The sequence below is a fragment of the Neodiprion fabricii genome, chromosome 3 (genome assembly GCF_021155785.1).
Source record: "Neodiprion fabricii isolate iyNeoFabr1 chromosome 3, iyNeoFabr1.1, whole genome shotgun sequence".
Taxonomy (NCBI): domain Eukaryota; kingdom Metazoa; phylum Arthropoda; class Insecta; order Hymenoptera; family Diprionidae; genus Neodiprion; species Neodiprion fabricii.
The window spans coordinates 31,812,875-31,951,881 of NC_060241.1; the positions used below are offsets into that span (position 1 = coordinate 31,812,875).

General features: G+C 38.0%; 17 protein-coding genes and 1 long non-coding RNA gene across 30 annotated transcripts; 9 read left to right on the forward strand and 9 right to left on the reverse strand.

Moving 5' to 3' along the window:
- Positions 1-4,433: 4,433 nt before the first annotated feature.
- LOC124177898 lies at positions 4,434-12,264 on the reverse strand. Of its 2 annotated transcripts, XM_046560824.1 has the most exons (4): positions 11,839-12,264; positions 11,563-11,726; positions 9,128-9,219; positions 4,434-8,708 (listed from the first exon to the last, which is right to left on the reverse strand). In XM_046560824.1, the coding sequence occupies exons 3-4, from the start codon at positions 9,206-9,208 to the stop codon at positions 5,004-5,006; spliced, it is 3,786 nt and encodes a 1,261-aa protein (XP_046416780.1). In that variant the 5' UTR covers positions 9,209-9,219; positions 11,563-11,726; positions 11,839-12,264; the 3' UTR covers positions 4,434-5,003. The 2 variants fall into 2 exon arrangements, with proteins under 2 accessions (XP_046416780.1, XP_046416779.1); XM_046560823.1 differs by having other exon boundaries at positions 11,563-12,264.
- Positions 12,265-14,264: 2,000 nt separating this feature from the next.
- On the forward strand, positions 14,265-18,170 carry LOC124178029. The gene is made up of 4 exons (XM_046561102.1): positions 14,265-14,307; positions 14,454-14,613; positions 15,116-15,217; positions 16,306-18,170. The coding sequence occupies exons 1-4, from the start codon at positions 14,279-14,281 to the stop codon at positions 16,621-16,623; spliced, it is 609 nt and encodes a 202-aa protein (XP_046417058.1). The 5' UTR covers positions 14,265-14,278; the 3' UTR covers positions 16,624-18,170.
- A 1,973-nt stretch (positions 18,171-20,143) lies between these two features.
- Positions 20,144-25,552, forward strand: LOC124178453 (integrator complex subunit 2). Of its 3 annotated transcripts, none has more exons than XR_006869807.1 (5): positions 20,144-20,524; positions 20,997-23,089; positions 23,186-23,390; positions 23,507-23,710; positions 23,795-23,920. XR_006869807.1 is itself a non-coding variant. In XM_046561801.1 (5 exons), the coding sequence occupies exons 1-5, from the start codon at positions 20,241-20,243 to the stop codon at positions 24,865-24,867; spliced, it is 3,342 nt and encodes a 1,113-aa protein (XP_046417757.1). In that variant the 5' UTR covers positions 20,144-20,240; the 3' UTR covers positions 24,868-25,552. The 3 variants fall into 3 exon arrangements, 2 of the variants coding, with proteins under 2 accessions (XP_046417757.1, XP_046417758.1); XM_046561801.1 differs by lacking the exon at positions 23,507-23,710 and adding an exon at positions 24,415-25,552 and having other exon boundaries at positions 23,795-24,101; XM_046561802.1 differs by lacking the exons at positions 23,507-23,710; positions 23,795-23,920 and adding exons at positions 23,929-24,101; positions 24,415-24,552.
- On the reverse strand, positions 25,283-34,366 carry LOC124178454 (dual specificity mitogen-activated protein kinase kinase 7-like). 2 transcript variants are annotated; one of them, XM_046561804.1, is made up of 8 exons: positions 34,006-34,366; positions 33,091-33,581; positions 31,512-31,691; positions 31,261-31,395; positions 30,935-31,182; positions 27,598-28,290; positions 27,122-27,409; positions 25,283-26,911 (listed from the first exon to the last, which is right to left on the reverse strand). In XM_046561804.1, exons 1-8 carry the CDS (start codon positions 34,175-34,177, stop codon positions 26,776-26,778), a joined length of 2,343 nt encoding a protein of 780 aa, XP_046417760.1. In that variant the 5' UTR covers positions 34,178-34,366; the 3' UTR covers positions 25,283-26,775. The 2 variants fall into 2 exon arrangements, with proteins under 2 accessions (XP_046417760.1, XP_046417759.1); XM_046561803.1 differs by having other exon boundaries at positions 27,598-28,296.
- Positions 34,367-34,702: 336 nt separating this feature from the next.
- LOC124178451 (DNA replication ATP-dependent helicase/nuclease DNA2) lies at positions 34,703-41,984 on the forward strand. Of its 2 annotated transcripts, XM_046561800.1 has the most exons (15): positions 34,703-34,944; positions 35,054-35,576; positions 35,718-36,291; positions 36,542-36,806; positions 37,123-37,300; positions 37,435-37,711; positions 37,880-38,296; positions 38,379-38,621; positions 38,702-38,848; positions 38,964-39,360; positions 39,647-39,840; positions 39,970-40,156; positions 40,397-40,597; positions 40,767-40,952; positions 41,031-41,984. In XM_046561800.1, exons 1-15 carry the CDS (start codon positions 34,912-34,914, stop codon positions 41,241-41,243), a joined length of 4,035 nt encoding a protein of 1,344 aa, XP_046417756.1. In that variant the 5' UTR covers positions 34,703-34,911; the 3' UTR covers positions 41,244-41,984. The 2 variants fall into 2 exon arrangements, with proteins under 2 accessions (XP_046417756.1, XP_046417755.1); XM_046561799.1 differs by having other exon boundaries at positions 35,054-36,291.
- A 1,666-nt stretch (positions 41,985-43,650) lies between these two features.
- Positions 43,651-46,294, reverse strand: LOC124178459 (ubiquitin-conjugating enzyme E2 L3). Its single transcript, XM_046561811.1, has 4 exons — positions 46,137-46,294; positions 45,675-45,770; positions 44,431-44,617; positions 43,651-44,135 (listed from the first exon to the last, which is right to left on the reverse strand). Exons 1-4 carry the CDS (start codon positions 46,161-46,163, stop codon positions 43,969-43,971), a joined length of 477 nt encoding a protein of 158 aa, XP_046417767.1. The 5' UTR covers positions 46,164-46,294; the 3' UTR covers positions 43,651-43,968.
- A 2,916-nt stretch (positions 46,295-49,210) lies between these two features.
- On the reverse strand, positions 49,211-56,049 carry LOC124178456 (merlin). 2 transcript variants are annotated; one of them, XM_046561808.1, is made up of 9 exons: positions 55,790-56,049; positions 55,535-55,664; positions 54,564-54,769; positions 54,092-54,319; positions 53,604-53,813; positions 53,395-53,501; positions 52,629-52,758; positions 52,187-52,522; positions 49,211-52,016 (listed from the first exon to the last, which is right to left on the reverse strand). In XM_046561808.1, the coding sequence occupies exons 1-9, from the start codon at positions 55,886-55,888 to the stop codon at positions 51,639-51,641; spliced, it is 1,824 nt and encodes a 607-aa protein (XP_046417764.1). In that variant the 5' UTR covers positions 55,889-56,049; the 3' UTR covers positions 49,211-51,638. The 2 variants fall into 2 exon arrangements, with proteins under 2 accessions (XP_046417764.1, XP_046417763.1); XM_046561807.1 differs by having other exon boundaries at positions 53,395-53,813.
- Positions 56,050-56,646: 597 nt separating this feature from the next.
- LOC124178457 (peroxisome assembly protein 12) lies at positions 56,647-59,214 on the forward strand. Of its 3 annotated transcripts, XR_006869808.1 has the most exons (7): positions 56,653-56,955; positions 57,034-57,142; positions 57,228-57,421; positions 57,542-57,910; positions 58,083-58,168; positions 58,299-58,504; positions 59,140-59,214. XR_006869808.1 is itself a non-coding variant. In XM_046561809.1 (6 exons), exons 1-6 carry the CDS (start codon positions 56,836-56,838, stop codon positions 58,408-58,410), a joined length of 990 nt encoding a protein of 329 aa, XP_046417765.1. In that variant the 5' UTR covers positions 56,653-56,835; the 3' UTR covers positions 58,411-58,988. The 3 variants fall into 3 exon arrangements, 1 of the variants encoding a protein (XP_046417765.1); XR_006869809.1 differs by lacking the exon at positions 59,140-59,214 and having other exon boundaries at positions 56,647-56,955; positions 57,542-57,921; positions 58,299-58,988; XM_046561809.1 differs by lacking the exon at positions 59,140-59,214 and having other exon boundaries at positions 58,299-58,988.
- LOC124178455 (phenoloxidase 1-like) lies at positions 58,677-62,902 on the reverse strand. The gene is made up of 7 exons (XM_046561806.1): positions 62,269-62,902; positions 61,550-61,960; positions 60,905-61,360; positions 60,444-60,765; positions 60,019-60,318; positions 59,694-59,926; positions 58,677-59,368 (listed from the first exon to the last, which is right to left on the reverse strand). Exons 1-7 carry the CDS (start codon positions 62,377-62,379, stop codon positions 59,123-59,125), a joined length of 2,079 nt encoding a protein of 692 aa, XP_046417762.1. The 5' UTR covers positions 62,380-62,902; the 3' UTR covers positions 58,677-59,122.
- A 3,029-nt stretch (positions 62,903-65,931) lies between these two features.
- LOC124178458 (serine/arginine-rich splicing factor 1A) lies at positions 65,932-70,801 on the reverse strand. The gene is made up of 4 exons (XM_046561810.1): positions 70,516-70,801; positions 68,507-68,900; positions 67,910-68,104; positions 65,932-66,912 (listed from the first exon to the last, which is right to left on the reverse strand). Exons 1-3 carry the CDS (start codon positions 70,683-70,685, stop codon positions 67,913-67,915), a joined length of 756 nt encoding a protein of 251 aa, XP_046417766.1. The 5' UTR covers positions 70,686-70,801; the 3' UTR covers positions 65,932-66,912; positions 67,910-67,912.
- An 876-nt stretch (positions 70,802-71,677) lies between these two features.
- Positions 71,678-76,193, forward strand: LOC124177217 (dynein light chain 2, cytoplasmic). Of its 3 annotated transcripts, none has more exons than XM_046559360.1 (3): positions 71,678-71,857; positions 73,639-73,756; positions 74,460-76,193. In XM_046559360.1, the coding sequence occupies exons 2-3, from the start codon at positions 73,649-73,651 to the stop codon at positions 74,619-74,621; spliced, it is 270 nt and encodes an 89-aa protein (XP_046415316.1). In that variant the 5' UTR covers positions 71,678-71,857; positions 73,639-73,648; the 3' UTR covers positions 74,622-76,193. The 3 variants fall into 3 exon arrangements, with proteins under 3 accessions (XP_046415316.1, XP_046415318.1, XP_046415315.1); XM_046559362.1 differs by lacking the exon at positions 71,678-71,857 and adding an exon at positions 72,154-72,259; XM_046559359.1 differs by lacking the exon at positions 71,678-71,857 and adding an exon at positions 72,209-72,231.
- Positions 76,194-78,288: 2,095 nt separating this feature from the next.
- LOC124177214 (2-methoxy-6-polyprenyl-1,4-benzoquinol methylase, mitochondrial) lies at positions 78,289-82,630 on the reverse strand. Its single transcript, XM_046559356.1, has 5 exons — positions 82,407-82,630; positions 81,722-82,134; positions 81,035-81,123; positions 78,733-78,856; positions 78,289-78,515 (listed from the first exon to the last, which is right to left on the reverse strand). Exons 1-5 carry the CDS (start codon positions 82,591-82,593, stop codon positions 78,426-78,428), a joined length of 903 nt encoding a protein of 300 aa, XP_046415312.1. The 5' UTR covers positions 82,594-82,630; the 3' UTR covers positions 78,289-78,425.
- A 13-nt stretch (positions 82,631-82,643) lies between these two features.
- On the forward strand, positions 82,644-87,032 carry LOC124177216 (protein GUCD1). 2 transcript variants are annotated; one of them, XM_046559358.1, is made up of 5 exons: positions 82,644-82,820; positions 83,088-83,247; positions 83,343-83,469; positions 83,842-84,136; positions 84,288-87,032. In XM_046559358.1, exons 1-5 carry the CDS (start codon positions 82,799-82,801, stop codon positions 84,299-84,301), a joined length of 618 nt encoding a protein of 205 aa, XP_046415314.1. In that variant the 5' UTR covers positions 82,644-82,798; the 3' UTR covers positions 84,302-87,032. The 2 variants fall into 2 exon arrangements, with proteins under 2 accessions (XP_046415314.1, XP_046415313.1); XM_046559357.1 differs by having other exon boundaries at positions 82,648-82,820; positions 84,302-87,031.
- Positions 87,033-89,847: 2,815 nt separating this feature from the next.
- LOC124177982 (farnesol dehydrogenase-like) lies at positions 89,848-91,163 on the reverse strand. The gene is made up of 3 exons (XM_046560998.1): positions 90,960-91,163; positions 90,280-90,720; positions 89,848-90,165 (listed from the first exon to the last, which is right to left on the reverse strand). The coding sequence occupies exons 1-3, from the start codon at positions 91,089-91,091 to the stop codon at positions 89,992-89,994; spliced, it is 747 nt and encodes a 248-aa protein (XP_046416954.1). The 5' UTR covers positions 91,092-91,163; the 3' UTR covers positions 89,848-89,991.
- A 4,702-nt stretch (positions 91,164-95,865) lies between these two features.
- Positions 95,866-102,208, forward strand: LOC124178312 (uncharacterized short-chain type dehydrogenase/reductase y4vI-like). Its single transcript, XM_046561549.1, has 10 exons — positions 95,866-96,843; positions 97,009-97,221; positions 97,311-97,561; positions 97,720-97,866; positions 98,237-98,258; positions 99,336-99,665; positions 99,979-100,105; positions 100,184-100,310; positions 100,430-100,582; positions 101,940-102,208. The coding sequence occupies exons 1-10, from the start codon at positions 96,756-96,758 to the stop codon at positions 101,979-101,981; spliced, it is 1,500 nt and encodes a 499-aa protein (XP_046417505.1). The 5' UTR covers positions 95,866-96,755; the 3' UTR covers positions 101,982-102,208.
- A 1,888-nt stretch (positions 102,209-104,096) lies between these two features.
- On the forward strand, positions 104,097-107,334 carry LOC124179253 (farnesol dehydrogenase-like). Its single transcript, XM_046563480.1, has 6 exons — positions 104,097-104,235; positions 104,761-105,063; positions 105,638-105,764; positions 105,884-106,016; positions 106,132-106,281; positions 106,670-107,334. Exons 2-6 carry the CDS (start codon positions 104,763-104,765, stop codon positions 106,709-106,711), a joined length of 753 nt encoding a protein of 250 aa, XP_046419436.1. The 5' UTR covers positions 104,097-104,235; positions 104,761-104,762; the 3' UTR covers positions 106,712-107,334.
- LOC124179255 lies at positions 105,525-108,862 on the reverse strand. The gene is made up of 3 exons (XR_006869997.1): positions 108,396-108,862; positions 107,788-108,319; positions 105,525-106,313 (listed from the first exon to the last, which is right to left on the reverse strand). It is a non-coding gene; the product is annotated as an uncharacterized LOC124179255 (long non-coding RNA).
- LOC124179252 (farnesol dehydrogenase-like) lies at positions 108,222-112,587 on the forward strand. Of its 2 annotated transcripts, none has more exons than XM_046563479.1 (5): positions 108,222-108,352; positions 109,632-109,911; positions 110,003-110,126; positions 110,261-110,396; positions 110,608-112,587. In XM_046563479.1, the coding sequence occupies exons 1-5, from the start codon at positions 108,332-108,334 to the stop codon at positions 110,818-110,820; spliced, it is 774 nt and encodes a 257-aa protein (XP_046419435.1). In that variant the 5' UTR covers positions 108,222-108,331; the 3' UTR covers positions 110,821-112,587. The 2 variants fall into 2 exon arrangements, with proteins under 2 accessions (XP_046419435.1, XP_046419434.1); XM_046563478.1 differs by lacking the exon at positions 108,222-108,352 and adding an exon at positions 109,070-109,442.
- Positions 112,588-139,007: the final 26,420 nt, after the last annotated feature.

The following is a 139,007-nucleotide window of genomic DNA, read 5'->3' on the forward strand; positions in this document are numbered from 1 at the left end:
TCTCTCGCAATTATAGTTACGGTGGAACATAAAAAAAAACACGCGGGGAAAAACCATTCCCAAGAACGGATCGCGAAACTATTACCATGCGGTATATCCTCCTAATATCATGCGTCGACAAAAAGTTGTTTGACATGCAGATTCGAATTAATTGTCATGCTTATTATATAGAATAGTCTTTTCGGCAAGTCATCCAGTTCCTTCAGGCTCGAATATGAAATACGATATATATTTACCGTGTGCCTCTTTTTTTTCTAAACTGCTTCGTCATCGCGTTTCGTGCGTTGCAAGATCCCAGTAACTCGAGTTCGTACGTGGCGTGGAGTAATGTGTACATACTTGTAAACTGGGAGATAAATATGCGTTCCGATAACCCGTTTCTTACATAAATTTCCCGGTCTATTGAAAGTATATCAATTATATGTATTTGAATTCCTAGCGCGTGAATATCGGAAATACCTGCGCGGACATTCTAATTCGTATAATCGATCGATTCTTGCAAATTTTAGATCCGTGCAAAGGCAAAATCCTAGCAATAAAACGATTTCTCTGAATCTAGTGCAGTTCTAGCCTACCGGTAAGAGATAATGAATTACTCGACCATTAACGACCATGAAAATATTAACGATGCTGGCTGCCATTTTGACACAAAATTGCATCCACGACGCTCCGCAATAATTTCGGTAGTGCCCCATTAGATCTTGTATAAAAATGCACGTTACGTAACTTGCAACTTGATTCTGTGGTGGAAGAGTAATCCTATCGTAGTAAGAATTTGGATACTCCACGGCCTTGTTCTGCTTCGTGTATAGTAATTTCGCTGTAACAATAACTGGATATCGTTACAATTGAAATTATTTGTAAACACCGCGTTCGTAAAAACGAAAGCAACGCGTACACTAACGGAGGGTACGTACGCACGTAGCTTACTTCAGCACTTACATACCTCATAAAATCCTACTCAGGGACTGTTGCAAATTACTATTAAATCCGGCGGTGGACTCCACTTCGAGTTGCTTGTTCGTTCAAGGTGATTAGTTACATATCACGAAATCCTAGACTCCTACGCTTCGACTCCCCGCACCATGTGCGACATTGCGAAACATATTGGCAAAAGTTCACGAAAGTCAACTGTTGTAAATCGGCTCGGAGACTGGAGGAGATTCGACAAGAATCTATCACATATTTTGAACATGACCTTTATCAGCTTCTACGTCGACGATGTGTACAATGATTCTTCCTACAGCACAGTTTGAAAAAAACGTCAGGTCCAAAGGAACTTTGATACCTGTACGGGCTATTCGACCCGATCACAGAGACTCGCGTATTTAATTAATAATTGACTTATAATCATGAGTTTTAAGACATCGATAGTATCGTGGCTGGCACAAACGACCACACTGACTAAACGAGTCATATCGCGTGTTAATTATTGCTTTATGTTCGGAAACGTACCTAAGTTAGCTAAAAAATTGCAGATTGGACTTAGCACTTAGGATTGTGATGTGCGTGTCTAAGACTGATTGTCGTACAGATTGCGGCCTTTTTGTCAAAGACGTACGAGGAGACGAGGAAAAGCTTCGTCGTTCGTTTCGCATCGAACCTGCTAATTTCGATGCTTCCGTCAACAATTGAACGTTTTTTCGACCTATAAGCTTCGCGCGAAACGTCGAATGACGTCAATCGGCTTTCCGTTTGGCGCCAACAAAGTCTTGCAATACCCTGCAACGTACATAAATTCAGCAGTAATGGTCGAGTGATTGTTTTCGAACAAACATACGGCATGTTATTGTTTGCCTGGAATGATTAAAGTTCAAACTCTCCGGATCGATTGGCTTCATCCCCAATATCTGCGGGGGGCGTGGCTGATTCACGATCCAGTGACCCCTTCGAGTAAATTTCTTCTACGCAGGTACTTCGTTATTTTAACGCGAAGCGCAGTCCAACCGCTGAGGCGATCGTTTAATGGGCGAAACTTAAGCATTAATCGCCGTAAAGCACGAGTTCTTATGGCGATTCATTATCGTCGGCACGCGTGTGTGTTGTGTCACGTGTCTCCGACGACTAATTCAAAGAAATGATTATAACTGCTCGTGTGCTGATAGTTAGTATTCTCAATACCACGAAAACATTCTAGGAAAGCCTAAGTAGGCGGAGGTATTTCGGTATCATTACGTACCGTGGGTGGGATACAAAAATGCGAAAGATAAAAAATTCGACGGGACGAGATCTGGAAAGTCAAATTACCGACAGTTAAAGACGTAGAAAGACCATGAAGAAGAAAATTTGTCTTGTATAGAAAAATAAAAATTGAGAACGCAAAAATGTATTAATAAATTTATACCGAACTTGTTCTTTGTTTTTTTGACATTGGACACGAGGCCGCTTACATGAATGCAGAATACGATTTAATGTAATAATGTTTAATGTTATTAAAAATATGCTGCTTATTCCTTTGCGTTCTTTTTTCTTTCGTGACACGAACGATTTTCTGATACAACGAGAGGATCTTGATAAAACTAGCATCGAGTTGAATTTTACAAATTCCAAACTCTCAAGAGATTCGATAAGAATCAAAATGCTGCCTGTTTCGAATCCGAGCTGCGTTTCCGTTGGGCAATAATTATGCTCAAAGTGACCTGTGACTTAAGAGTTTTGCCGACGGAACTGGAACATTTAACCACGTAGTATATTTGAAAATTGACAAAAGTTGAACGCAAAAAACATGCATAATAATATCGAAAAATACACAAGTTAAAAAAATCGCCTGCCGAATTACTCAACATAAATGCTTTCATCAGATGAGCGGAACACTTGTTGCACACATTACGGTAATACCTGCAAAATATCTCCAAGAAACCAAGCTGCACAATGATTTTTTTTTCCTTTTTCTGTCGCGGTGATGAAATGTGAAAAACCGTGTTTTGAGGTTGCCGGTTTGAGGGGGTTGCTAGGTTCCTTTGGATCGGTATTAATATTCTTCAAGAAGATTAGCTCGTCAGCTGGTTCCCTGAAGATATAAAGTGGCGATGCGAAAGAAAGTCGAAATTACCTATTTTTCCAAGCTAAGCCGCCAGCCAAGAGGGTTACGGCGTTTTCATCTTCTCATCGAGCTAAGGAACACAATGGACTCGATAATACCTCGGCTACCAAGACTTCATAGAATGAAGGACAATACGAATGTCCGAAGAGCCAATACCTCGAAGTGCGTCGCATAAAAAGAGTGCCACGGAGTGACAAGAGACACGTGACAAGGGAATCAAGATTTCTCCCAGCCCGACACTTTTCCGTCGATCAGATTTCTCGATACAAATCACTTGCAAACAAAGTTCACCCGTGACTCAACTCAACACGTGTGCAGTAGAGATCAGTGATTTAACGCTAAAAATATGATGTCATGTGTTTTTCCATGGACCTCTGCCACCCACGAACCTACAGCTTTCTTAGATGTGGGCAAACACATGTATTATGTTTGTTGTTATTTAGCAACGTTACTTCGTGCATACCTTTACCTCCGCCGCAAGCTATAATACACAGTTGCCTTGCCATTGCGATAGTAGAAAATTGTGATGAAACAGCTTGTTCAAATTTTGATAGATTGATCACTAGGTAGGGTATCGAATCTGCCGTTTGAAGCTGGATGGTCGAGAAATATTTGCTGTTCATTACCCGTGCGAAATGACTCCAAACAATGTTTCACGGTCCACGTGGTTTAATTCGAAACTTGAAATCAGCTGATTGGTTCTGATCATAAATCGGGTCCTGATCACGGAATTTTTAGTATCTACTGGTCAACACGGATTTTCCCGTTGTTTGAATTACACATTTCTTATATCTTACATGCATAAGTATAAAAAGAAAAGTATTGAAAATATTTCATTGCACAAAATGTGTATATGTAAATAGGAATCAAGGAAATGCATCTTTAAAACATGTTGCATTCCAAGCCTTCATAGTTCTTTCATATTTCAACTAAGTAATCTCATGCCAAGGTGTGGAAAAAAATAATTGCGAAGCACGGCAAAAAATAGTTAGTTTTTGTTGGCCATTGTCATTACTCTTGCTTGATCTTCTATTAGTCACACGCTTGATCTTTTATTTCGATACAAAACAATAATTCTGCATAAAAAATTCTTTTTTCCTAATAATTTTATCGTTCAAAAAAAATCCTAAGTAAGCAACTTAAATTCATAAAAGTTACGAGCCAGATGTACTGTCCGGCAAGTATAATTAGCTGTGCTAGAGTTTCAGATTCCACTTTACTTTCAAAGTCCATTGCCATAATTATTATATATTGATCACGATCGTAATTCCCAATCAGTATTATTTCTACTGCGTACGGAAGGCAAATCAGTGAACAATATGAACATGAAAAAAAAAAAAATTATTCAGCTAGTGAATAATGGGGATAGAAGAAAAAGGGAGAGGGGAACCGTATTCGGAGTTTTTAATCTCATCTCAACGCGGCTCTTATCTTACATTTATAGAACCTTGTTCTTCAACGGCGACGCTACACGCGCTATTACGACTTTCACAACTATCTCGAACTAATTGAATTTCGTCGGACCGATAAAGGACAGATACATCATCGCAGTTAACGATGGCAATTAACCTCTGAGCTTCCGCTCCCGTTCCGGAAGCTATTACAAATTCAGTTCAAGTTGAGTAATCATCTCAAATACTGATTATAAATAATATCAGTGAAACATATAGCCAGGTCACTTGTCTGAAGATTTGTTTCCTTTTTTTTTCTTTTTTATGGTTTCCTTTCCTTGTTTTAGTTTCAATTTTTATACTTGAATAGAACGAATGTAATTAGGCAAGGTTTTTCTAAATTTCCATTCTGCGTGTACAATATCGGCAAGCTTGTGAACTAGTTATACTGCTATAATAGGCTGCCAACTGTTGTCATCGTACGATTCTTCTTCTCAGATTGAAACTCGTCCATCCTGGTTTCCATGATTCATCCGGTGTTCAATGTTGGACGTGACATGATCATATGATCAAAGACTTCCAGAGCGATGGTTCGTTCTCCGTGGTGCCGTAATGATGGATCTACGTTTCCTGACGACATCGATCTTGCCATCGGACCGGGTCTGATGAGGAACATGGTTCGTTCTCATCTGGTTATTCGCTTGCTTCTTCTTAATATCCGAATACATCGTCGAAGGATTCGACAGACCTGAATGCTCCCCAACTCGAACATCGACTGCTGAACTCCGATAATCCGCGTTCCTCAGTGGTTTCACCTCCGAACCAAGCGTTTGACTCGTAACAACACCTCTGGAACCACTTATAAAGTGCCGCCGCAATCTCTTCTGTCGATTTTTGCTATCGCGGTTTACATTCACATTCACATTCACATTCATTTTTCTGCGCTTATTTGTGTGATTCTTTATTGCACTGATGCCGGACTTAATTCCCGATCCCATATTAGAGTCAGTGTATGAATCGTTGAATGTAACGGGTTTTTTGATTTTCAGTACCTGACCAGAGTGCGAAGCGAATGGATAGAACGTAAAAGGCCATGGACGTTTATGGTGCGTCAAAAGTTCATTTTGTGGGGGTTTTCGCTGAGTTGAGCGAACCAGATACGATGATTGCCAATGTTTTGTCGGTGGTGCGGATTGGCCATGCGACTCGTCCGAATAATTTTCGTAAAAACTGGCAGCGGCGTCGGTAGGAACCGATTCCGTTGCATAAAAGGAATCTAAGATACGAATCTTTTTCAGTCGGTCAAGCCTTCTCTGGTATTGGGGATCTCTGAACTTGCACTGATTGTAGGGTAGAACTGTCATGGTAAGTTTACTTTCATCTAGTGTCCAAGGGTTGACCTCACCACTGGGCTTACATTTATTCCCACTGCAAACTAAATTGTTGCTCAGAGGAGGCTTATTACAATTGGGAAATATACATTCGGAAGGACTGGGACCTGTAGGAGGAAAGTAATTGCAGTCAGAACCGATGCATTCGATCGGATGCTCAGGTACGGATGGTATTCCACAATTGCCGTTTGCACAATGTTGCGGTTTATTGGGCATCCAAGATGGCGGGCAATTTTTCCCAATGCACTCCTGTTTATCATCACAACGATTGCCAATACATTCGGGATAACTGACACTGGGAGGAATAAAGTCATTGCAGTCAGAACCGATGCATTCGATCGAATGCTCAGGTACGGATGGTATTCCACAATTGCCGTTTGCACAATGTTGCGGTTTATTGGGCATCCAAGATGGCGGGCAATTTTTCCCAATGCACTCCTGTTTATCATCACAACGATTGCCAATACATTCGGGATAACTGACACTGGGAGGAATAAGGTCATTGCAGTCAGAACCGATGCATTCGATCGGATGCTCAGGTACGGATGGTATTCCACAATTGCCGTTTGCACAATGTTGCGGTTTATTGGGCATCCAAGATGGTGGGCAATTTTTCCCAATGCACTCCTGTTTATTATCACAACGATTGCCAATACATTCGGGATAACTGACACTGGGAGGAATAAGGTCATTGCAGTCAGAACCGATGCATTCGATCGGATGCTCAGGTACGGATGGTATTCCACAATTGCCGTTTGCACAATGTTGCGGTTTATTGGGCATCCAAGATGGTGGGCAATTTTTCCCAATGCACTCCTGTTTATTATCACAACGATTGCCAATACATTCGGGATAACTGACACTGGGAGGAATAAGGTCATTGCAGTCAGAACCGATGCATTCGATCGGATGCTCAGGTACGGATGGTATTCCACAATTGCCGTTTGCACAATGTTGCGGTTTATTGGGCATCCACGATGGCGGGCAGTTTTTTCCAATACACTTGTGCTCGTGGTGGTGCTGCTCCTCTTCGGAACTCGAGCTTTCAAGCCAATCACCACTAAAATAATCGAGGTAGCTTGAATCAAAACTGAAGTAGTCAGAGCATTCCATGCCTAAACAGTGGCCAAAAAATCTATTATAGGCTTTATCGGAATCGTCTTCTTCCAAGGAATTTGTGTTGGTTGTCGTTATTGTTGTTGGTTCCTCACTTGCCCGCAGCTTGACCTCTAGCTGCTTTTCCACAAAATTTTCTACGGTGATCATTTCAGTTGCCGTTTCATGGTCTGCGGTATTTTTATTTTTTGCACCAGACAACTCCATATTATTGGAATCATTCTGAATTGTCAGCTCGCTTGTAACTTCACCAGTCTTTTCCGATCTTGCCTGTAACGAAGGCTTCAACACTTCCGTAATTAGCTGATTCGTCGATCGCTTACACTTGTCAATATCAATTGACCCATCCTGATTCAAATTATGGAACAATCTAACAAGGAGAGATTTGGTCTTTGAATTCACTAGCGTGCACTGTGCGATAATCTTCAAGCCGCGCTGCAAACACGATCTAGGGTTACTGCACAACAGTTCTATCGCCACGACCTTCGAATTTATCAAACTTCCCCGAATATCATCCATCAACGAGACTAGGTTTGAGAAATTTGGAACGTTGCGAAGGTTCTCGTAGGCATCGAAAAGATCGAGCAAGTCGTTCAGGTTGTTTATCATACGACTCTGGTGCCAGAAGCGAGCGTGAGTGTGAAGAGCCGTCACTATATCAGGGGCAAAGTTGATGTCTCTCATCTGCCTCAGTATTTCCATTAACAACTGATCAGGGCCACTCTGCTGATATTTTTCAACCTTCAAATATTTTCGCACCACGTCAAAATCCTGCATCTTGTTCAAAAGGTAATTTTTCGCGTCACTGATATCCCTGTCAACAACATCTGGCGGTAGAACCAAATCGAAAAGATACTTCATCTGGATTGTGTTATTAACGTAAACCGCACCAAGAATTTCAATGTTAGGACTGATGGCCTCGACCTCGCTGATGACGTGCTGCGACAGTACGTCAAAGTTCTTGTTCTCATTTCTATCGTACATGGATTTCCGACCTTCAAAAATATTCTTAAGCAGTTCGTTCACTGTCAAAACCTGTCGCAGCTGATCTCTCGGCATAAGACTTTGCTTACGACCACTGTCCAATTTTTCGGACATCAGTAGCTGCATGACATTTTTTTCCGCCGCACGAACTTCATCGTTGAAACTATCGTACTGAACGCTCTGCAGGAGCCCAGACACCATTCCAGCCGTCAATGAGAGATGCCCCGATTTTAGGCGTTCCAAAATAGCTGGCAGGGAAAATCCTTCTGGAAACTGTTGCTTCAACCCAGCAGTTTTGAACATGTATCGCGTTATGTTGAAAACTCGGGTCAAGATCGTGTGCGGATGTGACTTGTCGTGCTGTTTCATCGTTGCACACCGCAGTGAGCTTTCCCTCAAGCATGTGCGAACGTTCTTGTTGATGTGCCGACATATGCTTGACGGCCGAATGTCCGACTGCGCAAGAACGCTCGGTACTATGTCAAAAATATTGTACTTCCTCTTGAGCGTGTCCCGGTAAACTCTGTAAAGAGCTTCGAGTTGACTCGTGCTAAAATCGTCGTAATGGTCGTAGACGAGTGCCCCGAAGGTATCGAGGATCTGGTTACGTAGGAAGGCTCCGTAGTGGAGAAAGTGTTCTGTTGCCTGTTGCAGTGTGTACGATGTCCTATAAACCGCCCAGCTATCGTACTTTTCCAACAATTGACGAGTTGTCCTTGCCAGGTGTGGGTCCAATACGATCGGATGTTCATTGCGCCGTATTTCACTGTAATCGATGAAACCCTGTAACAACAATTAACCACAGTCCTCGAATAACATCACCATGGATTTTATTCTCTTAAAAAAATACCTACGTAGTCTATCACTTTCGACAAGTACTTTTACACACTTTACAAAATACATGTTTCCGTGTTACGACCCTCAACTGGTAATTCCTTTTTTGAACTGAACTGAAATGTTCTCAATAAGAACAAAATCATCCCACAAAGTAATGCATGTTATATATTCAAGTCATAAAATATGGTACACGATACCATAACGATGTAGTGCATTTCAATAGCAATAAATATGTATTTGCATCGAATTTTAATAACCGAGTTCATGAGTATCTAATAATCGTTTCAAATGCAGTATTATTAGAGTAATATATCTTGATGAACAATAAAACGTCACGGCTTACTCTACGCTGCACTGATACTTACTGTGACAATTTCTGTCCGCATAACCAAAGCAACGGTAAACACGTTGAATACATTGAGATTTTCTTTCCACCGGAGCAACATTGCCAAAGATGCTGCAGACGGAACAATGGCTCGGTTATATACTCCTGGACAACAACCTGTCTGCTGTTTATTTCGCGTACTCTAGTCACGCTGTATTCGCGTGTAAACGACCTACGCAACCTGAAACTTATGCACTGTGTACAGATGTGACATGTGTGTATGCGAAATTTGTAAATGTCACTTTAGTCACACTTGCATCCCCTGCACACCCGCAAAGCTGTAAAGTCGCTGATCGCAGCGTGGGTGGGAATGAGAAACCACGAAGTTTGAGAATAAATTTCAGCTTTGTGTGTATTCGACGCACGAAGAAGACGTCGTGATCAGTGACAGACTCTTGCCACTGAGCACAGAGTATTCGAAGATTGTAACCCGCCTGTGATACGTTTGGAACAACCGCTCTATCAGCACGCGAATTATAATTCAATTTCAAACAATTGCCGATTAAATTTTCCCCGATCGATTGCCTGCTTGCCAAATGTTAAATAAGTGTAAATAGAAAAATCAGCACGATTGAAAACAGGTTGACGATAAATTTAAATTAACAATTGGCGTACGCGCAGTTCTCTGTGTTATTATATAGCATTTATGCGGTCATTTTCAGGCCGGATCTGTACTAGGTAGTCCTTGTTTGAGATTCAATTTTCTCGTTTTTATCCTGATTGCACAAATTTTTTTCGTAAAATTCATCTTCACCCGATTATTTTGCAACTGAAATTTGTTCCCCGTGTCACTCGATCCCATAATGGAATGTTAATTGCAGTAATGGACGTAGTAACAATCGACGTTCAAATAACATGAGAATTATTTTACCACTACTTCTTGAATATATGTACTACAAACCGAATTTTACTCTACAAAAATGAAATTGGTTTCGTTTGCGGCCTAGAGGGAGTTCAATTCTACGGGATCAACGACGAGATTAAAATATCAATTCTCGCAGAGTAAATTGTCCCCCTCAACAGTTCTATAAAATGTTGAACGAACTGCAGCCACTTGTAAGCAGTTCATTAGAAACGGCTTCCAGTCGGAATTTGATTGATATTTCCATTTAGTGTTGATATAATTAGCAGTAAATCGCGTAACTGTTCAACGACGGGGTACATAATTGTTCGATTAAAACGAACGAGGATATTAGAAGCACAATTAAAAGCAATGGCAATCGGTAACTCGGAATCATTCACTCCGGGATCCTTCGACCAAAGGAACAAGGAGGAGGTAGAATTACCACCTAGATTCACCATCATCGACGAATGAAGACGTTAGATTCACGGATTCAACGTATACCTAAGTACCATGTCCTACCCAGAAAATCCTACACTTATTACAGATTACGTACAGGGCCGAGAAACCCTTTCCCTTTCCCTTTCCAACCCCTTCGGGACCCGTTGAACTCTGTCTGAGAGTGTCGTTGAACCGTGTAATTAAGGAATTAATCTCCCCTCGACGCCTATCAAACCGGCGAACGTCGCAAGGCAGCGTCAATCAAGCTCTGGGCATAAATTAATCAACTCTGGCAAAGTGAATGATAAAGCGAACATTTTACGAGTGATTTGGCGATGGTAAATGGACAGTCACGATCGACGGCGTGAAAAAATTCATCAAAACGTAGTAAATAAAACTTGCACTGTATACGGTTATGCAAACACTCGTCTTCGATCTAAGGCCGTTTTTCGTAACGCTGTATCCACCTCCACTCCGATAGTAGATCTGAAATTATTTTTTTATACCGCGACGAATCGTGCCAAAGGATCGAATTCGATGCGCGTTGATGCTCGTGAAAATGCAATTTAGTCTGATTACAACTGCAGCGATGGCGGAACAAAATCTGGTCTTATTATTTTCCATCACCGTCCGTTTAATTCCATCTTCCTTTGAAGAGGAAACGTTTACTAATTTTTTTCTACAGATTAGTTAATACTAGCTTTAAAACCCTCGCTCGCTAAAGCTCCCTCGGGGTCGCATGCCTAGTGTAATTGGTTTTTGTGCTCGTGCGCTCGCTTACTAGTTATCAGTGTTTCACCAGATAACGTAGTTGTAGGGGAGACTGGGGCACGATGACTCCCCAAAAAATTCTGGTATTTGCTTCACGGTATACAGAATAAACACTGTCTTTGTGCATGTGACGCAAATCGAATCTGCCCGTAAGATTTTGCCTATATAATGTTATAAATTACGTTTACACATGCATGTAAGTATAACGTATTGTGATTTTATGGCAAAAAATTTCGTCAAAAAATACCACAAAACAATCAGCTAAGTGCTAACAGATTTGAAACACGACGCACAGCAATTTTAGCTCTGATTGAACGACGTTATTGTCATGAATTCCTATGTATACTATGCCAACTACTCACCGATTGTAATTTGTTGATCTTGGTCGTTCGGTTTTTTTTTCGGATTCAAAATGTTATCTGAAGCATGAATATTGGTTTGATGGTACAAGACATGACGTTTTCAATAATCAAACTTGTACACTTGAAAATTTGTCCTGAAAGTCAAAAGTCACCAGGTGAAGGACCTGGACAGCCAGAACTACGGAGCGCTTGTTCTGGAAGTCAAGTTTCACCAAGAAGTGGACCTGGAGCTCAGAAACTACGCAGCGCTTGGTCAAAAGTCACCAGGTCAAGAACCTGGACAGCCAGAACTGCGGAGCGCTTTTCCTGGATGTCAAGATCCACCGGGTGGAGGACCTGGACAGCCAGAATTACGAAAAATTAGTCCTGAATGTCAAAAGTCACCAGGTCAACCAGAACTACGGAGCGCTTGTCCTTGAAGTCGAGTTTTACCAGGTAGCGGACCCGGAGCATAGAAACTACGGAGCCCTTGTCCTGGAACTTGAGTTGCACCAGGTAGCGTACTTGCTCCGCAGGAACCACGAAGCGCTTGTCCTGGAAGTTAAATTTCACCAGGTAGTGGTCCTTGAGCGCAGAAACTACGGAGCGCTTGTCCTGGAGGTCGAGATCCACCAGGTGGGGGCTCTAGAGCGCAGGATCCAGAAAGTAGAGAACCCGGTACTCGAAATCTGCGGAGCGCGATTCTCATACGTCCGCTCTACTGCGCGGTTGTTTCCAGACTGAGGAACTCGGCTGATTTTCGTCGTCAACGATTACAATAGATCGATGACGTCAAAAGGAAAAAAAATTTGGGTGTCGTCACTTTCTGAACATACGAACATCCAAACTTTGGTTTCGGACTTCAATGCTATGTATGATATGATGTATGATGATTGTTATCGTTAGATGAACACTGTCAACATGTACCGTGACTTTTGCCTGCAGGTCAATTATTTCAAGCTATTCCACTAATTTCCTCTTCCAACAGTGATGTAACATTGACGTAATTGCCATTACGGAGCATTTACAATTATAAGTCGTGATTTCCCGAAGTACTTGTTTGAAATAACATATTAACGCTTGATGAGTTTCTCTTTCTGAGAGAGGGAAACCCAACGTATTTCTAGCAGCTTGCTGACATTTCGACCGCATTCAATTTTTTACTGCTTCTAATGAAAAATTTATTAGAAAAGATTAAAAACGTCGTTGCTTCAATATACGGAAAGAAATGAAGCACCTCTCGGCGAATTATTGGGAATCGGTTCGGAGGTTTTATTGAATTAAATTAAATGAAAATCGGCTTGTCAGAGTAAATATTTTGCTGTCAACTGTACGCAGTTTCAATTAAACATTTACTATCGCGATATTTCTTTTCTCCGTTCGTAATTGTAGGTTCTGAATACTTATTAGGCTCATAAGTACTAAATTATTTACAAATTCCACAATCGGCAATAAGTACTTTGTTTTATACAAATTGATAAATATTTGATATTACGTACCCAATTATTCTTTTCCAATTATAAACTGTCAAAATTAATAAGAGAATAAAAATTTACCAATAAACACTGCGCGATTAATCAAACGTTCTCATCTGTCACCTTGTGGACATATCTAACGATTAAATGACGCGGTACAAAATTTTTCCAATCTTTCCGAAATTCGTTTGCTTATTGTTAGTTAGGGACTGAGATTTTCATTCGTACATTTATTGTGCCTATATCCACACCTGCACGAAGTTCACAATCGATGCTGCTTCGTATATCTTTCCAAGCGTTATAATCATCCATACGGTTGACGCAAGAAGTTATTCTGTAACTCCTGATCGGTCGTAACCAGTCTATTGGATTTATACAGCACACTGATTAATTGATCGATTGCCTCACTCATTCTCTACAAGTATATGAATTATCTTGAAACATTTATCGATCATTCGGTAGGATACGGTGTAACAATTTTCTGAAGTACAGAGTCGAAGTTATACATTTAGTGTCATTAAAATGAAATCGAAGCTAGTTAAATTACAGGTAGTCGAAAAATTAACGACAGAGTAAAATTGAAGACCGATTTTAACAAAACGAGAATACCTTGTACACTGTTTTCATCTCGTAAGGTCGTCAAAAACTATCAGCCTATTCTACTCTCCGAGGTTTTCTTAGCAATCTATTTTTGGTTGTGGAACCAATGCAGTATCCACAACCTTGGACGTTAATAAAATAGACCCTAACCCCTAGCATTAAAAGAGTTTGCTGTTAATTCCGCAAATCTCGACAGGCTCTTGGTCTACGATTCAATTGTAATTGATAAGAATTGATGACCCGTATGTGGAAAAAATTCACCCGATTGAGGTTGAAAACCATGTCATTATCATTTAGTATCCTACAGTAACACTCATCTAGTTACTCACAGTGATTAGAAAATCTTACTATATATTTTCATGACAATTGAATTGAAAAAATAGGACATTTTATGCGATAATTCCTAAGTACTCGCGGGATTAATTCGGTTTTGACGATCGTCAAAGTCTTCCATTGATCAACCGAGCAACTCGATTACTTGACCCGAAGATCACAGAAAAGAATAACAATCCCGAGCCCGATTCCAAGGGTCGGCGATCAGGCAAGGAATGTCCCCATTACGAACAATTCAATCTACCGTTTGATTTTCCACCCGTTCCGAATTTCCTATCCTGACCGCGCAACCGTGACCGTCGACGAGTCGGCGCAATCCGTACACCAATATGGATTCCTCGCCCTCGATAGGCGGCAGGTAACGTACTAAGCGTGTACCTTTTCGGTGACTAAAGAAACAGTGTCGTTGCCGCGTATCTCGTAACATTTCGAGTACCCGGCGGGCTTGGACTTTGGTGGCGTTTTGACGGTGTCTCAACTAGTATTTTTTTCGATCTGGTTCAGTCCCTCGGGACCCGGGGATCTAGAGATGGCCGAGGACTACGCCTACGCGTGTCAAAGAGCCGAGCTCCTCGGGCTGCCACTACCTAGTCAGGAGGAATGGACCAAGTCAAGGCAAGCCACTGAACCCACCAAAGAAGAGATCGAGGACTCGATAGTCGAGGTACGTGTTAAGACTGAGCGTTGTGATGACCTGAATTCGGGGCTTCCAATACCCTTCGATTTATTATGAGAAAAAAATTTCTGATGTAATCGTGTGAGATGGAGAAACAAAATAAATATCGAGGAGGTAAACTGAATTAAACCATGCCTCGGATTGTTGTGTCTGGATTCTCCTCGTTGTTTATTTATTTATATTTGTTCATTTGATATCGATGAGTTGAGTGGCATCTCTTTCATTGCAATCGTTAACCGAATATGCATGCTACATTCTCAACGCATATATATTCTTGGAGCAATTTTTTTTATTTCAAATAGTGTACCAAAAGTTAATCTGATGGCCAAATCGAGTTTACAAGCTCTAGGTGATTATCGCGACATTATAAATTGATTATCGATAAAACCTTATATTATAGTCATCATCTTTATTATGATCGAGAAGTAATCGCGAAACCCTGATTATTTTAAAGACTCGTAAAATAATAAGCGAATCTTCTAATTTATAGGATGCCACTATGAAAGATGAAAGCTTGCAACGCGTCGGGGGCGGTCTGGATGAACTCAACAGCATCCTAAGCGCAACTCAAAAGAAGCTGAACAGGTTTAAAGTAAGATAAAGCAGAAGAGAGTGTATTTTTTTAGGTAGTACACAGCACAGCCTGCTGCGCGTTTTATCGACTTTTACCACGGTTGTTGTTTTCATAAAAAATTTCAACAAAGTTCAAGACATCATCTGTTCCGGATATTTTCAAGACGATCGAACAGTGGACCGATAAAAAAGTTAATCGCATGGCTTTGAAGTCGCAATTCTTTCTTACCATGGTAGACGCTTCATAAATATTCAGATGCAGTATGAAAAAAAAAACATCGCACGGCATTTTCGCATTGAATCGCGATTAATTCGATTCGAATAAACTAACTGGCGTTTCGTCTGTGTATTACATGGTTCCGGTTATCCGGAAATTATTTCACTCATCGCCAGCCTCTCATCGTGTTCATTAACTCGTCCAACTACTTTCGTCTGTGTTTCTCAGCAGTATAAGTGACGCTAAACGTCGATTATTGGGCTTCCATACCTACTATTCGATTGAAGATGATGTATACTTTTTGCTTCTCGATTATACTCGATATCATCCTGAAATTTCAATCGTACTCCGATTCGGTCGCACAATCAAGTTTATCTTGCGACTGCAATTTTATATTCACGAATTCTGTTCAAGAATTATGGGCACGCTGATTGGAAACCGTTTCATTCAAGCGATAAAGGCTTTTTTAATGTATTCAGATTTATACTACTTTAACGTACAGACGTTGAGTAATAAAATATATTACGACCGTCCGTCAGTTCGCCGACAGTGATTCTGAATAGATTCAGTTCGCAGCATTCACATAAGTAGTAATTCCTGATAACCCGAACGCTGGGTACACAATGCATAATTTATGGCCGTCGCTATTTTACCATTCAAATTTGTATTCACGGCAGTTTTTAAAGTCGATGAGTACTGAATGAATACAGCGGATGTTTACACTCTACACGGTCCCGTTCGCTAACACTTAACCGTCAGCTCTTTCCATCGATCACGAAAACCATTCAACATAATGGTCCGGCGCGTCTTTTCCTCCGGGGCTCTTGATGGCCAGCGATGAATGAAATTCCTCATGCTTACCGAGTTTAGAGCGTAAGCTTCGATTCCAGACCGTCTGCGGTAGCTTGGGGGCCATGTTGAAGGTACGAGTGGGCTCCAGGTCAAGCACTCCAGACCATGCACCTCTCCAGCCAAACCCGGACAGCTCGAAAGGCTTGAGTGACACCCTGACGGCCGATGAGACTATATCTGTGGAGTGTACGGTGGATGAAACGGTTGAAAAGATCGAGGCTGGTGCTCGGAGGCACGATATCAATGATAAGATCGAGTCACACGTTGACAAGTTGGACCTGTTGATATCGAAGGCGGAAAACGCACAGTACAGTATGCAGCATCAAACGAAGCAAATGAAGAAGTTTTTGAAATAGTCGACGCGCTTACTACTAGAAAAATCAAACTACGCGATGTAGGAAATGCGCTAAAAGCCGGAATTCGAATAAATTTTCGTACATACTCGTACAAGGCGTATTCTTACTTTTGGTAAACTAGACGTTGACCTTCTGCAGGCATTAGTTGAATTAAACTAGTCGTTGCGTTCAGCCCATTTTCTACGTCACGGCCTCGAGCATAAAACTCAAATTATTAATGATGTTTTTCTCTTTTTGACAAAACTATACATAGCACAGGATAAAGATTTTGCAAATTTCTCTGTACGATTTAAAAAAATTATTCGTAAGTGGCTGTTCTGCAGAGTGATCATTCTTTGTTGATAATATTATTATCGTTACGAAGAAAAAAAAAAGAAAAACTTATTTATAAGCAAAATTCGAATTCATATCTCTATACCTCAACAACGATTAATCAATTCTCTCAATCTTATGGTATTGCTAATCGGTCGTTGGTGCTTCGAATGTAATCGCAGTAATCGTTGTATCAAGCTGTGTATATACCCTACGAATAATGTTCGCTTCCGAATGCACTTTATAGCAACTTTGGAGTACAGTTTTTGCTTATAATATTATAGCATGACAGTAAGCTCTAATGCCTGAATTTACCACGAAACATACTAGCTCGATTAAGCTTTCCTACTCTGCTTGGAGAAATCAAGGATTGTACGCTGTTCCACGGAAAAATGTAACTCTTTTTTCTATCGATTATCAGCCATACTTAATTCATGATGAGTACCCGTTAAACGGCAAATGAATACTTTTTCATAAAAATTTTCACTAACTCTTAGCAAGTTAATTTCGTCTGAATTCATTGAGCGTCTAAGCTAACATCTCTTCAAACTTACCATAAATCAACAATTCATTACAAATTTGAAGGTTGAGAGCTTCCAGTCATTACGAAGTCGACGAAATATTCTTTATCTTAAAATAACTTTTATACTTTACAATGCATAATTAATATCTAATTATAAGCCGCAGATGCCGCATCCTCATTCGGATTTAAAAACCGGTAATACATACATTTGAGGTGATTTACGTCTATAATAGATTTGACATAAAAAATGTTGATAAGTCTTTTCCATGCATTGGAAGTAAAAAGCTATTTACTGAAAAAACCAAATTTACCAAATTTTTTAAGGCGATACAATTACATAGACTGACTTTAAGCCACTTGTGTTGGGATTCAAGATCAAAATCTTCGTTCCCTGGTGTAATTTTATCAACATACCTGAATTGTACATACTTTTTATACATGTATGTATACATTTGTTAATTATGAATTATACAAATATTTGAGAGATTTACGATGTATTACATTATATACAATGTTATATCATAAATAACGTTTCTTAAGTTTAAATCAATTTTAGAGTTATTGTACTTGCATTATAATATTGTTGCTATTGTTGTTATGTAATATACCACAACCGCTTGTTGATTCTCACGAATAAATTATATGTTACAATTACGATTAACCATGTATAAATGAAATTACCATTATATGTTGATGCTTGTAACCAAACTCGTTCTCAGCCTATTTCAATATGATCCTGAATGGCAATTTTTTTTTATGCAATACAAAAGTATGGCAGGAATTGGCGCGTATTAAAATTACGACCGTTTTGAAGTTTCGATTCGACGTGTCAGAAGAACCGGCAGTGTATTGAATTGTGGCTAATCAAACAAATACGAGTCAAGTTGTGCCACCTGGATTCGGTTTGACCTGCCGCGTAAACGTGACCGTCGGTAAAAAGCATAGTAAAAAGCGCTAGACGAGACGCGCTGTTTAGTTTTCAAACTGACACTTTTGCCAGAGTTCCATAATGATTTATCCCTATTAATTCATTGATCCTGTTTAGGAAGAGAGAAACTTAGTGCCCTTGAGTAACTCTGGTTCACTTTATGAATATCAATTACAAACTGACGTAAATGAAATCTCGTGTTCGTTTGTTTTCGCCTAAATGTTGAACTAAACTTCTCATCCACCTTAAAGGGATGAGAGTATAATTAATAACATAATAGTATACATAACTGATAAATAAAATATCGAAGCCCCCATAAAATCATTGTTTTTATAGTTTCGGGTATGTTGAATACTACAGAAGATATATGTCAATACTTTTGTATCATTTGCAAAATGTTATTAGATTGAACATTTATTGGATTTGTGGTCAAATCTCAACCTCAATAAAGATATGTTGATTTTTCAGTGGAGTCAATGAAACTCAGTGACCTGAAACGAATTAGAATATAATTCGTAATATGTTAAAATAGAAAAATCAGTTAGAAGCTTAAGGGGGAATTAATCTACCTTAGGAGGCCGAAAAGTAAGTGGTTTTCGGAAATGTTTTCGGGAGGGAGGAATTGACTGGATATTTTCTTAACTCTGGGGGTCTTTTATTACTAGTTTGAACTACATCTGGTAATTTTTTCGAGTCATTTGAACCACAATTGATTAAGCGAGTCTTCATTCGCGTTGGCAATTTGGCTACAACCTACCTATCGTTGAGGTGATTTCATTATCTAAAGTACCCTTTGTTGATTGTAAAATAACTGTGAAAGAACGGTAAAAAATCGCACCTCCTTTTTAGAACACGCGTAAAACATTAAATTTATAACTCTAATGGATGGATTTAAGTTCATATTTTTAAAAATAATCTGAAAATTAAAACTTTCTGTTCAGTTAGTTTCAGATCAAAATTACAATCTTCGCAGTTATGGTTCAAATGACTTGTAAGAATTACCAGATATAGTGCAACCTAGTAATAAAAGATCATCAGAGTATAGAAAATATTCATTCAATTCTTCCACGTCGAAAAGACTCCCAAAAACCATTTACTTTTTGGCCGCCTGAGGTAAGTTCCCTCCACGCATCGCGTAAATTTTTCTTTGGGCCACAATCTATCATTCGCAGATTATACACCGATCAGTTTGGTACGAGTACTGCACTGTTCAAATAACGTAACAGAGCCTGAATAACGCGATCTGAACTCTGGCCTAAATCGCCACGTAATTTCGCTTCGGCTGCTCGGAAGCGACTGATGCTGCGAGGCGCTCATAAACAATTGTTTCGACCAGTCAGCAGCGCTAAGAGCTGCGCGCAATGCGATCGGATGTTTACTGAATTTCCGTAACACATCGTTGTTGTCTTTGGCCAACGACACGGCTCGGCGTAAATGCCGTTGCAAATTTCAATGAATTTTTAATGTTTGTGAATTACTCTGTTTCGACCACTGCGGTGGCACTTTGCTATGGAAAATATGCACTGCACAATACACTGTCTTCGTGATGCTAAATACGGCAAAGTATTAGTCAGCTATGGACATACGTATTTACCGTCCCCGTAGCTCGAAAATTAGTTTAAAAAACCTATTCGTCGTCAGAGCTTGGCCTCTCTCCTCATGCAGGCTTCTCTGGAGGATAGCGTTAACCTTTGCTTACCGAATTGCCGTCGTCCACGGCGTCAGGCTTACTACTTCCTTAAAGCGACATAGCTGAATTGAAACTTGAAACGAGGTTGACGTTGCGTCTGCTCGTACGCGAATGTGGTGATATTTAATTTAATTCTAATAACGTTATTAAATAGTTGTTTAAAAATGCCAACCAACACTGCAGTGTCGCCCCGAGTTTTTACTGCGATACAAAATGTACATATCAAAGAACTATCGACGTGCTCTCAGAAAGAAATACGACCAATTCTACCCTGTTTGGTTAGGATGAGCTTGATCTCACCCTTGGACATCACAAAAGAATGCGCAGAAGGGAGAAAAGAAATATTAACGATATTATCCGGGATAGAATTAGTTAATTCCATCGTAGCTCTTCTATCAATAGACTTTCACGCGTTAGAAACTGACGTTCGTAAGGAACAACAATTGAGGTTAGTTTTTGTTAAGTTAGGTTATCCCAAACATCTGTCATAGATTTTTGGCACGCAAACAACAGTTTGTCAACAATGAAATCAAAAAACCTACTTACTGAAACTCTGTCTTATCTCTAGTTTTTGAAAGATTTACGGTAACCTGAGAATGGTCTTAATAGCACGTTCAAATTTTGAAAACAATTCTCTTATCATTCTTCTATTTGTGCTATCACCTCATTCCATTTCTTATCCATATTCTGGCAGCAATCTCTAGCTAAATGTTGTAATGTGCATTAAGATTTTACTGTGAAAATACACCAGAAATAAAAAATGTTTGGATTAAAGACACATTACCGATGTGTATATGGAATATCATAAATGTATTTCACTTAGGTGAAAGGCTTTGCTAGACTCTATTTCTAGCAAAGTGAAAGAAATAATTCAAAGTCATCTTATAGGAATTTGATTGATTCAATTTTATTTGTTTCAGACAAAAACTTGGAAGTGTTCAAAGCGACAGCATTCTTGCTCAGTCATTACAGAGCGGATTAGCTTTGGAATTCGAACGTAGTGACTCTACTCGACGATTACGCTTAGTACTCAGTGAGATCCTTTTTATAGCCTCTCAGATACAAGAGCTCCAGAGAAATCAAGAGTTTCAGATCAAGCAATCAGATTTATTTGATAATGCGGTTTACATGGAAGAAATAAGCGATGTTATTTGCATAGCCCTGGCAGAACTCCCTGCTCTATTGTCGATTCTAGACATAGCGGAAACTTTGTTACATGTTAAACATGGTCCAGAGATAATATGCTGGATCGTAGCCAACAGTCCAGATAGTTTTGCAGAGGTTTGTGCTCATCTGATCGCAAATGGAGAGAGACAAGAAGAATCTGCCTTAGGTCGAATTCGTACCCAAGCTTTGACCATGCTGTGCCAAATGAATCCCAGTCAGGCTTTAGCTGTTAGAGCAAAATGTGTTGAACTATGCCGCATGCCTGCACTTGCCATAACTCTGAGTCTTGAACATGAGAATATCGATAACTTACAACCAGAAAGCGACATGGTTGCTTTTGTGTCTGGATTGTTGCTTGGAAATGATCAGCAAGTAAGAACTTGGATCGCGATGTTTGTTAGGAATGGTCAGAAACGAAAATGGGAGTCCCATACAGCTCTGCAATCTCTTAGAGAAGAACTGCTTAGAAGACTAAAGGCAATTACTTCCCACAGCTCAGACAGTCAGTTGGCAGAGTCTTATGTTGTTCAAGCCAGTGCCTTGCTCAGACTTTATTGCGCGCTCAGAGGAATCGGCGGGATAAAATTTCAGGACGACGAAGTTGTCATGATAGTGCAATTATTGACTTCTCATCCCCCACCATCTCCAGCTGGAGTCAGATTCGTGTCTTTGGGATTGTGCATGCTAATTGCTTGCCCGTCGCTGATAGGACACAGTAATCTTGAAAAACGTAGCATAGAATGGGTACAGTGGCTTGTCAGAGAAGAAGTTTACTTCGAAAGTACAAGTGGCGTGTCTGCCAGCTTTGGTGAAATGTTACTTCTCATGGCTATTCATTTCCACAGCAATCAGCTATCCGCTATTTGTGAGCTGGTCTGCGCTACTCTAGGAATGAAAATACCCATCAGGCCAAATAATCTCACTAGAATGAAGCAGATATTCACACAAGAAATATTCACTGAACAGGTTGTCACATCTCATGCAGTGAAGGTCCCTGTTACAGCAAATCTCAGCGCAAACATCCCTGGGTTTTTGCCTGTGCACTGCATACATCAGTTGCTAAAATCAAGAGCTTTTGCCAAACACAAAGTACCAATTAAAAATTGGATTTATCGTCAAATATGCGACAGTGTACCTCCCCTACATCCTGTACTACCAGCTCTGGTGGAGGTATACGTCAATTCAATTTTAGTTACAACTAACAAAACCTCCGAACATACCAATAAACCAATCACAGAGGATGAAATCAGAAGAGTATTCCAGAATAGTGTTTTTGGAGCAAATTTCGATCCAAAAAAGTCTGTTCTAAATATTGCTGATATGGAAAATGATTACATGGATGTCGACACTTCAAAACCATCCCTAACATCACAACTGTTGCTATTGTATTACTTATTATTGTACGAGGATGTGAGATTATCAAATATGCATAATTTCATATCACAGGGTAAAAAAGTGAAGTCGTATTCAACGGAATTCTTATCTGAGTTGCCAATAAAATATCTCTTACAACAAGTTCAAAGGGATCAAATGAGTTATGCAGGATTGTTTTCTCCTCTCTTGCGGCTCTTAGCTACACATTTTCCACATCTGTCGTTGGTGGATGACTGGTTGGATGAAGAGATGATAAATATAGACTCAATGACAGCTAATTACGACAATGTTGTAATTAATGATGTAGCAATTATAGAGGCATTTGGACATATCGAAACTTGCCCATCCCGAACAGGAAGATTACTACGTCAGCTTATAGACATGAAGCCTACAGATATTTGGCCACATGCGGAAACCATTATACATTTCTTCAAAGCAATATTGGACAATAAAGTACCAAGATACATTCAAGGTATAAATAGTACTTCACAATGATTCCTAAGTAAATCTTACCGCAAAATAATATACATGTAATGTTGAAAATTCTAATACCAATTTAATTTTTCAGAACTGTATAAACAAGTCTGGTTAAGATTAAACACTGTATTACCAAGATGCCTTTGGGTACTATCAATCAATGCATTAATCATTGAAAATACAATGGTCAGGAATGTATTTCTTACTCAAGAAAACATTGTCCTTGACCCACTGCAAGTTTTGCGATGCCACACAAGAGTTTTTAGATGTGCGCCCGTCTTGTCAGTTATTCTACGGTAAGAAATATGAACTTTTTCATTTCAGCCTACTGCAGCCCACTGTAATCAGTTTTCAATGCCTGCTTCTTTGGTGTTCTACAGAAATATTGTAAAATATCACTTCTGTTCAACAGACGTTTCTACGAATTGTTTTTCATACTTTCAACATTTGACATGACATTATTTCTTAAAATTTGGATTTTATTGCATTGGAAAATTTTCACCTATTTGTAAGTCATGGATACGAATTCTTGACGTACACAACTTCCTTTAACAAAACAGTATGCCGTTATAAGTCTGTGTGGCATAAGTTTGAGAGATCAAAGAAAGAAGCGTCGGTAAAAGGCTGAGTTGAATACAAGTCCAGTATATCATTCTTGACGAATTAGAAACTGACTCGATTTATTTGTCCACTCCAACAGTATTTTGCAAGCAACATTAGCTGCATCTCGATCTCAGTTATCTAGGCATATGCAGGACAGACCCTTAACAGAAAAAATTGGTCAACTAACCAGCGAAGCTGAAAGAGAGGATCTACGAACTGCTCTGGTTGCAGGGCAAGAGAGTGCAGCAGTACAAATTCTCTTAGAAGCCTGCTTAGAAACAGAAGAAGATCGTCAAGTGCCTGGTCAAATGTGGTCCCTAAGGGAAATACGAAGTGTCGTTTGTTCATACCTTCATCAAGTTTTTATTGCTGATCCTTCACTAGCAAAATTAGTGCATTTTCAAGTGAGTATACTTATGTTTTAAACCCTGGGTTAATCTATCAACTTTATTGAATGATTATGGCTATAACACAAGAAATTACCATTCAGTAATCGAGTAAGAAAATTAAACAGAACTGGAAATACTAGCACAAATTTCGGTTTGCTTTCTGTAACTGAATAAGCTCCAAATATCTACTTGGCTGATTAAATTTTGCCACTAACTTCATGATGCATCCTGTTACATTCCCTAAACACTGATTGAAGTATTCCTTTGCAGGTTTCCAGCCTTTGTAAATGAAACAAAATATTTGAAGCATCCTTATTTATGATTTCAGGGATATCCAAGAGAGCTATTACCAATTACTGTTTCTGGTATTCCCTCTATGCACATTTGTCTCGATTGGATACCAGAGTTGTTGTCGCAGCCTGAACCAGAGAAGCAAGTATTTGCTGTTGATCTAGCATCTCATTTGGCAGTTCAGTATGCCCTACCAAAAGCTCTGAGTGTATCACGGCTAGCTATTAATACACTGGCAACTTTATTAGGAGTTTTGCCAGCTAAAGGTAGAGTGTTGTTATTCATGCCTGTTTTACCAGCTCTTACAAGGATCTGTTTGGCATTTCCACCTTTGGCTGAAGATACAACTGCTTTATTGCTACAACTTGGACGAGTTAGTGTGGCCCAAGCAGCCCTGGGAGATAAATCCGCAGAAATATTATGTCGCGAGGTCAACAAAACGTTCGCTGCTTTGCTGCAAAAAGCAATTCTCCAGTCAAGAGTATTCTAAATTGTACCATACACATGAAATGACTTGTACATACATTTTGTATACACATTATCATTAAAAATATAAAAATATAAATTAATATTGAACGAAAGTACCTTTTGTATTTATAAAGACAAATTCATTTTTATATTTTATATATATATACTGAAGTTGTTTGTGTATATATATATATGTGTGTGTATAGGTATGTACAGTTTAAGCGGTGAAACTTTATTATAAAATTTGGATTGTATTCAAATTACCTTTCCACAGATAATAAATCATCTACTGAGTTATATAGTCTATTTCCTTGGATTTTTAAACTTAAGTCACCCAGGAGAAGACTCCTAATTTTTTGTATTCTTTTTTACAACAAACTAATAAAAATGGAACATGTCAATTAGTACGATAGGCACATTTCATATAAAACAGAGTGTCGTATAAATATAAGTTTATTTACATTGCAAAAAATCCTCTTGCCGAATAAGCGACAAAAGTGATTACGAGCATAGACTTCATCGTAGTTAATGTTAATAATATTATTTAAAAATAATAATTACATCCTGCTAGCTGCCACGCCCTTCCTTTAAGTAATATACAATGAAATTTATAGCGTTGAAGAGACGTGGAGCTTATGCTTACTTACAGGAGCCAGTCGATGGTCCTTGTCATTTGGTTTGCGTTCGATTGCTCAAAAATAGATTTACAATTGGAAATAAAAATTTATTAGCTGTTATTCAATCAGAACACTATCACCATGTGCTAAAACTGGCAAAGGATTTCATCAGGTTCTTTTCTATATTTCGAAATTGTAGTAATAACAAAATGTATAGTCAAGCGTGAAACAATGTTCTGTTAAAAGATGCTGAAAACCAGTACACGTAGTTTGAAAAAATAAACGTAAATTGAACTTTGTATACACCATTTTCTGTATCTGAGATTTATAAAATAAATAAAAGGTATACGTTCAGGCTAAATTTCACTCTCCAGGACTGACTTAGATTTTCGTAGCACAATGACTCGAGGTTAAAAATAACTAGCGTGTGTCGGCCTACGGGAACTCGATAGTGATTCGCTGCCATGAATCTTGATAGAGAATTTGATTTTACTAGAATTCGAATTTTTAACGTTGTCAATTATTGAAAGCAGTTTTTTCTTGTACCAGGCCTGGTAATAACCAAGCCAACTGAAACTGAACTGAACGTGAGTTTCATAGCTGTGCCCTGTGATCTCGCTTTGCACTATGAAAATATTTTCAAATAGCGATGCATGCACAGTAAGAATGTTAACCACCCCGAGCTGCAGCGCAGAATTATAGAATCTTTCAGAAATAACTATTAGACTATTAGTAATGAATTTGTGAAAACCGTTACATACATCCAAAAGTTTTTTGGAAGAAAATATTGTCCAAACTGACAGGAAGTAATATTTGATAGAATTTTTTAATTTATATTATATCACTGAAAATCATAAAGTAGTATTGCACTAAAAAAGTAACAGAGGTTTTGTAGAATAACGAAAGTTACTACAAATCACTTCCTACCAGCCCTGCACTTACACACTGTAATAAAAATGAAAATAAATAAAATTACAAAAATTCATTATACCGCTTCATTACGAGAATTGCTGCGCAATGGAAAATTTATGTTTTACAATTTTCAGTGACTGTGCAAGTACGAAAATTCACCAATTGTCACCGTGATTTTAAGCGCTGTAATAAACTGTAAGTATAAAAGTTTGATTTTTAGTGCGCGATAGCCAAACGACTCATCTGATTCCACTATGGTTCCACCACTTTGTACATAGACTGCCCAGCAGACAGTTGAGTGTAATATTGAGTGTAATATCGGTCCAGGCCGTGCGTCAAATTGGCAGAGCAAAAAAGTGTATGGCACTGATAAGAGACCAAGTCTTTATAGATGTATTGGGTTATGTGGGTGGAGGCCTTCTTTGGGGTTCAGGAGTATAATGTAAACGGGTGCGCATGTGCTGCGGACTTCCAGGGACCGAATTGCTTTCAGAAAGTCTTCTAGGTGGTGGCTGTGGGGGTGATGGCGACACATACCTGAATTATAAAAATTACAATAGTGCTGATTTCTTGCAGTTGCGATTTGCTTAGCTTCAATAAACTTTATCAATTGACACTTGTCAACCATTTCTTAATACCATTTGCCGGCTAGGATTAGTAGATCTGAACAGTTTCACATAATCTTTGGAGTATTAAAAGATATCAACTTTCCTGATTAATTATAACAGAAATATTTCATAACATTACCTTCTGGAAAATGAAGGTGACGCTGGATCCGTAATATTCCTTCTTAGTGCAAGCGGAGATTCTCCGCGATTAAATCTTGGAGGAGGTTCTGGCGAAGGGGCACGATCGCTCCCAAGTCTAAGCCTAACGTAGGAAGCGAATCGTTTTTTCGCTGATTCTTTGCAAACTCCCTGACCCTGTGTAAGAGGTGGAGACGTTTCTTGCTTGCGCTGATGGTGCTGATGAGCATAGCGTGATATCAATAATTGTGGACTAGTAGAACCCTGGGCTGGTGGCTCTGATGGAAATCTAGGAATCCAAATACCATTAACTTAGATCAGAAGACTTGGTTATTTTTCCTGTATCACAATGAAGGTATTGAAATTTGGAGACGTTGTGAATGAGCAAATTTCATACAAAGTATGGTATCAAGCATATTCAATTTATAAAACATAATAAAAAATTTGTTAATGATGTGTAAGGTTGGTGAAACTTGCCTTTTGCGACTAACCAAAGGACTTCCATATATATCCTGAATTGGTGGGTGAGTTTGAGGCGACTGATGTCTAACTCGTTGCATGAACGGTGAATATTTTCCCCCCTCATTAGTAGGTTGAACAACTCCTGGAGGGTCAACATTTTCTCGTCTCCATGGTGAATAATCGCGAGCAAAAGGACTCAAAGATCTCGAAATACCTTGCCAACGATCCCTACTTCCATCTCGTTCTTCTAATCTTGAAGAAAACGGTGAGTAAGGTCTGTTTCTGGTTTCTGCAAAATTGGCATCCTGCCTGAATGGAGAAAATGGTCCGCCTTGACCATTTGTTGGATTGATCTCTGGGACAGGTTTACTGAATGGATCACAATTATGATCAGTGCCTTTGGATTGTCGTCGAAAAGGTGAAAATTGCCTGTTTACATTTGAATCCAAGCTTTCTCCTGATTCTTTGGTAGTTGGTGCTGAGAATGGACTAGCAATTTCCTTTCTTCTTAACGCATATGGACTATACGGGACGTAACTCGAACCATTTTCACTACTTTGGCGTTGGTGAAAGGGTACGAAACTGGAATTTTGTAGATCTTTGGTGATACCACTTCGTAGGAACGCTGGAACTTCAGAGTGTGTTCTAAGATGAGCTGTTTGTTTCAATGATACGTGTCCGGAAACCCGTGGCTGCCCTCCCGCTGGCCTGCAACTAAATTACATTATACTAAAAAATCTGAGCATCCCATTTATTCTACATTGCGCACAGACCATTCAGCGACAGAGCCACTATGCCCAAATTGGGAATCTTTGAAGATTCAATGTTTATCATATGATTCTTACTGTGGCATTTATCAAATGTTTCCAAATATTTCAGAAATCAATGAAGGTGAATAGTGAAGAACTCAATTACCATTTTATACTCAAACCATGTCCCCGGGGGGTTAATGGTTGGAATAAAAATATCATATACTTAATTTGACAATGTTGTACAATTTTGTTAGTCTTAAATTACAATTAAATTTATGATCACTTCTGTCAGTGTTTACTAAGGTAATGAAATAACTATTCTCATTTTTTCGCTTAACTCGCGCTCATCAATCCTTTTACTTGTACTTTAAGATGTAATATCCTTACATAAGGTTTCATCCTAGGTATTAAGGAATAGAATCGGAAGCTAAAATCCATAAATTTAAAACCTAAAAGAACGACATAAAGGCATACAAATTCTTTGAAACATCATAATATTTATCTTTTGAAACAGATATAATAAATTAATATTTTTATTGCCCATAAAGTATTATTGATGTTACAAAGCAGAAGTGATTATGATTGTTATCGATTCTTTTAATGCTTTCATTAAGTGAGATTGTGATACCATTAATTGCGGTGACGAAGTCTGACTCAGAACTTAATTAATTCATCATCAATGCATCATAACACTACATCGTAAGTAATGTTCGGTTGAACGTTTATACACAATTATACCGAAAAAAATTGAAAACCATTTTCTACTGTGCAGATAAAATAAAATAACGCTTTGTCAGACCAAAAATACACTAATGCAGTCTGTGACATTACCTTTGCACTCAATGTTATATAATCTGTTCACTGACTTCGTAACATTTACATAACATACATATTTTTTTAAATATGAAGGACATAAAATTGGTAAGTAAAAGTTAGAAGGTTGTTAAAAATTGAGAAAAAACCATGCAACACAGATAAGGGTGAAAGGATTATCTACAAGTGTCAACGAATTAAGGAGCAAACAAGTTTTGCATTTAAAGTTAAAAGTGAAATAGTTACATTCCAAAATGGTGTGCTTGTTCTTTGAAACATTACAGTCTTCCTTGCATATCAGTATCAGCCAAACAAAATGAAATACTAAAGGATTTTACGAAAAAATGTCCATGTGTACTTGAGAGAATGCATAACGATTTTAATCATCACCTATTATAGTGTCGTGAAATGAAGCAAACACCATGGAATTTTTATATACATTAAAATAATTGATAATTTTTTTAAAGACTATCGAAGTAAAAAAAATGTATAAATGCTGTATGTTGATTTATGTAGGGAGTTCAGAGACGTCTTCTCGCTCTACAACCATATATAACGAAATAAACAGATAAATAAAGACAAATGCTTACCATAAATGGGGGTTGAAGGGTGGGGTGTGTAACAGGCGCGTGCACAAACCAAACAACTGGGAGGCGAATCGAAACGAAAATCGGGCAGATTTTTTGGCGTTTTTGAGGTATTTTTTTTATACTTTTGGGGAATTTTAGGGTACTTTATTGAAAGGGATGGAAATAAGGGTAGGGGTGAGAGAGGGGGGATGCTACGCTGCGCTGCCTCCCCCAAGCTCAACGCTGTAACACAATTCAACACGCACGCAAACGTTTAAGTGACTGGTTCAAATTAAATCGGGATATTATTCGTAGTTTCATTATATGAAAGTAATTATCAATAAGAAGGTAGCAATGGGATGAAAAAAATAATTAAAAAAACCTTGGAGCGACCAATATCAAATATATAACATATCAGTAGACTAACATTTAACACACTTTTAACTAAACTCTAAGTTAACGTTGTATCCCTACGACAACTCAGTACTTGAACGGATTACTGGTTATTTTCAAACCAAACCAAACATTACTATATTAGTTGGGAAAACTCATGCCATGTTTAAAACTCAAACTAATCTTCATACAGGATGTCACATTTTTTTTATTTTTTATCTGTATGATTCATGAAACTTTCTGTAATATTCAATTTCACATATTTATTGAGATTTTAATACCATATGTGAAAAAAGTTTAATGACGTCATTTTAGGCAAATATTGATCCGTCGAAATTTAGTATAAGAGAAAAGAATTGCAAAAAGTAGCAGTATTTTCAAAACGGCAGAAAATCTATTTGCTGCTGGCACTGCCATATCAGAAGTTTTCGGTGAAGAGTCTCGACGCACATAGGCAACCGAAAACACATCTTACATGCTGTAAGTATAGCTGATGAAACTTCAGTTGCCTATCTGCCGTTGAGATATTGTTTGCTTCGAGGCCCTACACCTAAAGCTTTTAGTATGCAAATTTTGATAATATAAACATGTTAGAAACTTTTTTTTCATCGCATTATACGATATCTTGTTTCTGATGAAATGTAACTATGCTAAACTCGATTTCTGAACCACATAGATTTCTTCTAAGCAGCATTGAATTTTGATATTTCATTGAAACGATTTTGCAAGTTCCACATAAATTCAAAAACGTCCTGTACAGTGCTGGTAAATAAAGATATTTTATGCAAAAAAAAGTGGGAAATCTTGTTAAGTTTTATTGCTGACCTTGGTTCCAACTGACGCATAACTGTCGCAAACCACTCAGAACAAGAATTAGGTGATGAAGAGCCTTCAGCCTCGCCTTGTTCGCAGTCGTGCTTTTTATAAAAAGCTTGTTCCATGAGCTTATGATATTTGGGCCGATGTTTATAGTTTTTTGTGAGGCAACAGCAAACAAAATGGCGAAACTCTTTGGAAAAAGACGAGTCCAAAGGGAGAGAGGGAGGTTCGTCCTGTACCACCCTACTTAGAACCTAGTGATTATAGATTATTACTTGCACAATCGCTGGCGTGGGTATTTTCAGATATAGGTAATCTCATCGATATCCCACCTCAAAATCGGTTTTACAATCTCGATATGGAAACACTCCAGTAGCCAATTCTACCAAAGTAATTCCCAGACTCCAGACATCGGCTCTTATGTCATAATCAGGTTTCGTTGGGTCAGGCGGATCTATTCTTTCGGGCTGTAGGACAAAAAGGATTCTGAGTTTTGTTTTCGTTTCCAGGTTTCATGGCCACCCTGAATTTACAGAAAATTAGAAACTTTACTGAATCAAAGGCATAAAAAAAAACAACTTACCGCCATATAAGCTGCGCATCCTGCGCTCCTGGTTTTGGCTTTACTATCAACCAAACGACCAGATATCCCAAAGTCGCATAACTTGACACCCCCCGTCTCATCCAGTAGAATGTTACTTGGTTTCACGTCTCTATGGATTACCCCGTGTTTTTCTTTCAGGTACGATAGCGCTTTCACTGTCTGTTCAAATGTATCAAAGAATGAAATAAATAATTAATAAGCAACATTTCCTGTTAAAAACGAGAATAAAAAGTGGGATGACCGAAGAATTACTACACAGAATTGTGAAATTTGAGTACTGCTGAGAGTTATTTTATAAATTTTGGAGATTCAAAAGGAATTTCAAAAGCGAAAAAAAATTATTGAGCAAGTTTTTACAACAAATTTACAACCAAGTATGCAAGAAGAGACTATGAATCAAAGTCTGTTTATCTGCAGGATGAGAGTTGATAACACTGTTTTCACTCACTGAAAAGAAATATAACATTTTTATTATTATCCTGGTTTAAAAAAGTCTTTAAGTATCGATCAGTATTCACCTCCTTATGTGTACGATAGGCTCCTTGACTAGATGTGTGGTCAATCTATTGACGGTCAAGTAGATTATCAGACGTGAAAACAACAATAAACTATTTCGCAGCAAGCCCAGTTAATCTGCATGTTGAATGAACCTCACTACATTGTATGATCTTTATATAAGAGTTCGAGGAGGTCTATTTCTTTTGAGAATAATTCCAAATGGTTTGGGATTTAAATGCTTTCGACAAATGCATTTTACAATCATAATAAGAGTAATGGCGGAGCAGCCGTGTGATACAAGTCAAATAATATTGATTTAATTTTCTTCTATGGAAATGTTTGAATGTTCAATGATGACATATCATTCATCATGATTCCAAACCTTCAGTACGCATCAGCTAATATATAAATAAATGATACAATAGACCTAGTCTGAATACTTCTTGCAACCATACGAGCCCTATTATTAATAACAGTTTCAACTCAACCTTTGTTGGTACTGATATTACACATCACATAAAAATTTTAGGATTACATCTTTCTGCTTTGCAATTACTGACAATGCATATTCATGAAAATAATTTAGAGTGAGAAAAGCAAGTATTTAATTTCAAAATAATTCAAAGCTGACTATGTAGTGACCATGAATAAAAGCAGGTACATAATTGGATGGATTGCCATCGAAATTGTGGTCATGTAAGTCACAATAAGTCACATAATAACAGTTATAACTATTGAGAAAATGATGTACAAGATTAGCTGGCAAAATTATAACCCATAAAAGGGTACGAGCAGCATCTTGCATTTATTTAAACCTAATATACATTTCAGATTTCTGGACCTATACTTTAAAATCAACTTCAACCACCGGTAACGTGATTCTTTATCTGTTGTAAGATTACATAGATTTGTCTCAATTGGTTCAGGTCTGTTTACATAAGATTGTATAACCTTGACTCGTTTAATCTATCCCAAATCGTATCTGTAGAAATAGATTATACCGCAGGTGTACAATTTGAAATATACTGACGTAAATCAAAAATTTCTTGCTTACACTTACAGCAACGGTAACTTTTCCAAGAAATTCTTCAGGTATCGCTTGTCTGCTCCTCTTTAGCAATTTGTCAAGGCAAGTGGCCATCAGTTCCATACATATCCACACATCAGACTCAGTAATAAAACATCCTAAGCACTGTACGATATACGGACAGTCATGAGACTTGAGCACTACGTCTAAATCCATTATTATCCTTTTATTTTCCTCCGTATTTCCGGATCTTCGCATTTGTTTTACAGCTATGACCACTCCACTTGGTCTATGCCTCATTTTGACGACGTGCCCGCAAGTACCATTTCCCAATTCTCCAAGGTGTTCCAAGTCTTTCATATCAGTTTGATATTTCTGTCCATTAATACTTAAAATCCCATTCATTTTCATAATCTCTTGAAGTTTAGAGTCAAATTCACTATCCTGTGTACGCTGGGGTGGCATTTGTAGTACAGGCAAGTCCAGGTTCCGTCTAGGGCGCGTTGGTGTTCCAGAATCAACAACTGTTCTCAAAAGAATTATTCAAAATCATGTGTGTGTGAGCCAAGTGATAAAAAAAATGTCCTCAAATGGGGTTTGCCTCAAAAATTTTTTGCTCTCACTGGAATCATCAATAGTAAACTAATTTTATAGCAGACGAACAAACTATCGGATGTACAGTTCTCTGATTACGATTTTAGTTGAAAATTATGTACAGTAAGTTATATCGACGAGACGATCAAGCTCAGGCAGCTGCTGTTGCTTGCATTCTACGAAGCTTTGCAGAATCAGTGTTTAAAAGATTTTATTTAGCGGAGCTAAGATGCGTAGGGTGAACATAACCTATCAAAATCGACATTACATCCTAGGGAATGAATTTAGTTCATTATTTTGTGTAATTTGAGATTATCGTGATAAACAATTTTGGAATTAGACGAATAATCTTACGTTGTCTTGGCCTTCGAACAGCAGGGCTAGTCCCAGGCCCCGAGGATGACGGCGGTAAGCCCGTTCCTGGCATCCCTACGGTGTTTTGCCTATCTCTATCACTTGACTCATTTTCAGCTCTCAGTTTTTGTTGCAAATTTAATATTTTGGTTTTCAGCGTACTCGGCATCATTACGAATACCGACAGATGCACTTTAAACTAGACTTTACGCAATATTTGACAATTTTCACGACACTTTTCTGCCCTTTTTGGCAGCGGACCTCTGCGCCGCTGGCGTGCGCACATTGGCGTATCCATATTTCGATATTATGCGTAATTTTTATATGTTCGCTAGTGGTTCGCAATCAACACAAGGCGTTAAGTGTATAAAGGCGGACTGACACACAAAATGTTGTACCATCTGATCGTGAAATTCGAATTACATGTATATGTTGCATCATACATCAGTTGCAATGAGAACGCTAGGTCTGGATTTGTATGGGCAACAAAATGCTTCCGCAGTAGTTTGCTGCCTAGTTCTTGACCAATAGGAATGCCAATAAAATACGTAATTCGCATTCGGCATGCACCAGGTAGCGCTTCTCTGCTTTATGTGCATTCCTATTGGCCGAGAGCTCGGCAGCAAAATACTGCGGCAGTATTTTGCTGCCCATCAAACCCGCCCTAATACCAATCACCTTGATTCTCGTCGCGTAGACGTCACAGCGATTGAGGGTTGAAAATTGAAATCATGGGTTTACCGTTTTTTGGCGCGAATCGACACGGAGAGTGTTCAGATGATAGACATTCTCGCGGAATTTTTACTGAAAAAATGGAAATATAATTTAGATATCCGAAAATTATTTTAAAACCTAAGAGTTATAAACCTAATCTTCCTTTATTTTGTCTCACAATTGACAAGCGCGATGAACACGTCTTCCAGCGTAACACGAAAAAAGGTTAATTAATTACATGAGTGTACTGAGTTATGCAATATAATATGTTACCATACACAGAATTATTTATGGTATTTATTGAAATTCTTTTTTTTTTAATCTATAATTTCAGACTACTTCAAAAACGCCTGGTAAACATCAAGCAACGCTTTCATCATTTTTCTTCAGTACAAAGTCAAAGAGTTCTAGCTCTCCTGAAAAGTCGGCACCTAATGAGTCCCTGAATGTTTGCAGTGAAGCTAAATCTTCGACTGATATAGAACTCTGCAAGAAACGTAAACATAGCCCAGGTAGCAGCGATGTCAACGACAATGAATCAAACTCAAAAAAAAAATATACTACTCATATCAGTGATATCACCATGAAGTGCAACAACGCCAGGCAATTGAAAAAACATCTTGTAAACAATGAAGCTAAGGGGGTTTCGACTGAACATTACAGCAAGAAAGTATTTGGAGTACAAAGTTGTAGGTCCAAAACATCTACGGAAAGTATAAACTGCGAAAAGAATCCAGTTCTGGTAATGGAAGAAGATGATGATTCTTCATTGAAAGAAAATTCGTTCGAAATGACCAGCAGTACATGGCCGGATTTTGGGGAGGAAACTTTAATGAGTGATTCGCCTCAAAAAAAAGGCAAGATATCCTGTTGCGATGTGTTAAAACAAAAATATTCACCCAAGGCAACTAGTTCAGAAATGAAACCTAGCAAACGTAGTTCGAAAGTCATCACAGATTTAACATGTACTATTGAAAAATTTTCATCTTTGAATACAGAATCTGAAAATGTTAATTATCGAATCAAGGGAGAGAGTGGTATTCCTCAAGAGCTATTGAACAGTGAGTTTGGCGCAGAGGAACAGATTTTCAAAAGTAGCCAAAGAAGAATTGAATGTGATTTTCAGAAAGTCTCTGGCAACCAGTTTACTCAAAACCAAACTGAGAAAGAAGACGGGAAATATTCTAGCAGTTTGGATTTTAAAAACACTGAAAAGATACTGAAAATAATTAAAGTAGAGGAGAAAGACAAGAAAGACATCAAACTAGATCCTAAAAAACCTACAAAAGAAACTTTCAGCATTGATGATGATTTTCTGTTCGATACATTTGATGAATCATTCAAATCGGACTATGATTCGGAGAAAATGCTCAATGCTAACGCCGTAACTGATGATTTCAGTGATTTTTTTAGCGAAGATTGGAATGCAGATCCAGAGGTCAAAGTAGATCTCAGTACTCTACAACGTTGTCAAGTATCTAATACCACCAGAGACCAATTCCAGAATCTTATCGTCAATGTTATACATGTTGAATCTCAAATTCCAGTAGCTGTAACATTAAGAGGTTTTTGGTACGTGAATTGCTTGTACAGTCACATCGTACATTGTAGTTTACAATAAAATTAAGAACAAATTATTCAACTCTATAGACATGGACATACTGCTATTATTAAAACAAGAATTGCAGAGTAAAAGTCAGACAGGGTGTTATTAAATAGTCTTATGAGAAAAATCAGCAGCACTGCATTTTATGATCTTCATTCTTTCTCATGTTCTCATAACTAATTGTGAGCATGCACTAGTTACAATTTCTTTTTCCAGGAAAGATACTCGACTTCAAACAGGTGACATTGTCAACATTCAAGCGAAAAAACAATTAAATGATTGGGTTGTTGACAATACAAGTGGTTTTGTTGTGGAACAACCAGATTTCTTAGTATCTGGAACTTCTGTTGTAGGAGCTTTGTTTTGTGCTAGACGAGGCATTCTGAGTGATCGATTTAAAGGAATCGAGTCTGTCACAGATTGTAAACAAGGTGCCTCTGTTATGGTTATTGGAAGTCTAGTCCATGAATTGTTTCAAAAGGTATGATTGTTTTTGATTGGCTGTTTTTTTTGTACATTGAAGACTCTAACTTTTTCTTGGTTTCTATAATCTCCATGGTTGCCATTCTGCTTGAACAATAGATATTAAAATCACTATCAGTTTTGGCCACAGTTGATACTTTTCAATCTTAGACACAATTAATAATTGATAATAAAGATGTATAAACGTCTAAGCAGAAAGACTTTTTTCTAAACTATAGCTTTCATGTATAGAAAGTCAGCCGTGTTGCTAGAAAGGTCATGTCAAAAGGTAAAGTTTATTTAACACTGAGATGAATATTGTATGTATGTACCAGGTACTAAAAGAAAAAATCTACACCAAACCAGGTATCACCAAATTGTTAAAAGATCTAATAAAATCACATAATACTGCAAGTATGTTATATTCTGCTGGAATGGCTATGGAAACTTGTGAAAAAGAAATGTTACCGTTTGTGCCAAAAATATTCCATTTCACCGAGCGATATATCAAAGGTAATATAGATATCTTCATTATTGTTGTAACTGACATTTTTCTGATATTTAACAAAATTGATAAATCTCTAGAATAAAATCTCTATGTCATGAAATTCAATAAATCTAAAATGAAGCTTTGCTCATTCAACTAGGTGAAAAATCCAAACATGCTGATGAGAATTTCAATGGAAAAATCAATGTCATTCGTGACATTGAAGAGAGCTTGTGGGTTCCGCAACTAGGTGTTAAAGGAAAAGTTGATGTCACGGTTGAAGTTAATGTGAATTTGAAACCGAGAACTATGCCACTCGAATTGAAAACTGGTCGTCCCAGTTTCTCACTAGAACACAGAGGCCAGGTAATTCTTTACACAATGATGATGACGGTCACAGGACAGGATGTCGAAGCTGGTCTCCTGTTATATCTTAGGTAAGAAAGAAACCTACATCAGCTGTATGATTTATACTGAGAAGTCTGATTGTATTTCATAATATGGGCATACACAACGATAAAAATCGGCATTATACATTTGCAAAGTATGCAAATAAATGCTAAACTTTATCCTTCCAATCAATTTCATGACGGCATTTACAACAGGGATAACATCATGCGTGAAATCAAAGTGAGTCATCCTGAACAAAGAGATCTAATTCTGCTGAGGAATAATCTGGCATATTATCTGACACGTACCCCAAAATTAATGAAACCAGTTGACTCTGGAGTCGGAGAAGAATCCAACGAAGATTCTATGGAATTACCAGAACCTATCAACCATCGAGCTTGTCAAAACTGCCCCTACAGTGCTTTGTGCTGCGCATACCTTAAGAACGACAAAAGTTTTCAACCTACTGACCGACATCCGCTTACTTCAATTATAAGGGAATTGGATAATTATTTAAAGCCTGAACATATCAAATATGTGAAGAAATGGGTGAAAATGCTCCAGATCAACGAAGCTGATGAAGTCCAAAACCAGCCTTTGCGGAATTTATGGACAATTCCACCAACTCAAAGGTATTGAACATAGCACCAAAAAAAATTAATTCGAATTTGTTCTTAATATTAAACTCATCTAAACCATGTGCTCTTTTTTCAGAGAGAAAAATGGAAAATGCATATCCAATCTGAAAATAATTGGCAAAGTATTTATAGAATGCAATCGTTTTCGCCATACGTTTACCCGTGTCAACTCTGGTGATTTCAAGGTCACAAGCGATTTGACAAAGTTTGGATTTAATACAATGGAATATGTCATTATTAGTACTGATACTAAAATTAATGTTTGTGCTGGTACTGTGATTGAGTTATCTAAAGATACCATAACGGTACTACTTGAACGGTTCGTATGTTTTGAGCAAAGCTCTAATCCCATAAACCTATTGCATTATATATGTCCTAAATTGAAAAAAAAACTTACAGAAATCTTGTGGAAAAGAAACCGAAAGATGTGTTTCATATTGATCCTTATGTTTCACAAAGTATGTTGATAGCAAATCTTTCAAACATTGGCTACTTATTGGATGACAATGCAGTCACTGAGAGAATGCGGAAGATTGTTATAGAAAGGTCTCCTAATAATTTTTTTCTCTTTCAACTACTTTCATTTTGAACAGAGCAATGACAGTACAAATTAACAATGTTGTAATTTTTGTTTCCTTTGCATTTTACGTGATTGTCTCAGGGCGCCTGCAACGTTTTTGAAGAAACTAGACCGCTCAGTAGCAGTAGTAGCTGCACAAGTTTTAAAACCATTGAATAAAATGCAACAAAGAGCAGTTCTGAAGGTTGTCGCAGCAAATGAGTACTTGCTAATAAAAGGCATGCCAGGCACAGGAAAAACTCAAACACTGGTTGCTATAATTGAGTTACTAGTCAAAATGGGAAAATCTGTACTACTTACTGCTCATACTCACTCTGCAGTAGACAATGTTTTGTTGAAATTAATTGAGACTAATGTGGATTTTGTACGATTGGGATCAACAAACAGAATTAATCCTAAATTGTTGTCCAAAAGCGAAGCAATGCTAACGCAGGAATGTCGTACACCAGAAAGCTTGGACACAGCATACAACAGTAAAGTATGCGCACTAGAACTGAAATTGTTCAACTTTGTTATATATCAAGAACGGATAAATTTTTAAATCTAGGAGTATAAACGTATCAAATATATGTAATAGAATATTCAACAAAGCCAAAATAAGTCAAAACTTTCTGAAGACAATTCAAGCAAATTCATAGTGTGCACTTCTATGTTCTTGGAAAAAATCCAAAACGTTTCTATGCATTGCAAATCTGAGGTACCTATTTCCCATTAAATTAAAACTTCACATACTTAAACTAGTGTAAATTCATTTTTTGTTATAGAATGTGGTATGTGTTACATGCCTTGGAGCTAACCATCCTCTTTTGGGAAGACGAATTTTTGACGTCTGTCTGGTGGATGAAAGTACACAAGTACTGCAATCATCGCTTCTCCGGCCCCTTTACAGCTCATCAAAATTCGTTCTCATTGGAGATCCTGATCAGTTGCCGCCAGTAGTAAAAAGTAATGAAGCTAGGTATGCATTATCGAATGAATACTCTTGAGAGATTAATTTAACGTCAGATTTTCAAATGGGAGTATGAAGGCTAAGAGGAGATGGTTCACAAAGTCTGTCTTCAAATAAATACATTGTAATATTTCCCAGGAAACTCGGAATGGATCAATCTCTGTTCGAAAGATTGGATAATGAAAACAATACCGTCACGCTCACGTTGCAATACAGGATGAATCAAAGAATTATGTCTGTGGCCAACCAAATTACATACAAAGGCCAATTGACTATTGGCGCAGATGATATTGGCACTGCAACTTTACATATTCCTGACAAATCAGTATGTATGAGGTTTCTTCTTAATACATCTACACGAAAATCAATCCACTTACAGATGCTTATTGGCTTAACAGCATGTTAAGTAATAAATTGCAGAAAAAACTATGTTTGGTAACAGAAATATCCTGTACAAAAGCTTGCAATTTGGGTCAATGAATTATTGGTATTCAAATAAAAACAAACGATCTAACTTGTAATTACAGCATGTATGAACGATTTTTGTGTGTTTATTCGTAATCAGGTACTAAATTCATCCAAGAACTGGGTAAAAAGTGCTCTATCAACTGATTTGGACGACTCTGTTGTTGTACTTCATACCGGTGACACACATAACATTTTCAAAGATGACATAAGCCCCGAAAATGATAATTACCGAGAACGAAAATGCTCAAATTTATGCGAAGCTGCAGTTATTTTACACCTTGTAACCATCCTTATGCAGGTGAAACTTTCAACATGATAATTTATAAGTCAATATCAGAAATAAAAGTAAACAGTTTTGCTCTTTTGGATCTCAAAGCTTCTTAAGTTTTCCCTGAGCGCTTGATATCACGTTATAGAGGTCTCCATTGATCATACATCTAACGATCTTTTCACTATTACCTACACAGGCAGGCGTTGTTGCTGGACAAATTGGTGTGATAGCACCATACAGAGAACAAGTAAACCTTCTCAGAGATATTATTGAGCAAGATGTGGAAGTAAACACTGTTGATCAATATCAGGGGCGCGATAAAGAGCTCATTTTGTATTCTGGAACTAGGTCCAATTACGTTCGGTCTGTTGATGCAGAAAAAGTTGGTACCATACACAGTAGTTTGAGTTGAAATCTGGCGAACATATTTTTGTATTACAAAAAAAATTTCTATTTACAGGAGTTCAATATCCTAGATGATTATCGGAGACTCACCGTTGCTATCACAAGAGCCAAGCACAAATTAATTATCGTTGGCGATATCATAACACTGAAACAGTTTGTCCCATTTAAAAAATTATTTGATCAAATTAGGATCAAAGATTTGATTACATTGCAAAACGGCTGTGCCGATTTTCAGTGGAGAGAACTTCTATCCATTGTAAAGTGCTAGCTCAAACATTTACTTGTTGAATTGTTGCTTTATCGTAACTTGTTTTGTAATATGTTTTATGGTGAAGTAGTGCAGCTTTACTTTCGAATTTATTTTTAGAGGTAAGAGGTATTTTGACGTCGTTTCTATCTGTTGCTGTGTCATGAAGTGTATTCCTATTTATTCGTATTTTTCAATTTGTAAACTAAATATTTCAGAAATCTAAATGACGATTTTTAACTACGTGTGCTAATTTATGAAATTGTACGATTTATAGTTTCTCCTTCAATGTATGTTTTATTTGTCCCACTAGATTACGTAATTTAACTCGACACTAAATTGAATCTCCTGATATAACGCAAGATATTTTATTCATATCTAATAATTGATTGATTCACTGCGCATAAAATAAAAATATTAAAATCAAGTGATTTTTGCTGTAAATAAACTGAAAAGATTACTATCGAAGTCATGTATGGACTCATAATTACACATACGACACTTGTGTTCATTTCTTTGGATCCTCGATTATAAATGTAACTCTGTGTCACAGGGACGCAAAATGATTCCTGTATAGTAATAATCCTGTGTGAGGAAGGTCTTTACCGTAAAACCTAATAGCCAGATTTTATACATAAATAATTGACAAAAGTTAGGTTTTGTTTAAAAGTTTATTTTTACATTCCTTAGATCTAAAAAAAAAAACGTAATATCTTCAATGATTTTTGCAACTCCCATTTGGTATAAACTATTAAGTATAAACAATACAAGAGTGACATTATAGAAAGCTATATAATTTTAAGAAAAAAATCCAAAGAGAACTCAGAATGTAAATATGATCTTTTACAGTAAAATGAATAAATATTTTTTTACCCAATGCTCAAAACACAATGATTTTATCATTTATACCTATATCGTTCTATTTTCATAGTTCGATAATTGGATGTTTTTAGGAAACATAACAAAATTTTTCCTCCTTGTTCTTGAAGAAGCAAAAGAAAGTTACCCTCGTTATAGCTGACTAGCGTAGCAGTAATTAAATTAAGCCTGGCTCATAGATCGCTGGATGTATGATCCTGCCTCGCAGTGAAGATGCACATAGATACAGCTCTATTATTTAACTTCTTGTTTTCCTTATTTTTGTACATCATTAAGGGCTATTTTGTTAGCTACTGAAATTATTATGCAAACGAATACGGTAAATGCAACTACATAAATTAGTTTTCTTCGTACAGATGGACTAAAATGTAAAGATTCGTTGAATTTCCTACATAAATTGAACTAAAGACTTTGTCTGCAACAAATCTGAGACATTAACCTATTCATCCATAATGGATACTTATTTCAAATATCAAATTAAGATACAGAAGTAGTCACAAGTACCACAGGGGTGAAGCTGCATAAACCGACCTCTATGAATTAGTTTCACTATTATTCAGTAAAATGATTCAACTCCGGTGTAAATGCCGCAAAGCGGCACCATGTGCTTACCAAGCATTCGATCGAATTCTTGAGAATACATCAGTGTTATTGATAAGAAAGAATAATGCGAAAGACTTACAAAAAGGTTTTTCATCCAGTTTTGGGCCGTGAATAAAATTTTTCCCCAACTAATCAGCCTAAAAACTGTTATGATTTATCAATTTTGAGTCAAGAGATTAAAGTCAATCACTCAGAAATATGTTATCCTGCAGAATTGGAGAGAATACAGAATCATGCATGACCTTTGGAGTAGAATGATTCTTGGGAACAATTACTGCTTGAAATGATTCATGAGGCTTTTATGTGGTGAAATTCATTCTCTGTTACGTAACAAATTGTCATATGCATTTTCAATCATTTTTGCTCTCAATTATTTAGACAATCACATCATTTGGTTCTGAAACATTTCATAGATTCATTTATTTTGTCATCATACTATTTACTCCACGTAGTTGCAAATAGAAGTCGAGACAATAAATGAAAATATAGCATTCGATGAAAACTGAAACAGATTTCCAATCTTTGATAAATAAGCAACAAGTGCTCTCTTCAACCTCTCACCAAATGGCGTTTGAGCATAGCCCTATTGCAACCTCAAGCCAATTAACTGCAACTTTAAATTAGAAAGTAAAGGACCAATGCGCTTACTTCTCTAGATATCGAATCATTTCTCTGACTGATAACCAATCAAACAGCTCTGAAAGCACATTCTTGACAAATTTGGCACAAAGTTACTCATAATACACAGCTGTTCAAGTCTTGTATAATACACACTATTCCCGACCACAAGCTCGTGAGTAAAAAATAAAAATAGTAACGAACTATCAATTATGTGTGATACGATGTCAGTGTACGTTTCCAAAAGGCTTCTTCTTGAAAGTGGTCTTACCATTGTATTGTCGCGATCATTTGATCCCTATTATTAATTAGTAACAATAACGGAAAATCGGGTATTGACATCAATGGCTACCAAAACCGCCCTCGATGGCTTCTATTGAATGATATACAATATTTATTATTATAATTTATAATATTATTAAAAGTTCTCCATCTTATGAATAATTATTATGATTTTCATTTCTTTTTCTTCAATTTTTCTTCTTTTACTCTGATTCTCTTTTAAATCAATTAACCAATACTGTACGATGGGATTTCAGCCCTGAAGCTAGCAACATCCTGGTTTTCTCTGAGTCAAGTCAGGGTACCAATTAGGTCATGAGGCGGGCGGACAAACAGGCATCTCGGTGAGTTAGGCTAATCGATGTTATTCTGCTGAAGCCGATTCTCGCCTCTTCTCTGCATGTTTTTTTGTAAACTCCTCTGCATTCTTGAAAAACTTTCTTCTATCTTTCAAAAATTCTTCTGCTAAATCTGCTCTCAGTGGATGCTCAGGTTCAGGATCATTTACCAATGCGATCAATGCTTGAATCACTAGAGATGAAAGGTATAACAAAAAAGTGTCGAAAAAGTTATGTCGGTTATTCATTTTCTTGGGCTATTTGTTGTATCAGACATTTTAAAGTGGTTACTAACATCATCAAGAAATATGTTATTAAAAATGAATAAATAAAAATATGCCGGAATGACTTTCTTAATTAAAGGTGAACGTATGAATAATGTAAACAATTGATTTTTACAAGAATACTGATAATTCGATTCGTGGAACATGATTGTTGATCAAGAATATTGAGATAACTATTACTGTTGAATATTACAACCACTTTACCTTGATCGGTTTTTGTGGCAGGCTTCCAATTTTCAGCACTGATGATTGCCAAACACACCTGACCCTTTTCATCAATGTTGGGGTGGTATATTTTTGTTTTGAAGTTTATTCTTGGTGGTTTAAATGGATATTCTGCTGGAAAATTTATTTCGATACGGAAGGCACCTTTGTTGTACGGAGGATCATCCTGAAATTTTATTGGTAGATTAAATTTAATCATCTGACAACTAGAATAGTTATAATTAACATTGTTTAAAAACTATAAAATACTGATACATTTTCAATTGCATCAAAGCATTTTCTTCCAATTTTGTTCTCACATTGGTTTCCCAAAAACAACGTAAAATTCAAGATTCTTATGTAAGTGTAACAAGTTCATCGACATGGTTAAAATTTCAAATTACTAGAGTGAAATTCATATTAACGGGCATTCAATTTCAGCAATTCATCGGGAAGAAATATTTGAATTTCAACAAATGTCTGTAAAAAGTACAATATTTTTGATCATCTTACAAGTGATTTTATTAGCAGTTTGACATAAAATTTTTTATTTGGGATGAAATATATTACAGTTCATGAAAAAATTAGATTTCATATTTTTTTTTGTTTCTTTGGTCGTGTAAACAATTACAACTGAATCAAAACACAAGCAAAATTTACTATTGGCAGTAACTTGTACCTACTACTACATGAAAAATTTCAGTTCTTGCTTAAGTTCTCAAATTTCAGGGAACTGATTTGCTTCACACAAAGTTTTTAACCAAATTTTAATAAAACGAACCCATTACTTCATTGGTGCTTTAATTCAACTTCAATACTAAACAAAAACAGATTGGTATATGTTTTGAATCGAGTGTGAGGTCTGTTACCAGTTCAACGATCATTGGTTGATGTATATGAATAATCATCAAGGAATTCCTCATGCATGTAAAGGAAGTACAATTCAATGAAGCCTCCTAATAAACTGATATTTTGATCTTAAAATGATGACACAATTACGACCTTCATTTAATCCTATAATATCGGAGCATACTTGTGCTTGTTCAAATACACAAATACCACTGATGAATCATGCATGCATGTAAGGTGAATCTGGAAAGTTCATAGAAACATGCACATACTTATACATGTGTATATATACATATATGCATGAATACCTCTACGTGAATACACAGAAGCATACAGAGCGGATTTGGAGCAGGTAAGTTAGGTTATGTTTGAAACTAATTACAAATATAACATACCGGTAAGATAAGACCTTGCCAAGTAAGAATATTAGCTTCGTCGACTTGGATGTTGGTAAAATTTTTCATGGCTGACGCCCTCAAGTCACTTAGTTCCTGCGAAAAAAAAGAACAGTTAAAACGTGACAATGGTGGTAAAGGAAAAAAACGAAACACTTAAGTGGTAATCCTAGTAAGAATGATTCATAACGCAGGTAAACTTAATTAAGAATAATAATTTGAAAAACTTCGAATGATTGTCGGATTCAATAATTAATCAATTCATAACGTTTCCCGCTGATAAGAAAAATTGTAAATGCTAAATTGGTCACTCAAAAATTTTTGACATTTGTCAACGGGAAATAAAAAATTACTCCAACACAACGTTACGTTCCCGTCCTATGTGTCTTTTCAGGTTATAATCATTAATTCTAATCATATATAAGTACTATGGAATGAAATTGTTGAAAAATGTCAAATTACCTTCTGCAGCCTCCGTGTGGCTGCCATTTTGAATATAACAAATTTCACTAAACTGGGCGGAAGTCGTCCGTTCAAGAAACGTTGGTTCGGAACCTTTTCAGAACGCAAGACTCCCGCTGTAGTTGGCAGTGAATGGCCCAGAATTCTCTGCAATGCGCGCTGAGAATTTATCTCAAGGACGTCAGGGCACGGAACGTGTGATCCTACCACAGAAATCAATTTTCACTAATTATCAATACCAGATAGAAGATCTCGCTTCGTTCTTCGCATCATTTGCAAATTGTATTTTCATTTTCGTTTTGTGCGAACCCGAGAATGTTTCATATCGCATATCAGTTATTCTATTATAATTTATTCAACATTCGTCGATTGAAGTTTGCCTCCAGTTTCCGTACACAAATGTTATTGAATTTGAATATAGTAATATTTTACCTTGTCTTGCTGGTAGTCGTTGAAACCCTCGTAGCTAAGTTCAAATCGTATGATTAGCATGACTACAGGAGCTGCGGGATAACTGCGTTCGGTTTTACTTTTACTATGGGGTTTATTCGCTACAAAATCATGGTTACTAATAAGCTCATGAATGGAATCAATACATGCCTGTTATAAAATATAAACTAAATTTATTATTTGTTAATATTAACATTATAATCTACATAGGGACATTCTTATAACAGCTGCATTACCGTTGCAATCAATGATGCAGTACGGACGCCAATATTGTATTTTGTAAAACTATATGCACATGCATAATAGACCTATATGTGATAATGTAATATTATTTATATAATTAAATCGTTTACAACATTAGAGTAATTATTCAATTATGCCGATTCGTGACACCTTACACGCTAGTATGAAACTTCGACTTGTTTTTTTACAGTCACATTTGCACATAGAATTAACGTTGAAATTTTTTGTATGATTTAAAGAAAGTAAACGTACAAAATTAGTCCAGTCAAAATGTTTCTGAAATCGGCCTTCCGAACTAGAAAGCTGATTTTTTGGGGTAAGCCGTGTTTGACAATCACAAAACAATATGTTCCGAAGTATCAGGGTTGCAGCACTTGGGGTACCGAAAAAAAATTAAAAAGAGTGGAAAAACATTTTTAGCTTATAACTTAAAATCTGAACATAAAATTGAAAAAAATTTCAAAGGGAAGTTGTAGAGCACATGAACAATCTTCTATTGAAATTATTGAGATTTATAATATTTCAGAAATTTATTTTTCTACTTCACCCGTCCAGTACAATACAAATGTGAAATTTGTCTACTCTCAAGGTTTTGAGATGGGAGAAAAAAATGTAGAAAGAAATGCTCGATGATATCAATATCAGTCTGATGCTGTGATAGAGCTTTCGAGAACTTTGAGTTCTACAAAAACAATTATACTATAATTTCTCATATTAGTTTGAATGCTTTTTTTTTTTAATTCGAAACGTCAGAAACGAATTTCGGTATAGTATCAATTCACGTACAACATTTAAAAAGATTTTCATCTCATTTTATTTCGGCCAAATGATTTTTATCATACGAAGAATTGATCTGCATTTTAAGCATGCGAGGAAGCACGTTGAACGCGGCAATAAAAGTAAGTAATCATAGCTCATAAAAGGAATGCAGGCAAAACAAGCGGTTTAGGGTGGCTATAAACCAGCCCTCGAATTTCCCGTTTCTATACTGCAGGTCCCATCATGGTTCCAAATTCACAAAAAAAAAAAAAAAATAATAACATCACATTCGAAATTCGAACTGTAAATTCAAATTCGTGATTAACGATTTACGCTACTGAGACCTCAGATCCCATATTACATCGTACATTACAATTTTGGAAATCTAACTTCAGATTAGTTATCGGTGAACCAAAGACCTCCGACTAGTAATTTTTACCAAAATTCGAATGTTTAACAAAAAATATTCCAACATATTCCCCATTTTGGGTTTCGCAAATCTGACCTCAAATTCGGGACGAGACACCCAAGAAACCTTCGAGTACCAATTTTTATAAAAATCCAAATGTTTGTAGTTTTTTCCAGCATATTGAATACGCCAAATTTAAATTTTGTAAATCTGACTTTAGGCTCGTGAATAGCGACCCACAAGCTATGAAGTACCAATTTTCATTAAAATCTATTCATTCGTTCTCAGGATATCTTTTTGTTTTTTTTTTGGAATTTTGTTATTACATAACTCAAAAAGTAACTGCACCGATCAAAGCGAAAATATGATCAGTTCTAAATTTGGAAAAGCCGCGTCGATAGAGACGAAAATCATTGAAATCCGATTACACGGTCTCAAAATATCGTCGAATGAAAACATTGACCACACACACATCGTCCATACGAAAATAGTTGGAGGTGATTCTCTAGATCTCGAAACGTCGAGATCTAGTGAAAACTCGACTTTTCATTTTCGGCCTGATTACAATAACTTCCTTTTATCTCTGAAAACAGAGAAACGGGAAGTTAAAAAAGTCATAGGGTACCTTTTCGTAGGAAAGTAATCATATAAAAAATAATAATGTAAAATAATATAAAAAATTGAGCACTCCGCGAATTGAGGCAAACCATTGATTTAATAATTAAAATTGTTATGAAAAACGGGAAAAGGTTGAAATTACAAAATATCTGTCGGAGACTGTAGAATGGATTTTTTCGACGTTTAAAAAATAAAATTGAATATATAATATGTCAAATTTGGGATTATATACGATTTTTTTAAGGTTTCTTTCAACCCCCACATTTCGCATACTTCTGAAGGCGGATCTATTGAAGATGAGGGAAGAATGTGATGACATTTTTCACATACAATTTAATGCTCTACAACTTTCATGTGAAACTTTTTCCAATTTTGTATTTAGTTTTCAAGTTATAAACTAAAAATATATTTTTTCACCATTTACAATTTTTTTTTTCGGACCCCCGAGTGCTGCAACCCTCCTACTTTGTAACATCTATTGTGATCGTCAAACACAGCCTACCCCAAAAATTCAGCGCTCTACCTCGGAACGTCGATTTCAGGAACATTTTGACTGGACTAAAGTAATAGATCAAGTACCTTTCTACACTTCTGCTATATCATATTCAGTTCGTTTATTAATCATTTACACGAGTGTTACAGGTGTTGCTACATATTGACAAATGTATTTTTTTATTCTTGCAAAAAAGAAGCTGCGTTGAATACTCAAATATCACTGGAATAAAATCACAATAAATCGTATCTCGGTTTATAAACCACGTCACGAGCAGAACGAGAGCATTGTTAAATTGGAATTAAATTTTATTTATGACATTATATTGCTATATTATGTAAAATTGCTCTAATTATTTCAAGATAAATCCTTATGTACACCTGTATCTACTCATGAAAACGTATGTTTACATTATAATGATCAAATTGTATAATAGTGGATAAAACGTGATGCGGTTTTGATGCAAATTAAATACATTTTTGTTAAGACTAGCATGGCACCAGAAATTTGCTGATAGCCTGACGAATGTAGCAATTTGCCGATAAAATATGAAAATATCGCTGCGACAAGTTCATATTGAGAGGGACGTAATTCCCTAAACGTAAGATTGACAAAAAAACTATTACAAACAATTTGACAATTTCAAAACATCATTTTTTACTGATACGTTAAAACTAAGAATCAATCAATTTTATTAAAAATTATATCACCGTAGCGTTCGCGAGGAACATCAATGAAAATATTTATTGCCAGTTTGATCTGAACCGTACTGTTGTTCTATACGCTAATAATTGATTGCCGAAAATGATAAACTGATGAATTTTACGGTCCACTGGTTGAGTAAATTGAAGAGATTGTAAAAAGTCTATTAATCAAATAATCAATATAATGTGGCAATATTTATTACTATTATTGACATGGTAGCAGATTTTCACGACAGACGAGTCAAGTTTTTTTACACACAATAATTGGACTGTGTAAAAATAACTTATATTTTAGAGTTTTTCGACGTCTCCAATTATCAGACATTTTCTTATTAGTCTGTTTGGTTGTGAGAACAAAGCACCACTTGAGTCTCATGAGAGCCTTTAAATACAAGGTGAACGAGTAGTCTGATTATTACGGAAAGCTCCAGTTATTGTTTTGTATGGGTTGATAAAAGGAAGCATTCTGCACGCACATGCAACTTTTCGAAGGAACTACTAATGATATATACATCCTTTAAATCACTTCCAAAATATTGCGATAAAAGCAAATCCAAGGTGCTAATTCAAATCAGGTGTAATAGTATCATAACTCATAACTACTATACAACTATTCTAGGCGGCATAACGTGTACATCTTGTCTACGTGGTAGATAAAATATTTGTTCTTTTCACCCGATTAAACAGCATCAGGAAACATTCTTACCTATATAGATTAAAATCTAAATTATTCTGCATAAACATTTGTTAAGTGTCCAATTGAAGTAACCCTACTTATACCAGATGTTTTTGTCCTTAGCGACCTTTTTTACCTTTTAAACACATTCGAATTGTTTTCTATTAGTAAGGCTATCAACGTTGCATTTTGAATAATAAATACCATGCAAACACTGAAATATAAACATATATGAATCATTTTTTACCCTAAGATTCTATTACACGAACTCATAATGTCTCTATGGTAATGCGTTTTCGTGCTCGGAGCTATATACCTATGATCATTCCTTAAAGGCTTACATATTATAGTTAACTTATGAAGCTATTACACCGTCTTCATCAACGTTAACAATAATGTATGAAGGGAATATTAATTTTACTTGACTAAATAAAAAATGACTGAACAAAACAACTACGGAAACATTACGAAAATTGGCGAAAAAATACATATGCCACAGCCTGAAATGTTATGTGATTTTTTGCAAGGTATATCTCATAATTAATAGGCAAAATTATACTTATATTACGCTCTATCTGAAAATCAACGATTCGACTAATTGTTACGAATACGACTTTACTTCAAGCGCCTGGAAATTAATGACCTTGTACAAAATATTGGAACTTTGTGGCATGATCTATGTATCGGAATATTTGTCTGATGATAAATACGTTCCTTTATTCACAAGCAGATAAGTAATAGGTATTAAAAGTTTTACGAAAAAAAATCTTCGCAAAGTGATAACTCCAATAGGAAATTCAAGCAGATAAATTCTACCATATCAAATTGTATCCATCCTATTTCTAAAACTATCTGATAGATTCTATCAAAGTATATAATTAATAACTCTGTAGAGCTTGTCGTTAAGTCTGCTCTCCGTGACTGAAATTCTCTTGTAACAATGATAAGCTATAAATTTTGGCCAAAATAAACGTCAAAAATTTGTAGAAAATACCTACAACTTAATTAGGGTATATACAGTTAGCAAAACATCGATATTACGCAATGTTTAAGCTAGATAGGCACTGATTATTGTACAAAAATATTTTTCAATTGAAATGGTTATCGTATGATCTAATCTTTCTTAACCGTAATTTCAAAAAATAAATACCTAAAGCTCTTCGAAAAATGCGACTCGAGCTTTGGTAGATCCAGACTTCACTTTTTTCAGCGTACTGTATTTATTTTCACCAAGTCGCACCTGTTCCTCGTGTAGCTGGTCCAGCTCACACTGCTTTTCACCAACCTTCATTACCTCAATTTCAGATCGTAATTCACGTAATTGTTCTTGAAGATGCTTGCTTTTCTCCCAATAATCCACCCGTTCTTTTTCTATTTCAAGGGACAATTGATCGACATCTCCATCGGCAATAAGATCATAAGACGTAAGGTCCGCTGGAAGAGGTTCTGCGTCCAATTGCAACGTCTGAAGATCGGCCTGTAGTTCAGATGGTAATACTTGTGTTGACGGGAATAAATTTGGTACAGGCTAAAGTAAATAGAAAAGAATTCGTTATTTACTAGTAGTGAAAATGTAATATGTGCAAATTTTCAGCCATTTGCTACTGTTTGAAGGCTGAAAGTGGATCAGACTATATTAAACTATTGCATGCATAGTGTATCTTATAAAAAAATTCAATAGAATGAATGTAAACTTACAGTGATAGATGCGTTGTAAGCATTTCTGCTCAAAAATTCCAGCAACTTTTCCTTAGCCTCTTTTTCAGCAATTCGAGCACGTAGCAGTTCATCTTTCAGTTTTTCAGCTTCAGCTGCTCGTCGTTCCGATTCTTGAACTAATCTCTCTGTAAGAAGCTCAGCTTCACGAGTTTTTCTCTCTAGGTGAACTTTTTCTTCCTCCGTTTTCATATTATTAAGTCGTATACGAGTTATCTCTTGTTCTGCTTCCGTTGCCTTTTGGCTTAAAAGCATAGCTTCTTCCTCAGCAACGCGACTCTTCTCTGCTAACAGATCTGCTGTCTCTTCAGATCTTCTCTGTAATAATGAGTATGGTGAGACAAGTAATCTGTTGCCATTACCACTTGTTGTTAACAGAATAGGTAATTGGCTAACAAATCTTTAACACACAAAAAAATGTTACCAATGCTTCGTTGGCAAGTCTTATTTCTTCTTGATACTGTAACAACCGTTGTTCCATTGCTGCCTTTTCTCTTTCTGCAGCTTCTCTTAACTGTTTTTCCCGGGCCAGTTTGTTCCTTTCGATCTGCCTCCTACATGTAAAATAATTCGTATCAATATGAAAAACAACGACACTCTGGGACAACATTAGTACAAACAAAGAACACAATATACCAATTGTGTTAGAAAACCTGTTAGGGAATAGAACACACGTGTTAAGTGTTATGCAGAAGCACTGATTAGATCATTCCTTAAACAAATACTTTTGTAATATTTTGTTGAATACATGCCACATGTGTTTTTATCTTTTTCCTAATTACTGCTGCGCAATATAATGTTGCAAATGTATTTGAGGTCAAGGTTAAATGACTGAATCAAGCAAATGCAAGTTCGAGATTTACAGGTTCTGCTCCATGGATCAATAACTAGACGAATTTTCCTCTTTCAAAAAAAAAATATATGAATATTATAATAAGTTCTTTATGGTATATGTTAAAATATTCAGAACGGAACACAGTTTGAAAAACATCAAGAGTTATGATGCAGAAATGACCGTTGTTATATTTGTGAGCTGAAAATAAGCTTTCCAGGTACATGACAAATTGTACGAACTAATATGTGAAATAAAAATAATTGTGTGCTAAGAAATACAATTCTGAAAAGTATTAATTTAGGAATGATGCAAAAGCTAATGGTACATACAAAAGTCTCGATAATCTTATGCTTACCTAGATTTCTCTTCCTTGGCCTGTGCTTTCATTTGCTGTACCTCCATTGAGTCTGGTTTACGGCGACGCATGAAGAGGTCGTGGTTGCCAATGCACAAGTCCAGAATCTTAACAAATAAGAACCGTGCGGCTTTTTCACTACAATGCTCGTCGACCCCTATAGCTACCAAGCCCTTCACCCAGCTGCCAACATGTGACTGTTTTTTTACCAGTTTGTTCATGCGAACTTTCTGCGAGAAGAAGACAAAGTTCGGTGACGACTTCTCTACAGGTTTGATTACAAACTTCTTGTCATCGAAGCTGATATGCCGGATCTCTGACCAAGTAAAAGTTGTCTTAGGTGCCAGCTTATTCTCCTTCTCATAGATGTTCAACCCAAGTGCTGTAACACCGAGCCACAAGTCCGTTTCCTTCTTGTTCTAAAATGAAGAGAAAAGTGCTGTTATTTGCCACATATAAAAGGTGTCAAATTTTTTTTTATGATCACTACAAATCGAACATGTAGATGGAATGAAGGATGCTTGAAGAGACTTAGGCTATAGAGTTTATCTGATGCCGCTTTGTAGTTGATTTGCCAATGGTCCATGAATTTGAAGAAGTAGAGTTATGCACTTGCCCAATTTATCAAACATACAATATTTTCTGTCTTTGAGAATACGTCGGTAAGTATTAAATGAATTATATCTTTCATACTTACGCTAATAGGAAAATAGTTGACGCCATACATATCCAGATCTTGGGCAATCTTTAGATATTCCATTTCAGCCTCGTCACGAGACATTCCACGGTGATCAGCGTACCAAATCTTGATTCTATCTTCCCACATTTCAGGAGTCATTTGATATTGGTCAATCACTCGTTGTGGCAGAAGATCTTCGCTAGCCAGCATTCCTGGCCGGTATGATACCTCGTCGTAATCACCATACTAGGTTTAATATAATAACACCCACAGGTATTCATTATCAATATAGTGATGATACATTTTGACATCTCCTCGACAGATTTTACTCAATATTTTTACACTCTGGACTTCTTCAGCAGTTTTAAAGGTGCTTTGTAAGCGAGGCAATCTCAAAGTGAGAAAACCTGATATACGAACCAGATAGTAATAAACTGTGAACAACACGTTACTAAAAATCACACTAGTTAACAATAAAAATTTCGATTACCTTCGCTTGCACGGCATACGACGCAAGTAGTACAGAGGCTTCAGGTGGACAGTAAATATCCATAGACAAAATGGCTTGCTTCACTTGCAAAAAGAACAAGTGTTGCGTTACCTCTTGAACAAGTTCCTCAGCCACATCTTCAGGGTAGAATTTTGCGAGAAACATAAACGGCGTCGTTGGTTGTTGTGAAATTCCTTGGTCCTGGACTAGAAATTTATACATAGATGAAGTGCCAAGTTTTTAACTTGTGTTAATTGAAGGATAGAAAGCACAGAAACATTACCTACTTGCACATCCACCATACCTTTTTTTTTTTCGTTAATCTTTTTTTTATCACGTGACATAATATTGATTAGCATGAGTGATCGATTGTTTTGTATTTGTACTAAAATTCAAATGCATAGATATTTAACCGCAGTCAGAATAACTAAGCAAAACGCTTAAATCCCATAGTAACTGCATGGACTAAAAATTATTGACAGTTCTATGGAGAAAGGCTCCTACCAGTAGTTTCATCGAAAATATGTTAACTACACCTGCTCTGGAAGTTTGGTGCAATGCCAGAACATATTTTGTGCTCTTGGTTTTGACACAGGTGTAAGAAGAATGTAACTATTGAGCCTTTTCTCGAAAATTCGTAAACACACCTAAATTCTAATAGCTTTAATATAAGTTTAGATCAATCAAGGAATTGAGCACTGAGCTTTGCTTAAATTACAAAATAACAAGATTACAAATTTTCCTAAAATCACTGTTATCATCTTATATCATCTCTTGGGATCTAATAACAGAATTTGCAGTGCATAGTCTCTTGTGTTAGGTATAATAAACCTGCTGGCAGGAAATTGAAAAAAAAATAAGACTTCACTTTCTTTCAATAGCAGGAAGTAGGTGTGTAGGCAGTTCTTTTGGTAGCGTTGAATAAAATTGCGAATTAAAAGGATAAATAGAGGAAAGAATGAGGGAGATACCTTTCTTGTCCAACTTGAGCCAAGAAATAAATCCTTTGGCATCCTCATACTGAAGTCCAAAATACCAGGTCTCTCTGAGACCAATAGTTCGGCACACTAAATCAAATAAGTCTCTCCCAGTGGCTCGCCACTAAGAAAGGGAGAATTTTACAATGAAAAACATTCGAATGACAGGGAGGATAGGAATCATTACGTAACACATTGTTCGTATAATTTGGGAACAATGTTTTGCAACAATAGATTCCAGAAGCTAACCTCCAAATTGAACTCAAGCTCGGCGTCCAAAGTGCAGACTTTCACCGGAAACGATTTCCCCGATTTTTTCCTACGAAACGGTGGCATTTTATCCTTCATTTTATTTATTTGACATCACGATTATTACATTTTTTTTCTTCACCATATCACTTATTTATTTATAAGGAATATACGTCGACCCACTCGCAAGAGAAAACATTATGTATTTTTTTCTCCGTCTTCTCTCACTCACTTTGACACGAGAGTAGCTACATCTGACACAGGCAATTGGAACCACCCACGAACCACCATTCTCTCACACTGACCTTAGCTGTCGGCTGCTATCGGTTGTTACGTATACAAATTTCCCTCGAATTAATCTCAGAGGTCAGATATTCACTTCAGTAACACAAAATTGTACTCAAAAGTTTTGCTACTACCTCTAGAAATTGGCCCAATTTTTTAAGTATATATTGTCCGGAAATGCAATAATCTTCGTCAAAGTATGAGAAGTTATTAAATTCGAGGTTAGCAAATGCAAATATGTTTTAAAACAGATTTTCTCCGTAGTCCGCTTATATACCGAATCGGTATTTATCTGCATTAAAGATCGAATTTTACCCAATTTAATTCCATTGCTATTTTAGCCAAAAGTTTCGTAAATAAGCATAATAAATTTGCAGAAAATTCATAATCACAAAGCGGTTGACAGCTCGCGTTTTGATGGATTTAACTCACGCGTCTCTGTAAATTCATTCTAACCGAAATTGATCCGTAACCTGTGACAAATATTAAAGTTTTCGATGGTCAAGTTGGAACAATTCAAATACATACTGGAGCTAAGAGATGATTTTGAACATTGATAAAAAGCCGCGTATTTCAATGATTTCACGTACAAAATTGAACATGGTGGTCAAGTGAATGGAGTTGTTAACCTTGAACTCTTTGAACTCTATCAGGTCAAAAATCAACATAACATAGCCAATTGCTTTCATGTATATTTTATGAATGAAAATAGTAGCGTCATTACGGAGCGTGTTATGGTTTATTATTAGACAACAATAATTATGGCTGAAAAAGGAGCGTATTTAACGGATACAGTCAAGGCTAAACCCTCGATTTTTGAAATTGTTGCGCAAGAATCTTTAGCCTCTACACTCGAGCCAGTCTTCAAAAAAATCATCTCGGTACGTCGCAGGCTCGTTTTTTTCATTATTATTATCCTGTAATTTGTTACATAGTGAATCTTATACACAGTATTTCAGTATTTGGTGTTGGTCAATCCACATCGATATGGATGGCTTGAAAGATGGTGCGATGAGGCGTATCTGGTTTTTAATGCCGCTCTACAATATCACTATCTCAAAAAATATTGTAAATATATTGAGCGATTTTTTTTACGCTTCTAACTAATTTCTCCAAGTATTCGTCAGCCTAATCAAATCCGTATTTATTTTAGCGGCATCATTCTCCGAAACATTTTATGGGTTGAAACGTTCTTCAGTCGTGGCAGGTTCAGATGGAAAGTTATCTACTAAGCAAGAGAAAATTTCTTTATTGCTGTTAGTCGTCTTTCCGCACTTCAGAACCAAATTATTTAGGCTTGCGGAAGAATATAAATTCGAAGTTGCTGATGGTAAAATACCTCAGAAGGTACGTGAATTTGAAAAGCTATTTATATAATTTATAAGCTTTGAATATGCTTTTTGTTGTCATCAACAGTACAAACACTTTAATTTGTTCCACATTATTTAAATAACTAATTGTTTTCAGCGATGGCAGAAACTTGTAAGGAAATTGGTAATAAATGGAAACATGATATTTCATGTTATTTATGAATGCCTAATACTTTATCGGTACCTGAGGTACATGGCTGGACGGTCAGAATATTCAACTCCGCTTCTTTGGCTGGCTTCTGTTACATTGTCTTACGCAGATGGTAAAAAATTCCTCACCATCACTGACCTTCTGATGAAGATAAGACTCGGAACATTGACCTTCAGTAATGGCATAGATTTGTTTGGAATGCTTTTTACTAGATCACTTGAATTTGGAGCTTTCTTTCTCCAGTTTCTTCGATGGTGGAATCAAGAAAATTATTACGTAAACCTGATGGCTCTGCCTACACCTGTGCCTCCTGAGGTAAATGAAAGGTATACTTACATTTGTCTTCAACAAAATACGGGGAGTTCATATTCCCTCTCCTGATGTTTTTAACAATGTATACATCATGTTCCGAAAAATCCGGATTTTTTGTTTGCTGCACTTAAGCTAGACATGGATGAATGTCATTCCATTTTAATTTTCAATCCAGGTTCCAAAAATAGCGTTACAGTATAAAGGATTATGTCCAATCTGTCGGAAAGGTCGGCAAATCCCCACAGCTCTGCCAGTTTCAGGGTAAGTTTGGCATGTTTTAATTCCATTTTATGATGTAGTTTCACATAGCGGAAATATTGATATGTTTTACAAAGCATCCTTACCAAGCAAACAAAATTTCTACCAAAAATAAATATTACTCTCTACATAGGTACGTCTTCTGCTACCAGTGTATTCTAAAATACATACGAGAATACGAGAAATGCCCGATCACAAACTATCCAGCCAAAGAGGATGACTTGATACGGTTATATGTAGAGTAGACAGTTTCAGAATAACGTTTCAACTACATACACTCACGATACCAAATGTGAAGATGCACACAAAATAGAAATAAGTCTGAAGCTTCACTGAAAAGTAATTATGATATTACTTGAAGAATAATTGCTGCCTTCCTGTTTAGTAAAATAGTATAACAATCCGTGTGGATTGGGAATAATTGTGATTCTTATCTTTTTTATACTGATGGATACATGTGACAGCATCAAATACCGAGTACTTGTATAGATATGTAAGGTTTAGGTTTTTCAACTGTTATACGTTCCATGTGAAGATACATCAATTTAATCTTATTTTCCTACCATAAAAACACACAAGTGTATAAAAAAGTGTAGTGTAAGAAACTTTTTTTGTTTCTGAATAATAATTGATTGAGATATACATATAAGTATAGAACTTTGCGAAGAATGGAATTCATAAGCGTGGATAAAATATGGATGTCAGCAATAGAGACAAATATTAAATGACCTTATTTAACTACGTGTACATACATGTAAACTTTTGCTAAGGTAGCATGATTTCTTGTATTAAATATACTGTGATTATGTGATATTCGATTAAACATAGTTTCTTACATAAAATTCAGTCATAACAAATGAAATGAAATATGTTGATGAACAATTATTCATGTTATGGTTTCTTCATATAACATCAACAATTGTATTTCTGAGATAGATTTACACACTTCTAAAAGAGCTAAATCCTTGTTGCAGATGGAGTTGCAGTAGATTGATTTGGTCGACGTAAGATGGAATTTGTATGACGTATTAGCACGTTCGTAGTTCTCATATTAGGTGTCAAAAATTGGGATAAAGTATCAACACCATTACGTGGTAGACGATCAAATGGATACCCCATTGCTCGAGCATCTGGATACTTCTTGTTTCGTATTCCGCAGAAACTAGCAGCGTCACTGCATTGTCCACCTATGTCTTGTTCGATCTAACAATAAATGAAACTTTTTATTAGCAATATTGCAATGTATATATTTAAAATCAAAATATCCAGATATTTCTTCAAGCAAACATTTTCTGATACATCACAATAGTCAAAATGTAAGTCCACATGTTTAAATTGAATCTGTTCGTTACAGCTGGTTGAATTATTTCTGGCTCAAAATAGATTCATGCTACAATGCGTTTTAATCTTATTGAATGATAGACAATTAAGCTTCATTAGTATTTTTCTCAAATCCATTGATAATTTTTGTGTATTTCTAAAAAATTGCTGTTTTCTTCTTTAAATAATTTTAACCAGGTGAAAATACCTTGTCATTGTCGTAGTTGGAGATCATAACAAAAAGTTCTGTCGCATAGCCACTTTCAGTTCCTTTTGGAAGAAGCATGTGCTGAGGCCAACCACAACCACAGAAGTTAAAAGCATCAAGCTCATTAATATCAGTTGGAACATTGACAGTCAAATTTCTAAAAGTTCTTTCAAATGGAATTGTTACAGATGATAATGTCGAGTTACGCTCAATGGTGTTGGCTCCGGGTCTTACTAAAAATTTGTGAATTATGCATAAATTTTAAAGGAATGCGCTACGGTGCCATGTTTACTGGTATTAAAATTTTTAGTAATAAGTTATTTACAGTTCACGGTGAATTTGTCCAGTTCAATCATCATATTTTTTTGATCTGTGAAAGCCATAGGTCTACCAAGCTCATCTTGTTTTGGTGTCAGAAATATTCTACAGGTTCCCATTTTATTTGCTCCACTTTTGTTATTTACCTGAATTCTGTAAATATATGGAGTATACTGTAAATGTGTGAACCTTACGAGAACAGAACCTCTGGGTATGAAATCCAAGCCTCGTGACATATCAACGTCACTCTGCTGCCAGAAAGTATGAAATACGTTCTTTGGCTGATTCTCTGTCACCACTTCCACACCTGCGATTCACAGAATAAAACTGTTTGTTAGTTGCTGCTTATCATTTCTGTAGTTTTTATGTAAAGAGCACCCACGCATACTCTTTAAATTGGCTCAGTAGTTTTTAAAAATTACTGCTACAAACCTGTAACATCAACTCCTGGGTTATTCAATTGTTCCACTGTATATGGAGGGAGCGTCCCTTTATACAGTTGAAAAATAGATTCTACCCAACCATGTAGACGATAAAACACAGGATCTCTCATAGTGACAGCTGGATCCCCAATAGGAGAAAAGGATTCCAAATATCTGTGATCCGGATCATGTACGAATGATAGTGCTATGTGCATATAGTTGTGCAAATCACCGTAATAATTAAAATTTGGAGAAAGAATACAAGCTTCCATGAGGTTTCCCAATACATCTATGCCATCCTTTTCTGTCAGTGGTATAGTTTGACCTCTCTCCTATAGTTAAAATTACCTTTAAAAATGTCTGCATGATCATACATAATGTGAATGAGGACACAGTTTTCAGATTGTGAATCAGTCTTCAATGTATTACCGTGTTGTGGCTAGTTGAAGACAGAGAAAAATAGTCTCTTACATTTATTACAGATTGAGTTGAAATTGCCTGTGCAATACGATCTCTCCATCTTTCCAGGTCTTGTATGTCAAATTGAAGTTGATCAATTGCACGATTAACGTCCTTAAGCTCTGAATTAGCTGGACGAGCCGGCCAAGCACGACTGGCTACAAGCGAATCCAGTTTGGGAAAATAAGCTTCGGCAATTGGTTCGCGCCACCTGTTCCAACGCTCCACTCGTGGAAGATCATTGCAAAATCGTTCACAGTTATATCTAGCCATAATCTGTGAATGCATGTAATACAAAAGTTCGCCACGTCTATCTTTGTTAACTATTTGCATTGGCCCGGAAGGTGGATAGACTAAGTGCCAATGCCAGTGGTGTAGATTGATACCCAAATCTTCGCGAAAATATGCAAGTCTGTGCTCCACATCCAAATCAGATGCACTGTAGTTTCGAGGGATTTCGATTGGCATCTAAAAGGCATTTAATGTTAGAACTTCAACACACTTTTGGTACTAACATACACATGGATTGGATTATTTCAGAAAATATTGCAGAAAAATCACAATGAAGCAATAATTATTAAATAATTACATACTGAGTAATTGAGTTGCATTTGTCTGTACTATTACTTAAAAAACTACATCAAAATTTTTGCTCACCCTTGAGCCAGGTGCAACAAGGTTTGCTTCTTCTCGTACTTGTGCAAAAACTCCGCTTGTTACAAACTTGTCTGGGAAGACTTCGCACAAGGTAGGTATTGGCAGATCTCTGGTATCTGGTCGATGCAGAATAGCAACGGACAAACAGTAAATATACATTTGGGGATTGATTCGATCGTGACAAAAAACAGATGCAGATAGAAAATCATCATAAGTTGCCATTCCCAGTAGAATCTCAATTAGACGTCCAGCCATTTTACGGTGGCTTGGCATAAAAAGAGAAAAATTCTCTGTGCGACCCAGATTGGTTGCTATGCCGAGTGATGGTACGTTTATTTTCTTGACAGGAATTGTAGGGACATCATCACCAACCCGCGATAAAACCGATGGAACAGATTGATATCTTTCCACCTGTAATGAATGGTTATAAAGTTCGGTAATTGATAATCCGTTGAATGGATCATACTATGTAAAATATAAGTTATTAAAATTAGAGACAGTATAAATTGATTGTATCAAGTATGGTATCAATCATGAATTTACATCTATTCACATCACAATTAACTCAGTGTTGAATTATTTAGATTCAAATTTTTCTCTATTTTATTCGAAATCCAGATATGTGATTTGGCAATTTTATCACTTCAACCTCATAGGTGATGTAATTCACTTGAAAACGAATTATGAATATTTGGTCTTTCGCCCTGAATAATACTTACTAAATAACTTGGTGGAACGTCAAATGTGGTTGATTTATTGCCACGTGAGACAAATATTGGTTCCGATGGACGATCATAGAGATACAGTATGTCTGTCACACTTCGCGACATGTTGGAAAACTGTCTAGCGTATAAGATGGCACAAGACTACTGCAGGAATCCTTGCAGATATCTTATATAGTGAAAGAAAGGGGTGAGTAAGAGACCACATCCTTATTGTTAGCAAACATTGAATGTTATGTACGGTCAACTCGTGTTTGTATCTAATTATGTACAATAAAATCAACTTTTGTGGTTCTTTATGCCGGATGTCCACTGATGGCTTGCGCCTTTCCTGCTTCCAAGATTGAAAGTGGTAAACAGATTGATAAATAAAACCACTGTTTGTTTTCGAAGCAAACTAAGTACTAGAGTTGTTACACACTTATAATTTAAAAATATATTACACTATGATTTGGTTGATTACTGCACATGGATTAAACAAGATATAGAATGTTTGGATGATCCTTTGCTGTGAAATCACCATACTCCATCATATTGTATTTTACTACGATAATATCTATATCTTCTTGAATAATCAGAAGATAGTAAAGTCTTCTGTGTTTAGAAAATAACACTACAGATCTTGCTTTGACTTATAGTACTAAAATATAAAATATTGTGGAATTCTTAACATAAATTATCAATTTTCTAGGTCTTTCAGATCAGTAATAATCATGATTAAGTTGCGAATGAAAGTATATGGAAAGTATGAACGAGTATAAGTATCTTGGATAGGATAAATTATGTGGTTGAATAAACGACGTTTTTAATCGGCATATATAAATTTTATTGTGGTCAAATCCCAGGATGTACATTACCAGCAGAATGTTTCAAGTAAACAAATATGGAATGATCACTATTCGTGATATATTTCTACATCTTGAAAAAGAAGTGAGTTTACAAAACGAACCTATTGTATTAAGCTCTCTCAAAGTGCTTGCTGTAGAGAAATCAGAACATGCACGAAAGAAATGAGTGATTATGGGATTGGTGGCAATATGAGTGGGTACAATTTTTTAAAAACTAAAATCGCCTAATGTTTTACTTTACCACCAATGACATATTAAACTTAGCTTGAACAAACTGCAAAGGTGGTAATAAAACGAATTAACTATATAATTAGTCTACTCAACCAAAGATAGTAACCAGCCAACGAAAAGAACATCTAAACAGCCTCAGGTTTTGTTACTGCTCGTAGTCAGTATAACTCGCATAAAAACCCTTGTTTGATAATAATTTTCAAATAAATTGACATTCTCTGTAAGTCTGATGAAGAGTATATATTTATTTCAGAGATTGACGAACTTAAATTCCCCGTTATGTACTTACTACTATGAAGATTTTTTCAGCATTTTAATTCATTTTTAGTTTATGGCCAAGACAATCAATATCGAAGAAATATCGTTATATCAGTTTTATCATAAAAATAGTCAGTTTCACATTATTGATCATTCTGACTTAAAAAACAGCTACTTTTTAATATACGATACGTTCAATCCATTTTGAATACCTCGTTACCTGAGGATGTATAGATTTGACTTCGAAACAATAAACTATGTGGATGTTTTCTGCAAATGTATGAGGTGTCGAATTATTTCTAAGACATGGATGTATCGTCTTTGATGTTGAAAATAAGTTTGTTTAGAACAATCTTCACATCAAATCAATGGATTATATCGTCACAAAGCCACTAGCGATACTTAATTGTGTATATATGTGTATATACACGCAGTTAGAGAAACTCATCCAGTGAGTAGAGTTCCTGCTAAGTACTGGACGTGTGTTAGTTAATGGATAGATCAACTTGAATGCATTCAGCCAATGAATGAAAAGATAATTAGGAGGTATTCAAAGAAGACGACAGAAGGGAATAAAGCAAGGCATGCAAAAAGCGAACATGGAAAGTACCTCAGTTTCAAAACTGGTGTACAAGTACCTTATAAATAGCCATCCAATCCTTTTGACTCCATTAAAAATGATTTCCAACTATTCTGTAATGATCCTGAACCTTTCCTCCTAAGCGACTGCAAGTCCGAATCCAACCTAGAGCATTCCATGAACCCTATGCGGTGAGGCGCGTTCCTCATTCATGTCTCATGTAATTGAAACTGATCGAAATATGAATCCTTCTGCCAAATATCCTGTCCCATCCACTTGACAAGTCCAAATGGTATGTATTATATTATCCATTGAATTTATCCAGATCGCAGAATCCTCCATGCGTAATAATCAATCCCGCGAGGCTTCTGAATCCCAATAAATTCCAGTCCTGTCCATCTCCCCGTTCCTTTCGCAGCAGATATATTTTCGCGGTATCCAAATCCACAAAAAACTATAGTCCGTTCACGTCAAAATAAGAAAGTCTCAATTAAGTGAAATCCTCTTCTTTCCATTTTGCATTTCTTTTAAATATAAATGATGCGAATATTAAACACTGGTATTTATATGTTTTAATAAGTTCGAAGTATATCGTTAAAAGTGTGATTTAAAAATTTTTAGTTTAGCCAAAGTATAGCATTGTTGAAGTCAAACAAAAACCGATAAAATTGGCATTAATAGAACTGTTCTTGTTGAAGCTTCTCTGTTTATGATATCAGATTCCTGAGATAGAAAAACAACTTTGAAGCAAAATAATATTCCAATGATGTTAAAGTTCAAAATATAATTATATACAACTATCCATGTATTTTTTGAGATGATTGCTTAGTTAATGTATAGACCTTTAGATTGATTCTAACACATTCGAGACCAGGAGTGTAGTTGGCTATAACTTGTTTAACATAGTATGCAGAATGTTTCACAATCAATCCAAGGGTTTAAACAATATTTTATTAGCGCTAACTATTTTTCTCTAAATTTGAGCAGTCGTACTAATAGTAATCATACTAATATCAATTACTAATGCAAAGTATTACTATATATCAGAGAGAAATGCAAAAAGATGATCGTAATATTGTAAGAATGGTGTGGTGCTTTACTTTGATTGATGCCTGGATATAAACCTCCTGGGTATAAGCTACAGAAAAAAATGTGATTTATTGAAGAACTTTGATTGGTAGTGAAAGATGTTTCAATATTGACACATGGATATTTACCACTCACAAATTTTTTAACTTGAAACAAAAAAAAAAAAAATAATAAAACTTAAATGAAATGAATATGCATATGAATTTTTAAAGAACAAATCATCTCAACTTGATACATTAAAACATGGTATATGTTCTTGATGTTTTAGCCACGTTTAAAAATATTATTAAATTTCTACACTGAAGTGTTTGTGGATGGACGTGAACAGACTGTAATTTAGGAAGAAAAAAGGAAGAAACACGAAAAAAACCACGTCAATTTCACGGAGTTTTCAATGGACTTGCCAATGTGTATCAGCTTGAATCCAATCCCAGCTAATCGATAATCCTCGAATCGAATATATCCTTGCTTGAGGATCGCGTTCCTGAATTTCCTCTTGTCCAAATTTATCCTTAATCCTGATTATCCTCACTGCGACTTATCTTTAATCCGCTTAAATTTATGCTCCATACAAATCCATCCAAAATGCATTCCATCCCATCCCATCGTCAAGTATGAACGAAGCATTATATCCATCCAAGAAGTAACATCGTGTAGTTTCTCAGTTTTTCATTCATTGTGTTACAATCCAATCCAATATACAAAAGAAGAAAAAATACATTAGTTTCTTGATACAATAATAGATAATCGATATCAGATTCGAAACTTTAAACCCCAAACGCGTATTCTGCAATCCCTAAGCGATTGTAACGACAACAGGAATGAATCTTTGTATTTCTTTCGAATTATGAACACATATTAACTCTGTAATAGAATTAAATATATTTTAAAATACAATGAAAATACGTTATAGGCTATTCCTCTGTTGCAATCGAAGGAATCGCTTCAAGATTCAGATAACATATAATTGGTGTGAAATCGTTTTGCGACGAGTTGTGTAAGGAACATTGCTGAATTTGAGCATGCAACTCTGACCTATGACTCGTATATACAATTGATAATATTCTCAAAGGAATGGATATTTTACTTAAACATTTATAATATGTAATACATGTAAATATATTCAGATGTTCCCATTGGTAAAAATATTTATAATATTCAGAGCCTCTTTGCATTATCGACTCAGAGCGAAAGCTTATAAATATGTGTGCAGTTAGAAAATCTTTTCACATTTACATCTTTTAAGCACAGGATTGAGTTATCCATCAAAGACTTATAGAAATGGATTGGTGGTTTTAATAATGGAGGAGAATACGTTTTACTTTCTGCATAAGCTTTAAAATGACTATACTTTGTGGTTTGCCACGTATATGCTTTGAAAAAGTGTGTTTCACAATCCATTTTCATAAGTGTTAAGACTTATGAATACTGAAACTTGTCTGTTGCAGATAGTTTTCTCATTAAAAGTTATAAACGTATTAAACATAAGGTGGGAGATGACGCGGTGTACAGCATGTTATGAGTAAAAAGATGCAGTGGGGTTGTCAGCGCAATGTCTCGCAATGCTCATGATCACCAAATCATTGTTCTCATATTTGGCTACCATGAGGTCTCATCTGACAAAGATCTGTTATCCTGCAATAATAATTATGGCTTAAAACAATTTTTATGGGCAAAAAATAAAACATTAAATCACGCGTTGATCCGTATTTGTAGATGATAATGATATATCACGTCATATTTGTTGTGAATTGCGAATTTTACGCCAGCTCCGGATCTACAATCCTATCCCTGATCTAGCTGATAATGATAATTAATCAGGATTGAAAACATTAGTCCTTTACATGGGCATAGGAAGGAATCACATTTTAATATTATGGTACCAAGAAAGGGAACGAAGACTTTATGTAATATTCCAAGAAATTGCAGATTGATTTGATAAAACAATAGTGGTATATTCGACATATCGAATATTACTCACGATGTATATTCAAAAATTTCGGCAATCACTATAGGTTTCGGTGACGATTCATATCTTGTATCAAAGCACTATTATGTTAAAAAAAATGTGGCCGTTAAAGATGTTTTCCTTGAACTTTTGTAATTGTCTAGTTCAATTGGTACAAATTTATTTGAGTAAACCGAACACTGTCAACTTTACAGACATTATGCATGAAAAGCTATTTCAATATCAGAACATCAACCACAATTGACAATTAATAAAACTGATTAGGTTTAACTTGTAGAAAAAAAGTGATGCAATTCACAACAAGTATAATGATGGTATTCAATTCCTTTCAATTTTTCGATGCCAAAAACTTGTCAAGATTTCCCTCTGAAGTGATCAAGAAAGGGATGAAAAATTATTAGGAAAAAGAATCATGTTTATCAAAGACTGTGAAAAATCTTATGTTACACTGCACCTGTGATCGTATGTATTACACAGGTAACAACATACTTGTCAATTATGCAACGACAACCTGAATACAGTTTGTAAAATACAATTTACAATTCATTCAGCCAAGATAAATGTCTTTAGTGAGTCAAAGCAGTGAAAACGAAATTCGGCAAGGCATGAGTGGTTGAAAAATCACTCATATTATCACTGAAGTTATATAGTATTGATACGTACACACTAATCGTATGAGCGAGACCTGGAGCGTGAGCGTGACCGCGAGTAGTTGCGACGCAATGGCGAATAGGTAGGAGAACCACGACGACGTGGACTGTAACTCCTTGAACGAGTACGTCCTCTCTCTCGATCTTCACTGCGGCCGCGATCTCCACTGCTGTGGTCTTCTTTGACACGAATGTATGCAACTTCACCCTGAGAATTGGGATAAAAAGTTAACGTGACAGTCACAACGAATAAGACATTTACGATCATTGTTTAAATAATAATATATTTGAAAAATGCTGAAGTAGTGAGAAACTGTTGTGGCTAAGGCATGTATTAATTGAGGCAAACAAAATTTATTGTAATTGTCATGAAATAAGGTGCAATCCTTCAAAAAATTTTAGGCCAATTCAATTACTGCAATATTTTTACCTGCAGTACATCAAAAATGAACTTAAATCGATAAGCTAGAATTTTCAGTTTTAGAAAATTACATTTTTTCAATGTCTAGTTTGTCATTTACAGAAGAGAAAATATGTCAGTGATATGGAAAAAGATAGTTCAGTTAATTGCACTCCACTAAATAATTACAAATAAACATAGAAGTTGTACCTCGTGCGATCTGAACCTGGAGTCATCTAATTTTTTGACCGCATACTTCATGTCTTCGTAACGTAGAAACTCAACGACACCAGTCCCATCTTTGTAGACATCTGCAAAGCAAACGTCACCTGCTTCGCGCATGTGGTCTTTGAGATCCTGCCAGCTTCCCGAGGATGGCAACCCCGTAACCAATACTCTATACTGAGATCGACGAGCCGGAGGACCACGGCCTCTAGAATTGCTCATTTCACCTCTGCCACCTCTACCGCCACTGTCACCACCTCCTGCACCACGTCCCCCGCGAAAGTTGTTACTTGGTCCCCCACCCCTGGGAAATTCTACTCTCAACCTATAGCCATCATAGTCATAACCATCTCTAGCATGTACTGCATCTTCTGCATCCCTGTAATTTCAATATAAACACCTTTATTTATTTATTTATTTTTATTCATTTGATCAAAATGTTTCAGGTGAAGTTTACTGAAGCTGTGTAACTTAAAATTAGTTCACATCATATATGAAATTGGTCTGCAACATGAAACTATCATTCTACAATATGAACTGAATATCTTCAAAAAGATTAGTCAACTATTGGAGATACTTTGAGCATACAAAAGACACTGTCAAGAAGTCAGATTGTTAGAAATGCCTAATCGCCAAACTCTGCAAAATTTGTAGTAACTTTGAAAAAAACTTTTGCCTAGCTATTTATGCTGTCCAACTGAATGAAATTGAAAACTGATTTACATGACAGCTAGTAACGTTTACTGTTAAAAAATCTACAATCTTTTTTAAAAAAAATCATGTTTTACTACTCCTCATCAATTATGCAAATCTTGATTCCGAGTAGAACCTGTTTTGTATGATAAAATATATGTGAAACAGTCTTGAGTTTCGATAAACTGCAAGTCGGAGAAGCAAAACCTGCAGTTTTTTTGTTTTTTTTCTTGTTTTTTTTTTATTTTATTTTATTTTTTTATTTTGTCGAGTTTTTATAATGTTTGAACTGTTCAGTAAAATTCCTTGACATTTCCCAATTATGCTGTCTTGTAAAAACTATAGGATGGGCAAAGTTAATAATTCAGTAACCTTGCAAAACTTGTATTTTTTACATCTGTGTGACTTGTTGCACTACAAAGTGACCAGACGCATGTCCAGAATTTTTGGCTGAGAGGTTAGCAGACTACGTATTTGGAGTGATATGTAATTCATTTTATAGAAGGAATAGACCTAGAGTTTTTACATACAGAATAACAACTATAACAGCAGCATGGTTGGCAGCCACAAACTAGCAGCGAAATCATTACCCAGTGTGTGTTGGGGTTTCGGATAACGACGCAATACAATAATTTATCAAGCCCGTAGCAAAAGTATGATGAAGGTCGAACTTATTTCAAAAAATAAGACACAGAAAGTTCTATGGCCCAAAGTCTCAAACCCGAGCTTGCCAGTTCACTGCTCCAGAGCCTTAGCCACTGCGCCACCTGCTCGCTCAAGGATGGAATATACCCGAAAGTATTTTGCTATAAAGCCGTGAAATTTCTCGGCTGCCAATCTTGCCGTCATTTACGTCCACGGACTGCCAATGCCGAGATACTGTGGGCTTTAATTGATGTAAAGTTTGAATACAGTCATATGTAATTTCCATTCAAATGTGCGCTCGATGTAACAAGTTTCACAGTGACTTCTGCAAGCTATACAATATGCATGAACTCTCATCCGGTAAAACGATTAAGCACAATTTAACTTTAAAGTATCGGCGTGTATTTGTGCATAAATGCGGATACGTGTTAATACACGTAATTCGCTCATGAATTCAAATGGTTGGTAAATTTGTGGTTGCTATCAAAAATAGATCACGCAATGTAAGTACAAGGTTACGTTGCATAGGCCTAGAGATGAGCGTGATTATTAGCGACAAGGGCGGAATAGAGCGCGCTGAGCATAATATGCGATAAATAAGTATGCCCAACACCCGTATGTTAACCTAACAGGTAGAAACGCAAAAAAATACGTACCTTGGGTCGTCGAACTCAACGAAGGCGAATGGCGGCCCCCTACGATTTTTCAAGTCAACAAAGGTAACTTTACCAAATTTGTAGAAAAGATCCTGAATGTCCTTGGTACGAATATCTGGTGGTAAATTTCCCACGTAAATCCTACACTCGTTCCTACCACCGTGAGACATCTTGATTAAACGGAATAACTAACAGAGTCTAGTTAATCATCAAATGCAACAGTGACGATATTTGCGCCTTAATTGTTCACGGCCGCTGCTTCACTCTTAGTGGAACAAACAAGATGGCGTGGCCCGGTCACAGTTCGGAAGCGGATACTTTAATTGATTTGACTAGTCTTTTTGAATTGGTTTAATTAAATCTGAGAAGAGAAAGATTCGTGTGAATAAGAAAAAATTAATCATTATTCATGGGTTGAAGATTTTTCAACTTATTTTCAATGCTACAAACCCGAGAGGGAGCTTTGATTTCAGTTACAGATGTTGATTTGACGGTGACCAATTGTTGCAAGTACGATGTTTTTGTAGTTTTCATTTCACTCCGTACATATATATTCAGAAGAAAAAAATCGATCACTTATGCTTTGATAAACGGAAAAAGGACATATAAATAAAAGCAAGCTGGTGATTGTCAAAGATACGCACGTTACCGTGACGGTTTATTTATATCCGATCCTGAAATTTGTGAAGTCACTATTGAGTCTTAAAAAAATTTTCGTTTTTCCAGAAATTACAGTAGGTAAGTTTAGATATTTGATTACACATGTTACCGTACGAATCCCTCGTTAACGTATCCCATCCCATTTTCGTTTCATGAATTCTAATATTTTACCGTCAATATACTAAATTTCACAATAATCGCTAGGCTTGGAGGCGTATGTTGCATTATGTTTTCATTACGTACAATATTAATTGGAACAAGCCAAAATTCCCTGCTGCTGGTGTATATTCGATTTGAAATGGTGAATAAAGAAAAAATAAGTTCGCAAAACTAATAATTTGAACAATAACAAGAAATGATGCGATATTTCTCGCTGCGGGTGTAATAATGTTTGAATAACGTTTGAATGCGTCCTCGGTATCCCTTCTTGCGCGGGCTGTACGACGCAAGGCATGCCGGGTTGATAGAGGACCCTGATAGAAGACCCTACACCTCGACCAATCAGGGTCGAGATACGTTGAGGTACAATCTTCAACCCGTGAAGGGATTTTTGGTGTTTGGCTCGAGCGCGGAAAAATCGCGGAGTAAATTCGGTTTGCCGCGGTAAACTGTGTGAAACGTAATCGAAAGAGCCTCAAGTGTTTGCCAGAATATAAACTAGCTGAGTGTAGCTTTTTAAAAGGTATGTTAACAGCTACTTTACGAAATATTTCGGTTTCAAACGGTCGGGGGGGCAATGATCTTACTGTCAAGTTTGGCTTTGGTTGGCGGTCTCTATATCACCCATTACGTATTCGCGAATATTAAACATGACATATATTCGTTACCAATTACAATTCTATCACTCGTTATTCTCGATCGCGTGCCGATCCTGCGACATATTTTCTTATCGATAAAACAATACCCGTCCCGCGCTTCTCCTCGCGCTTCGCCGTCGCTCCCGCCCGCTTATATTAACCGAGCCTCTTCTGCTGCTGGCGATCTGGCATCTGGTATTGACATGCCGGTATTTGACGTTCACGCCACTGTCAAAATCGCGCGTGTTCTACCTCCGAGGTTCATTTAAAATTAATTCGTATATTAGGTGCGAAACCTCACAAATTACACCTTACTCTCCAAAATTCGTTGTTTTCGTTTCCATAATCTCATCGTCTTCTTTCGTTTGTGCGATTTAGTATATTTCATCTGAGTGCATAGCCCTAAATTTATACTCTGAATCACTCATGTCGATCAAGTAGCTCCAAAATTTACGTGTCTATTGTAATTACGTATCAGACACCCCACTGGTTACTGTCGATGTGCAGTCGAAACTGTATTTCAACCTGCCGACTGAACAAAGTATTTACTCGAGGTGGTGAGACAGAGTTTATTACTATTTTTGTAGCACATATTCAAAGTCTTGTGGCAAGTTGTATATTTTTTTTTCTGCTTACAAATCTTTCAAGTGCTGCTACTGTTGGTTAATTTTCCAAAGGGTACTTTAACGCTGTTTGCGACTTGACAATATTAACCACTGACGAGTATCTGAAAGCTTTTCACTCACTTTTTTCTCAGCAGAATCTTTTACAAAATTTAGAATTATCTTTTTATCACAAAATGAGCAAATGAAATTTTTCTAGTTTACCATGATTGCTATCTACTGAGAAAAGTATTTTACTTTTTTTTTTGTTGGACGTCCTAAAATATCTTGTGGAAAAATTAATGCATCGACTTATAGTTTTGTATAATGCACATGAGCACCCATTAGAATGACGATAAACATGAGAAGGCAGCATAAGAGATAAAATTTTAATTGTATGCTTTGCAAAGATAATAATTCACATTGGCCTACCACCTTGAGAATATTTTGCACTTGAGAACCGGCTCATAAAATTGTAAAAACAGATGCAAAATTTGGAATGTTTATTATTGGTAAAACAAGATACGTACTAGATTATTTGAAACAGTAGGGATTTATTTTATACTCTTGGGCATCTGCTCGTTTTTTTTTTTCTGTTTTCTGATTAATTTTCCACATACCAACTAAATGCATAATGTGGAACGAATGTTTCACTCATTTTGCTACAAACTTGACAAGAATACCAAACAACATGAATATTACAGCTGATTGTAAATATGAAATATTTTTGAAAGAGTAGCCAACTAGAAAGTTTAATATCTAAGGAATCGCGAAAACTTATGAATATCAACATTGACTGATAAATTTCAATGTAAATATGACCAAAAATAATTAACTTTGAAATTTGGGTCCATTTCTTTTCACTTTCATTTCTAATAATCCCAGCGCAGGTGTCATTTCAATGAATTATTTAATCGTCAGTAATCCATTATATAGCAATCAGTTGATTTATTAATACCGAGTAATTAATCGTCTTTGAACATGGTTTACATGCAAGGTTTCAGACAAATACCTATCGGGCCATCATTCTTATCTTGAGAAAAACGTTTCATTGCTGTTTTCAGACCAAACAAGATGTCAGACCGTAAGGCTGTGATCAAAAATGCTGACATGTCCGAGGAGATGCAACAGGACGCCGTGGACTGCGCCACTCAGGCCCTCGAGAAGTTTAATATTGAAAAGGTGAGGGAATTGACTCACAAATTAATTTTTCAAGTGTTCTGAATTTATTTTCTGTGCTCAATTTTTTTCTTTGATCGTCAATAATGTTTATTGAATATTTGAGTAATTGACTGCTACTTACAGATAACCTGATATTTCTTTTTGTCATTACTATCCAAAACTAGAAGTACGAATACTAATTAATGCGCTTTGGGGTTCACTTGGGTGCGAAAGTTCGATAACAGCTTGTCCTAAGCTATTTTGATCTGTCTAAATATAGAGATTAACACGTCTCCCGGAAGTTTCTTAAGGTGTCCCAGTAATGGAAGCGTTACGCAAATGAGAGGAAGTTTTTGTTAGTTAATTAAGATAATGACGATATAGTAACCTTAATAAAGCAAACGCTGCAAAAGCAACATGAATGTTACGTACAATATCTATATTTTGAATTAGCTATTGCAAAAGTGACATATTTCACACTCATATTTGAAGACATGTTACCAATCCATCTTGTCAAATCTGCCTTCATATTTCAAAAGTACAAATTAGGAGTTGCTCACATTTAACATTACTTATTGTTAATCTCGAAATTTCTCTGATTATTATTCTGGGAGGTGGGTTTTCTTGAAGAAATCGTGTATATACCCCTATAATATTACTTGTAACTTGATTTGGTATTTTGATGAATATTTAATAATAAACCTCATGTTTTGGTGTGTTATAGGATATTGCAGCTTTTATAAAGAAGGAGTTCGACAAAAAATATAATCCCACGTGGCATTGTATCGTTGGACGTAACTTTGGTAGCTATGTGACGCACGAAACAAGACATTTCATCTATTTTTATTTGGGCCAGGTAGCCATTCTTCTTTTCAAGAGCGGATAAGCTGGATTCTATCCTCTGTACTATCCCCCTTCCCCCTTCAATCGCTATGTCATCTGAGAAATTAAATTGTATTACATATACAAATATATGATAAGAACTGATTTCAATAAAAAAAAGGTAAAGGAGGGTCCTGAAAGATGGCATATATGACGCAACAATCTCGTTTGTTCTCCAATTGCGTATTGGACAACAATATATGGACTAAAATATAAATCTATTTGTGTAGAGAATCTAAGGGTTGGGGGACATATAAAAATATTGACATACTACCTTACACGTTGAAATGTATTGCGTATGCCAAGAAAAAAAAAAACAAAAAACTTTGTTGTGTTCTTGTTTCTATTAGGTATATACTACGTGTAATCAGACCTTACTCGTGATAATGTACAGTTGCTCAGGGTTCTCCACCTTATGTTCATCGTTGCAGTTTGGTACTGCGTTATTGTTCAGGATCACGAAAATGCAACGTGTTGACTAGTCTGTGTATACATTATGTCAGAAACTAGATCCCCTGGTGCTGGAAATTATCACTAGCGAACACTGATTAAGCTAATAATTACAATTTACCATAATTAACAACAAAAATTTCGAAATTTTCCCTACTTAGCCTTACCCCCTCCTCCCCCACAATGCTACACACAATGAATAATTAGTTGAATGATTTTTTTTACTTGTTTGATGACGTTTTGTTTAATATTAAGATGAAGAGGAGTATTAAAAATTTAACGTGCCGATGAAAGCATCAGATTTTTTTTTATATATATATATACACACACACATATATATATTATACATTGAATAAATATTAATTACATAACAATTGAATATCGATTTTCATAAAGAAGGAAAAGAGAAAGAACGATACTACTTAATACTATTAGAAACATTCGTGTTACTATTGTTGTATTTTGTAACTGACACTGGATTTTTCACTGGCGTTTTATCAGGGCGATGCATACTTAAAAATCAGTGGTATGTTTGGGCTCCAGAATTGCTTCAGACAATGTTTGTCTGTTCCATCGTCACTATTGATCATTCAATACTCCATACGCTAATTACACATAACATAATTAATAAATAGATTATACAAATATGCTATTTATACATAGTGCAATCCACATGCGATATTCTCTAATTCAGAATGAATCGGGTTTGCGCCCTGCAAATAAATTATATGTGTTGCTATAAGAGTAACAACGTTTTTCCAAATTTCAGGCCTCAGCATGATTTTAATTAACCACCATCTACGCATATAGTGCGTATCTTTAGGTAATATTTTCACAACATTGATAGCGTTGTAGGGCTTAAGGATTGCCAGAACACAAGGGCAAAAGTCAAAAAACTAGGAGAGAATTGTACCTCTTGAGTGTTTAGAACGCATAATCTCACAATTTATTGGAAATAAGCACTTGAAACATTTATTATTATTGCTTGAATAGTTGATTAATTCATCAAGTTATTCAAATCGTAAGTCTTGCAAGTCTGGACCATTGTTGGAATCTGTGTCATTCACTTATTCATTACATTTAATATAAATTAATAATAAAGTATACTTGTTTTTTTGAAATCCAATTTCCTTTTCGTTTTTTCCTAAGTATCACTGAATTATTTGCCTCATCCTTTTACTTAAGTGTTTCACGATAAGTATACATCGTACACATTTATTATTTACATCTAGATTGGACCTAATTCCGTCATCTCCTAGCAGAAGAATTCTCCTTTGAGGAAATTATTCTCACTTTAGATCTGAAACTGTGATTCCAAATGCACAGATTCTAGTAACTAAGCTATTTCATAAATCTGAGAAAATCGATTGTTTAATGCGAAATAATGAGTAATGAGAATTGATTATACTTATCCTACCCTAATGCCATAATGAATCATACTTCAAACCTATTTTTACTCAAACATCCACTATTTTGGGATCTGGGTGTCGCATCAAACAGCTTAGAACAAGGTGAAATAATTTTGTGACTTGAAGATTGTAAGATGCAAAATCTTTGCTTCTTCGAGTGCTATACCCTGGATATTTGCAAGTGTTGTGCTAGTTCAACAATTTTTCAATTACATTTTTATTACGAAAATCTGGAATAAATCAACAAACATAACGAAATTCTTGGCCTATGTGTTGGATAGTTATGAGTTTGTGGTTTGAAGAATTCTCTAATATCAGAAAATGCAGAACAGCACAGTACTATGGAAATACGGATTCTTCTGAATTAACTGTTGACCCGATTAATGAAGATTAAGTTGAAATATTTTAAGTGTATCTCACACCACAGTTTCTTCCTCACTTGCATAGCAATCTCGTCAAATATTTGGAATAAGTATTATAATCCCATACACATAGCTGGAAAATGAAAGTATACTTTTCAACTTGAATGTTGGAGACTGAATCGACTTTTCTGTGTGAGAAGCGACCCATAGTCTCAAAAAACTGACGTGCCACCAGCCTAGCAGTTGTACACACAATTTTTTTTTTCACCACAAGTGATTAATTATCCTTCACAATGTCGAACTTTTAAACTAGTATGACCACCTTTGTATACAGCCTGAAATAAGTTTCATTGATTTATGTCACGGATTATTCTGTGTAGCAATCATCTTGCATCCTCGCACCACCTGTATCTTGGCAATGATTACTACGTTCGCAAGTTATTAGATAGACATTTTTTCAATCTTCGTACATGCTCCAGTATTAACTAGTTTTATCAACGAGACTTGGGCGAATTTATGATGTGTCGGATACCTCATGTTGGCTATTAAAGTTCAACTATGGAATCTAGCAGATAAATGCTTGACAGGCGTGTCTCAAATTTTAATATTACCATACTTTATCATATGTATAGGTATATTAATTGCATTATACAGCAAAAATTAAGATAGTGATGATATTTGACAGTAAGCATTATTGTAAGGCAAACATGAATTTCCTAGAAAAATTTTATAAAACTGGAGTGTATGCTAACTTAGCACGCTGCAATTGGATAATTGCGGTGTATTATATTCGAAATTTGGCAGGGTACAGTGATATTCAATGACAAAAACAAGACATAAAATTTATACAACTTGAGACACAGCCTTAAACAATTCCTGTGGGGAAACGGTATTAATTTAATGTTGTGGATCTCTGGATGGAATGTACTGCGTGTGTATTTACTTGTTCTATCTGAGGCTGCTGTTTTCACTACTAAATATTAATACAGTTGTCCCTGAAAGTACTTGTGATTATTATCCTGATTACATGTCCTTTTCGTGTCCTACACATGTTTTAGATAAAAATTATCAAAAACGATAACGAGCATGATAATATTCAAAGAGTTATCAGTAATTAGACTTATATTTTCATTTTTCTTGCGTAATCGTCAATGGCGGTTCCATATTTTGTAAAATTTCTTAGGTTGTTTGGAATTCAATCTAGATAGGAAAAACAGTTATAGAAAATTCTTGGAAGCTGTGAATGTTTGTAGGCCTGTGTGTAGAGGATACGAGAGCCGCCAACCTCTGAATACTTTGCAGCAGTTCGCCGTCCAATCTTGATACTTCAGACTTTGTATCAGAGGTACAGCAAGTATGAATGCCTAGAAGTAAACTCGAAGGTATGATATGAATATCCATAACTTGACATCTCTAAAATTTTAGAGATGTGTAATGAAAACGAATGTAAAACATTTCTCTGTTTATTTAATGATGCGATAACATTTTACTATTTATTACACACAATACACTAAATTATCATATAACTTTATACACGTTAGTTATTGATACATGTGTTCGTGCTGCTCATCAAGAATAATTAGGTAATTATAGTTTAAATCCTGAGTGTATGGCGACAACACCAAAAGTTAGATTTTCGTAATTTACTTGTCTAAATCCAGCATCCTCGATCATGTTCTGAAAGTAAATAGAATGTCACATTGTATATTATCCTTATCTTATCGGAGCTGCAGATGAGAAAAGTACATAAGAATTCGTCGCAATTGGATTCCGATTGTTCGGAGTGGGTTGCGATAAACGAACTGAATTAGATATGCAAAAACGTTTACTTCGCTTCTTAAAGGGGACCATTAAAAAACTATAAAAATAATCAGATATGCTAGTTAAAAATTACCTTAAAATCGTCTTGCCTGGGAAATTTTCTAATACTTTCAACAAGATATTGGTAAGGTTCCCACTGTCCAGCAATTAGCATGCCCATAACTGGGATCATTTGAAAGGAGTACTTGTCATAGATCCTGTGATAAAATGATGATGAATGAAGAATACAGTAAATCGCACAAATATTTTATTCTTAGATCAAATTTAAAGGACAATGCTTAGGTATGATAATGCATACCAATGCAATGGAATATTAGTGTTTGGCTTCACGCAGTGTAACTTGTAAGGGGTAATCGTAAAACTGTATAAATATTGAAAAATTCAATATAACTGCTGCGATTGTAGGTATTCACATTGATGCACTTGAAACTCAAATCTTAAATAGTCAATGGAAAACCCGTAGTCAGGTCAAGATTCCTCATTGTATCAGGTAAATATAGAATGATAATGCCTGAATCACATTTGAATAATAATTTCTGTCTCATCGGTATTGATCAAGCATAAACGTACTCTCTATTGATTTGAAAAGGAATTTGATGCTATTCTCATAACTCTCTTGCTCAAAGATGACCCAATTGAACAAGAGCAAAAATTTTCTTACGTTACACTCAAAAATCGAAACGTCGTATACTAAGTTTTTGCATCTATGGTATCTGGCATTTAGCTGAATTCAAATGCAAGTCGAACAGATTTAACTTTCTTTATTATAGACTACCATATTATGAATTTCTACTTGCACATAAACGGGGCGCTGAGAGGGCTAACATAAACCACAGCAAACAGTTACTGTTCACAATCAGTATGACATTACACAATTTTAAGATGTCTTAATCAGTTCAGTATATTTCCACATTTTTTTTTCAGCTGGGAAAGAGATGACAATTGAATCAAAATTATGGGTAGAATCAGAGGATGCATATACGTATATACTTGCTGAAGTTTAACTGAAAATTGAAATTGTCCTGTGTATGAGTATCAGGATTAAAAAAATTGTATAGGATTGAATCTGTGTAAATAATAACAAGTTTTATTCCACCGAGATGCAATCACAAAATCTCAGTCTGTGCAGTCTGATACTGCACTGGAAATTACAGACAAAAGTCATCCTCACGACTGGAAATTTAATTGTGTTGTTATTCTATTCGAGATCTAAGAGTGGAAGAAAGATTTTTCATGCAGAAATATCTTTGTCAAGATTTACTTGCGAACTTATATCAATTTTCTTAATAGCTGACAATTTTCTGGAAGTGTACTTTCACCAGTTTGAAGGATGCTACTTTCTGTTAGGGGTAGCTTGTGCGTTTGTGCTTATAAATAGAATCTGAGGATATTGATGTATCAAGGTAAACATGAAGGGGAGATGCACCGATAGCTATAGAATGAAAATACTCTCCACTGCTGGGGAAAGCCTTAAAAATTTATGTTAAAGGTCTAGTTTATGATATGTGTGATAGAAGATTAATATATGCCAAACAATAGGACAGCTTTCCTTTACAGTACAAAAATGGAAAATTGTGAGATTTTTGAATCCTTGAAACTATTGCTAGGATATTAAAAGCGCAGTGGAGGCAATTTTTAGCTGTAATTGTGTGAAAAAACAAATGGTAGATGAAATTGCATAAAGCTTCGTTAAAACTTGAATATACACATGTAAAGACAAATCACAGAAGAACAACATTTCACGTTTGGCAATAAGGCGAGTATAAGGGGATTTCTTCAATATGTGCTTCATTTTTTCAAAACATGGAACGTTTCATTGAGTCCCAAAACTTGCATCAAGGCAGTAGTCTGTTTCATCTGCAATATACCCGACTTGCTATAGAAATTAAGTTAACTCCACGAGTTGAGTAAATCAATACACATGCAGTAGCAGACTTCCCACCCTTAAGCTTTACATCATTGTCATCCTAACATTAACTACGGATATTTTTTAACAGTATATCACCTGAACAAACATGGTATTGAAAGACAGAGAAAATTAAAGATCTTATTTGACCTTCAGTACTTCACTTTTACAAAAAATAACTATCCAATTTTTATACTGAGTAAACCAGTTGATGATGGGTTGATGGAAGTCTATCAACTGATTTTCAGAGAAAGTTACACTAACGAAACATTGCATAATAGATTTAGACTCACAAATCGTAAATTCCAGTCATGGTACATTCATCTTGAAATAATAACGAAAATTATTTCCTCTTGTTGATTCAGAATTATCATAATTACATATAATATCACTTTACTGTATCAATTGTAAAACTATCACAATTGAATTTACTAACACTTCACATGAAAGACAAGCCATTATTTCATACCATTGCAATGCCTCGTTATTCAAATGGCTGAACTCAAGGCACAGGAAACGTCCACCTGGCTGGAGAACTCTATAAGCTTCGGCGAGTACCTGGAATGTAACGGATACTCATATTGAGATATATTTACTAGTTACATGATTCATATTTCCAAGCCACTTTTAAAGCTGGAGTACATGTAGTTTGAGGGTATATTGGCTTCTTGTAAAAGCCGTTATTGCAATTTGCATATTAACGAAGCATCCTCTGATTCCTTGCATTATTTTCTTGAATATTTTCAATAATCTTTTCTACATTCTCTATTTTCATGGCATTCTGCAATCTTTGCAAAAGTAACGTATTGTATCCAACACCCATATCTTATCATAAGAAGAATTGCTTAAATGTACAGTTCATTGTTCTGTAAACATAGCTTTCACTCAATTTATAGTAATACATATTCTAGATCTAACAGAATTTCGTTTACAGTGTACAGTTTTGAAGGATATTCAAGTTAAGTAGCAACTAAGACCAGTGTTATATAAATAGCTAAATTTTGATTCAAACAAGCGTGTAATGCGTACTGGCAGATTATTTTTCAATGAGGAAAACGTGCATAGCGTTGTAAATTCATTGAGAAAACGAATCATGGTCGTCTAAGTTTTACACAAATATATTGAGAATAATCTTCCTCTAAATGCCTGTTCTTACATTTTCGACATGCGTGACGTTTCTAATCCCAAAGGCAATAGTGTAGGCTGTAAAAGAATCATTGGCAAAAGGTAGTTTCTCGGCGTCACCTTGTTGCCAGGTGATGTCGTAGCCTTTGTCGACAGTCCATCCTTGTTTTTCAGCTCTAGCTTTGCCAACATCTAACATTGCCTCATTTATGTCGCACACAGTCACATGGCTTTGCAAATTTTCTGGGTTTCTCGTATTTTTCAAGTAATTTAAATATCGGAAAGTTATGTCACCCGTGCCGCCAGCTACGTCCAACAATTTCGTACCGTGTGTCGGTCCCAAGCGTTGGATAAAAATATCTTTCCACACTCGATGAATACCGAGACTCATTGCATCGTTCATCACGTCGTATGACCCAGCAACGTTTTCAAACACAGCATGAACTGCAATATAAAGCAACGTTCAATAGCAAACTAACAATAAGTTTAATCTGCAAATCAAAAACACTATTGTAGTTTTGTAACGAGTCTGCGATAATCTGTAATTCTTTTCAGATATATTTTCAAAGGGAAAAGGTAACGAGTAGAATTTGCAAATGATTTCATGCGAAGTGTATATACTTCGTCTAGCCCGTCCCATTCAATGAAAACAATTAAAATATACACAGAAATCTTGTATTAAATCGTAAACATCGAAGGTTACGACCTAACCTTACCTTTTTTCGCTTTTTCACTTTCTTTGACAGTTTGATAGCCAAAATGTGTTTCTCTGCTCTCATCTTCGTCGTTTTTTTTTTCACTATAAGCTGAACTTCGCTGGGAAGACGTAACGCTGAATCGCCGGTTGGCAAAGCTCTTGCCCGTTCTTGCTAACCTAAAATTGATACACTTGGAGAGCGCCATATTTATGTCAAAGCGATATATGTCGATAGGGTCAAGGACGATCAGGCCGATCGAGCCTTCAATTTCGATAGTCGACGACCTCGACTTGATCAATGACAATTAATGGGCGTGTCGCATGGCGAAATGGCGCAAAAAAGATCGCAATATAAAAGTCATGTGTTTGTAAACACGGTAAAGTAAGGCTCGCTAGTGAGCTCGTTGCACCATGACTGGCTCCAAAAATGACAGTAAGTACACCATGCTGTCGTATTCTTCTCTCCGATCGTGTGCTTATGATATTTCGTGGGTAAGTGTTCTACGTCCCAAGAATCGAAATTACGTGTTTAATACTTCCAACACCTGGAGTACAGATCTCTGTTGTTTATTGAAACCAATCGGGGTTACGCATGAGTATTGCACTGTAACCTTTGCTGGTCATTCCTTAGATCCCCAGAACGACAGACCACAAATTTACCAACACTATTCGCATCCTCATTGTGTTTCTAACCTTCCAGAAGCACAGCATGTTATTGAAGTCAAGATTTCCCACATCAGGCAACGTTTTAATTGGGACTGTGGGGTATCCTGCGTGTTGATGGTCCTACCTGACGAGCAGAGAAAATATTTTATCGACAATTTTGACCAAGTTTGTAAAGACGAGGGATTCGACAAGAGGTAAATTTCCTTTCTTCGCCACAATGCATCTATGATATTTAATGGATATGTTTCCTACATCCGAATAGTCGAAATTATACGCTTAATACTTCCAGCACCTGGAGTATAGATCTATGTTATCTATTGAAAAGATTCGGGGTTACGCATGAATATTGCACTATAACCTTTGGTGTTCATCCTGGATACCGTGGAGAACATTTTTACGACAAGATACTACACAAGGTAGTCACAAAATATGTTCTATCTGATTTGTGCTGCTGCAAGTCAGTACCATTACGTCAGAGAATTCTCTTAATTTTCAAGTATTTGTTTTTTCTACTCTCAGTTCGGTGTTTTATGATTGCATACTCAATATTCAGCTATCTAATAATTCAGAATTAGAGAACAATTGAGACAAGGCAGTTTACTAAAACTGGTGAGAAATTAAGGTCGTAAACAAAAATTTATATGCGAATGGCGATGTATTTTTGTAGGGTAAACTACCTGTATTAATTAAAATGGTTTTATTGAAGCTATTGCGATTCAAACGATGCATTTGGCATGTGGTATTCCAAGCTGGAATTGCTTGTCAAAGTTATATTATCTTATTAACAGGATGAAGACAGAGTGAATAAGAGATTTCAAGAGGCACGATTGAATAATATTACAGTAAAAAGAACGTCATTGTTAAATACAGATCTCATAAGGCACTTGACTGCTGAAGGACCGATTATACTCTTAACTAATGCAAGTTTGCTGTGGTGTGATATTTGCAAAAATAACAAAATTACATGCGAATTACGGAACTGCTTTCCTTGGCCTGTAAGCTATAACGGCCATTACATTGTCTTAGTGGGTTACAATGACCGTAGAAAGAGATTCCTTTATAGAAATCCTTCATATAGAGAACGTGAGTACTTCATATTTTTTTCTGACATGTTATACTACTTACTGCACTAGATAATAGATTATAAGAGAAATGGCAGAAATGATCGACAGAGATTTTAATTGTTTACTATCCCTCATGTAATAGTCGGGACAAGACCTGATTAAAAAGTCAGATTTGTACATATAGGTATATGCGCAATGTCCTACTACCATATGGAAGAAGCAAGGAAATCTTATGGAACAGATGAAGATGTTATTTTGATATATAGTACAAATTTATCTCCGTTAATAAATAGTTCATGATGTAGCTAATTGATTTCCATAGTTAAAGATATAGTCACTTTTATGATAGGGTTTTTCAAAGGAAAATCACTATCACTGAGATTAATAGTTTTGATAATCAATATTGAAGAATTACCTATATATTTCTCAATCTACGTTAAACACATCGTAGGTGGAGGAATAGAAGATATGCATGTTTTTATGACATGTAATTCAGTGCCTCGATCATTCGTTACTAATTAATGATAAATCAGTTAAAACGTAGAACATTGATAATATGACATACCCACGTACGACTGTGCAATTATATCCAGAACTAATTAAAAGATTAACTACCAGATCTAAAGGTCGAAGATACATTATTCTGGTTCATGATCTCATGATAAAACAAAGTGCAACAGTTCACATACAATGATGAAGATTTAGTAATTCTTACAAAACTATTTTCGTATTAGATACGTAAATTTTTACAAATACCGTAGAATTTAACAGTACTTTCCAAGTTTAATAAACAGGGTTGTTCGAATCTGAAATTTTTGAAATTACAATATGGAATTTTCTCCACGGTACGCAATTTTATAAAATAGTTTTTCTATAACCACTGGGCGCTAAAATCTCGGTTACGCTACGTTTTTTTTCTGAAGGATTAGGATCCCCATTTCACATGGAGCCAGCAGCCACTGTTGACGAATTTCTTAGGTTAAAATTGTAACAACCTTTGTAATTTTTGCATAACTTCTTGGTGATGGTATCATGTATTATTAACAATGTATTATGCAGCCTTGATGTACATAGGTGTTTTGATTTGACGTTGTAGTTTATTGGCCGGGCAGACTCCTGTGATAAAACTACACAAGCATAAAAAAAAATATATACAAATTTATATATTAATGTACATGGATTTTCAATAGTGATTCGAACAGCGTATTATAAAATCGATGAATTGTATGTGCATATGATTTTTACGATCAATTTCAAATTTACCTCAACAGTCATGTTGAGTTTATTATGAATGCCTATATACAAATACAAAGTATTCATTTTTTCTATAACTTTGACATGTACTTATTGCGCCTACCATTGTTGCCGTAACTTATGAATGGGCATCTTTCGTAAGTGTTGAGAATACTTGAGAACTCTTCCAGTTCACAGTGCAATATCCATTTTATGATCACAAGTACAAATTGCGAACATGCAATTATTTTATAAAAAATACAAGAACTTAATGTCATATTTATATAGAATTAGGGAAGATGAGGGTGAAATGCTTGTACGGCGCAACACAAATTATTGGACTATAATGCCTGTTACAATAATTAACAAGTTACGGAATACAGTGTAATAAATACACAAAATGAAAGCTATTTTTCATGAAAGTTCAAAACGTACATTTTACATATTATTCACTTTGACCCGTATAGCTTCATTGTCCTAATCTTCTCTGTAGGTTTTACATTGTAAATATTATCGACATTGGTAAAATTTTACATAATTCAAATGTACTAACTAGATACCAGTTTACAAGGGTATTCGGAGACAAATATATCGTAGGTGTAAAGAATACGAATAAAGTACCCAGAATATTTCTTAAAACTATTTAATTAGATTCGATGTACAATGTGTGGATTTAACAACATTAGGTAATAACATAAGTAGAATATTGTTATGCATTTAATTTCTAGTTATTTTCACCCATAGACCACCTTTGTTATACATGTATCTAACTATCGAATTCTCGATATTTTAACATAATATGTTGGTGGAAGCTCAGCTTTGGAAATTTTACTCGCTACATCCATAAAAGTACTGATTTGTTGTTTACGCCTTTTGTGGTTTTGCGAAACCGTTATACTCGTGAAAATAAAAAATATTATGGTGCAAAAAATTACGTGCCAATTGGCTCATGCATATATTGTTACGAGTCCTGAAAACGATTTCAATTCTACTAGTCATTTTATGAATAAAAGTTTCACCAAAGGAAAAATTAAAGTATCACACATCAAAAATAGATGAATTATCAGTTAGGTCAACGAGTAAACTGTTTTTTTTTTCTATCCATCGCCGAACATAATTATTTACTTGAAGCGAACATAACGTAATTCGTTTATGCGTTTTTTTTATTATATGATCGTAGACCACCAATTACCTAAAGCTGCTCGAATACATTTAACGAGTGTGTATATCTATGTAGAAGTTAATCTATAATATCCGGTTTTGAGTGGTGGGTAAAAAATTCACAATAAATTTCCACATAAATTAACGTGCAGGTATATTTATATTATGCAACAAATCTTACTAACGAATGCTGCTGGAAGAAAGGATAAAAATATAGAAATGAAAGTGATCGAATTTTCGTCTTGGTCAAGTTCAAGTCTAGCGAATAAACCAAAAAGAAATTTATCATTTATACATAATGGTTCTTGATAAGAAAAGAACAAGTCACAATTTAAAGATATCGTTGGGTGATAATTTCATGATTCACACCATATGTACAGACAAATAGCTAATACATTACGTAAAAATTCTCGTGTAACTCGTTTAGAGCCAGGGACTAATCGTGAATAGATTCCAATAATATCTATCTGTTGATACTTTGTCTATCGTGCAATATAGTCGATACATTATTTTTCGTTTAATAATTTTTTTTCTATATATTATTACTGATATTTGAAATCAGCAGAGAATTATTTATGCATACGAGTTGCATGAAAAACGATGAAAGTTGATTTATATACTGTTGAAAATATATTCTCAAAAATATGCCATATTCAGTTTTGCATCAAAATTTTCGTACAATACGGAAATTTCTTTTTTGAAGCAAAGCAAGCGATCGCTCTCTTCAAGTTCGCATTGTCTCCCAGTACGGAATTACGAATGCCACCGTCATCGACACCTCGACCAAAGGATAAACTATCCACTAATGATCTCAGACAAGGGCAAGTCGGATGCGTTGGCGATGCCTGATAGTGGGATCTAGCTAGGTACATCAGTGCCTCGCTACGTTGACTACCAAGTCGTGTTTCAGGGACGTTTTCCTCCCTCAACACCTTCAGGGCACCCTCGGATTTCTTAAGGGCCTTTCGAGCTTGCTTCGTTTGAATCGCTGGGCGTGACTGACTGTTCAAAATTTCCGTTATTCGCTGAGCAAGGAGGTTCCTTTTGTCCGACGTCTTCCAGCAGCCCGTCGCGACGCTCTGTTCGTGCGCTTGCATGTACGCTTTCAGAGCTTGATCGATTTTTCCTTGTTGCATAAAGCAATCACCCATCAGAAGTCGTGGTTCCCCGGATTTCTCCAAGAGTTTTTTATTCTGTAATACCTTTATGGCTTCCTCGTATCTCCCGTTGATCATGTGTTCCATCGCCATGTCGTACCTGCACCGTCGTTTTGCGTATAAAGTCGTGTCGAGCCAATTGCAAGCGCATGTAGTTCAATCGTGAAAATATGTACCTGATTAAACACCACTGCTCAATCAACAATTCCCTAGTTTGCTCTACCGTCAAATTTCCCATCAGGGATCCCCGTTTATTTTCGGATGGTTCAAGCAGCTTGTAGAAAGCTTTGTTCACGTTGTCGAGCCATTGCATTGATTCCTTGAGGCGACCGGAAAGTCGTAATACGATTGTTTTGAGGACTGTAAAGCCTGGGTTGTAAGGATCGCAGTCTGTCCCTTTGTCGATTGTCATTAGAGCTTTATCGTAGCATCCATTTATGCACCATATTATGGCGTAAGACAGCATAGTGTGCCCGGTATCGTAGATCACCTGCAAGAAGGACTGACGGTAGGTAAATACCAAACGGTGGGGAAAATTATCTTCCATTGAGGATCAGTGCTCGGCATTTGGAAAAATACCTGAAGTAGATCCTGAGCTTCCATATTATTTTTGTCTAGAGAAATTGCTTGGCGCAACATTCGCCGTGCGGCAGCGACTTCTCGGATGTGAATCTTGAATTCAGCATGCTGCGTCATCAAATCTGCATTCCTCTGCGATTTCGTCCCTTTTACGAATTCGGACCATGCCAAACAATACGAGTCGTATTTATCGAGTTTCCGAAGGCATTTCAAGAGCATGTCCTTAAGAAGGGGAAAGAAAAACTTGATTCAACGTTGATCGTGTTTTTCGGATGGACGTTCCAACGTCATTTGACGATGTTTGCACTCGCCTGTAATTCGTAGCCTCCGTTTGCTTTGGGATCAAGTACTAGGACTTGTTCGTAATCAGCTACAGCCTCTATCAGTCTCTCGTTATTCTCATGCCATTGGCCCCTTTTGCAGTATGCATTTACCAATTCCCCTCTATACTGTGCCATCGTTTCACCATCGGATGTCTGATCAAACTTCACCATGCTCCTCGCGGTTTCGTACCATTTCGTTGCCCTTTGCCAATCCCCTAAACAGCGTAAACATTTTTGCACGTGTGTGTAAGACATCGAAGAATTTTGTATCTCAGAATCCAGAGAAATCTCGAGGTCCGTCGCCACTTGGCTTAAGATCTTGAGCATATATGGTGTTTCATGTTTATCTCAATTCTACGTGTAAGATATTCGAAGTTACCTTTTTGGGCATAAACTTGTCCTCTAAGAGCATACAGCTGATGTAAATGAGGGTTCATGTGCAATCCCTTCCTGATAACAGGAAGTGCTTTTTCCGATGGTTCGTCAGGGTTTTTGACTAATTCAGTAGCTTCTTTGAGGTACTTGTTAGCCATCTCGATTTCACCTTTTTTGTCAAGAGTTTTTTCGTATGTCCAAAGTACTTTTAACTGTGCAGGAGTGACGCATAAGGATAATCTTAATAAGGTGAAAATAACCGTCACAGTTGTTGTAAACGTCGAAAACTTGTTTGAATTGAATTAAATACTGCCTAGAGTCGAAAGTACTTAAAACCTTAAAAGTTTTGCGAAAACTAAGTAATATTTATCGAGGGTTGAGTTTCACAGGGATATATTGCTACAGTCCAAAATATTCTAATCCAGCCCGATAACGTTTGAATTTTTATTCCAAATAGCCTATATTGCCGACACTACGAGGTAGAAGATGAGTCGATGACGATGACACGAAGGTATACTGTTATACCATCATAGCCTCACTGTGCGCATTTTGATAACGTGTCTTCGTAGTCATCAGCAGCTTTTCCAAATGGCCTAAATCCTGTGCCGGGCGCATTTTGAGTCTTGAATTTAGACCGATTTAGATTGAATGTTATGTATGTAATTAGGCATACGACGTTTCGAGTATATAAAAAGTCACATAGAAAAAGTACAACTGGAAGATGTCATGAAAAATAGCAAATGTTCATTTATCGAATATCAGATGTTCAGAACGGTACTGTACCTATATTCAGACAGCTTCATGGTGTTTGTTTCGAAAAATCGTTTCTTCGAATATATTGTGTAATCCAGATGATATCGCGTCTGTGCAGGGTTTTTTAAATAAAGTTCACAGAGAACGGATTTGTATGCTCAGATCCAAAGACTTTATTTTATAACATCATTTACCAAAACATACAATTACAACGAACGACATAGTTGAAAATTTGGAACGAGTATGTACCAAGAGCTGTCAGTGATCTGCGACGTTGACGTCCTTTTGGCTCTCTAGTAGAGATCACGAGAGGGACATACGATCATGTCTCGGATAAGGACGGTGTCACGAGTACACAATGCGACGATGATGGAGTCGGCGACGTCACAGGGTTCCAGAGCAGCGCAACCGTGTTCCTTTATGGCCTTCATTGTCATTTCGGTGTGGACCATGCCCGGACAAATGTTCTGGTTGAAAAACGATATAAACAGTGTTAAGTTCAGTTTGAGTAATATTACATGAATACAAGAAAGGATGATACGGATAGGATGTTCAGCAGACTGAAATTCTTTCGGACTTACGGTAACTTTGATCTTTGATTCGAGTTCCTTGAGTTCCGTACGAAGCATGTCCGTGATTCCACGCATAGCCCATTTGCTGGCCATGTACGGAGCGGACATCCTGTTCTCCATGGTATTGTGGCGGGTGAAGCATCGGAAGTCGTTGATGTTGAAGATGTGACCGCGGTCCATCAAGCCTTGCTTCTTCTTCATCATCAGGAATTCGGTGGTGATTGCTACCAAGCCCAGGATGTTTACGTCAAATGTCTTCTCCCAGTCTTCCATTGTCCCGTTGAGGAAAGAGGTGTGAGTGTCAACACCGGCGTTGTTCACCAAGACGTCGATATTTCCCATGTTCTTCTCTATCCACTGCATTGCATGCATCACCTGATCCTTCTTGGTCAGGTCGCACTGCAGAGGGTGGAGCTTTCCTGGGTGGTGCTTCAACTCCTCGGCATACGCCTGTGATATGTGAAATAGTTTTATGGACGCAATCGTTTCGATATTTGGCATTTCTTGATTCGGGCTTCCAGTCAAAGCGAGAAATTTCGTATTAGAATTCCACTGATACATTTATTTATTTTGAAAGATGTAAAATTTGAGCGTTCATCTTTGAAAATCTCTAGAGAATGTATCTTTGTTTTCTATTGTTTGTCAGAACGGCAATAAAGTAATTGTAGTAAATCACCAAAATGACTTACCTTGATTTTGTCAATGCGACGAGCCATGGCGACGACTCTCATTCCCTTCCGGACTAATTCCTCGACGATGGCTCTGCCAATTCCAGAGCTAGCACCGGTGACTAGAGCAACTTTGTCGACCCAACGTTCCATTTTGGATTTAGAGTGGTTTCGGCTTTTACTGCGGTAGTAAGACTTAACTCAGCAAGTTACCTCGAAAGGTTGATGCTTTTCTTCGAATGAATCCGGCTTTTATACATAAACGAACGTGGTCCAAGATTGAGAGGGTTACGGGTCAGTATACATTAATAGCCATGCAAGATTAATTCTCACTTACTCTGTAAACAGCAACAATTTATGTTCCTCGAAGTTATCCTTATCGATTTACTATAGGTAGTGTTTCTCTCGCAGAGCTTCGATGCTCGCTAAATCATGCAGATTAGCCGCCAACCCCGTCCGCAGTTCCAATATTGAAAACAAGGGAATGAAATATCAGGCCTGACCTTCAAAGATAACCGGATATATGCTGTCTGGCTAAAACAGACTATTTAACTTTTTTCGGCACAAAAGCGTAATCGTTTCGATAATTTGAAATCACTTGATAATGGAGCTAAAATGAACTTTTGTGCTCAAAGAAACTTTGAATTATTAAGTTTTTAGTGTATAATGTTTGTCAATCATTGATATCATGTCCTATATGCGGACTTATGATGTGTTCGTACAAATATAAATTAATGTACATTCGTTTGCTACATGTTTTGTTCCGAGGTAGAAAAATCATGTTTTCGCCCATCTCTGAACAGCACCAATATTTTTATGAACTTCAGGAAATGACGCAAACAGTGCAAAGATTGCTGTACACGCTTACAATCAGAGAAAACTTTTTGCTTTTGTTAAAGAAATCAATTTGTACACAATATTTCATTGAAAATACCAAAATTAATGAAATAATCGTAATAAATCGCAAAGGCATTTTAATTGAATATGAAATATCGATTTTAATTTAATCGATTCAACGAAATAATAATTTTTTCATGGTACAATCAAAATACTGAACACGCTCTGGTAGATTCAACTAAATCGTTTCATATAGTTCACTAAATCTGTTGGCTCGATGAATGTCAGTAAAATTTACGAAGTCATGGGAGCTACTAATTGATTGCCGCTATCAAATAATATCTAGCATCGAAATTCTACAAAATATTCTTTTGAAAACCTTGCAACGCGTTAAAAATCCTTTCTCGCAAGAGAAGTAAGATGAGCAGTTATTAGGAGGAGCTCCAGGAATCTGTAGTATAATCGGCAGAACTAAATTATTTGTGGTCTAGTACCATTGAATCAGCCAATGGCATATTTCTTTGTCGTTTTTGGACGTGGCACTCGATTCGTGTAGCATAAATCAGAATCAAACGATAATTTTTTCAATTATAGCAATTAATCAATCATCTTTCAATCTTTACAAAATGATTTCACTGTGTACATGACCTGACTTCGCAATCGCAACAGAATCTATGGGATTGTGGTGCCGAACCTTTTCTTCGACATTACTGAAACCTTTCGATTTCTGCGCACTGTCATATCAACTAAACGATTTTGTTTGGTGAAAATAACGTTTGGTCGAATGAATATTAATCCTGAAATTTCGTTGCCAGGACTAAATTTTGATCATAACGACCGAAAGTTTTTTCCGAGTGTAGATTTACCCTAGACGGGAAGAAATAAAACGTCTTCTGTCCAGAATATGCTCTATTGCCCGAGGAAAAACTATATTTTATTGCACTGAACTCTGTTAATAATTCCGTTGAATAAGAGATTCATAAAACATTGGTAATCGATACCTAATAGCATACGAACAATAAGTTTTAATTTGTAGAGGTACTATGTTGAATGTAAAGAACCTCGTCATTCTAAAGGGGTGAACTAGTTTAGCCTATTATTCATTAAATAAATAAGTCTGGGAATGGATTTTAAGGTCTTTCAAAACACGCCAAGTCGCATGTAATAAACGCGAGCAGCAATTAATAACAGGAAATAAGGAATTTTGTATTTCTCAATAACTCTCAGGCAAGTATTGATTTCTGAATTATTAATGCCCAAGATAAAGCTGCGTGGATTAATCGGCTCTATATTGATACGATGATGTATTTTTCATTCTAAAGTTTCATGTCACGACGTTAACCTTACGCAACAATCGACGAAAACACATCATTGTGTTATGAGCAAGAATCTTATCGTCATTTCTACTTGTCCTTGTTATTTTCATCTCATGTCATGGCGTGTCAAGTCTATGCAGAGTAATTTTCCTTCTCGCAGTAATCCAGTGAAAAACATGTTTTCCAACATGCACGTCTATCTAGATTTGCTCAACTGTCGGACGTCGCGTAATCGCGGATACCAGCTGCTACTGTACAAAGATTGGTTGGGCGTTATGATGTTTTTTTTTAATAATAAAGCTCACAAATATGATTACACACTGATTCGAAGGTCTCGATCGTCTCGACCTACAGAAGTTTATTGGCGCTAATCTACGGGCGTGCAGTGTATCGGTGTACCGGTTTTAAACACGGTGAATAAAATTGAAATTATCAAGCTTTTCTTGTTCATCCTTTTGCGTATGCATAAAAATACGCGAAAACGAATATCAGGGTGATGAAACATATTTGAAAGTTGAGAAAGAGACATTTTTTTTAGACACGATGAGATGTGTGAAGATAAATCTGTACGAGGCATTCCGCTTCGGTGTGAAGCGATTCCATGATAGAATCACAGTCTGTGCGATAAATTCGAGTTTATGGCCGAATGCTTGCAAGATGCGCTTCAACTTTTGGGACCCCCAGCCCGGGCCGCCTAAAATGATTTTTCTGATTCCATTCGACTCGTTCTGGTCAAGTCTGTATAAGATTGGCGTAATATGTATCACTTATTAAACTGATTACGATAATCGAAATTGCAACTAAGTAAATTAATTTTAGTGCCCAAGCCGTATCGCGGTTGCATGATCCATGAATCGACCTTCGACTGGGCAGCTTGAGCTGAAAATCATGTGCAGATCACGAATATATGCATATTTCTTCTGATTTACCGCTTGCGTAATTATGTACTGGACGTTTACTGTCCACTTTCGTTGGTTAATCAAACGTTCATCCGTTAAATAGGCTATCGCCTTGAATTGCAAGAATTAAATTCGTTGATATTTCAATTGAATGAACTATAGTAGCTATATTTGAATATTGCGAAGATTTTGAATTAGGAAATCAATTTTCAAACTACGCCCAGTTTAGCAATCGATTTTGCTGTTTTGCTACAATTGTGTATCAATGAGACAAGGATGATGGAAGATACGGGTATCTTCCAAAATGTATAAATAATTGTAGCTGAACAGTCGAGTGAATTCCTGCGATTAATTTGTTTCTTTTTTTTAATGGTATTCACATTGTTTTTTCACTACAGGTGTGTATAGCTCATTCCTCTACAGCCATTTCGTCATTCTTGAATGCTCATCAGCACGGTCATGTACGACATGGACGCGTGTACGATCTGCAATCGTGAAATTTTTTTTTTTTCTGTCTCTCTTTTCAAGCTTAATATAAGTGGTAAAGATAAGCTGTAGAATTTTCCAGCTGACAGCGAAATCGGTTTCTGAGCTCGTACGAGCATAATTAAGCTCAGATCTCTTTGATGACGATCATTCAGTTCGTATAACTTGGACCTTGAAATAGCAAGGCTTACCCCGATGCTCTGAAACACGTCGAGCCTAAATTAAGTACGAATGTGAGGAAAAAATTCTAGTTGAATTCTTCGATCAGAAGTTACAGAAAATATAAAAATCACAATTGAAATGTTTCGATGCCGAATCAGGATATCTGCAACAGCTTGGAATTTATTGTTTATTTCGCATTGATTGTAAGTATAAAAGATTCCTTTATTATTTTGTTAACACATATACCAGCCTTATCTTCGATAAACTGCCCACACCAATTGAGTATCAAGGCTTGCAAGATTAGTCCGAAAATTGAGGAGAAATGTTTTACCATCAATCGCACCTCGTTACGGCTCTGAAAGAGTCAGACATCTGGAAACGTCGTATATATACGCATATACATATAATACGCTTACGAGTGTGTTACTTTGTTGACCATTGATTTTTTTTCACCGCAGCTACACGTACATAGATATCAATTTCATGTCTCACGCACTTTGGCTAACGCATAGCCGCTGATGCAGGTATTGACGGTAGTTACAAGGAACAGCTGAATGATAGATCCGTTGAAGACGTCCTCGATATCCGCGGCAAAATTGACATTCTGATGAAGTTGAATGCACCTGAAAATCTTTTCGCGCTCACGGCGAGGATCAACCTCGCTAATTTCTTCCAGCCAAGTTTGGAGTAGGTGAAAATTACTGCAGGCGTGATGGTTTAGGAATATGAACACGTGTCAAAGGCCAAGACGTGGACAACGACGCTGCAGCCGCTTATGACTAGGTGAACGTAGGCGACGCTGTAGCCAATGGTTGTGTTTACGCTGAATGGATAACGGGTCGGAAAAGGCAGCTTTCGTTCGTATCCGAGTAAGATGCTTGGGGAGGGAAAATTTTCAAATCTTACATCGTGATTTCGATAAGTCAAGGGTAAAGTAGATCAATGATCACCTGGCACAGGCTGCACCAACATAACCACGCCCACTAAAAGTATTACGGATCCGTAAACTCTGCAGAATCGTAGTCCTACTTGGTCGTAATATTCTAGAATTGGATCATCGGCTTCGGATCTCTGTTCTTCGCTCACCTTGCCCGTTTCAATGACGGTTCTCAGGTAGTTCATTTTCTTTCGATTGATAATCAAGCAGAGAAGTCTCGCTAAAGCATTGAAGGTGAGCAGCCAGGCACTCATGAGTTCGGCGGTCGGTTGCAAATCGTCTGTCACGTGGATGAGCTCGGCGAATCCAGCAACAATAGCAGATACATTGACAAGTAGCGACATGGCCATTAAGACGTAACACCATTTTCCATGACGATCGAAGATACCGACGCACTCTAGCCAAAACTTGCAGTAGTACATATACTGGTTCATCGCGTCTCGTCGTATCTGCGGCAATAGTATCCACGCAGGCACCGGAGAAAGCTGCAGTCAAGTGGTAAAGCCGCAAAGTAACTTCGTTTTCTCGTAAAGAAATTACCCTGAATTACAAGTGCAAACTAGAAATTATTGGAAAACTTAGCCGGTAGTTACGCAATTATTTTCGCCCTTTCTAGAGCACGGACACAATCGCGTAAACTAGCTCTGTGTGAATAGTCATTTGCGTAGGTATGCCAAGATGTGGTGCGGGTGAGTAAAGACTGGCAGAGAGACCTAACAGGTGCACTTGAGACTTTTTCAACAAGACCAGTCGTTAGTTGGCGTTGTAGGAATTAACTTTCGAAAAGTTTTTTTCATGCTTGCTCTAACGGTTGTTGTATATATGTACGGTAATGTGAACTTGCAGAATTCCACATAATTTTTTGCATCGGCGATGCATTTACGATTCAGGCTACGTATACAGTTGTGTACCAAGTGAGACATGTCTTGCAAATTGAATCATACATTTTCATGCCCTATGCGATTTATGCAGTGCAACTCGAGGAGAGCCGGACGTGTTCGGAGAATATACATCTGCATGACAGTTATGCCGATGGAACCGCAGAATATCGAGTAGCCGGTCAAACCAGTTGATATATTTTTCAAACGATCTTCAATGGATCGATTTCAAACCCCGCAAGTGCGATCCTATTACTTTGAGCCTCGCTCACGAGTCACTTCTGGTCCAGAAGTTCGTCAGAATGGAGCGATGGGTTTCCAAAGTGGCGGTCGTAACGGGGGCGAGTTCCGGCATCGGGGCTTCCGTTGTCCAGGAGCTGGTCCGTCAAGGTAAGCGATTTATCCTAAGAGAAGAATAAAAATGCTGCGTATGATCGCGGAACATAATAACAACACCCTGAATGTAAATCCGAAAAAGACAGCGTTAGTTGGCTCAAACGACGGCCAATCTGCTTCTTCGGAATAGCAGTTTCGCATTTTATTTTTTTTGCCCAGGAATGGTAGTCGTCGGGCTCGCGAGGAGGAAGGAAAAGGTCGAAAGGCTTGCGGATGCGCTAATCGAATTCCCGGGTAAACTTCACTCCGTGGAATGCGACGTCTCCAAAGAGGAAAGCGTGCTCGCAGCGTTTGCTTGGATCCGGGAGGAACTTGGAACCGTCGATGTCCTGGTGAACAATGCCGGGATCGCGAAGGAAACGACGCTGACTGGTGAGTAGAAGCGCCCTTCCGCATTTTGAATTTCGAACAATTTGACCAGTAGCAATAACGGGCGTTAACGATCCTTCTCTCACGCGCAGAGGGTTCCCTGGAGGAATGGCGGGCCGTATTCGACGTTAACGTCTTTGGCCTCTGTCTGTGTACCAGAGAAGCTGTGCGGTTAATGCGCGAGGGTGACGTCGAGGGACTTGTCGTCCATGTAAACAGCCTCGCCGGGGAACGTGTCCCTGCGGTACCTGGATTCGGCGTTTATCCAGGGTCTAAGCGCGCCCTTACCGCCATGGCGGAAACTCTGCGCCACGAATTAAGAGCCACGAAGATTCGGGTCACGGTAAGGCGGCGTTGACGATCTTTTTATCAGAAGTAACGTCTACGTAGTCAGAGACAACGTTTCGGATAATTAATTATACATTTTAATATTTGCAGTTGCCGAGAGAGCAATTCACCTACGGCATTATTACATACAGTTTTATTTCTTCGGCATTCTAGTGCGTCAGTCCTGGTTTGGTAGCGACGGAGTTACTGTCCGGTTACTCAGCTTTTTCTGAAGAAGCTTTGGCAGCCATGCCTGCTCTTCGACCCGATGACGTAGCGGCGGCAATTGTCTACGTATTATCGACACCGCCTCACGTACAGGTGAGGTACTTAATCGTGCATCGAAAAATAATGTGTTTCCATTTTTAATCAAGTAATGGAAGGTATGATGTGTCAGAAGTTTGAACAAGGTCAGGATTTCTCGAAACGATTTTATTTTTTACAATAAATACATTGTCAATTTCTGCGTTTGTCTTTTAGGTGCAAGATATTTCGCTCCGTCCGTTTGGCGAATCTTGGTAAACTAATGCAGTCTGATGCAATCACAGGGAGTTTTCAAGTTTGATTCTTTGAATCTAATACCGAACGTGGTCAGATAGCAAAAGTGATTTATTGTGGTCGTAGCAAGCATTAACGCAACTAACGCAGATGTATTATAAATCGATTTCTTAACCAAACAATTTAATTGTAGGCTGATAATAGTTACGGTTGTGGTATTTCGCTTTGGAAAAGTTTTATGATTCTTTGAAGTTCCTATCAATAAACCATGCAGGTGTATTATAAGTCGATTGTCACACGCCCTCGAAGTATGAAACGTCTACTTCACTCGCTGCTGCTGCACTGCATTAATATTTTGACCTTCAATATCCACGCCCTGATATTCCTATCGGCACAATAAGCCACTGTATTAACTCGTTCGACGACGAGATGTAAGAGAATATTCAATTTGGATAAGGTAAGTCACAAGCTTGCGATATATATTTCTATAACCACGCCAATGAACGAGAAGATACACGTAGGGTTAAAATTTTCAAAGTGAAAAAATGAATCACGGAAGCTTTATCGACTCAAATCAAGTACAATCGAACCAAGGCCTCGCAGAACGGCAAAATGTCTAAAAGTTGAGTAGGTGAAAAATGAAGTTTGCCGTTAGCTTAAATATACACTGTGCTCTGCTATATTTCTTCCCGTCAATCTACTTGTTGAGTAATCGATATTATCGATAAATTGCACTCATAAATTGTAACTTATCGCAAGTGGCAGGCGGTATATACTACAGCGGTAATCTTGAATTCGTTCGTTTATCATTAGTTGCAACATTTTTCATCTTTGGATCCCATATTTCAGACCATCGTATGCGAACATCCTCGAAATATTATTTGATCCCTTCGACGTTTAAAAAATGATGGTAGACGATGATGACTGGACACGTGTTGAACATTCGCTCCTTTTCTATTACCGATTTATAACCGTCTGAGTATGTCCCCCCCCCCCCCCCCCCCCCCAAACAAAAAAAACAAAGCATCAGCACAATAAGAAAGTGAAATTTTAGCACCGATTGCAGTACATAACTGCTCCTCACAAGTCACTCTGAAAGGTGTGTCACCAGACCACGATATGAAACAACTTGAGACCTAAGTGGGCGCCGACTTTTATGTAACCCCCATCTCCGAGGTTTATTTCGAAGATTGCTATCGCATTGATAGGTGGTAAAGATATGACCGTATTGTGGTTTCCAAGTTGGATATGCCCAAGTCACTCGAGTTTCTTCGGACAGTTACCCTCGTGAGTCTGTAAGCAAAATTTCTACAGCACGGTCATGGAACGTTGGGTAGGTAAACTGGCGATGGTAACCGGCGCCGCCGATGGAATCGGTGCAGCCATCGCCGAGGCATTGGTCAAGGGCGGGGTCAACGTACTCGCCCTGGACGTCAAGATCGTCCGGCTCTTTTCCCTCAGAGAGAGACTCAGGCTTGCTCGAGGAAAGCTCTACCCCAAACAGTGCGACGTGAATAAGTTGGAAGAGATCGAGGCTGCCTTCAAGTTTGCAAAGGAGACAGCGGGCGGTGTTGATATTCTGATAAACAACGCCGGAGTCACTCATCTCTCAAACATCACTGGTAAGTGAAATTTACTAACCCATGGATACGAGGTGGTTCTCATTGAGGACAACGTCAATGTCAAAGAAATCCCAATTAACGATGCGATCGAATTGTCGAGAAATCGAGTCGAGTGTAAGTTTCGGTAATTATCTTTCGGTCGAGTGGTCGGACCATTTCCGATATACCTGTGTAGCCGCGATTAGAAGAATCGGCCTGTTAGATAACCGGTAACTGGCTAATGCCAATGCTATTTCAAGTGTTACGTTTGAGAAGTCCGTTGACTGACATCGCACGAGCCATACCTAATTGTCATTTATCAACCGTTGATCAGATGGCGACACCGAAGGTTTCCTGAAGGTCCTTCAGACGAATGTCCTGGCCGTAGCTCTGTTCACCAAGGAGGCAGTCAGATCGATGCGTGACCGTCAAGTCGATGGGCACATCATCAATATTAACAGGTATTCACATGGCCAACAGGGCAGGATGAAATAACAGTTCATCTTCACGCATTCCTACTTTCACCTTTGCTTTCTCAGTATCTTCGGTCATCAAGTCGTCGGCATCAATCGAGGCTTGTACGCGCCCAGCAAGTTCGCAGTCACTGCCATGACAGAGACGGTCCGTCGAGAGTTGATTGGTATTAAAAGTGGAATTAAAATTACGGTGAGTATAATCGAACAGTGAATTCTTCGAAGGTTTTCCATTCGATCCAACTACTGTCAGATGCTTATTCATGGAATTCGAGAAATGCGTCCGTCGTGCAGTTTCCATTATTTCTATAGAGCATCAGCCCGGGTGCCGTAAGTACGGAAATCCTGGACGCAGCAGCTGCCGAAGCAAACGTTCCGGTATCGAAAAAGGACGTTCCACGACTGGAGCCCTCGGATGTCGCAGATGCCGCAATTTACATTCTGTCAACTCCACCCAACGTTCACGTAAGAAACTGAATCAAATACGTCTACGAATGTAAATTCGCGTACTATTTCTGAGCTTAGCGTGACTGGGCCGGTTTTCATCTCACTGATACGTTGCTGTGAAACGGGAATATTTTCTTGTATCGTAGAGATGGTAAGCTTTTTTCCTTGAAGATCGCGGAAAACACGTACTGTAAAATATATAAATGTATTTATCCATTATAGACATCGAATCGGGCTCACCGTTTGTAATACCAGTAACTCTGCAGGAATCTCTGAAATCTATTTGCATCCAAATATCAACGGAGAATTATGTCGAATGCTAGCTGTTGTAGATAATATCGTTTCACTACTTTCCGAAGCTTCTCGGGGACGCCCGCTTGATGTAAATTCTATATCTCCGTGGACTAGACTTCCGTAATTTCATCATAAGTTCCAGAATAAAAATCTCGAGATCTTGTAGTACGCACGTATAAATTCTACACTCTCATGCCGTATGCATAGGCGTGGTCACTGCAGATTATGTAGATTTTCAAGGAAACGTCTCGGAACAGAATGGCTTTGTAATTTTCTACAACTATCTGTAAGGCTATGTGTATGAAAGTTGGAGCGGGGGTCAAAATCCCGAAATACCAAAAAGTCTTCTTGTCGAAAGGCCGAAATTTTCGAGATACGAATTTGAAAATAACGAATAATCAATGTACCGAAATTGGAATTTTCGATAAGTCACCCAGTAAAATAACTGTTTTCCGGAAAGTTCATTTAACCGAACGCTCTTTTATCCGAAAAAGTATTTTCAGAACAGGCGGCATTTTGAATGAAGAAAGCATAGAATATGAAAATATACAAAAATGAAAGTTCCGAAATAAAAAATTGATAGCGGCTGATACTTCGAACAGCCAAATAACAAAAAAATAATTATTTGTCGAAAATCAAAATTCAGAAGGAGCAAAATCTCGATCCGCAAAATGCAGGAGGACCAGAATCCTGACAGGACGAAATACCGAATCTCCTGAGAATTTGGAGTTTGTGAAATTCGTCAACTCGATGGTAGTTTTATCAAGATCATCTAATTGTATCAGACAGCATATTTTTAATAAATTATTAAACGCTACGTCTTTCTCACCGTACGTTCAATTATTCAAGAAATTATTACGCCAAATCGTGTTTTTGACTTTCGGGATTTCGTTCACTCGACTTTTTGGTCTTTCGCATTTTTCTATTCTAAACGAAACTTGACGACAGAGGTAAGGAACCGGTCGGGGTGATGTGAAACAGTGCGATTCTTGTTCGGCCACGTTACGTCTGCATTAATTACTCGATCCCGTGTCGGTTCTTGTTGCCGGCTTGTCGTAAGGATATTTGTTAATTGTTACAGATCACGGAATTCACACTCCGACCCCTTGGGGAAACTCTCTGAGGCATGAAATGTACCCAACAATGCCGGCACTCTGGGGCATTCTGGCACACCGAAACCGTAATTCGATTGCTTGATTAGACACGTGATATCGTGTGTGGAACACCCTGGTTGAGTATAATTTTATGGAAAGGATCATCAATCTGCCAATCCTCAATTGCGATAACTACGCCTAGTATTTACAGTGCACTCGTTTGTTACGCACCACAAATAAAAGAAACGAAACGTTACATTTGCACCCTATATTTAACGAGAACATGAAAAGTGTTCAGACACTGCACGGCTTGGTCTGATCGTGAGGCGTCTCACCGAAACTCACAAAATTTAAATCTGTACTCATGCCTAGATGTGTATTATAACTATACGTAGAGTGTGATTTTAACGATGATGGGAAGAAAATTTTCAAGTACTCGACGAGGCCGTAGTTTGCTCAACGACGTAAAAGTAAACACGAGATTCCGGAATCGATTGTCCATTATACTGATGAATTGTGAAGTTAAATTTTTCTCACAATTTATGGTAAATGATTTTAAAATGTGTTAATCATGAAGGCCTCGGCTTTAAGTCAGTCACTGAAGCTTCACGGACACAAAGTTCATGCCTTTGAATGAATAAAATAAGTGTCGTAGTGGAAAATTGAGGCCAGGCATTGATAAGCAGCTCGCGAGGAACTTCGATTGATATTAAAGCGAATTATAAATTCTTGAGATATCTCAAGGTTCCCACTATTTCAACAACGAATTTGGCTAAATTCCGAAACTACGTGCAGGTTTCACGTAGTTGCGTGCGGTCTTGGAATTATATATATATGCGTATTGAATGCCTACGATAAAACGCGTCCAAATATATGTACATATAATCACGTCAATTCAACGCTGTACGTCGTTTTGCGTCATTACGTTTCATAACGAATTCACGAAGACAGCACAAAATAACGAGTACAATATGTTTCGGCCCTGCAAACCACTCAGGATTGTAACAGTAAAGTCTGACAGGGTAACGAAGTGCCGCATTTCTCTGACACTTTCAATCCATTTTGCATGCTTACACTAATTTCTATTATTAGCTCGGAGTAAAGTCTGCTCTAGATATACTTTCCTTTAAGATAAATATCTGCAATTACGTGTCTTACGAATGTCAGAAATCATGCACAATCATAAATCACTATTTCAATTTTAGAACTCATAATCAAAAGTTTGAAAATTAATACTGCTTTTACACATTTAGGGGTACTTGAAATTTCTGTGTCCGTATAATTTCCAAAGGGTTGGTCGTTATTGTTATCTTTCGTAATTCCGTGAAATTTTTATAACCTTAGTAACGGATTTGCAATCTCTGTTACTTCACTAATTCCTATCAGCTTGTGACATTTCTAATGTCTAATTTAAAAATCTGAGATTAAGCGTACGCCGATTCTACCTAGTGGATAAATTAGTTCTTGATAATTCGATTACTGCACCGGCAATTGAAGAACTCCGTTGCTTTCGAATCGTATAAGTGGAGAAAAGTAATCTAGTATGATATAAGTGTAACTAATAACATACCAAGTGTGTAATGACATAAGGTCGAAAACCCAGCCTTTCTTACCAAAAATTATAAGAAGAAAGAGAGAGCGGCAAACGGTCGTAATTACCAATTTAATTTTTTTCTATCCAATTGGTAAAAAACTTATCTAAGCGCATAGAAAAATGTACAGCATTATGGTTTCAAGAACTTCGTAACAAAGTATCCCTACGCACGAACAGGAAGTCGTAAAAACTATTTCTTTCATCTCTCTTTGCGCAATCGCCAAAATCAACCACGAAAAGTAAAGACAAATTGAACAGAAAAAATGCGAAAAAACTGGAATAAAAATATACGAGGCTCGAAGTGCCTCTGGTATTATTCAACATCCCATAATACCATGTCTACCGTCTACATATCTCTCTTTTTGTTCGACGCCATCAGTCCCAGTGCAATCCCCTCCTAAAGAAATTAATGGGTACACGGTTCAGGGATGTCTACTATATTACGATGATGATGTCAAGGATAGTCTTTGCTTAGTCAAAGCATCGTTTCATTCTCAGTTGCTGTACGCGAACGAGTCGGTCAGCGTCTCTGCTGCGATTATAGGTCTATTTCATGTCTGCGTAACTTGTATGTGAGTGGTTTTTGGTTTCGTTAGTTATCGCTACAAGGAGAAATAATTGGGCCGTAATTCAGGAGTGAAATTAATAAAGTTACCCACTTCGTTCGATACTTTAATTCACATTGAGAGGTAAGTCAGGTGACTTTGGATTCTACAAGTTTGGTTTAATTTCAATAAATCTGTTTTACTCGATTCTCGAGTTTTTGAAAACCGCGGTATTTGGCGAGCACCAATTGTGGTCAGTTTTGCAAGGATACGTTCGGTGGTAAAGAATTTTAGCTTAGAAACGCAATTTCGTAAACGATTCCGTGGCCACTGGTTCTCAGTTCGTGATCACGTTCTTATTATATGTAGTCCTTTTTTCCCATTAATTTTATTTTTGTCAGCGATGAATACCTGATGTACCTCTACATGTATTACACATCATCTTGTTTGCCGTGACTGCGCAATATTTTTTCACCGATAATTACACAGCGTTCGAGCCCGTGCATGATATCATCCGTCGATCAAATACGGAAACGCTTCTGTCTTTGTCCAAGTTATACAACACGTCTGAATACATTACAGCGATAGATTCATAAAAACTTTATAAAAACTTGATCATCAGGAGATTCGGATAAGTTGAACGAAGATTTCAATCCGTAAAAATTTAAGTCATGGAGCGTTGGGCGGGTCGAGTGGCCGTTGTTACGGGAGCTTCTTCAGGGATCGGGGCTTCCATCGCCGAAGCTTTGGCTCGGGAAGGAATGATCGTCGTAGGCTTAGCGAGGAGAAAAAATCGCCTACAGGACACGGCCGAGGCCTTGAGTATCGCGAAAGGGAAGCTGTATCCGGTCCAATGCGACGTTTCGAACGAGCAAGAAATCTTGGATGCCTTCAGATGGATCAGGGATCATCTCGGAGCAATTGACGTCCTCGTGAACAATGCGGGTGTCGCCCACTTCGCCCATATTATCAGTAAAGAAAACTATTCGATTCTCCATGCAACAAGAATGAATTTGTAGTATATCCATTAGGGTGTATCGAAAAACCACGTTTTTCTAATTTCTACACGGACTGGCGTGGAAAATTTCGGTCTTGACAGAAAAATAAATCGGTTTCAAGGAAAACATTTTTAAATTTGGAAATTTCTTTAACACAGTCGAATATTCTGGAATATAGTAAGGAGAACAAGAAAAGTCAATACTGGTATATTTTTTTTTCAATAGATAGCTGTAGGGGAGTGAAACACTAGACCGTGTCGAAATTTGAAAAACGTGGTTTTTCGATACACCCTAATATCCATCACCCAACGCCTCGGTTTCGATATAATTTTTATAAAATGGCTGCAAAAATCATCGCGTCGAATTTAAATCAACAATAAGATGAAGGACGCGATGTCTCTCCTAAATTGAGACAAGATTTCTGGCTCTTTTTTCCACTAACCATTTTCGAATGGTCTCATAGGCATTCGCATATACTTGCTGCATGTTATAGGAATACCAAATTTCCTCGATTGGCGTGAATATATTTTCAAGGTCTTCTCGTTTAGGCGGGGACACGGAAGGCTTTCGGCGTGTACTGGATGTCAATGTCTTGGCAGTGGCCATATGCACACGAGAGGCAGTCGCGAATATGCGAGCTCGCCGAGTCGATGGTCATATAATAAACATCAACAGGTAAACGGACGCTTCGCTATTATCATTATCAGATGCCCGCGAAGCCAGATCAGTATACGTAAAATTCCTCTCCCAGTTTCACGAAATTATCTTACATTTGCAAACAATTCCGACTCCAGCGTAACCGGACATGCTATTCCGAATCTACCGAATCATCTGAGCCTTTATCCAAGTAGCAAGTACGCATTGACCGCCATGACGGAGGTTGTTCGCCGGGAGCTAATTTCCGCTAAAACGAACATCAAAGTGACGGTGAGTAGAAAAGCCGAGTGAAAAGCGGAATGTCCGGACATGTTATCTCTTTCACAGTACCGCGTATCACTCTTGTATTTTTAAGCGTTTTAATCAGAGCTGAGATGCTTTTCAGAGTCTTAGTCCTGGACTGGTGAAGACCGAGATCATGGAGGCTGCAGAATATTGCGTGGAAAACACAGGAAGTCCCGATGCTCCGACATTGCAGGCCAAGGACATCTCAGATGCGGTTCTTTACATACTCAGCACACCGCCAAACGTTCAAGTAAATTTTTGTTTTCGTGGTAGCGATGCTTCCTGAAAAAATGAAAAACACCAGTTAGTCTCTGTGTCTGAGTAGCTTCGAACTACTTCGAACAGCCTTGAGCCTTTGGCATTGTGGAAACGGTGCCTGTATAACTTCTCTTGGCTAAAGTGCAGGAATTATAGAATTAACTGTGATCGAATCTCGCATCGACGATCAACGACAGCAAACGACTTTAAACGATTGCCGCTGACCTTGTGAATACAGCAAATGAATTCCGAAGTTCTCCACGAATCGTGACGTTTCTGTTCATTCCCTGTTCATTAGCTATTCAGAAATTTTTTCTACAAGTACTTGTGAACTTTTGAAGTGCCTTGAAATGCACGAATGCATATGGGATTTATTTCAGATAACAGAACTGACCATCCGACCAGTCGGAGAACAACTTTGAGTACGATTTGGCAGAGAAGGAAAATTTCTTGGTGGAATTGCGCTGCCGAAAACGCTTCGGTATTTTTGTTCGCCATTTCCGTCGAGGGAAGACAAGACGAGACAAGACGCCTATCTAACCGTACATAGAACAGTGAAACCTCTGATATTTCCTGCCGTAACGGGAGAAAATGATCGAAGATTGGCGAGTATAACGAAGACTCGGACATTACGTTGGTTTACCTTCTCCCTGCCGGTTTCCAAGTGTAACCATCGTAACCATCGAGCGAGCAAGCATTAGCTGGTTCACCGCGGGAAATTAAATGTCGCAGATTTAACTGTATCTTTCCATCACGGATGATTATACATACATTACGAAGTTATTACTCTTAGGTGAAAGGAATCACGTAGTTAAAACCACGTGTTATAATGTGAATTTAACTACGTTATATTTCATTCTCGTCGACGATAAGAGACTAATTTAGTTCACTGTGACGAAGATATGTGATGTACGCATAGTTGTGATAATTATTTTTCCATACCGATACAGCGATTGTAAAATCTTTCCTGAAAGCTAATGAAGGTACTAGGTATGTGTTTTTGTTAAGTTTAGATACATTTTGCAAATAAAATGACTTAATCTTATTCGTAGCCACGAGCTCGACTGTAAAGCTAGAAATACTTTTAAAGACACCATGTGCTGGGGATACCATTTATTGTCGTCAGTACAGAGATTTGAATTGCTAATGTAAGATTTTGCCTAATCATTTCCTGTGAATGACCTGATAAAAGCCTGATCGTTATACCCCTGCCTGCATGTTATAACGCATCACTTTGTAAATTTTCCAAACATCGACATTTCGACTCACAGGTCGTGCGATTATCAGGTCATTAACTGCGTGCGATCATCATCAATTAGCGATAAGTAATTACGTTGTAACAAAATCAGTTAAACAACCGTATCGGAGCTGCAAAATTTACTCAAGTTTATCACGTAGAATAAATCTACTAGATAAGTGACGTTGAATCTTAGCCTTGAAACTATGCCAGGATCAAGGAGACGGTCGTGAAAACCTGTTTATATAAAATTACACTCACCAAGTTGAGCGTTCGATCATCGTTTGGATCGCTTTTCAATTTGGCACGGATCGTTCCGTCCGCAGTCGGCATTTGGAAGCTGAAAGTGCGAATACACCTGGATTAAAAGTCGTGTGTCAATCTCTGGAAAATGTGTAAGCTGTACGTTACGTATTCAGCCTGTGTCAGCCAAATTGTTTGGATCTTTAGCGCGTCGTAGACAGGGGGCTTTGTGTGATCCGGTTACGGAATAGCGAGCTGAGACTGCTCGAGAGTCTGTCGCTAAGATAAAAACATGACAGTGTACAGTATATTCTCTCTCTGAACGGACGACGTCCGTCGATAGTCGCCCGACGTATCCTCTGTGGGACCTTCGGGATTCTGCCGAGTAGACGACCTTATCTGAATATTTATTTCCTTTGTGAATTGAGCCCGGTGGTCAGTTTGGCTTTGGCTTTTAGTGGAATTGGGTTCAATTCGAGGTCCGCAGGATTCGTCACTCCGGTATTCATACGTAGACGTCGACAGCGTTCTCGCCAATCGGATACCTACTCTGTGCAGGGACATGGAACGATGGGCAGATAAGGTAAGCAGCCGTCACTGGACCCGTTGGTTCCCATGTAACTTACCAGAGCCCCGACGCAGGCCTCCTTAGATGTGGCTTAGAGGTTTCGCAAACTTGCTAAATATTCACCCAGCGTAGGCAGCATCTCCAAGCTAATTATAAGACCGAAAGCACGATGATTATACCGTTATACACTGCCGTTGTATACAATTCGAATTTGTCGCCTTGAAACTGTACAGCGTAGTCACACAACGTAGTTACACTGCACAAACCGTCGTAGTTAGATTCAGGCTTAAACTTTTCATGCAAATACTGTGACGGCGTTGACTGACGTTAGGATTTCTAATTACAAGTTTTATTTGCCAGAGAATAATTCGACGTGCGCATTTGCGTAAAACTCGCGGCGCAACGCTCTTGTGTAATTCCGTTTCTTGCCTCTTATCTCTCGCTCGGAGAGCATCGCTGGCGTATCAACTTGAGCCGTGTTTATTACAGCTGGTTCCTTAGCTTGGCACTTGTGACGCTCGAGCCCAGGGACGAATAGAGGTTTGGGGCCCCCGAGAAAATAATTTTTTAACTTCTGATCGTGCCGATACTTGAACACGTGTGATAAGTCGTAGAAATAGGCAACGGATCGCACTTAACACTCGTTAGTTCCATTGCTGTGAAAACGACGAGACAGCGTGAGTATATTTTACGAACGAAGGTAATTTCTGCCTCATCAAAGAGTCTGCGGAATCGTTCTATCCGTACCTGCACGCAGACTTTACACTTTAACATATGGCTACTTAGAATTCGGTCTTTACTCTGCGAACAAGACGGTTCAAACGACGTTGTTTATGAGGTACGCACTTCGCGTCGAACGTGTGGCATAAAAATGCCACTCGCTCCGTTTCCCCTTAGAATATTTTTCGGCAGGGAAATTTGTGTAGATATATGTATACATACTTTGCTGATGTATTCATACGTACCAGGTACACGATGCTCCTGGGAAATTATATTCCTGAACATACGCACGAAATCACTGAGTAGATTATACGTGTATATCGGGGGAGGGTTGAGTTTGCGAAACTCGCCTCAGGTGAAATCCTGGCTCATCGAAAACTTGCAGGCAAATATTCACTCAGGAGTTTGCCCAGCCGGTTATAAAGACGGCTGCACGCACCTCGAAACGCACCGTAAGCGTCAGCTGTATTTTGGGGTAAATCACCGGGCAATTACGATGCCGCGTAATTTACGGCCAGAGCCTGCGATCTGATATATCCGAAAATCGACAATGAAATTGGGATCTTTTGTTCAGGTCGCCGTCGTGACTGGCGCCTCGGCTGGAATCGGTGCAGAAGTCGTAAAAGGTCTGGTCAAAAAAGGATTCACGGTTGTCGGTCTTGCCAGACGGAAAAATCGCGTTCAAGAACTTGCCACGGAATTGAAAGAAGAACCGGGAAAGTTACACGCCTGTGAATGTGACCTCACCAAGGAGGAAGACATCCTTGCGGCCTTTCGTTGGATCAAAGCTCAATGGGGAGGAGTTGATGTGCTCGTAAATAATGCAGGCGTCTTTAAATTATCCACCCTGACAAGTTAGTGTTGCAGAAATTTCACGCGGTTCCGAGTTCCTCGCGAGTTCGTGTCAAAAGTAAATGCAGTATATCAATCGGAAAATGGTTTCAGACGGGCACACCGAGGACTGGAAGCATATCCTGGACATTAACGTTTTGGCGGTTTGCATCTGCACGAGGGAATCCATGCAGCTGATGGAAGATCGTGAGCATTGTCATGTGATAAATATTTGCAGGTTCGTTGCTTTAGTTTTTGTTATAATTTGTTACTCCTTTTTCTCCTGTATCCTGGGTATGAAATTGGATCGCGAAAAGGTAAGAGGGACGTTTTAGAATCGAAATATCCTCTGATTCCCGATTTCCTTCGCAGCGTTGCAGGTCATCGGATTCCGAACTTGGTTCCATCCTTCCTGCACGTCTATCCCGCAAGCAAACACGCTCTTCGAGCTATTTCGGACAGTCTGAGGGCAGAGTGTGCCCGCAATAAGAGGAGGATCAAAGTCACGGTGAGTTGATTTGCATGCATAAAAAATAGCCCCCAGGCATCCGGTGAACTTGGACTTTTTTTTCTTCTTCTATACGTTTCTTTTTCTCTCACCCGAAATTCGATCTTGCGGATCGAGGCTTTCGAGTATCTTATGCTCTGACGATTTACCACGCCGGATCACGAAAACACGTCCAGAAGTATCCAATTTACGTACATATAATACATTTCAGAACCTGAGTCCGGGCACCGTGCAGACGGAAATGGCAGCGGGGCTTGGAAATTTGTCTGAAAAATTGACTGAGGAGGATATGGCGGAGCTTTCTCAACACAAAGTAACTCTTCAGTCGAAAGACATTGCCGACGCAGTGCTCTACGTTTTGGAAACACCCCCGCACGTGGAGATACGCGAGTTGATTATAGAGCCGTTGGGGGCAGTTTTGTAAACATGGCGTCGACGAGGATGATTACGTACTTCTTCAAATTGTTGGTACGCCGATACAAGAATCTGATTTTATCTCATTTTCATCCCAGGGGGAATGGAACGAATCGTAATGAGTTTTGTTATTTATTCGTACACCTTTGTGATAACAGCTGACATAATCTCAGCGAGAATATTAATGAGAATGAAAATATATACGGTATTAAGAATAAGATTAGATTATCGATCTCAACTATGTGCTAGGCATGAATCTCGATAAAAGTCTTCAACTATACGCGGCTAAATAAATGCGTTACATTTTCTAAAAAGGAATATTTAAAAGTTTGCGTAGCAATGAATAATGAAAGTCAGCATCGTCCTCGAGACGTTTCTCACTTTCAAATGCAGAAACACTCAATATTATAGTACTGATGCAACGGCTTGAAATAATAAATTCAGCTGATCAAATGTTGGATTCAAATTCTGTAATATTACATTTCTTGTTTTCATCAATTTTTATACGAGGGCAGTCCAAATATCAACTGCATTAAAAAACAAGAAACCAGAAATATCTGGAAATTGCATGTTATTTAGTAGTTTGAACAATAAGTTAGGAAAGTAATTCTGCTCGTAATCAATCGAATTCTAATTTCCTACACTTATCGACTCGTTCAACCGGAACGGTATACAAATCGAATCAGTAATTGTCTAAAACTGGAATTTCCCAGCTTTTTCACACTGTCTAAATAATACATAAAAATTCTGCACCCTGATTCAATTTATTTATCAACTCTCACAAGCGTTAGTGACCATCGCAAATCTCCAGTCAAAGTTTGCATAATTTTCGCAATTCAAATTTCGTGTCATATCGCGCGCAAACAAGGCAGGGTGAGTAGTACACGTTTTCACCGCGACGGGGCGTCACGCGTGTAGAATTCGAGATCCATGGATGGCAACGTTCACGGAGTGGCGGGTATAAACAAAGGCCGATCGAGTCACATGTGACCGTGTTCATGTCGGGTTGGAAATGCGGAGTGTTTGGCCCCGGATAATTTCACTATTTCAGTTCCCGGCATAATTTTGTTGTACCGATATCCAAAGGTCAACAACACGATCACTCTTCAGTACGAATGTAAATTTATACATACACGCACAACTCACGAAATATTTCGAATAACCGTATCTAGTGTTTGATGATCGCCCGGCTTTCTTCATCGTGTAGTCTTCACCTGTTCTGGATGTCGGAACTCGGATCACGAAGGACAGCACGCACTTCGCACTTATAACAACCGAATTGTCACCACCACAAGTATTGACTTACACATTCTTACCTTTTACAAATGGATGGTATTAGGGAATAACGTCTTGAACCGACATTTAAAAAAAAATCGAGGAATTACGAATGCATACAGAGAATGAGACTCGAGTATATTTTATTCGCTTTTCTCCCTACATCGATACTCACGCCAAGTGTAACTTGAATACCGTATTTCGTAATAACGACGTATCTACTATACATATGTATAACTCGCGTTTACATCCAACAAATATTTTGAATAACACCAACGAAATTCAAGTTTCATAGTTTTTATTGACACAATTATAAGTTAATATCAGCATAAGTTAGACAAATTTATCCAACCACTCCTTAAATTAAAAAGTTCCGTAGAACAACGTGTCTTACGCAAAAACAAATCAACTGTTTTTGTAATTCGTCAGGATATTTTTTCGTGTTTTGTCATTTTGTACTCCTTCACTATAAAAAACAACGGTAAATAAAAAATAAAAGTTTCGGTGCTAGTTAAGTTTATTGTTGTGGAAGACAAAAATCAATGTAAAAATGTGAACGTAAAAATCTCGAAATTTTCATTTTTGTTGGGTAAGACGTTATTGCTTAATACCATCTAAATGATTATTGTCTGCAGTTGTTGGCATGTTTCGCAATCATTGGTGGTGGGACATTTCGACCATTTTTTGCGTCGATTTTATACCGTAGAGACAAAATGTATTAATTTCAATGACTGTGAATGCATGTATATTGTTTATAATGTTCTATAATTCATGTCAGAATGTCAATTGTTAGCGACAAAATTTCGATCAATGTTTTTTTTCTGATAGTTATGTCGAAATATTTTTAAATTTCGGAACGTTATACAAAATACCGAAACAAATTATTATTGATTTAAGGGATTTTTTCTCCAGCGAAACGCATTGGATAAATTGTTTTTTGAAAATATTAAAATTCGATTAGAAATCATGCAAAGTTTGTGAATTTCACCGTCTTCAAAGCAAATCAGATAGTTTCAGAAACAATTGCTTATTTCATTTGATTGTTTACAATTGTTGATTTTTTAACATCTTGTTTTTAATGCTTATAAAATAATCGTTAACAATATTGACTTTCTCAGTAATTTCATTTTCCATTAACAGGTAAGTAATCTTTTCACCTAAACATTATCGCTGTACAATATCTGTTTTAAAAAACCAATAACCTTGTTATTGGCCAATGAATTGAATTCAGGCCATACGCTAAACTTATTCCTGTATCTCTTCGCACGCTATTTTATTATAGATACCTTGCAACTGAAACATAGTAAATTTCTTTACTTCAATTACCGTCATAATTTTGGAATTAGCTTCGGTTATTTTTTAATTATTCGTTCACGTGTATTTCAGCATGAATTTTGGATGATAGAGTATTCTTGAGAGAAAGTCGAATGAATAATTGCGCCTCCAATTTATTATTTTGCGATTTTAATTCGGTTACACATCGTAAGCGTACGTTTGAATATATCTGTGATTATTTTTTATCAACTCTCATATAGTAAGACGTTTACTGCCATGTATTTTTGCGGTTTTCGACATCGCCTATAATTATAAGTCATTACTTCACGTCAACCTCGTTGGCTTTACCTTTTAATTCTAAACTATTGTAAGGTAAAACGAAGCCGCTTATCCAATACCATTTCTCTGCCATTCCAAACCCAATTCACACCGTACTTGGTTTAAATAGTATTTGAATATTAATCTCCAACACTCGCAACAGTTATTAGCAAATAACTTTTACGCGTCAAGAGTAAGACGTTTTTTAAAAACTTGACAAGTTTTTAAAGCTAATCAAACACGTAGCACTATCATTGATACAAGATACCGAAGCAGGAATAATTAAGCAGCTAATTAGCCTGGAAAAAATATATTTAGTCGCGTTCTAAATTTTTCCAAAAATCAATGAAATCTAAATCACAAACTTGACTCACAAACAAATTCACCGTATCCCAACTAAGTATGTGAATGAAGAAAAAGCTGTGGAATTCAAACGCATTGAAATTATATCTTGTAAACGTACGAACGCTTCTCGATTTTGCAACTTCGTTCATGCAAAGCGTTTTTCAATCCCGCATAATGCATGCAATATACGTGCGTAGAGAGAGACCTATGATATGAAAAATAGGTGCTTTCATACCTATACCTGACTAATTCTATGCAGCAGCACCGCCTGCAATTAAATTGCATCACTTTAATGGTTGGGCTATAATGCCACGATTTCAATTACAAAACGTGGATAATGACAGGCCGCGGCGGCAATGGGTGAAATGTAAAATGACATCTTATTATTTTGTCAATGTTTTTTAGTCGCCCATTCATTGCGAAATAGGAAATTATAACCATGGTTCATGAATACACTACATTTTTTCGGTACAACGCTCCTCTTACTTACTTTGCTCCTTTACCTTTTCCCGAATCTATGTAACGATTTGCTCGAGCCACGATTTTTGATACTCTGACGTATTTGCCTACAGATGTTATATCTGTACAGTTGAATTAATAACGCGTCACGTAACGTTCGATTTACAGTTTTCGAAGTCTACTACTTTTTCTTCTGCATGTCCGGCGCGTAGCCTCGATTCCAAAAAAATATCGTTCCAAGACAGTCTTCGCTGTTTCATTTCACCTTTGCATGATTTCAATTCCAGTTGACATTTTTCACTCTCCAGTGTCTTTGGTTTGAAAAAGTTGTATCGAAAACCCACGGATATGGAACATTTATAAACCAGATATTGCATACCTGTTATTGGATTTTCTTTTCATTTTTCTTTTTCACCATACAACTCCTGGGACTATTACTGTATCGAAAATTCAATTTCAACACTGTCATACCACTCTAATGAAATTTGAGGAATTTAATTGGACACCGGCCGGATTATCGGGAAATCACTGAGGTGTTTGATCGCTGTTTTACTGTAATGGCTGAGGCATTTTTATACGACTGGCAGACCGGTTAGCTTCAATTTTGTTTTACATTCCTGAACGTTATATCAAAACAAATCCGACCACCATATATATTGCAAACTCAATGATCATTTGATTGTCTCGTGATTGGAAGTTTTAATTTACTTTATTTTTACGTACCTACCCGAAGTTTTGATCGATCAACCTTGATTCAAAACTCAAGTTTTCGCTTATTTTACGTTCTGATAATAAAAAAAATATAGATTAGCAGAATTTTGAATCCCGAGTTCGTGCTTTTTGATGGATTACAACCAAGTTTCTTCATTTACTCGCCGAAACTGCAGTATTGGAGTTTTCGATCACGCTTGATCGTTCGAAATTTCCGGTGCACTTGTTTTCATATTTTTGCTAACAGTGTCAAGTTTCAACATTGCAACATATGTTAGTATAATACAAGACACGTAGATTCGAGGTTTCTTCGCGTTCGAAGAGCCGGCTTCCGATCATGATAAGAACAGCTTTTTTCGAATACATAATATACCACGAAATAATGAAGTACGTAGCATCGAAGCTATCGATCTTCTTGCCGCGTTACGGTACCAATTAATCTTGGATTAGGAGTTTCCTTAACAAGTTGCGTAGCTGAATCGTAGAGACGACAGGTAGCTCACATCATCGGGTGATAATTTGTCGCCCTTCCACGAGTCGGGCAGTGACGCGTTATCTTCTTCTTTATCCGTTCGTCGAGGATGATTAATTAACCGTCGGCTGAGTCTTGGAATTGAGCCGCTTGTCCCGCGTTTTGTAAACTCACGTTCGCGTCTTCGCTTTCCCCGCATTCAGATTATCCTCTTCCTCTCACTTTCGTTCATCCATATTCCTCCCGGAAGCTTATCCGTCAAATTGCGCTGCAGTAATATGATAATAGAGACGAGCGTCATCTTCCTTCTTGATATTCAAATATATCTTCGCCAAGTGACCGCAGTGCAGGAACGATTATCCAAGGTTATCCACCCCACCTTTCAAAGGTAATAGCCAAGCTGCTTATTCCACATCCACATGGCCTCTGGCCTACCTAGCAACACAATCAAGTAACAAACGCCAACTTTTTGGCATCGGTTGTTCCTAATACACGCATGCGACATTAGATTTCCTTAGACGAGTGACGATCAGGGCTCGATTATCGGGTTCGTTTCTTACGGGGATTCGTGTTTTCCAGCACTGACTGTCCAGAATTTCCATCTACCGTAAATTAGTACGGTATTTGTGGAGGTTGCTAGCGAATTTCATTTCGACTGACAGTGATTAAGCTTTGTTTTCGTTCGATTTCAAACTTTTTTTTACCGCTCCTTTTTTCCGCTGTAGTTGGAGTTATCAGGACACGCGTTGCTTGCGTTAGAGTAGACGAATGAATTTCATTTTAACGTTGGTTAAAAAAGTCGCCTCGTTACGTGCGATACGGTAACACGCACGCATCGTGCGAATTCTAAAAAAGCGCACCCAAATGTCGGAGTTAATTCGCTCGAAGTTAACGCACGCTGGTGTGTGTTTATAATGGCGGTGTCAGGATTATGTGACGTCAGGATTAAACTCGGCCGATAGTTGGGCGAGCCGAAACAAAAGCTAGGTAAACTTCCGTGCCTGAAATTGCTGCATTATAGAACGGCTCAGGTATCCGGGTAATTACCTGATCAAGATCTTGAAATTCTGAATAATTCCGCGACTTCCTCTCGCTGGATGGTCTAGCAGCCAATTCCCGGATTATAACCGAATCTGAGATGCGGCAAATTCCATCGCCTTGCGATTCTTGGAATTCGCATTTGAGTTGAGGATAATTTTGGGCCCTCAAGGGAGTGACTAACGATGGCCGCTAAGCTGAAAATAAGAGATTCAAAAAAAACAATCGCACGCGACTCGATTGAAACGGTGCATATACGAAACCAAAATTTCGAAAATTTTAGTAAGATTTCTTATCTAGTCTCAACGGCGGGAAAAGTTTCCTGACAATTTATAGTTTTATTCAAAATATCTTTCAATGTTAGGTGAAAATATTCGTTCATCTTTTACTTAATAATCAAATAGGTACTTAGCAAGTAAGACAGTGACCATAATTGATACTTTAATCCCATAAATTGATATCGTATTGCATCGTTCATGGGAGTAATAAAGAAAAAACGATTCTGAAGGAAAAATAATGGATTTAGTTGAAAATCGATTATTTTTGGTCATTCGTCGCTGCGTGTTGTGGGCTTTTGACTTCGCCTGGGTTAACTCGCAATCTGATATAGCGTGCAACAATAATGGAAAGAACGATAAGAATCTGCGTGATCCCTGCGTCGGAGTCGACCCTCGATTGATGGTAGGTGCAGATATCGTCGTCGATGTCTGTTTCACCGTCGGGAAAACGTCGGGTCACGAATCCTCGATACCTACCCCCTGCGTTTTACATGCGCAGTCGTTAACGGCATTTGCTTGCCTTTCGAGAACCAGGGTCAGCGGTTTTCACGGAAGCAGGAAACTCTTGTTTGACGATCCTTCCTGCGGAGTTTAGCAATCTTTGCCATTTCCGTCACGTTTCGTCCGCACCTCGTCATTCGGCCAAGGTTTTCTTCTCCTCCTCCTCTTCCCTCTCATCCTTCTCTTCTTTAATCAGCTCTCTTTTTCTGCGCTTCTCCGCGATAAAGTGCATCGCCGTGATTTAGCTCTCCTCCGCACTAATACGTGCCCCTCGGGTTATTATAATGCTGCAATTAGAGAAACAGTTTTAACCCCGATTTTTCCCGATCGATCGTAAACTGCAAACAGAATTTTTTTGTGCACCTAAGCATGCTTTTCGATTCGACTTTAACCACGTGTCAGCTGCTTCCGTGTGCTCGATTTTTTTGAAACTAACCGTTGATGTGGAAATAGAATGTGATATGAAAATATATACGGACGGGGGGACGAATACTCGTTCATAATATTGTCCGAAAATTTCTGCAACAATTATATTGAACTACGATGAATTCAATTAGCGGTTTCGCGAAATTTCATTATTCCAGGCTTTCCCGGAAAACATCGCGTGCTGCTGGATAAAATCAACAAATTATGCATCATCTGTACAGTCTTAAACAAGTCCCTTTATTTTCAGGGCAAACACGAATACCTGCCGAAGGGACTGACTGGCAGCCTGCAAATTGCGATAACCCAAATCGACCGAAGTGTAATTTCCCCTATCTATCTAGTTTGGGTCGGCATAGTTTGTTAGCCGGGTTATATCGCCGTTCCGTTCCGTTCCGTCGCCTCTATTCTATTTTCCGCAATTTAGTTCCCACGGAAATATTTTCTCAGGAATTCCCGTAGCAAGCACCAAACCGGGGAACCAAACCTTACGCCGCATTTACGCACCGCGTGTGCTGTAATAAAGTACTTTCTCTTCAAATAAAATTGACCCGAGTAGTAAAATACATCACTTTTTTCTAATTTTTTATAAAATATATTTCGTCGAAATTTGTTTCGCCTCGACGGTTTTCTTCCTTTTTTTTCCCCCCTTTCAAACGCGACGGTTTTGCGGCACACAGTGCGTTATTTCTCCTTGAAAATATTCCTCCGGCAACATTTCCTCTATTTGCCTTTGCCTCTTCTAACGTGGTATTCAGTGTTTTCACTAGCGTCGCTGGTACGTGGCGCGGGTCTCTGAACCGTCAGGAATGTTATTTGCACTTTTTCCTCGAAACATATTCAGGGTGTAGGAAAGCTGTTTTTACGTCAGCACGTGAAAGACGGGCGGATGCTCTGGGCTATTCATGCAGAAAAAGAAAAATTAAAAGGATTCTACTCAGACTCTGTACAAGCACTTGGATAATTAATAATTTCGTGTTCTTTACGGTATATGCGTTCAATTTTCCTACGGAGGAACAATACCTGTCAATTAAGTGATATTCGAAAGGGGCTGCGAATCGAGTTGTTCGCTTCGTGACGTTCCTCCTGATGTCATAATCGCCATTTTTGAAATCTCATCTCCGCGATACTCCTGGAAGCTCTCCTCTCACCTGTTTGCTTTCTTCTGCACGCGTGTGTTACATCAGACCCCACGTCCCCTGCTTGCTCCTGTAACCGCTATTTCACGGAATGTCTCGGCTCCCAACCCTCGCAGAAATTGACGGCGAAAACGAGATCACTGCGCGTTTCGCGACGCGGAGAATTTTGCGATAGTTTCTACCAGCCTGCGTGGATCTTCACCGCCTTTCGCGCACCTTTGCGGTGTCCCTTCTAACTACCTAGGATAATTTTGAAACGAAGGGTCCGGGAACACTCCGTGCAATACGAGGGGTGAATCATAAGAGAGATTTGCTGTACAACAGGCAAGTTTTTTTACAAGATTTTCAGACATTCTTCAAGATTTCTAGGAATTTGTTTCGAATATTTCAGAAATTTGCGAAATTTTGGAACGAGTTTTATGATGTCGCATGGCAATGTCAGAAGGAAATTTATGGGAAATCGAGATGTTCTGTACACCATTTCGACACTAATTCACACCTCGGTGCAATGTGTCCGGAATCAGTTCTCATGGAATTTTATAGGCCAATGTGCAAAACTTCTCATTCTTCCTCTTCCGCTATCTTCTTGATTTTCATCGTTTTCTCCGAATGATTGTTTGAAAAAGAGACGGTCGTCGCAATTTTTTATTACCGATTGTTGCGGCAGAAGCGATATGAATGATGTTGCAACCGCAACCAATTAACTCATGACCTAATTTTGAATCGTTTAATTTACCATCAACACGGAAATGTTTCGTATTATATAACATGACAACCTAAGACGCGAACATTCGTCTCGCCGCTGTACGTAATCTGCGGAAATTGACCGTTCAGTTACGCGTATTTCTTAGTGGTATGACAATAAGAGAATGTCTTTGCGATTAGTCTTCTTGAATAACAAAGCAAAATCCATCTTTTACCCAACCCGATCTCGCTATTACCAATCATAGGTCGACGAATTAATCGACGTCTTATGAAATTGGTTTCATTTATCCCCCCCCCCCGTTTTCATCAAATTTATGAAATATTCTCACTCGAGCTGATTACAGAAGAAGTCCAGAACAAAGGTGTCAGGATTATCCCTCATGCACAACTTACGTCAGTAATATAGACGACGGATGTTACCATCTCAGGTAACTCGAGCTCGGATCAAGTTACTTGGCAAATTGGGAATAAAAATGAACGAAGATAGCAGCAGCAGCAGCAGCTTGTCTCTGTATCAAAGACAAGTCTTTTCCTGCAATTTGCTTGTAGCTCGATACCAATTACAGCACCTACGTACCGATGTTGTTACATCGGCGGAGTAGAGGATGATCTTCGTTTCGGCGCGGATCACTGCAATTCATTGTGTATAGTTTGAGCGTGAGTGGCGAGTGTCTGCATCTGTGTGCGGGTGCTTGGTAAGATCAAAGACTTTCTCTAGACGCGGGGGCATCCTCTCTCTTCTCTCTTCTCTCTCCCTTCTCTCTCTTCTTATTGTGCGAAGTGCCGCCGCCGCCGCCGCCGCGTTAACGATTTCTGTGAGGAGGTTCGTCCACTTTCTACCGTCTAACACCATCCAAGAGAGAAGAAGAGACTCGAGATCTTCTGCCACTGCTGTTGCAGATTATACGCAACACAGTTTTATCGGGCGAAACGTAAAGGACAACGGGCCAGAACTTTTCTCGCCGAAGCAAATATTTACCTGCATTTATATGTAGATTGATACACGAACTATTTCTTTTATTTCGACTCACATACTTTTGTTTCGCTCTTTCCTCGATCGTTTCTCTTTCGCTTTCGGGCGCAAAGGAGTTTCTTTTTCAAACAGATTTCGTTCTACGCATTACTGGCGCAAATAGATGAGAGATGAGTTTCTTCTACTAGCGCGAAGCGCCGGGATGGCAAAAATTTAGTAGATAAATCGTGTATCAGATTTTTATTTCTCTTTGTTGAGGGAATTTTCTACGCGTTAGTCCATTTTCTGTGAAAAAATCGAATTTAATTCTGAGCTTTGCGAACGCTGCAGTGGAAGAGGGAGAAGAAATAGGTTTTTGAATCAGAAGTATTCGCTGTTGGTATTCGCGATATTTTCACCCCTGGCAAAGTTTCTTTCCGCTCAGACGGTTCAATTTTTCACTTCGAGAATTGTAAGTCACTCCCCTTTCTCTCTCTCTCCCTCTCTATCACTCCTCAAACATCATACCTATAAACGCTAAATTTTTACGGGTCATTAACTCTGTATGTGCCCTCATATAAAACGATTACGTTATAGCCGCGTGCAATTCCGAGGATATATATCTTCGGGCACAGAGGATTGCGCATTTTCCCTTGATAATAAATGTATAATAACAACAACAACGTAGATTCCCGCTTCGATATCGTCCGGCAAAATAACTTTGATAACCGAACCGTGATGCCCGACGCGTTCGAGCGTATGAATGATCGAATTATTTGAAACTTCATTGCGGTTTGTTGTACAGTTTCACCTGCACTGTCGAACCGCTCTTGATACAGTTTCTTGTTATTCGATAATCACGCGTTTTAGGTGGACGGAAAAAAGTCGATGCGGTCAAAGCGTTGTCCTCTTCGTCTCCGTTCGTGCGTCTTGTTCCGCTTTGTCTGGAATTATGGAACGCCAAGGTCGATTGGTAAGCCGAGAAGACTGGAAGGAGAAGGTTGAGCGTTTCACTCGGTACAGTGACACGTCTTCGAATTTGGAGAAAAGCAAGTTTCTGTCTCTCTGTGCTTGCAATCTTTTGCAAACCGCCATAATTCAGTTTGAAAAACCAGTGATTTAGCTAATTTAACAATTTTCTATAGGTGTACAAATTTCATTCTATCTCTTCATTTCTTTATTCTTTATTTCTTCTTACATTCCTTGATGAGCTTAATTCGTGAATTTCAGAAAATTTTGCACAGTTCATAATTTGTCTCAGTCGGAAATATCCGGCAATCTTTAAACGCAAATTGCAAACATCTCGAAGTCACGCATCGTGCATAGAGTTATTAGTATCGATGGGCGAACAGCGTATGATGGATTAAAAACTTCGAGGCTTGTGTCGCGCGCAAATTCGATTCATTTCGCGATTTGGATTTTCCGTCTGCTCCAGCTGAACGGAAATAGGAATGATTTATTCGACCCCTGCATATGCCATGTGCCAGATTTGAATATGAAGTATATCCGTACGATGTGCCGGGCTTAGAGGACACGGTTGTTGGACAGAACCGTGAGGATGAAACCGAACAGCACCTCGTGTCCGAGCAAAATCGGCTGAAAGTGTGATCTTTGAGGTGCCGAATACCTTTCTCCAACCTTTCTCCTCGATCTGGGAAGCCTGAAACCAGAAGTAAGTCGAATAACTGACCGAAAGTCTCGTCCTGCTCTACATACATTGTAGAATGCGTGATTCTGACCTATAATAACGCCCCCGTATTATCTTTCTACGTCGGTTCAAGGCTAGAATATTACAGAAATTTCACCGACAACGAGTAACGACTCGTTTAAGCAAACCACGAAGAAGAGTCAGAATGTGCCGCAATTCGTCGCCAAATATTCTTCGGGCGAGACTGCACGAGAGTGAAATCGATCGGTCATCGCTTCTCCGTCTCTAGGATTTCGTACAAAACGAGTATTGTGAGATTTTCCAATAGATGTAAGCTTACAGAAAGTTCAATAGGACACTTCAGTCCCTATCTTTCGTCTTTAAACTACATACATTGTCTTACGGACTCACTTCTCGACTGTTTCCAATAAAAAAACGTCACTATGATCCGCCAATTTCACGCGAAGAGACGAGGAGCGATATTATCTTTTGAAAAAGAAATCTCCTAGATAAATTGTGAAAGAAAAAAACAACAACGTTGAGCACAGAACGTGTACACGATAATTTCGGGAGCTCATAATATAATATCTACAACTATAGGTCAACATATGTGTACAACAATTTTCGAAAATGAAAGTGAGGAAGTCTTTAGCGGTGTATTTGTTTGCATAAACGGTCCGGCAAAAAAGTTAACTGCTCTAAGCTAAACGGTCTCCCCTTCCATTATCTCGGATCGAACCTTACTCCGGATGCGTGTCGCGTGTGTCGATACCGTCGTATGTAGACACACGTTGTATTGAACCAGTTTCGGCGCGGGTATTACGTCACGAAAATATCGCTATATTTCTATTGCAAATCGATAACGGATCAGCGGAGAGTCTGATCGAGGTTGCAGCGAGCCCGAGGCGTGCAGTGTGTCAAAATCGCTTATCAGTTAGAGTTAAGTGCGTTACACGTTATTGGAACGCACGCGAGCCGCGTGTCTTGATAGATTGAAGCCGGTACGTGAAACCGCATTGCTCGCACTAAATCACGAGGATAAACACGGAGGCCGCAGATGTGATTCTTCGGATTTCTTCCAAATCATATTTAATTTAATTAATCCACCCCCTCCCCTCGACCCTCGTTTCCGTCTGTTTTATTTCGTAATTAGCTCGGGCTTTTACCCAAGCTTAATACTTTTTTGCCCGAGGCAGACGTGCACACAGAACCGAGATTCGGTTACAGGATGTGTCGATTATAATCAAATTAACCGAAACTTCCGTCCAACGTTTCGCTTAATTGAAATGTCCTTCAAAGGCCGTTACGCTAATCACATTGGACCAAAGGCGCATAAAATTTTACCTTTTTTCACCAGGTATTTGTACGTTTTTTCGCACATGATTCATACCTTGCGTATTACTACTATATTACGCATTAATTGTTATTCGTTGTCTCAATTTCGTTTGGAAGATCAACGCAGGCACACGAGGCGTCGAATGGTCGGATATTTCCTCGTTAAAATATCTGGTTTCACGTTACGTGCTTGTAATACGTAATCAGCATGCAGGGTTAACTGAGAGATGAGCGAAGATTTGTACGTTCAATTTGTATACCGAATTCGGCGATGACAAATCGTGAATGTTTCAATGAAAAGACTCGTCAATGTTGGAGCTAGAGGTAAGGTTGAGAAGTTATGTAACGATTCTTAACTCTTGTCGCGAGAGGACGTGTTAACAAAGTGTTAATCAGCTGTGATAATCGAGGCTAAATATATTGCAAAACTTGCGCGGGTTGAGTAAGCGCAGATATATTATTTCAGCATTATTTATACCTTCTCATTGATGTGACATACCCGCGTAGTATTTTGTTGTATTGTATAGATATATACATGCTGAGTGGCTGTGCATAATTTCTGGAAATTTAATTTGCTTCTGGCATTAATCACTTTGTTTCGTCTCGCCATTGCCATCCTTGCAGAATTTCATTTTAAAAGGGGATTTGCTGAACGCGAAACGAAGCGAAACATTTTTTACACGCGAGTTTCCCGGTTTCACCGTCTAGCGATGCTTTTTTGTACTTGGTTTCCTATTTTCCTTCATCTTATTCTTCTTCTTCTTCTTCTTCTTCCTTTTCTTCTTACTCCTCCGTTTATTTTTACTCCGCGTTTCCTTCCGAGTTCCATTTTATACTGCAGGGGAGACATCTTAGAGAAAATATACGCGAGAAACAGAACACTCTTTTCCATTTTCTTTATTGTACCGCGCGGATATCTTGAGTTTTAAGTGGACTCTAGGCGCTTGACAAATTTCACTCTGCAGAGCCGAGGACATTTCTGCCGCTTCATTTCGCCTGCCACCCGTTTCGGAAAACAGACGTGACTTTAACGCTGCAAAGCCCTTCCGATTTTCCGGGGCTTAGACGCCGAGAAGAGGGACTACCTCCCTCCTCAACGATGACAATGACGATGACGATGACGATGACGACCGAAGCGATATTCAAGTGAACTTTTTCATTTACCCAACCCCAACAGCGGCTGACTCTGACTCAACGTTAACTTTAATTTAAACCAACTTGAGATTGCTTCGTCATGCCTTACTCTGTACTTCGGATCTCTTTACATTAGGCGCACTCTCTTTGGTCTCGAAACGCCTTTACAGGTATACCATTTAGTCGAGATATTGCAGCGCGAAATTTTATTTTCTACAATTTTCAAGCACGTTAACAGGATCCAGAAGTTTCAACGTCTGGTAATTATATCACAGGGTCGCAACAAACTTATAATTTCCAACCAGAGACGCGTTTGCACTCACTACTGAAAACTTGCCGTTCTGTTTAACTAGGTACGATCTTTATCTTTCTGTAAATATTACAATTAAACGTCAGGCACGTTTGAAATGAAATTGGGGAGAAACACTTCTCGAATACTCGCGCCGCTTGGTGTTTCTTCACGGATTAGCTATGCACCAAATCTGGTACGTAAGGATTGGACCGATCTTGCGATTTTGCCTAATCCTCTAACCACAGATAATTCATAATTGGTTCGTGGCATTCTCCAACCGGTTCGTAGAGGTAAAGATGAGCCGAAGATACTCAAATGCATTGGTGAAAGTTTCCGTTGCGATTATGAAATATATCCTAAGAATGATGTCACCGATTCGTTTTGAACATTGCGGTTGACTTTGAAGCGCACTAATCGTATTGCGGATTCGCCGAATGCCCTGCAGCTTCGAAATGCCATTCGATTGACGCTGGCAAAACCTGCATGCGCGTAATCGCAACGAGTCGTGGTGGTCAAGCCAGTGCCATTTGAAATTGTAGAATGCATCGAACGTGAGTAAAAAGAAATGCAACTTACACGCAAAGGTCGGTTCGTCCGTCGCGTCGTTCAGGCTGGACTTCATACGGCACCAAGAAGACGTAACTCTCTCAAAAAGCATTGTTTTGTCCTAGACGTCGAAGATCTCGTCTCAAACTAAAAGGTTCAAAGGACAGGATTCTTCCGTAGAAAGTGTATTAGGTGCGGCGGACGGTTAGAAATGTGCTTGCAGGAAATTCTTTGTCTTTTATTAACTCGCCTGCAGGACATGACGGAGAGAGAGAAAGACATACGGAAGATTTTTCAGAAATATTAATTATTACAAAAATGGCGTCGGTTTCAAGGAATTTTTTTTTCTTTTTGTTTTTTAATGAAAAAGTCGCTCACAAATCGGTCATAAAATCGTTAAAATTCAATCAATCAAAAAAATCCTGCGCACTTCGCTAGAAAATGTCATTATAAAGATATAGTTAAAGTTTGGACTTGATCGGTTAAAAATTCAAGACACTGGTTGTTCAGCCTCATTGAAAAATATAGATTTGAGAAAAACGCATTTAAGAAAGCACTTATGCTGATAAAAAAAAAATGGTCGCTAAAAAAAATTACAAGGTAGTGTTATACCTCAAGGTACCTGAACTGTGACGTTGGGTGAGCATCAGATTTCGCTAATCGACAAATACGGAAAGCCGAATTGTGACGGGTCGTATCGTCTGGCCACTTTATTCCGCAATGGTTCGTGTAACCCTTGAATTGAGCAGCGAAATTCGAATCTCTGTAATTCGTTGCGCAACACAAAGGATACACAAGATATATATATATCAGCATGACAAAGATCGGCACAAAACGAAGGCGTCGCGCCGTCACGCGCCAAACGTTGCGGTTGCAAATCAGTCGCTGCATTTGACGTTGAGTAAATTGTACACGGTTATGTGTCATGCGTGAGATAAGCGAACCTCGGGCATGTTTAACCGCTACACGTTGCACCATCGTCACTTTAACCATACGATTGCAACCTCGCGAATTTTAGGCTATTTCTTTTTCACTATCTGTCTTGGTTACTGAGTTTATTGCGCCCTTGTCTCATCGCTTGATTTTAACAGGACATGGAACGAATCGTCCGTCAAAGACGGTATTTTGATCTCTCGTTTCGTCGGGCGAAAATCGTTTAGGGCAGTAAATTTTATTAGTTTCAATTATCCTTGCGCAACCTCAAGGCTAAGGCCTGTCCGAAAATACGAATCATGCCGTTGATTTCGCAAAGATTTTTTCTATCGCTAGTAAAATGCTTCGTCGACACATTGGTCAAATATCATCAGATTTTCACAATTTGTTTACAGTGCAACGGTTTAACGTGCACACAGTTCTGTTTTCTGCCAAAATTGACAATATCATTGTTCCCAGTTAATTGCGATTAGTATCTATACGGGAGAATTAAACCAGTGCCAAAATGGACGGTGAAATGATTAATTGCGGTTTTAACTATTATTTGCACGACAGCGCACGCATAATTTATCCTCCACACGTACTTGTCCTATAATATCGATAATGTATCATAGTGCTCAGTGATTGCGTCAGTATTCATTCGAGAGTAGAGATTCGTCACTTGATATTATTCCGAACTTGATTATACTGTAGAATTGTCGATAGATAGTAAATATCGTTCTTATTTGGCAGTTCCTTGACCCTGAATGGACAAAATCAATCCCGTACATCGGAACCGATCTTATAATCAATATTCAGATTTCAGCTGATTATTTACGTTGAAATAACAGCATAGGAGTGATCTTGACTTTTGGTTCGTCGGGACTGCAGGCTCCTCAAATTGGAAGTTGAATGGTGCGGAGCTGCGTCCCCTCTACGACGTACTTCCGGTTTGCTCATTCCATCGTTAAACTTCGCGATAACGGATTTACGCGGCCATCAGCAAGACTTTTGCGTTAACGAGCGACGGAAACTATAAACTGAGATCTCAGACCCTCCGCAATGTCCCACGCGGTTTCTGCAGCTTAGGTTCAACGCACCCGCATTATTACATGCGTATAATAATACCGCAGCATTCTCTTTCGGTAGACTCACGATCAGTCGCCTAAGTAATCGGCGAATTTATTTTTATTTACGTTATCCTAACTCCTTATTGAATCGCGAATGGAAAACTTTTATATCTGTTATCATTTTATTACAACCGTAAAGAAACGGCTGTATTTAATTCAATTACGATGCTAAAACGTTGAAGACACTTCAAGAACAAAAATTAGAACGAAAATATTTATCCTAAAAATGATAAAATCAAAATCATTCGTAAAAGTAACAAAAATCTGACACCTTACCTAATTTTCGCGCATAATTTTTTTTGACTAGAATTCATTTTCAGCAAACAATTTGGAAAATACTATAAGGTGAAAATTTTTGAAGATCTGCTTGGTCAAGGATTCGAAACAGTTGATCAATTCTCCATGGAATTTGATGGCTGAATACATACAACGTGAATTCATGCCGGGAGAGAGAGAGTCGGCATTTACGACCGGAAGTTCATTCAATTCCAAGGTCCAGACAACCTCCGGCTATGCCTTCCTTGGCTCACGACGTCTTGTCTTCTCAATGGAAGCTTCTGTGCATCGAGCTACGTCTAAATCGCACTGTATTCACGTCCGAGAATGTCAATGCTAATTCGTTATCTGTAGACTTTTTTTCTAAACGTTTTTTCCGCAGTCCCTTTCGGCTTTAACAGCTAGCTGATTTTCCGAGAATCCCCTTTTTAAACTTTTAGATTTGTACGTTTTATTGCTGCAGAATCGGGATCAAGAACTGCTGCAATTTTTTGCAGAACGAATTACAGCGAATTCGTTAGCGAGGTGTTATAACACGCCTCGTTGCAGCTGTGTTTGATCCTGTAATCTCTACGGTCGGAGTTTCATTGGCAAATAATGTGAAAAATTTTATCCAGTCGGCTGATATTTTTCGAGTATATTTAGTAATAAAATACGAAAATTTTCGAGGAAAATTTTCGCCGGTTTGATACGCGATCGTGGCACGCTTTTTCATTGTGAATTAAAACCTTTGCAAAGTAGAAAAGTTTGTAACGCGCAGCTGTGTATACCTGTGCAGGAAAGTTTCTAAAGTGAGATTAGACCTTTTGTGCCAAAAATATCGTAAACCGAAAGTTGAGGTTATTTATTCGAACCGGTCGAGGTGTACGAAAGTCGTAGGAAAGTTGATAGGGAAACACCGGGTAAATTTAAGTCGGGACTGGATTCCACTTTGTATGTATATTACCTGCAGCTTCACCGCTGTGAGGTACTCGACTATACACCGCGCGAATCAATATATTTGGTCCAACAAATGCTTGGAAAGTTAGATTTTTGAAGCCTGCGGAGCTTGTGTAAAGTGTCTTATTTCTGAACGGTGCGGTAAAAAGAAATTCTCTATTTTACACACTAGGGCTTTCTTGGCGCATGCGCGCTTACCGATAACTCAATTTTACGCACCGCCACTGACGTTATTGAACTAACAATAAGTTCAACCTGACCTTGGCGCGATTAGGTTAGGTTTGATGCAGCCGGGTCTGTGCTTGTTTTTAATTATTATATTAAATTCGTCTTCTTGTCAAATCAAGCTTTCCATCACAGATGTTATAAAAAACAGCGTGTGACTGATCTGACAGCATTCGCCTCGGATCACGCTGCAAACTTCAGACACGTCGGAAATCGCCCACTTTCCGTACTTGTAACACAATATACTATTTCTTCGGGATTCAAAAATCTAGCGCCAAGGGTCCTGATTAGTCGACGTCGTTGCTGCTGCCTCCCGCAGTACGTGCTTCGTTCAGCGGTGAAATATGATTTTTAGAACTTGCGATCCACGTCACGATGCTCACTCGAGAAAGCCGTTGGGAATATTTTATCTAACGTCCTACAATTCACTTTTATTGTGTATCCGACATGATTTCCGGGGTTTCGATCTATTCTTCAAGTTTAGAAAAATGCGTGTGCAAAAAAAAGAAAATGAAATCACATTCAATCTAATGCTGAAGACTGTAGCTAAATACCGACGCATTAAATAGAATTTATCAATCATTTCTAATCTTAGAGCACTCGACTAAAGTATTATACTCACGTAATCTCGACCTTCTCATTTGAAAAAATATTTCAATCTCGACGTTCTGTATTTATTATCTCAGATATTTTTATGCTCGTTCAGACATGAATATTACGAGTATATACACACATACTTTTTGCTTCTTTTTTTTCTCTTCAATGATAGTTGATCAGCGGGATCCTAGCTTATTAAGACACTGCTTGATCAGCTGGGAATAGTTGTGTATAGATCGCTGATGAAATACGCGATTAATGATATATCCTCTTGGGCTAATATCTGTTCTCAAATTGCCTTCCGAGATTAATGTTGCCTTTAACATAGCAACCGAGATAGGCTGCGTTTACAGTATAAAAAATCGTAATGTCCTTCACCGCAAAATACTCTAGATTCAAAACGTCGACGATAAAATCCTTCTTCTAATTCTCCAAACCAATCTACGCCATTTCGAGAAATTTGAATTTACCGTCAAGTTCTTCTCACAATCGGACTGAAATTCTTTCTCAAACCAATTCTTGCACTTGGGCTGCTGGTTTTCGTGAAACAACACGCCGCGGTGATTGTCTTGATCACGGTTAGCTGAACAGCTGTCGGCCGATTATGACGCGGCCGGAGTCTAAGGCGAGGAAATTGTGGACCGGAGATAAGCACTTCCTGTTCACCTCCGATGCGATCAGGGGGGACCTTTACTCGCTAGCTGTCGTCATGTCGCTCCGTCTCCGGGTCGGGAAAGAAGAGTGATTGACGCTGCGCGGCCCTAACGCGGCGAAGATGCACCTACTTCGAGGGGAATTGGCTACCTGTCCGCGTTCTCTTGCCGCCATTTCGCGATTCTCTCGCACCCCGACAACCGCGCCTAGCTCCATTTACATCAAATAGATTGAGTTCGACGATGCGATTGAAAGCGGAGAAAATAAAGAGCGGAAAATAGGTGATCCGAAAATTGCTTCGAGCAAAGAGCCCTTTCACCTCCGGGCGTAATGGCAGCGGTCTTTCGTTAACTCGACGAGCTTTTGTAAAAAGTCAAGTGTACCCGACAGACGGAGGCTCTTTGGTCATTCTTATCGAAGCAGCACAACGTCTTACATTGGTGTATAACATACGTGTTTACAAGAGGATTGATGAGGTTTATCCCAAGCGTCTGGTTGAAGAAACACGCACTTCTCCTTGTAATACGTATAACGCAACTTGAGATAGATGATAGCTGCCCTCGTATTACGAGCCGAAAATTCTGTGCTGGGATTATCGAACCGATAAATCGCGTTGAGCAATGAGTCGTAGAGTTGATTATTTCCAGCTCAAGCGCCAGACTTTTTTGTTCCAAAGATTTGGTGGCCGGAATTGCGATGCAGGTTAATGGTACAGCAATAATTGAATCACACTGGCGATTCGCGAATGGGAGACGAGAATGTTTTTAATTGCGAACACGTATCGGTGTTCGATTGTTTCTAAATAGCTTTTCGACCTTCACTCGTTACTTGGCAATAACCTCACGACGACTTATCGATGCCTCTGCCGTCGTCGCGATATTTTATACAAGGCACGTTTCCACGAGGCTCTTTCTTGCGCGAATGATCGTTGCGTCCAGGCTCAAGTTCGACGTTGCAATGATTAAATCCAATTCACTTTCCGTCGAAATCACCGTTGTAACCCGCCCATGCAGCACTCTCGATCAGCGACGTAATTAACTTCTCGACGCACGATAAGAAAACCACAAGCTGTAAGAAATAAAAAAAAAAACCTCTCGATTGTTCACCACTGATCTCCTTTGCAGTATCCTGTATTTACTGGACAAAGGACCATTCTCGCGATGGCTCAACAGACGCCTGTATTAGCATCGATCTTACCTAGTTACCGGTGTTACGCAAGACGCGAAATGATTGCACATTGTCGGCCGTTTTACCGAATGACGAAACTGAACGTTGTCCGCAAATCGATCGGCTCTAAATTCGCAGAGGATAATACAATTAGTCATCACTGTAACAATTTCCACACACGTATCACGCCCACACGCGCAAAAAGCGATACCTACCAAAGATAAACAGAGCCACGTAAAATCACTCTCACGTTACCGTTCAACTTTCATTATGCGATATACGAATGGGCCTCTGTTCCGGATTCAGCCATTGTGCTACCGGAAGCTGAGATATTAATTAGACTTTGAATTTCTGCCCGGTTGCTCCGAATAGTAACATTAATTATTCTTAGCCTCAAAGTAAGCAGTACACAGTCGCTGATACCGTCCCAATTAATTTCAAAGACGTTCTTGGAACATCTTCACGCGCAGGTATTTATCCAAAATATTTCTCGTATCTAATTATGATTTAAATATTCCACGCTACGTTCGGCAATACGCAGATGCTGAATCGCATTAAGTTTTGCGAAAAGAAAGCACCGTTCGAACGAAGGTGATTTCATTTTCTGATGAAAGTTTCGAGGGTTTAACCGAGTGAATTACGACTACAGGTAGCTAAATCATAACTGCAGGTTCCTACGACCGTTTTTAAACTCGTCTCGCGATATACGTACACGTAGCCTCGGTACGTGCCTGTTATACTTTCTGGACCTCCGGTGAATTGCAGTGAGGAGGAGATAAGCACTTACGTGCAGGATATTCGTCTTGTTACCAACCGGCCTAGAAGCGAGTCGTATAGATAGAAAGAAGGCGGGAGAGATCACACGTGCGTGATTATCGCGTGTCTTGGTACACGTTACGGATGCGACCTTGACAGGGCATTGCTACCGCTTACAGCTTGCGTTTTATTCTCTATCGAGGTCTCGGCTCATTGCATATGAGATTCGTTTATCATTGGAGCTTTGCATTTTCTAATCTTCGAAATACATTACTTTTCTTTCTTCTTTTTTTACTTTCTTCTTGAAGATAGTTCCTCGCGAAGAGCTTTCGAAAACGGTCGCTGTCTCTACAGGATATATTCTTCCGGCGAAATTCTTATTCAGTCATTGATCACTTTTCTAATTTACAACAACCGACGTGAAACTAGAAATCTGCGAGACGTCGTCCCGTGGTGCTCGATACTTGCCACGTAAAATCAGCTCAATTTTACAAGTAGATATTGAAGTCTTTCGTCTCGGCGTTGGTCAGAAATCATGACTTTTTTCGAGGATGTGGACTCATTTACCAATATTTAAATTGCATATCCGCAGAGAAAGAAAAGATAATTGGCGGACCATATAAGTTGTAAAATACGTATAGAACGCACTTTTCCATATCATACCAAAGGGTTCTGTGCTCACATGATCGAATTAGAGGTTTGAGGTCATTTCCACGTGACTAAAGACAATATTTTTGATCTGCCAAAATGTAACGTGCATTGAAAATTTCGCCAACATCTGGATCAATCATATGGACGCACTATCTTTGACAACTGTTTTAAGTCCAGCCCGTTGGGCTTCGTCGAAACGTGTCAAGAATTGGACGACCAGCTTTGGAGACGAACCTGGCTATGGCGCGGCTTACGTCTTCGTGTAACCCGAGTCCGGAACGTATGGTGGCGTGTCGTAGCCTCCGGGGAATGCGAACGTTCGACCGGACGACCCCGAACCCACAAGGACGTCTTTGTCAATTATCCTCGAGTAGTTTATTGACCATGTGCAGTATAGTGGTATGGTATTGCGTGACGTATTCGAATCCTTCAATGGAGAAATCTTCAATACACTTCAATTATTTAACAAGAGGTCGGTCAGGTATCATCGAAATATGCCTAACATTTCAACGGCCTCTGGTTGCGTTACCTTGGATCTGGGATGTAAACAAAATCTTTAACGGCTATCACGAAGTCATCAACCGAAAACAAACATCTAAGTGTTATACCGAGCTATCGGACGCCATTTCAAACATTTGTTCAGTTTGTTCAAAGAGTGAATTTAAAGCTATGTGGCAACCGTCAAAGTTCACATTTGTGCATCTCAAATATTGGAACGGCATAAATAAATCAAAGTTCTGTTGGTGTCTAGGTAAGTTCTATAGCTCCCAATGAGTTTCGGTAATAGTTTCGTCGAGATTTTCAAAACACGACGCCTGAAAAAAATTAGATGCCAAGTTTGCGTGGAATCTCACAGCATCTTATTGTCAACGAAATTCGATCACTTGACCTTGATTGATCACAAATCTGAAGAGTTCTGCATCCAGGACCGGTTTTGTCGAAAGTTCTTTATGGAACAACGATTGGAAAGCATATTTTTGATATTTAGTTTGTCAGAACTATGAGTCGGGTGGTCATTGTCGCAGCATTGTCGAAGCAACAATACCCGAATCGCAAGGAAACCCAACAGTCACGTGTGGTTCTGGTTCGAACCACGTGACAACCAATCCTGGGACGCCACTGCGATTTAACGTAGTACGAATCTTTGAACATTTCCACATTGGCATATCGTTGGGAGTTCAACAACGAATAAATAAGCCTGTATGTTGAAAGACTTCGCATATCAATTTATTCACTTTGACGTTTAAATCGTTACAGTGTTGACATTGACGTTACGTCCACATGGGCACGAAATTACATTGGTATGACTTGATTGATTTTTGATAGACTGATTGAGCACCGAATTCAATTTCGATATCAAATCGAGAGACATCAAGCTGATTTTGCGAGTGCGTTTCACTTCACGGTCAGCTTCCTGATCATTCCAGTGAAAATCAGAGAAATTACAACCGGGGGAAACGAGTTTTACCGAAATCACCTCTGAAATGGCTAATTATTGAGTATTGATAGGCTGGACGAGCAGCGAATTAGATTCGATATCAAATCGAGAGAAGTCAAGCTGATTTTGGGAGTCCGGGAATTCTGGAGACATGGGAGTTTGGGAGTTCTGAGAGTTCGGGGGTCGCGAGAGTTTTGGAGTCCTGGAAGTTCGGGAATTCTGCAGTCCTTACAGGGAATGGGTTATTAACTTGAGATTGTACTCGACACTTTTATTAGGTCTTCCTTCTCTCAAATATTCGACAAGACTGACGAACTGAGGCGCTGAACAAGAATCGGCTAATCATTCCTACCTGTGGCTCTGGACACATAACAGCGTAATATAAAGGTAAACAGTCCAGGTTCGACATATCGTTCTTGTATACAACAGAGATTAGTTTTTGTATGTACATACACTTACGTATATGTATATGGAACTAACAGTTTTAGAGTCCCGGACGTTCGGGAGTTCCAGGAGTTCTTGAGTCTTAGGAGTCTTAGAGTCCCAAGAATTCCGGAGTCTCGGGAGTTCGGGAGTCCCGGAATTTTGGAAGTTCAAGAGTTCATTCTCATCATTTCCGGGGTTTTGTGATTTCAATTCGGCAATAGACATGTGAGAGAAATACAAACACTTATTTAAGACGTGATAAGACATGTTATGATATACCGTTACTAAAAACAAAATGAAAATATACACAAATATTGGAAATGTTGAAAAAAAAATGGATATGTAAAAATGTGAAGTATAATGCCAAATTGTAGTATGGAATAATGATGACACAATGTAAAATGCTGTCGTTTTAAATTCAGATGCTACTGCTGGTCTTTGGTTTTGTGCTTCGAAAAGCTTGCTACCGATAGTGAGATTGCAATTTGGATCTCACGTGATCGTACATCGTATCTAAATTTCCCAACCCGTCTTCCGAAATGATCGACTGCTGTTGAGATAATATCCGACGCTACGAGAGCCTAGCCTAGCATCTCATCTCTCTGGAATGCTGCATTTCGAGAAAAATAAATTAACTGCTGTATAAATCCGTGGGGAATCGTAGAACTAACCTGGTTGCCAATAGAAGGTCGAATCGTTTATGACATGTTATCATTACAGAATTACATATGCCAAGTTTACACAAGTTCGAAGTTTACGGTCGGTGTGTAGGAAATATGTAGGAAAATGTTGATTATACAACAAACAACGCAGTCGAGGTACGTTGTCGTAAACATCCAGAATATTGAGTCACGATTGACGCGTGTCGTTTCATGCAGTCATCCTTATCGTCGCAATGTAAGAAAAGACTTTCAAATCACCGAAGCGTATGTATATTCATCAAAGATAATTACCGAGAATCATTAGCAGTAATTATACGATATGACGTTGGCGTTGAAACATCTTTGGATAATCTCGTTTGCTTGGGTCATGGCAAATTACAGAAGCGGAAATCTCAAGAGAGCGTTACGCGATTGTGAGAATTGTGCATGTACACCATGCGTGTCTTTCATCATGCTCAGGAGCCGTAGGCATAAGCTTGCAGTACCATACTCGTGATGGAAAAACGATCGTTGATATCGGTGTTGATAACGCCAACAGAATGCTGCTTTCTGACACGCACGTCGATCACCGTGTTGAGATGGTTGGAAACGGCGCACAATGCATTTGCCTCTTCGGTTATCGTACAACTGATATTACGACGTACATACATGGAAAACGTATCAGCCTACTTACGAGGTTACGTATGTATATCGTATCATATGCGTCCTAAGGGTACCTTTAAAGAGTCCAAGAGTCCTGAGCGATTTTTCAGGTAATGCAGCATCGCCAGAGTGGTAGAATTGTCTTTTGAAGTATCACCTTGTGATAGTCTGGATTTGCGATACGTACTTTACCTCTCACGGAGTTATATTTTATACGGTTGAAGCAAAAGCAGTTGTCACGAGGACTCGGATCGAACCGTGATTCAGGTTACGTCGTTTTTCGCATTTAATTGTACAAAATTTTTATGTATATACGATTCATCTGTTATGCAGGAGTGCATGTCTTTCACTGCTGAAGAAGAATAAAATATCAAGTCAAAGCAACAGATGCAGTCTTTCACTTGATACGTAGAAGCTGCTTGCTTTACCTCTAAATGTATCTATCCGTAGAGGTAACGTCTTAACCTATTGAAAATAACAGAGAATAAGTATAAATGATTTCAAAGTCCGAGTTTCATTCTTCTCAAAGTCCCTCCGGTTGTATTATTTCCTTGTTTTCTTTGCAACGTTTTCTATTTACCCACGTTTACGGTATGCATACTCCTCTGATATCCACGTCCTTCTTTTTCGTCTTTTCAAAACTACGTTGAAAGCATTGCAAGATAAATTTTAGTACCGATAGCGATCGAAAGCCCCTCGGACTTTTAAATCACGTGAACGTTATCGTAAAATCCCACCATAATTCCAACCATCTTAATTTGTAACATAAATGTGTTCCGACTCCTTTTGCATCTCCCACAGGATAGTTGGAGCGTGGCACCATAAGGTTCGTCAATGTGGTCCGTAGTACATGCAAAGTACCTCGGTTGCGTCGTAAAAAAGATGTTGCTAATTTACTAGTCACGGTGCTACAGTCAAAGTTACATACGTATACCCATTGAACGAAGAAATAATTGAACCTGAAGTAAGCTGGCTAATAGACGAGTGAAATTTATTCATGAAACGCATGGCGAACCGAGCTTCCTCCCGGTGGCTTCAGCCAGATTGGTCCTACGTGTGGATAGATTTACGTGTATATCTAGGCATTCGCTCACCTACACACGCGTCTATGGAGCTTATCCGATCATTAGCATTCACGTGGCAGGCTCACCTATTGTAAACAGGGTTTGTCACTGTGTTCGTGCGGACCTGGATCGACGTGGGTACATACGGATGAAACGGTGCTTCGGAATGACACGTTGTAATACGAATTTGTCGCATTGAAATGTCAACCCGATTCTCGGCCGAAAGGTCCTTTTACAGGATTGGCCCAGAGACGCGTTATTTCCGACAGTATTATTATACTTCCGACTAGAAAAAATGAGTTTTCTCGAATTCGATCCAGACTTTTGGCGCAAATAAATTGAGTACGTAAACTTGACACAGACTCCAATTCTTACGTGTTCACTGCTCCGATGAATTTTTTTGACTGCAGAAGGATTGCTACCACTTTTATGTCGCAATCAGATCAGCATCCTGCCATTGCCCGCATTAGTGCTCCTATTCATAGATCCATTCGGGATCGCTCTTTGTGCTTGATAATAAATGCACACATACGTTTATACATCTATATAATAATATGGTGGTGTTACAGATGCAGTGAGTGTATTGTCGTCGCTTGGCGAATAAGCTTTGTGGCTTTGGCAGATGATTCGAACGCGCGGCGAAAGCGCGATTGTGTTCTCTTTGTTGACTGAGTATAGATTGTACACAATGTACCAACGTATAGGTATAATAATATAACTTGTGAAGAGGGAAAGCTTCTGCAGACGTTGTTTGAACGAGACAACGTTGCGATGAAAATCTCGGCCATGGGTTCGAAATTAAAACGTTGGCTTATTCAGAATTAACCGAGATCCAGGGAGCTGGGGGCATTGGGAACGAGATTATCGCGGTGTTTAACTTCGCAATTTCTCAGCTCTAAACGGCTCTTGGAAAGTAACAACGGTACGAGAATCCTCTCTGAGTCAAGGAATTACAAATTCATTTTCACGTTGTTCTTAATTCCGCTCAATTATTCAAGTGACGCGGTAAATCAGAACGTTCAATCGCAATCACTGATCAACGACGTTTCAAACGGGAACTCATCTTCAGATTCATCGCGTTTTTCAGCGTTTCGTGTCAAAACTGAAGCAGTACAATTTTAAGGTTAAAACAGAGAGATTCCAACTTCCTAAATACAATGCAAAAAAAGAAAAAAGAAAAAAAATGAGATCGTGAACCGTCACGTCGACTATTCAGAGTCGCGTCATCGTTAACGGGGACAACTCGGAAACATTAAAACACAGACTTCTTTGTATCGATGCGTCGGTCGACTGGAGCTCAGTGCAACTTTCTGCAACGCAGATGCAACGTCTGGAAAATAATGCCATAAACTCGTGTTTATATGCTCTCAGGTCTCGGGTCTCTCCATTTCGTTCGGAGTATCTCCGTTAAAACGTATACCTAGGTGCGTTAAAAAGTGTTTAACAATTCAGCTCCATGCAAATCAATTTTCAGCCGCGTTTTGTAGTCCTCGAGCGCTTGAGATCACTAAAGTTCTTGCGGTGCGATAAAAACGAAGACAGCAACAGGGTAATAAGACAGGTCGTAAGTCTGATTAGGCGACAATTGAGAAGCTGATATTACAAGCTCTTTACAGGAAGAGAGAGGCAGGTGACACAACATTACGACTTGTCATTTCACTTCAGACGGAACCTTTGATATTCAGGTCATCATCGAAGCCTGTTTTTAGGTGGTATGTAAAAAGACGACCACGTTGAAGCCGGGACATATTTCACCGTGATTCTTGAATCGATGATATCGACACTCCTCTTTCTTGAAACTTTACGGCCTTT

Bases quoted from the DNA above. Each gene is read 5' to 3' on its own strand.
- LOC124177898 (XM_046560824.1), bottom strand. From the start codon at position 9,208: ATGTTGCTCCGGTGGAAAGAAAATCTCAATGTATTCAACGTGTTTACC. The intron at 8,709-9,127 runs GTAAGTATCAGT...TTGTTGTTACAG, and splicing joins TGCGGACAGAAATTGTCACA to GGTTTCATCGATTACAGTGA.
- LOC124178029 (XM_046561102.1), top strand. From the start codon at position 14,279: ATGGATTCCTCGCCCTCGATAGGCGGCAG. The intron at 14,614-15,115 runs GTACGTGTTAAG...TCTAATTTATAG, and splicing joins TCGAGGACTCGATAGTCGAG to GATGCCACTATGAAAGATGA. The intron at 15,218-16,305 runs GTAAGATAAAGC...CTTCGATTCCAG, and splicing joins AGAAGCTGAACAGGTTTAAA to ACCGTCTGCGGTAGCTTGGG.
- LOC124178453 (XM_046561801.1), top strand. From the start codon at position 20,241: ATGCCAACCAACACTGCAGTGTCGCCCCGAGTTTTTACTGCGATACAA. The intron at 20,525-20,996 runs GTTAGTTTTTGT...TATTTGTTTCAG, and splicing joins CGTAAGGAACAACAATTGAG to ACAAAAACTTGGAAGTGTTC. The intron at 23,391-23,794 runs GTAAGAAATATG...CCACTCCAACAG, and splicing joins GTCTTGTCAGTTATTCTACG to TATTTTGCAAGCAACATTAG.
- LOC124178454 (XM_046561803.1), bottom strand. From the start codon at position 34,177: ATGATGCCGAGTACGCTGAAAACCAAAATATTAAATTTGCAACAAAAA. The intron at 31,692-33,090 runs GTAAGTGTAAGC...ACATTTGAACAG, and splicing joins TTGGAAAAGTTACCGTTGCT to ACAGTGAAAGCGCTATCGTA. The intron at 26,912-27,121 runs GTAATGTTATGA...TTTATAATTCAG, and splicing joins TCACCTTCATTTTCCAGAAG to GTATGTGTCGCCATCACCCC.
- LOC124178451 (XM_046561799.1), top strand. From the start codon at position 34,912: ATGAACACGTCTTCCAGCGTAACACGAAAAAAG. The intron at 37,301-37,434 runs GTAATATAGATA...TCATTCAACTAG, and splicing joins CACCGAGCGATATATCAAAG to GTGAAAAATCCAAACATGCT. The intron at 39,841-39,969 runs GTATGCATTATC...AATATTTCCCAG, and splicing joins GTAAAAAGTAATGAAGCTAG to GAAACTCGGAATGGATCAAT.
- LOC124178459 (XM_046561811.1), bottom strand. From the start codon at position 46,163: ATGGCAGCCACACGGAGGCTGCAGAAG. The intron at 44,618-45,674 runs GTATGTTATATT...ATAAAATTTCAG, and splicing joins GGCAAGGTCTTATCTTACCG to GATGATCCTCCGTACAACAA. The intron at 44,136-44,430 runs GTAAAGTGGTTG...TTTCATCTCTAG, and splicing joins TGCCACAAAAACCGATCAAG to TGATTCAAGCATTGATCGCA.
- LOC124178456 (XM_046561807.1), bottom strand. From the start codon at position 55,888: ATGAAGGATAAAATGCCACCGTTTCGTAGGAAAAAATCGGGGAAATCG. The intron at 55,665-55,789 runs GTTAGCTTCTGG...TCCCTTTCTTAG, and splicing joins AGCTTGAGTTCAATTTGGAG to TGGCGAGCCACTGGGAGAGA. The intron at 52,017-52,186 runs GTAAGTTTACAT...TATTTACTTTAG, and splicing joins CTTACAACGCATCTATCACT to CCTGTACCAAATTTATTCCC.
- LOC124178457 (XM_046561809.1), top strand. From the start codon at position 56,836: ATGGCTGAAAAAGGAGCGTATTTAACGGATACAGTCAAGGCTAAACCC. The intron at 57,422-57,541 runs GTACGTGAATTT...AATTGTTTTCAG, and splicing joins ATGGTAAAATACCTCAGAAG to CGATGGCAGAAACTTGTAAG. The intron at 57,911-58,082 runs GTAAATGAAAGG...TTTTCAATCCAG, and splicing joins CTACACCTGTGCCTCCTGAG to GTTCCAAAAATAGCGTTACA.
- LOC124178455 (XM_046561806.1), bottom strand. From the start codon at position 62,379: ATGTCGCGAAGTGTGACAGACATACTGTATCTCTATGATCGTCCATCG. The intron at 60,766-60,904 runs GTAAGAGACTAT...TTTTAACTATAG, and splicing joins CAACTCAATCTGTAATAAAT to GAGAGAGGTCAAACTATACC. The intron at 59,927-60,018 runs GTAAATAACTTA...ACAAATTTTTAG, and splicing joins GGACAAATTCACCGTGAACT to TAAGACCCGGAGCCAACACC.
- LOC124178458 (XM_046561810.1), bottom strand. From the start codon at position 70,685: ATGTCTCACGGTGGTAGGAACGAGTGTAGGATTTACGTGGGAAATTTA. The intron at 68,901-70,515 runs GTACGTATTTTT...TTGAAATTACAG, and splicing joins GTTGAGTTCGACGACCCAAG to GGATGCAGAAGATGCAGTAC. The intron at 68,105-68,506 runs GTACAACTTCTA...CCCAATTCTCAG, and splicing joins CCAGGTTCAGATCGCACGAG to GGTGAAGTTGCATACATTCG.
- LOC124177217 (XM_046559360.1), top strand. From the start codon at position 73,649: ATGTCAGACCGTAAGGCTGTGATCAAAAATGCTGACATGTCCGAGGAG. The intron at 73,757-74,459 runs GTGAGGGAATTG...GGTGTGTTATAG, and splicing joins AGAAGTTTAATATTGAAAAG to GATATTGCAGCTTTTATAAA.
- LOC124177214 (XM_046559356.1), bottom strand. From the start codon at position 82,593: ATGGCGCTCTCCAAGTGTATCAATTTTAGGTTAGCAAGAACGGGCAAG. The intron at 78,857-81,034 runs GTATGAAATAAT...ATTTTATCACAG, and splicing joins AATAACGAGGCATTGCAATG to GATCTATGACAAGTACTCCT. The intron at 78,516-78,732 runs GTAATTTTTAAC...ATTTACTTTCAG, and splicing joins CCAGGCAAGACGATTTTAAG to AACATGATCGAGGATGCTGG.
- LOC124177216 (XM_046559357.1), top strand. From the start codon at position 82,799: ATGACTGGCTCCAAAAATGACA. The intron at 83,470-83,841 runs GTAGTCACAAAA...TCTTATTAACAG, and splicing joins ACGACAAGATACTACACAAG to GATGAAGACAGAGTGAATAA. The intron at 84,137-84,301 runs GTGAGTACTTCA...TTGTACATATAG, and splicing joins AAATCCTTCATATAGAGAAC to GTATATGCGCAATGTCCTAC.
- LOC124177982 (XM_046560998.1), bottom strand. From the start codon at position 91,091: ATGGAACGTTGGGTCGACAAAGTTGCTCTAGTCACCGGTGCTAGCTCT. The intron at 90,721-90,959 runs GTAAGTCATTTT...CACATATCACAG, and splicing joins GTCGCATTGACAAAATCAAG to GCGTATGCCGAGGAGTTGAA. The intron at 90,166-90,279 runs GTAAGTCCGAAA...TTTTTCAACCAG, and splicing joins AATCAAAGATCAAAGTTACC to AACATTTGTCCGGGCATGGT.
- LOC124178312 (XM_046561549.1), top strand. From the start codon at position 96,756: ATGGAGCGATGGGTTTCCAAAGTGGCGGTCGTAACGGGGGCGAGTTCC. The intron at 98,259-99,335 runs GTATTTCGCTTT...TACCCTCGTGAG, and splicing joins TGATAATAGTTACGGTTGTG to TCTGTAAGCAAAATTTCTAC. The intron at 100,311-100,429 runs GTGAGTATAATC...TTATTTCTATAG, and splicing joins AAAGTGGAATTAAAATTACG to AGCATCAGCCCGGGTGCCGT.
- LOC124179253 (XM_046563480.1), top strand. From the start codon at position 104,763: ATGGAGCGTTGGGCGGGTCGAGTGGCCGTTGTTACGGGAGCTTCTTCA. The intron at 105,765-105,883 runs GTAAACGGACGC...TTCCGACTCCAG, and splicing joins CATATAATAAACATCAACAG to CGTAACCGGACATGCTATTC. The intron at 106,282-106,669 runs GTAAATTTTTGT...GATTTATTTCAG, and splicing joins GCACACCGCCAAACGTTCAA to ATAACAGAACTGACCATCCG.
- LOC124179252 (XM_046563478.1), top strand. From the start codon at position 109,209: ATGCCACTCGCTCCGTTTCCCCTTAGAATATTTTTCGGCAGGGAAATT. The intron at 109,443-109,631 runs GCAAATATTCAC...TCTTTTGTTCAG, and splicing joins GGCTCATCGAAAACTTGCAG to GTCGCCGTCGTGACTGGCGC. The intron at 109,912-110,002 runs GTTAGTGTTGCA...AAATGGTTTCAG, and splicing joins TAAATTATCCACCCTGACAA to ACGGGCACACCGAGGACTGG.